Genomic DNA, 108,251 nt, shown 5'->3' on the forward strand with positions numbered 1-108,251 from the left:
GAACCAGCAACCCTTTGGCTCGCAGGCCAGCACTCAATCCACCGAGCCACACCAACCAGGGCTAACATAAGCTCTTAAAGACAGAGAAGTTTCTCCAGCTAGTAACAGAAGAGGAAGACAGAACAAATCAGAGAAATTTGAAGCAGGAGGATTTGATGTGCTATTGCCAACTTTGAAGATGGAGTGACCCCCAGTCAAGGAATGTAGGTGGCCTCTAGAAGCTGAGAACAACTTTTGGCTGACAGCCAGGAAAGAAATGGGGATTTTGGTCCTATAGCCAAATGGAGCTGAATTCAGTAATAACCTGGATGAGTCTGGAAGTGAATTCTATAGCAGAGGCTCCAGATGAGAAGTCAGGCTGGCCAAGGCTGACTTTAGCCTTGTGAGATCCAAAGAAGGGGACTGAGTTGAATCAGCCTGGACTTCTGATCCACAAAAATGTAAGATAATAAATGGGTGTTGGTTTTAAGATGCTAAGTTTGTGGTCATTTATCACGCAGCAAAAGAAACCTAATACAGTAAGATTTGAGCTAAGACTTGAAAGAGAAAGAGCATTATGGGCAAATCTAGGGCTCTGGGTTCTAGCTCCAGGGAAGAGCAAGTGCAAAGGCCACAAGATTGGGAAGAAACAAACAAGGCCATGGCTGGAGCCTGCTGAGTGGAAGGATTAGGTTAGAGAAGAGGTCCAAGCTGGGGTACAGACTGAAAGGGTAGAGAATTCTGTTGAGAGTGGGCTGTGTGAATGTAATTGAGAATGAATCTCCAAAATTCCTCACTTGAATCCAGAATGACTGCCACCCCTACAAAGTCTGCTGCCTTGCCCTATCTCCGCCCCAGCCCTGGTCCTATCGCATTCCCCTGTGAGGAACTTCAATTTACCCAGCCATTTGGCTGGGGAGGGGATGATGACTGGAGTCCATAGTACAGACTGAGGGGTGATGCCAGCTATTGCCCCAGCAGCAGGGCCTATAATTTTGCATTCCCAGGATGCATTCACTACCTGGGACAGTCCTGATAGACAGTAAGGGAGGTAAAAGAATTTGGAGCAGAAGAAAAGTGAGAGCTAGAAATCAAAGAGTCAGACTGTCTAGGCATTAACCAGATAACAAAACCAAACAAAGACATCACTACAGAGAAATATTTCATATGAATATAGATATAAAAATCCTCAACAAAATTCTGCTTTTCTTAAGCGAACCAAATTCAGCAATACATAAAAATATTTATACAGCATGACCAAGTGGGAATTATCTCAGGAATGCAAGGTTGGTTTAACATCCAAAATTCATTAGTGTAATACACAATATTAATAAAAGAAAAAAGAAAAATATGATTATCTCAACAAAGAAAATACATTTGACAAAATTCAACACCTTTCAGAATAATAATTTTTAAAAACTTAAGAAACTAGGAATAAAAGGGAACATCCTTAACTTTCTAATTATCAAAGAGCATCTAAGAAAATTTCACAGCTATCATCATACTTAAATGATGAAAGACTGGATGTTTTGCCCCTAAGATCAAGATGTCTGCTTCTATCACTTCTATTTAACATTGTACTGAACATTCTAGCCTGAGCAATAGGCAAGAAAAGGAAATAAAAGTCATCCAGACTGGAAAGGAAGAAAATTATCTCTATTTACCGATGGCATGATCTTGTATATAGAAAATCCTTAACAATACACACACACAAACTATTAGAGCTAATAAACTAGTTCAACAAGGTTGCAGAATACAAGAATGTACAAAAATCTATATTTGTCATCACCAGCAATGAACAATCCACAAATGATACAAAGAAAACAACTGTTTATAATAGCAACAAAAAAGAATAAAATACTTATATATAAACTTAACAAAAGAACTGAAAATTATAAACACTGTTGAAAGAAATTCACAATCTAAATAAAATTTTTAAATAGCCCATATTCATAGGTTAGAAGATTTAATCTACAGAGTCGATTCGATCCCTATCAAAGTCCCACCTATCTTCTTTTTCTTTTGTGTTTCTTTTTTGCAAATATTGACAAGCTAATCCTACAATTTATAGGGAAATGCCAGGGATCCAGAAAAACAAAGATAATCTTGAAATAGAAGAACAAGTTAAAGGACTCACAGGTCCTGATTTTAAATTTTACTACAAAGCTACAGTAAGTGAAACAATGTGATACTGGCACAAATAAAGATATGCAGGTATATCCAGGGAATAAAACTGAGAGTCCAGAAATAAACTCTCATATCTACAGTTAATTTATTTCCAACAGGGGTATCAAGACAAGTCAATGGAGAAAGAATAGTCTTTTCAACAACTGGTTCTGGGGCAGTTGAATATCCACATGTAAAAGCTGGACCCCTTATCTCAAACCATATACAAAAATTAACTCAAAATGAATCAAAGACCTAAATCTAAGAGCTTTTAGTCATAAAATGTTTATAATTTAAAAGTTTATAACTTTTAAACTTTTAAGTTTAAAAAACTCTTAGATGAAAACATAGACATAAATCTTCATGACCTTGGATTAGGAAATAATTTCTTAGATATGGCTGTCAAAGCACAAGCAATTAAAGAAAAAATAGATAAATTGGACATCATCAAAATTAAAAATTTCTGTGCTTCAAAAGACACCATGAAGAAAGTGAAAAGACAACCCACACAATGGGAGAGAACTTTCGCAAATCACAAGGAACTTGTATCTAAAACTCTTAATACACAACAGCAAAAAGTCAAAGAACCCAGTTAGAAAACTGGCAAAGGACTTAGACATTTGCTCAAAGATGATACACTAACAGCTAATAGGCACATGAAAACATGTTTAATATCACTTGTCATCAGGGAAGTGCAAATCAAAACCACAAATTCACACCCATTAGGATGGCTATAATAAAAAAAGGCAGATAATAACACTGTTCGTGAAGATGTGGAGAAATTTGAAAATTCATACCCTGTTGACAGAAATGTAAAATGGTGCAGCCACTTTAGAAGTCAGACAATTCCTCAAATGGTTAAACATTAGTTACCTACAACCCAGCAATTCCACTCCTAGATATTTACACAGAAAATTGGAAAACATGTCCACATAAAAACGTACATATGAATGTTCAGAGCAGCATTATTCATAATAGACAAAAACGGAAACCCAAAGGTCCATCACTGATAAATGGAGAAACAAAAGTAGTATATCTATAAAATGGAATATAATTTGACAATAAAAAGGAATGACATACTAATCAATCTACAATATGAATAAACCTCGAGAACATTATGCTAATATTAAGAAACCAGTAACAAAAGAGCACATATTGCATGATCCCTACATGAAATGTCCACAATAGAGAATCCATACAGATATAATTAGTGGTTGACTAGGACTGAGGGAAAGGAGTTGGGGGTGGGGGAAGATCAATAGGCATTGACAGCTAATAGGTATGGAGTTTCTTTTAGGGAGATGAAAATATTCTAATTAGATTGTGATGGTTGCATAATCCCATGAATGTACTAAAACCCATTGAATTGTACACCTCAGATGGATGAATTGTGTGGTATATAAATTACATCTTAATGTAGCTGGTAATTTTTTTTAAAGGTCAACTTGTCTGAGTTCTCACAGAGCAGGAACTGGCGTATGGGATGCCTGAAGTGTCAGAGAAGGGGGATGAGGAATGAGTGGATCACCTGGTCCAGAAAGGGAGCAGGAGTTGTGGATCCCTTTTGAACATCCACTTTTTGCTTCATTGTAGATAAATACTCAAGTATATCTGTTGATTAATGTATATGATATCTTTGTAGCAATTTCTTGCTCAAGGTCACAAATCAAATCAGTAGTAACTAAAGTCCCCCTGTTCCAACCCCCAGTTTGGTCTGCTTCTTTCTTGGATCCCTTCTTTCAGATTTTGTTCTCAGCCTTAACAGTCAGGAGACCTGGCATCAGTGCTTGTCCTGCTCCAGGTATGGGGATGGGTAGTGGGTATTCTTGGCAAAACTGGCACCCTCTTCCTGCAGCCATGATACCCTGGCACCTGCTGTTGCCACATGACCCCCTTGTTCCACGATGGAGAACAGGAATGAGGGCCTCTTCCAAAGTCTGGGCATAACAACACTGAGTCAGACCCCCAACATCAAGGGTATTCATACTACTTCTGCTCCTGGTGCTACCTGGTACCCCTGTCCTGGGCTAGGGCCAGCTGCTGCAAAGTCCCTCATGACTGGCACATGGGCCTGGAGATAGGTTGCACACTTATCATTACTTAAAGCCACCAACTTGATGGCCCCCAAGTCTAGAAATAAAAAAGCATGTAAAAGAGAATCTGGTCCATTCTGACCTTTGGCTTTGTTTTGGCTTATAAATGGGGAAAGCCCCAGTAGCTGGAATTTGTAGTCCAGAATCAGTTCTTAAGTATCCTTCTAGAAATATTCTATAGGAATTTGAGCATTTACGTGTAATTTGGCCCAAATAGGAGCATACTGACCACACCGCTTTGCACTTTTATTTCACTTGACCTATTTTTTTGGATATTATTCAATATAGATTGATAATCCTCATTTTCTAAACAGCTGTATAACGTATCTTACAGTGGCTAGCCGTAATCCTTTGTTAATGATCATTTAGGGTGTTTCCAGTTTCACAAATTTTGTTGTATTAAACATTATCTTCAGTTTTGCCACTGAAGTGGAAAAAATTTTGAGCTGTAGATTCTTAAGGCATACTTGCCAAGCCAAAGGGTACGTCCACTTCACTTTTTGATAAATATAATCAAGTCATCTTCCCAAGAGGCTATACCAATTTACACTAAATGTGAAACTTCATTTTCATTTTTCCCTTTTGGTCTTTAGAAAATTACTTAAAAAGATGTGTAAGCTTTCAGAATATGGATATAACTGTAAAGCTATTAAACAGTCTACCCTTTTCCTGCTGATTTGAATAACCATATTTATCACAAACTTACTTCCTAGAAGTAGTTGGGGCTGGTTCTGAACCCTCCCTCACACTCCACTGATTAATTTATTTTTGTGCCAATAATATCCTGTTTTTACTCCAGTGCTTTGTTGTCTGACCACCTAGCATGTAAATACATCACCTCCACTCTTTTTATAAAAATGTATTGCATAGGAACTTTGGATGTTCAAGTTCTGTTAAAAAATCCTTTTTGGATTGCAATGAACTTAAGCATGAAGCTGGGAGAATCAACATCTTACTAGTCTTTCCATTTAGATACATGATATATTTCTCCATTTAGTTAGGTCTTATATTCTTCAGGATAGAGATCATTTTCTTCATGTAAATTTTGCATATTTCTTGTGAGGTTTACTACTTTATAGTTTATGGGTTTTGTTATTGTGAATGGGACCCCTTTTTCAAGTATATCTTCTAAGTTGTTATTGCAGAATGTAGGAAATACTAGGGGGGGGGCAAAAAACCCAAATTTATTAAAAAATTGTATTTATTCTTACGTGTTTAAACTTCAGTCACCTTCAAAATACTCTCCATTTGATGCAATATACCTATCAAGATTTTTTTCCCACTGCTCAGTTTTTGAACTCATCGACTTTGATGCCTTTTAGTGCTCCTGCCATTTTTTGTTTCACCTCTTCCACATCAGCAAAACATTTCCCTTTGAGGACTTTTTTCACCCGGGAAAACAAAAAAAAGTTGCTTGGGAAAAGATCAGGTTAATAGGGAGGGAGAGTAGGGTGTGGGCAGGTATGCTCCTAAATCACCCACCGTGAAATGGGCAAAGGGTTGCAAGTCTTCAAAAAAAAATTCACTGACGCTTAAGGCAACCTCTCACTACAATGCCAGCTGGTACACCAATACGGATGGGTTCCTAGAACACTCCCTTAGCAGGGGAAGCCTGTATTACAAGGGGCCTGCCCTGCAGAAGAAAATTCCAGTTTTTGGGTGCACCCTTGTATACTAATTTTGTGCCTCAGTGTATTCTCTATAAAAGGACAGAAGCAGAACTACTCAGTAAAAAGTTCCCATGTTTGAATAAGCATGGGATAAACAAAGCTAAATAGATCTGTTTGTTGTAGGACTTATGAATGACTTTAATACACTTGTGATGAAGAATCCACAAGAAAGGCACAGGGAATTTCCTGTACTTAATTGATCATGAAACCCTATCACAAGACATTCTGAAATACTTTGAAAAAAATGCAACCAAAGACTTTCCTAGTTTCTTATCTGTCAATTTGGGGGTCTCTAACGAACCTTATTTGATGCCCAAACTCCCTCCCTTACCTCCAACCAGAACACAGAAGACAACCCAGTATCAAAGCAAATGCTTTAATGAGTGTTACTCAGAGAGCCATGTCTCTCAACAGTGGGTGCCAGCCTCCACTGTCCCCAGATCTCTTTGTTGAGAAGGTAAGCTGGCAACCTGGGGGGCAGAGATTTGGAGTCTAAACAGTAAACTGGGGCAAAGGGAGGCTCAGGAGGCACCCTGTGGACGCTGAGCTCCTGGAAGTTCAAAGGGACATGGGCCTCAGGCCGGGCCCTCTTCAGGAATTCCTAGTAAAGCCACAAGGGGCTCAAGGGGTGTGGGGTTGCTGATAGGCACAGGGTGGGTGCGTTCATGCTTGCGTAGGTCACTGGCACTCAAGAAGGCTTTGGGGCAGTGGGGGCAGGTGTAGGGGCGCACAGAGCTATGTGTACGGCTGTGCTTGCGTAGCCCAGCCCTGTCTGAAAAGCTCTTACCACACTGGGTACAGGGAAAGGGCCGGAGTTCTGGGTGTGAGCGCTCATGCCGACGCAGCAACGTCAGAGTGGAGAATGTCTCCTTGCACTCACGGCACACAAACTGTGGTGGTTTCTTATCAGCCTCCTCACCCTCCACCTCGCCTGTCCCTTCCAAGGGACTAGGAGCCTCCCCAACCCCAGCATCTTGGCATTCCACATGCTCCACTGTCATGCCCACCACTTGCCACTGGGTGGCCATCACACCACCTGATTCCGGGGGCAGCCCTAGCAGTCCTGCTGGAGGATCCCCTAGCCCTGCACCTGCTGCTGAGGTCACTGAGCCCTCGCCTGCCATGCTGACAGGTAAAGCTAGCCCCACTACCAGCTCCTGTTGTGGGGGAGCCCCTGTGGCCTCGCTATTTCGATGGGTCCGCTCGTGCTTCCTCAGGCTTGACGATACCACAAAGGACTTTCCGCAAGCGTTACAATGGAAGGGGCGCTCACCCGAATGCACCCGGCTGTGCTTAGTGAGACTGGCTCTCTCGGCGAAGGCACGCCCGCACTCCTCACAACGGAAGGGCCGCTGGCCTGAGTGCACCAGCGCATGACGTTTGAGGTCCCAGGAAGCCACGAACGTCTTGTCACACTGCAGACACTTGAACGGTCGGTCGCCTGTGTGCACCCGCCGGTGCATGGCCAGATCCGCTGGCTGCCGGAAGTCTTTGCCACACTTCTCACAGCGGTAAGGCTTCACGCCCTCGTGTGCCCGTTGGTGGCGCCGGAAGCTCGAGGGGTCAGAGAACATGCGGCCGCAGCGTGGACACAGAAAGGGCTTTTCACCAGAGTGAGTGCGCTCATGGCTCTGGTAGGAGCTGAGCTGTGTGAAGCCCTTGCCACAGGCCGGGCAGCGATAGGGCTTCTGTGCTGCATGGATGCGCTGGTGGCACGTGAGCGAGGATGAACGGGAGAAGCTTTTCCCGCACTCTGAGCAGAGGAAGGGGCGCTCACCAGTGTGGGACCTGTAGGAGTGTGGGGGAACCCAGCATGAAGGTGGCAAGCCCATCACCTGAGCCCACAGCCTGTCTATACTGTACGTTAGGAGACCCTAACATCCCCAGGGCCTGGCCCCAATCCCTTAAGAGCCACAGAGCTGTACTCCAGAGTAAGAAACCTTTGGGCTCGGTGTCTAGATTCCAGAAAAGACCCCTCTTTGCTCTCCAAAGACCTAGATATACCAGGTCCCACTCACATTCCCTGTGCTCCACCAGAGACCCTCTGAATAGCCCAGCTTCAAGCCCTGCCCCTTTCCATCTGTCCAGGGACCCAGGCCAATCAGACCTCACTTGTATCCTCCAGGGCCCCATCGAAACCAGTCTGCCCCACCCCACCATGCCACCAACCAACCAGGATCACCAGGTTCCCCCGGGGTACACACTACTCACTACCCATGGCTCCACCCCACTCACCTTCTCATTGGCTCCTTATGCTCCTTATGCCCCAAGCCCAGGCTGCACTGGTAACAGAGCAGCCACTGTTGTCCCACCTCCACCCTACTGACCTGCTCTTCCTAACCCTTCAAGTGCCCTCACCGCTCATGGTTGCGCAGGTCCTTGAGCTCAGCATAGGCCTTGCCGCAGCGCTCACAGCCATAGGGCCGCAGGCCAGCATGTGTACGCCGATGCTTGCGAAACACAGAAGGGTCCGCAAAGTTCTTGCCACAGTCCGCACAGGCATAGGGCCGCTCGCCTGTGTGTCCGCGCTGGTGGATCTTGAGCTTGGAGAGTGCACCATAGGCTTTGGGGCAATGTGGGCAGCGGAAGGGCAGCTCGCCAGCGTGGGAGGCCAGGTGCACGCGCAGGCACACCGGCTGCATGAAGCGGCGGCCACACTCCGGGCAAGGAAAGGGCTTTTCACCTGTGTGGCTGCGTCCGTGACTGCGCAGCTCGGGTGCTGTTTTGTAGGCCTTGGGGCACAGCGGGCATGCATAAGGCCGAGGCTTAGATGTTGCACCTGACACTTTGTCCCCACTGGCATCCTCTGCTTTAGGTTCCGTCTCTGGCTTCAGCTTCACCTCTGCCAACTCCTCTGCACAGTCTACAGGCCCATGTGTGGCAGCGTGGCGCGCTGCCCTGGGTGCATTTGGAAACGTCTTGGTACAAGACAGGCACTTGTAGCGGCGGCCAGAGCGCTTGTAACCGAGGCCTGGGGACCGGGCCTCTGCAGACTCCACCTCCATGGCATCGATGAGCAAAGCTTCTCTGCAAGAAAAGCAAAGTTAAGACAGAAGCCACATTCCTTTGCCATTCTACAAGGCTTCTCGCCTCACCAAAGCCCTCGTGAGGCCTCAGTGGGAACCCTAACTTATCTGCATTTCCCAGCCAGGACTCGCACATCCTTCCATTTAAATACTCCTGGCTCTGACACTGTTCAAGTTTCCTCTCTGGTCTGTTGTTTGATAAAAGGAGTTGGACTGGGTTACTAAGGGAGGAGGAATGTGTCCACCTGCACTTCCCTCCACAGCTTGAGCTTTTCCAGACCCTGCAGGATTCCTAGGAGGCCCTGGTTCCATCCATCTCAACATCTTCCTTCTTCAGCTCAGCATCCAAGGCCTGTGCTAGAATTCAAGGTCCTACGCAAGGCTGCAGACATAGAGGTACCCAGATATGGGTCTGGCCCGAAGGTCTCCAAGTGCCCAGGGAAGACAGAAGTAGGTCCAAAAGAGGGCAGAACCAGTGGGCTAAATATGGTGATTGGCACCGTCTGTCTGGACATGATAGGTCCCCAGCATATATATTTTGTTTTTCCCCTCTGGTTGGTTAGCTTTGAGAGGCGGCAGCAACTGTTCACAGATTTCTGGCCTTGCACAACTGTAAGGAACTCCACCCCAGACAGGAATTCTGGTCCACCCTCTTCTCTGGACTCATTGTGGGCTCCTGCTCCAATAGCTCTGGTAATGGGAAGCTCAGTCATTCTCAAGGCAACTTGAGCCACTGCTAGCAGTTAGAAGCTCCTGAGTCATAATCAATGTATCTGACTTAGTCTAGCCTCCTGAGGCTCCCACTCTAGTTGAGGCCCCTTCATTCTCAGTTCAGACCCCAGACACCCTCCACACAGCTGTTCCTGTGGATCATGGCTGGAAGGAAATAGGATTAACAGCTGCATTAGTCCTAACCACCAGCTCATCCTCCCTGGGGCCTGGGCAGGGGTGAGGATCTCCCACAGACAATGGAGAGGAGCCTGGTGTGCCCAGAAGCTACGGGCAGGAAGCCTGAATTCTCCTGCTCCGTTCTAAGCCCGTTTCCCCATCTGTAAACCTCAGTGGTTGGTGGCTTCTATGTTATGACCCAGGGAGGACACCAGAGCCCCTGGAGTAAGTGGCAGAGGCTGCATCTTTAGAGTTAGCACCCTTCTGCCTGGTCCACCTACCTCAGTCCCCCATCCCTGCACACATAATCTAGCATAATCTAGTGTGCACAGGCAGCGAGCATCTTCTCCCTAAAGTATCATGTGACACTTGAGAACTTTCCACGGCTCCCATCACCCCATACAAGGTCCCAGGTCCTTCCTTGCTGTCACAAATCCCACTAATCCTTCTTTTGAACCCCACTTCCCCCAGGAAGCTCTTCTTGCATCTCCCCTTTGGTTTTTTGGCCCCAATGCCACATAACTCTATTGCACCCTCAGCTTGGTTTTTTCTCTTTTCCCACTAAATCCTGAGGGTGGAAAATGAGCTAAAGGGCTTAAGGACCAACTTTCCCTAAGGCTTGAATTACCCCTACAGTCTCCAGGGGATCCCTCCTTATCTCTGGATGAGGCACACACTACCTCCCTTACAGATCATCTCTGGAGAGATAGGTTTCTCTTTAATAAAAAATGACACCTCACATTTACAGAACATTTCCTAAATAAAAGGCAGTATTCTAAGCTCTTTACATGTATCAACTCACTTACACTTCATGGTGACATCATAAGAAAAGTGCTATTATTATTTCCTTTCACAGATAAGGAAACTGAGGCCCAGGGAAACCACATAGCATCGTGATTAATAACTAGCCCATGGTCACATAGCTAGTAATTTTGCAGCTGGGAGTTGAATTCAGGTGTTTAACTTGCCTTGAGTTGTTGGACCCTTGCTTAGTTATCTGAGCCCTCCCAGACTTATCTACCACCTCGGCCAGCCCCTGACCTCAAGTCACACCTTTGTCTTCTCTCATCCCTGGGGAACTGCCCTGAGACCAGAGCCAACACTCTTTATATCTATTTCCCTCTCAGAGGGATGGACGCATGGGCTTTGAACTCTGGACTTCAATTTTTCTATCCATGTACCAGAAACCGGATAGCTGGATTGGTAAATCTCTACTAAGGCACTTTCCAGGGGAAAATTTGGGGAGTACCAGGTTGGTCCCAGCAGGCAACCAGCTCCACGAAAAACAGAGGGCCAGGTAGGCTAGGCCCCTGTCTAAAATCCCACCACCATTAACTCCTTGCTTCACAGTTCAGTGGGGACCCTTCCACCCACCATTCCCCACAGTGGTATTTCTCCAAGTCAGGTCTATGAACCCCATATATGATAACAATCACCCAGCAAGTATGGGGCAGGACTCAAATCTTTACTATGAACACACTCTTTGGCTCATTCCAACCAGCACTCAATACTTAAGACCAAAAGACACATCCTTAGGTCTTCACAAGTTTCTAGGAGAGAGGCATTTTACTACACCTTGTTTTCAGAAATGCAGATTAAGCTCCCATAAGGGAAAAAACCTGCACAAGAACACATAGTCAAGGAGCCCTGACTCACACCCAAGACTTCAGGTCTCTGGGCTTGGCTTTTTCTCTAGCAGTCTTCATTTACTTAAGGCTTATTAGCCAAATCATGAGACTTCCCACTGCTCCCAGGACAAAGACCAATATCTTTTTCATGGTCAGCAAGGCCCTGAACCATCTAACTCCTGCCTACCTCAACTCCCACTCCTCTTCCCTGGCTCACTAGGCTCCACCCAGACAGGCTCCCTTTCTTTTCCTCAAAGAGTTAGCTTCCCACTCCAGGGCCTCTGATCACAGATCCCTCTGCCAGAACCACTTTCACTCGAGGATCTTTGTGTAGCTATCTCTTTGATTTTATTTGGGTTTCAGGTTCCTGTCACCTTTCTCAAAGAGGGTTTTCCAGACCACCTTTCTTAATGCTATCTGTACCCCTGCTAATCACTCTCCAGTCTCCCCTCTCTTTAAAATTTATTTATTTATTTTTAGAGAGGGAAAAGGGAAGGACAAAGAGAGGGAGGAAACATCGATGTATCAGAGAAACATCAATAGGTTGCCTCTTGCATATCCCCAGCCCCAGCTGGGGACCTGGCCTGTAACTCAGGCACGTGCCCGCACCAGAAATCAAACTGGTGACCTTTTGATTGCAGAACTATGCTCAACCCACTGAACCACACTAGTCTGGGCCTCCCCTCTCTTAAATTTCCTTTATTGTGCTCATATGGATAATATTCCTTGCAAGCTCACCATGGGCCAGGTATCATTCTAAGAATTTTACAGATTCTACTCAAGCTAAGCTTCACAACTGCGTAGAAGTTTGTTATAGACTGAATGTGTACATGCACAGAGGAAAGGTCATGTGAGGACATAGCAAGGAAGAGTCCTCACCAGGAACTGAAATGGCCAGTACATTGATCTTGGACTTCCCAGCCTCTAGCACTATGAGAAATAAATTTCTGTTGTTTAAGCCCCGCTCTGTGTTTTTTGTTACAGTAACCTGAATAGGCTAAGTTAAACTGTATTATTTCCCCCATATTACAGACAAGAATACTGAGGCACACAGAAATAAAGTAGTCATGGTTACAGCCAGTATTCAAAGCCAGGTGGTGTGCCTCCCAAACTTCTACTCTGTCCCCTGATTATTGCTTTGGTAGCACTTACGCATCTTATGGCTTGGTTATTAATTCTCTGTCTCCAGCACAAGAGTCTAGGCTAGCGAAGAGCCAGGCAGGAACTTTTACTATTCTAGATCCACTACACCTAGAACTGTGGCTGGTGCCCCAAAACAGATGGAAAGAATCAACCTCTGAGATGGAATTCAAACTCAGGCCTATAGCCTCTGCCTCCCCTACAGTGAACATTTGTGAGAATGTTTATCAACAACTATTATTAACTCAGTTTCTCTGCCTGTCCAAATATCACCCCTATTTCCCACGCTGGCTTCATTGCTCTAACGAGGGAGGCTTGTTTTTGGTTCACTACTGACTTAGGAAAGGGATGAAGTCCTGCTGTCTGAACAGGTTCTAAATACCAGGGACGGAGAGATTAATTCCCAGAGTTTGGGCTAGAACCCTGCAAGCAGGGATGAGGTGAAAAAGGAGCCACTTTTTATCCTTTGCACTTCAGTTTCCCATGTCTAAACAAGTAATCACCCACAGGCCTCACAAACTTGGTGAGATGGTAGATGGGGAACTGTAAACCGTGCAGAGGTGAGTTAATTATCTCCTAGGCCTCCAACCTGGTCAGTTCACAACCTAATCCCAATCTATTTTTCTAGTCTCAGTTCCAGAAAGTTTCCCCTCCCTACAGCAACCTACGTACGCTCCAGCCACAATTCTCAAATTTCCCCACCTAAATGAATCTCCACATACATTGCTCTGTCTTGGTTGCTTGTCTTCTCCCATGGGAACATTCTTTTGCATCCTTCAAATACCGGCTTCCCCAGTGCCCTCAGGAATAGGCAGAAGTAAGGGCACTACGGCGCTCTAGGCCCCAGCTTTCTCATCAATAAAACGGGACCCTGGGGTATGTGGCGTTTGAAGAGCGTTAGGGCCTACCACAAGCGCCGAAGGCCCGAGAAGTTGCAGAAACGCTGGGCTTCTCGCTCCCTGCAACCATCTACCTGTCTGCGCTCCCGCCACGCAGCCCCGTAGGGCAGGGCTCTGAGGCTGACTCGTGTTGGAATAACCCCTGGAAAAACGTGGTAAGGAGTGAACGAAGAATGAGAGAATGAATAAATGAATGGACCCAGAGCAGGGACTGGACAAAGACCTGCAAGATGGCGTTCTCTAGGACCGCGGGAGGGGTGGCCAGAAACTCGGTCGGGGAGGGGGCCGCAGGCATCAGGGCTCTAGCTGGGCGGGCCGCGCTCCTGGGACAAAAGCCCGCAAAAAGGAGGACTCTAGGACCCCTGGGCCCGCACCGCGCGAGGCGGGCAGCTGTGCCGGCAGAGTCCAGGCGTCCGTTACAGCCGGCCCGCGGGGACAATCGGCGGGTTCTAGGACCCGCTGGGCCCGGAGCGCGCCCGCGCCCTCCCGAGGCCGCGCTCCTCCCGCCCCGCCCGCGCTGCTCGCGCCAGGCCAACCCCATCCGCCCTCAGCACCCACAGGAAAAAGTTCGCTCGGATTTCGTCCGTGCTGGGTGAGTCCGGGGTTTCCCGCGCCTTCCTGCCAGCGTTTTCTACCTGAACGGACTTGGGCTGGTTCCGTGGCGTCGGCTACAGCTCCTCTCACCAACAGAGTCCCGGACACTGCCGGGAGGGGTGGGCGCTAGGACCCAGCGTGGGGGAAGAGGAAGGGCGGGGAGGTGGGGCCGGCGGGCGGAAGTGGAAGTGGAAGGGAGCTTCCCCGGCTACCGAGGAAAGCAAGTTTTACCAGTGTACCCCCAGCCGACAGTGGCAGAGAAATAAGTCGCAGAGGGTCTCTGTGGGTGCTAAAGACAGGAGATGCCGGACAAGCTTACTATGTATACCGGGCTCTTGTTAGCTTGGGGCCAGATCATCAAGAACTATAAGATGGAGGGACAGAAAGGCCACGCTCAAGCTGTGTAGTGCCTATATCCTCTTATATTCCACAGCATTTACCTTAACAGCGAGGAGTGCATGAAGCTCCCTCCGTCTTGACAAGTGTTTCAGGGAGCCCCAAGAAAAGTGTCACCAAAGTACTGAAGCTATAGCTGCAAAACCATTTTTCCCTTCTTCTGCGCTCAGCCAACATGCACTAGATCAATTCTAGCTGCTCTTGCCGGAAGTGTGGCTAAGGTTAGTACTAAACGACTCAGCCCTTTGACCTGTGTGGGCGGGGTTGGAGTCGCATTTTAGAAACTTCTTGCTTTGCGCCGGAAGTGTGTCTATGTAGACCGGGTGCTTGAAGGCTGGTCAGGAAGTGTTCTCTAGTAGGAGGTTTCGCGGGGAAGCTTTTGCAGCTTGAACACTTCCTGTTTCCTTGTAACAATAGGAAGTGTTCGCGGGGCTGGGGGAAGATTCCTGGCTCTTGCCAGCTGCGCTCTCTCTGCTCTACCTCCTTCCTTCTCCCCCTTCTCCTTTCCTCCTTTCCCTCCCCTCCCACATCCTGGGAGCCCTGGCGAAGTGTGCGTGCGTGGGAGCGCGAGAGCCCCAACACAGCCACCCCTTAGGGCGCGCGGCCGCAGTTAGGGTGAGGGTCCCAGTGCGCAGGCGCGCTCCCGTTCGCGGTCCTCAACGGACGCACCCGCGGCGGGAACGAGAAGGGGCCAACTGCGAGGTAGGGGTCCTAAGAGGAAATTGGCCGAGAAGATAAGTGAGGCGAGAGGAATCAGTTAATCAGGAGAGCTTACGACCAGTAGAGGGGATTCAATCTTGAGCGACGGGCTTTGTAAAGTGAGAGATCGGGGAACAGGTTCAATGAGGGGGTTTAGTAGGGGATAGTTGTTATTGGGATCCAATGGAAGTGAAGAATCAGTCAGAAAGCCGACGTGATCTAGAAGGCACAGGGTCCTGCTCTGGAGAGGGCAAAGGCTTTTGGAAAGAAGATTGCCTGAATCAGTCGTTTTGCTCGTGTGTATACTGGAACAACAGGCTGCCATGTGTTAGAGACTTAAGTGACACAATAAATATTCTTTATTTAGCACAGTGTCTGGCACATGGTAATGTTCAATTAGCATGCGTTGCTATTATCATCTGTATTATGAGGGGAGAGAAAGAGAACTGAGAAATGAGCAGCGGTGAGGCTATAGTGAAGAGGCGAGGGAAAGAGAAAGGTAGGGGGTGAAGAAAAACCAGAAATGGAATGGAATTCCCATGATGGAAGATAGTTTGGGTTCAGAGGAAGTAGGTGAAGGAAGTGGCCAATAGCGTCTTTTAAACAGGAGACTGTGGCCCTGAAGGGAATAGGGGATGTGGGGGAACAAGCCAGCCCTTTCTCTGGATGAGACCCCTAACTTCATCTCTCAGGCTCTCATCTATCAGCTGGAGAAAGGCTGCTTTTTCAGTGCCTCTAGGCTACTCTGTTTAGCTGAGGGGTGAAAGAGGGAGGATTGGACATCTCTTATTGAAAGTCCTAGAAAAGGTTCAGGTTTCCTTTTAAGATGTTACAGAAGATAGGTGGTTTGTTTGATTCAGAATTATAGAGAACCCTGGCCTGGTAGCTCAGTTGGTTAGAACATTGATCCGATACACCAAGGTCATGAGTTTGATCTCTGGTTAGGGCACATACAAAAATCAACCAATTAATGCATAAATAAGTGAAACAATAAGTTGATGTTTCTCTCCCTTTCTCTAAAATCTTTTTTTTTTTTTTTTTTTTTTTTTTTTTTTTAATTATGAGAGAAGAGAGTTAGGGGCAGCAGGACTTTTTGATTTGGTCTGAAGAACAGGTTAATAGGTCTGTGATCAGAGGTCGGTTACATCCCTCCAGACTTCCCTCATCTATACCTATAGGGAAGCTCCCATATTTGGGCAGCTTTTATACAGGGTGTCCTTAAATGATGGTGCTTCTAGATTAGATCCAGTAGAAAGCAGGTCCCTAGGCATTACTGCTTGGGGAACCTCTCTGTGACCTTTGGTGAACTTGTTTATAGAACCAAGAGGCAAAGTTAACTCAGGCCTGCCTTCTGACCACTGCTCCCTTTTCCTAGGCCTGGGCGCTACCACCAGAGGAAGATGCTGCTACCATCTGCCTGTTCCCCCTGAACCTCCAGGTTTCTGCTACATTGCCCCATGGAGGATGCGCCCACCTCACTCAGCTGCTGTGACTGTCAGTGCCACTTTTCTAGCCTCCTGGAACAGTCAGGGCACCACGAACTGCTCCATCCATCCTCCAAGCAGGACAGTGAGATGGCTGACAGCATCCCTCAGCCCTACCACTGTCAGCAGTGTGGGACGGGCTACCATCACCCAGGGAGCTTGGTCAACCACTGCTGTACCCATGAGACTGGCCTTTTCCCCTGTACCACCTGTGGTAAGGACTTCACCAATCCCATGGCCCTCAAGAGCCACATGAGGATTCATGCTTCTGAGGGCTGCCCAAAGGAAGCCACTCCACACCTCCAGGGGGAAACGGTGTCCACTGACTCCTGGGATGAGAGATTTGGCCATGGGGAAAGCTGGGGAAATCAGAAAAAACACGCTGAAGAGACATCTGCTTGTACATCTGGGCCTGACCCCAGGGCAGCTCTGCGCATCTGGGAAAACCCTCCCACTAGACTAAGAGAAGGCTGGGAAAGCCAGCCAAATCCTGAAGAAGGTGCAGAGATTTGGGGGCTCACCACCAACTCTTCCAGAGCCCCACCACTACCAACTCCAGCCAGCAGCCTCCTTAGCAATTTGGAACATTATTTGGCTGAATCAATGGTGAATTTCACAGGAGGTCAAGAACCCACCCAGACCCCTCCTGCTGAGGAGGAACGGCGGTACAAGTGTAGTCAATGTGGCAAGACTTATAAGCATGCTGGGAGCCTCACCAACCACCGCCAGAGCCACACTGTGGGCATCTACCCTTGTGCCATCTGCTTCAAAGAGTTCTCTAACCTCATGGCTCTGAAGAACCACTCCCGACTCCATGCTCAATATCGGCCTTACCAGTGTCCCTATTGCCCCCGTGCATTTCGGCTCCCCCAAGAGCTGCTGGAGCACCAGCGATCCCATGAGGGAGGAAGGCAGGAGCATCTGGGGGAAGAGAAAGGGATGCCCACCACCAATGGGCACACAGACGAGAACAGCTGGGAGCAGCTCTCTAGTACACCAATGCTGAATGGCTCTGGGGAGCTGGAGGACAGTGGCCTGGAGGAGTACCGACCATTCCGCTGTGCAGACTGTGGCCGTACTTACCGCCATGCTGGGAGCCTTATCAACCATCGCAAGAGCCACCAGACAGGTGTCTATCCCTGCTCCATCTGCTCCAAGCAGCTGTACAATGCAGCTGCTCTCAAAAACCATGTGCGGGCTCATCACAGACCCCGGCAAGGGCCTGTGGAGGATGGGCAGCCTGAGCCACCAGCTCCCTTGCCTCTGTCAGAGACCACCCACAAAGAGAGAGAGGTCTCCACCACCACCCTGGACTACCGTCCCTATAAGTGCAATGAATGTGGTCGGGCATACCGCCACCGGGGGAGCCTGGTGAACCACCGCCACAGCCATCAGACAGGAGAGTACCAGTGCTCACTCTGTCCCCGCAAGTACCCCAACCTTATGGCCCTGCGCAACCACGTGCGGGTCCATTGCAAGTCTGCTCGCCGCAGCACAGGCCCAGGGTCTGAAGGTCTCTCCAGCCACCTCAAGGTGGAGCCTGACCCTGTGGGAGCAGAGGCAGCCCCATGTACAGATCAGGGAAATGAGTGCAAACATAAAGAAGAAGCCACTGATGTCCCTCCAGCAGCAGATAGGACAGCACCACAGATACATAGCATGTGTGGGATGCTCTTTGAAGACCCCAAGAGCCTTGAACAACATGGCCAGACCCATGGGGAAGGGGAAAACAACAGAACAGAGACCAAGGTGTCACCTCCTCGGGCATTTGCCTGCCGAGACTGTGGAAAGAGCTATCGCCACTCAGGTAGCCTTATCAACCACAGGCAGACCCACCAGACGGGGGACTTCAGCTGTGGGGCCTGTGCCAAGCACTTCCACACTGTGGCTGCCATGAAGAACCATCTGAGACGCCACAGTCGACGGCGGAGCAGGCGGCACTGGAGGCGAGCCGGCAGTGCTGGCGGGCGTGGAGAAGCCAAACTCCCAGCAGATGGGAACTGGGCCAAGGAGTTGGTGGAAGACAATGCAGGCCTGGACTGTCCCCAGGACCCTTCAGGGGAAAGTCCTAGTGGAGCAGAAAAGAACTTGGAAAGTGACATGGGCTGTTTGCGGGCTCAAGCTGAAAGAGACAAATGTGGACTTGAGAGAGATGAAGCCTGTTTCCAGGGTGATGAAGAGAGCAGAGGTCCTGATGAAAGACTGGAAAAGAAGGAGGCCTGTTTCCTTGACAACTTGGACACCCCAGGTAATGAGGAAAGCAATGGGACACGCTTCTGTGATGGTCTCACTGGGGTTGATGAAGACCAGAAACTGGCCACTGGCCAGCCCAGTTCCTCTTCCCAGTCTGTTGAAGCTGTCACTAGCTGGCAGGCTGAAATCTCCCACACATGTTCTGACTGTGGACATTCTTTCTCCCATGCCACTAGCCTGCTGAGCCACAGGCCCTGCCACCCAACAGCCATCTATCAGTGCTCCCTCTGCCCGAAGGAGTTTGACTCTCTGCCTGCCCTGCGCAACCACTTCCAGAACCACAAGCCCGGGGAGGCAGCCCCAGCGCAGCCTTTCCTCTGCTGCCTCTGCGGCATGATCTTCCCTGGGCGAGCTGGCTACAGGCTTCACAAGCGCCAGGCTCATGACTCCTCTGGCATGACTGAGGGCTCGGAGGAGGAGGGGGAAGATGAAGGATCAGTGGTGGCAGCCTCCACTCATAGCACCCCACTGCAGCTCTCAGAAGCAGAGCTGTTGAATCAGCTGCAGCGGGAGGTGGAGGCGCTGGATGGAGCTGGTTATGGGCACATCTGTGGCTGCTGCGGTCAGACCTATGATGACCTAGGGAGCCTGGAGCGTCACCACCAAAGTCAGAGTTCTGAAAACACAGACAAGACTTCCAGTCATCTGGGAGAGTCAGGTGATGCCACGGAAATGGTTGCGGATAGTGTATTTGAAGGCACAGTGACCTCCCTCTCTGCGGAGGGTGGAGACACAAAGTCTAGAGAGGGAGTAGCTGCCCAGGTTACAGATAGCCTCTGCATGCAGGGTGGGGAAAGTTCTCTTGAGGACCAGCCCCGCCCCTTCCGTTGCAACCAATGCGGCAAGACCTATCGCCATGGGGGCAGCCTAGTGAACCATCGCAAGATCCACCAGACTGGAGACTACATCTGCCCTGTCTGCTCCCGCTGCTACCCCAACTTGGCTGCCTACCGCAATCATCTGCGAAACCACCCACGCTGCAAAGGCTCTGAGCCCCAGGTGGGGCCCCTCCCAGGGGCAGGAGGCAGCAGTGAGCCCCAGAACATGGCAGAGGAGGGGCTGGAGCAGGCAGAAGTGGTGAAGCTCCAAGAGGGACTCAAAGTAGACCCCCCAGAGGAAGTTGCAGGAGTGAAAGAAGAGGCATGGGAGGAGACCACTGTGAAGGGGGAGGAGATGGAGCTGAGGTTGGAGACTGCGGAGAAGGGCTGCCAGACGGAGGCCAGCTCTGAGCGGCCCTTCAGCTGTGAGGTGTGCGGCCGGTCATACAAGCATGCTGGCAGCCTCATCAATCACCGGCAGAGCCACCAGACTGGCCACTTTGGCTGCCAAGCCTGCTCCAAAGGCTTCTCAAACCTCATGTCCCTAAAGAATCACCGGCGCATCCATGCAGATCCCCGGCGTTTCCGCTGCAGCGAGTGTGGGAAGGCGTTTCGCCTGCGGAAACAGCTGGTTAGCCACCAGCGGATCCACATGGAACGGGGCAGGGGTGGGGGCACCCGAAAACTGACTTGGGAAGATTGGCCTTTCCGGTGTGGGCAGTGTGGGCGGAACTGTCGCCATGCAGGCAGCCTCCTAAACCACCAGTGCAGCCATGAGACAGGCCAATACAGCTGTCCCACCTGCCCCAAGACCTACAGCAACCTCATGGCCTTGGAGAACCACCAGAGGCTGCACTTGGAGAACCGGCGGCGGCGAGCGGGGCGATCCCGGCGGACAGCTGTCCGCTGCGCCCTGTGTGGCCGGGGCTTCCCTGGCCGGGGTTCTCTGGAGCGGCACCTGCGAGAACATGAAGAGGAGGCCAAAAGTAGTCAGGGAGGCTCCTATGGCACAGAGGGCAGCAAGGGGAACCTGGCTGATGACAAGGGACTAGAAAACAGATCGGGTGGTACTGAGTTAGTACCCCAGCTGGAGTATGGAGCCATTAGGCCAGGGGAGCAGAGTCATAGCCCCATCAGGGCAGTAGATTCAGAAGCCACAGAGCCGGTATCCTTGGGCTTGGGGCAAGCAGATGGATGGCAAGGAGACGGGGGATCAGAGAATTGTGTTGGAGATTGTGTTCTTCAGAGTCATGTACTGACCAAACCAGAAGATGAGTCAGGGAACAGTGTCCCAGTAAGTCCTTGCCACCTTGGCAACAGCCAGCCCAATGGGCCTAGTCTGAATCATGTGGATAGCTGGGACAATGGAGACAGTAGTACTCAGCTCCAGCCAGAGAGCCAACCCTTTTCCTGCTGTCATTGTGGTAAGACCTGTTGCCAATCAGAAGGCCCCTTGAACCACCACACCCATAAGACAGACAGCCACTATTGCCTGCTTTGCTCCATGGAGTTGAATTCTGTGGCCACTAAGAGTCACAGCCACAACCACATAGCTGTCCAGACCTTTGTTTGCCCTGACTGTGGCAAGGCCTTTCAGTCCCAACATGAACTGATCAGCCACCTGGAAACTCATGCCAGGGGCCTCAGTCAGGCGCCACCCCAGATGGAGATCGAAGGTCCTGAAGCTGGGACTGGGGGTGGTGAGGTGGATCTCCCTCCTCAAGGGAAAGCCCAGAAGGCCCCATCAGATCCCCTCAGGGCCCCAGGAGAAAGTACTCAGAGAACTAACGGAGGACAAGGAGTAAAGTCCACAATGGTTGAAGATGAGGAGCGGCCCTTCCGCTGTGCCCAGTGTGGACGTTCCTACCGCCATGCTGGTAGCCTGCTGAACCACCAGAAGGCCCATACCACTGGACTCTACCCTTGCTCCCTCTGCCCCAAACTTCTACCCAACCTGCTTTCCCTTAAGAATCATGGCAGGACCCACACGGATCCCAAGCGCCATCGCTGCAGCATCTGTGGCAAGGCCTTCCGGACAGCTGCCCGGCTGGAGGGCCATGGGCGGGTCCATGCACCCCAGGAGGGGCCTCTCATCTGTCCGCATTGTCCCCGCCACTTCCGTCGCCGTATCAGCTTTCTGCAGCACCAGCAGCAGCACCAGGAGGAATGGACAGTGGCCAGCTCTGGTACCGGGGCGGAGGGTGGGAGTATGAATGGGTAGAGGATTGAAGGATCCTGGAGGTGGGCATATGGTGGAGGGCAAAATCTGGGCCCAAGGTGATGGAAGAGCAAGGAATGAGAGCAAATGGTCACATGGATTCTAAGAGGTGGTCAGGAGCTTGGGTGGGAATGAGAAAACTAGTTTGAGGATGCTGCCTTTTGAGTGGTCTAGAAATGAACCCCTAGGTCAGGTAAATAAATAGCATGGTGGGGTTGGGTAAGGAGTGGGCATGGGCAGAGGTAGCTATCTGGACTCTGCTGTACCAGAACCAAAGAGTAGTCTTTTTGTTTTGGGAGGGGAGGCAACTGGGTACCATCTGGCTACTACATCTGGGAATCATCCTGATTCAGCCAGTAATGATTCCCAGAGAAAGAGATGAACTAGGTTCTTCTCTTTCATAGGGTAGAGAGCATGCCAGGGAATGAGGAATAGAGTGGGAGGCACCCCTCAGGCTGGACTTTGTGGTTTCAGTGCAGAGAGAGTAGGCCACTAATTGGCCCCCCAGCTCCCTGCCCCTCTTTTCCTGCATCTCCCTCCTCTTGGAAACTAGACCTCGTGTTGCTTCTCCTTCCCTTTAGTCAACCTTTTTAAAAAACAGTTTTAAAATAATTTTATTTATTAATTTTTAGAGAGAGGGGAAGGAAGGGAGAAAGAGAGAGAAATATTGATGAATAAGAAACACATTGATTTGTTGCTTCTTGTAAGCCCCCGAATGGGGACCTGGCCCACAACCCAGGCATGTGCCGTGACTGGGAATTGAACTGGCAACCCTTCATATCACAGGCCAATGCTCAATCCACTGAACCATACCAGCCAGGGCCAACCCTTTTCTTCTCTCTCTGCTGTGTATGCCCTTTTTTGTATCCAACCAAACCACCCTTTCCACCTGCATGCCTTCTACCACCAGCACACCTTTAAATGGAGGACTGAGTCACAGATAATTGTTTCTTTTAAGCCAGACGCAGCTGTAGCAACAACAGTCATTAGCCCCTATCTCCCTTCTCTATCAGGGAATCTCCACTGAGTCACCTCAACCCAGCCGAGCTGGAAGATGAGGCTGTGGAGTGGGACAGCCTGTTCCCTCAGCAAGCACCGGGCGTGCTTGCTTTACCTCCTCTGGAGATCTTCCAGGACCCATTCTATTTAGTGGCCAAGGGTGGGTGTCCTGAGATGGTGGGCTCTTGACCAGAGATTATCAGGGAAGGAAGGGACAGTAGGTGAGATTCCCCTGAGAGAGCTGATGAGATGGCTGTCAGGATAAAAGATTTCTTGTGACCCCAAGGGAATGAGTGAGGAGCCAGTCAGCCAAGTCTGGGAAAATAATTGGAAGTCCTAGGATTCTGGGGATCTCATACAAGTTCCTGGGGCCATGGGCAGGGTTAGGGAGCGAAATACAAGTTGTGTGGAGTGTGCTCCCTCAGTAACCTCTCTCTTTCTCCCCAGAAGCCTCAAAGGCATCAGCAGTGGGCCTGTCGTTGCCCCTTCCACCCACTCCCATGACCCCACTCCTGGACCCTTCACCCCAGTGGCCTGCAGACCTCAGCTTCTCCCTCTGAACTTCAAGTCTCCAAAGATCAGAATACAGGGCAGGAGTGTGGGTTGCAGGGAAAGGCTTAATCTCCATGTTCTACTCAGGAGTAGTTTGGGCATCCCCATCTCCTCTCTCTCCTCACAAAGAGGACCCATATCTGACTTCTCAAGCAGGAGTTGACGTGTTCCTCATGTCCTTGTCTTTGAAGGACCTCTTTCCCCTGCTTTTATCACTATGGTATTCATTATGACCAGTTCTGCAAGAAACCTGGTGCCAAGGTCTGCCATGATGTCAGGCCACCTTCACCAGCCAGATTCCAACACTAGGGAGAGGCAGAATCAGAAAGAGCCAGGGGTAGGAATGTTGCCTGTGGAATGGGGGCCTTTTGCTACAATTTGTAACTTATTTTCTAAAGTCTATTTTGTAACAATTTATTTAAGTTAAAAAAAAAAAAATTGCACCCCTACCCAAAAAATTTTTTTTCAAAGTACGTGGCTGGTGTGATTATATCTGAGGGGATGAAGAAAAGGAACACTGGGAGGCCTGCATCAGAGAGCAGAGCTGAGAGTGGGGAGCATCCATAGGTGACATCTCCCTGTCCTGCACGGTTGGGAAACAGGGCAGCTGCTGATTCCGGCAGGCTCCTTCCTAGAACCCACTGGGTTCTTGGGCCTGCCCTGGTGCCTGGAATCATCTGGGTAAGGGGAATGGAGAGGGGCTGAGGCAGTGATGTGTTTGCAGTATCCCAGAGCCACCTGTCAACAGCCAGCTGGTTGGCCTGTCAGGGAGAGGAAAGGGGGATGGTGGCCTCATCCTCACAACTCTCCTCCCTGCCTGGAAGGAAGAGGGAAGAGGTGCTACTTAGTCTCCATGCTGGATGAAGAAGCAGGTTCAAAGAGGTTGAGAGGTCTGCTCCAAGTCACAATGATGGAGAGCCAGCATTTGAATCCGGATGAGTCTATTCGTCCACCCCACCCAGGGCAGCTAGAGGTGACTCCAAACATCTTTCCACAGAGGAGTCTGGAGAGGAAAGTGTCGGCAGGAAGGCCCCAGGGTCACATACTCATATTGGCCAGGCAGCTTCCAGTTTCAGCCTCGGTCTTTGGTTCCTCAGAGAAGTAGACCTGCCAGTCCAAACTGCTGACCCAGTTCTCATAGGTGGGGAGTGCTGTGAAGATCGCGGGCCGTGCAGGGCCTTGGCAGGCATCGCCAAAGCTGTGTATTCCAGCCAGGAACCATGTGCCCCTCACCTCACGCACCAGTGGTGCCCCAGAAAGGCCCTGTCAGGGGTCAGGTGACATTGGGTGACTTTCCCTTACCCCTAGGCAGCTACAGGGGGTGGAAGGGGCAGGGGAATGGCCTGAAGCTCTGGCCCTTTGGGTGCCGGTTGGCAGAAAGGCTGAGTTTCAGGTGAAAAGGCAGGTCTGGAGGGCAAGCCTGGCAGATCTTGTATATGAACTGCAGGATGAGGATGCCAGGGGTCTGTGGGGTGAGGTTTAGGTGTCTGGGGCTTACCTCACAGTGGGGTGGCTCACCCACAACACTGGTACACACCATCCCTGGCAGAATGGGGATGCTATTGCTCCCAAGGCTAGTATGCAGCCGGCTGCAGGCTCTGGGCCCCAGGAGGGTGACAGACACTGTCTGAGGGGAGCTGGTGCCTGTGGTGAGGGGAAAGACCTGGCTGCCCCAGGGGCCTGTAGGCTGGATGGACAGCTGCTGGGGACTCCGCCTTACATACCTGCTCCTTGGTGGGCCAGTCCCAAGACCCAGCCACGTTCCCCATCAGGCAGGCGGTGGTTAGCATAGGGCAGGCAGATGGGCCGCAGGCTAGGGCCTAATGCCACAGGCTGGGCCAGCACCAGGAGGGCCACATCATAGCCCCCCTCGGGATGGGTGTAAGCCCCATGCAAGATGAGTTGCTTGAGGCTGTGCTCCTCTGGTCCATCCACCAGCCTTACACTCCATTCCTCTGGGCTCTGACGCCTATGCAGAGACAGCACTGACAGCATTGGGCAGCAGGGCTGCCAGCAGGGATGGGGAGGCACAAAGACAAGGGACACAGGGCTCACCCAATGAAGCAGTGGGCAGCAGTCAGCACCACTTCCTCTGACACCAGGGCTCCGCCACAGGCCAGCTTCCCCTGGTGCTTCAGCCTGGCGTCCCAGGGCCATGGGGACAGGGATTCTGCTTGGGCACCTCTCCCCAAGGTTCCGCAGGCTGAAACGGATGACACCATCTGCCTTGCAAAGTGTTCACTACATGCCAAGCCCTGTGCTAAGCGCTTCCCAAATCCACACAACAGCCTTTTAAATTGAATTTTGTTAGCCTTGTAACCAAAGTTCCAGAGAGGTTTAAGTGACTTTCTAGTTCAGTAACTAGAGGTAAGTAGCAGATTTGATACTCAAAAGACAGAGTCTAAGCTTTTTACCCTGATGGTCCAGCCTCAAGGGAGTGGCCTGCTCATCATTCCTCCACTCCATCTGTCTGCACCCCTCCAGGCTTGGACTGGCCCCAGAATTCCTGACTCACTAGTGCTTCTCTTACCATCAAGACAGAGCTTCCGTCCCAGGGATTATTTTGCATGCGATTTGCATGTTAGTCACTTATGCTAGAGTTCTGAGTGGGAGCCCTGCCCTGTCCAATCTCAGAGTCCCTGCTTGGAAACTTGTAACTAACCTCAAAAATCTTCAGATCACAAAGATCCCTCTTCTTGCCTAAACTCCGAACCCATAAAGTTTTGAAGCATTTATGCCTCAGCCCTAAACGGGGCTGTTCCCATCATAGGGACTCAAAGGGGTGGGCCTTAGAGGCCCCCTATTTAGCATACAGCAGTTTGTAGATGCCCTGTACCAATTCTCTATTCCAAGTGGCTTCCACCTGCTGCCCAGAAGTCCTCATGCAGGCCTGGGCGTCCCCACAAGTCACATTCTTAACAGCCTCTGCTCATACCTACGCAGCTGTCCTCATCACTGATCTCCAGGATCTCTGGGTTCTGGATCAGAAAGGCTGCCCCCCTAGCTCGAGCCTGCAGCCAGGAGCTGTGAGCAGCCATGTTGGTGAGCAACACAGGAGTGTCTTCCTGGGCACAGCTTGATGTGAAGCTGACGATCCCAGCCTGAACCCAGTGTCCATCAGGCTCATGGCACAGCACGGGACCCCCAGAATCTCCCTGAAGCAGGCAAAGGAGTTGAGGACAGACACCTGAGCCCCAGCCCTGGGCAGATATCCTCTGCAGTCCTCCCACCCATCCCTGCCTATTGAGCACCCAGCCTGAGGCCAGAACCCCTCCCTTTCTGCTCCCTTCCCCTCTCCTCCCCCTCAGACCTGACAGGGCCCCTGCACCCCAGGCTGGGCACCCCCACACAGCATCCCAGGCCGGGCTGGACTGGCCAGCAGCCGCTGGTGCAGCCTGTTGTAGAGACAGTTACACGTGGAGGGGCTGATTAGACGCAGGCGCAGATTCCGTAGGGTCCTGGGAGCTGGCAAAAGACAGGATGTTGGGGCCAGAGTCTGGGCTCTGGGAAGCAAGGGAAACTAGAAGCAGGGACAGTTGGCAGCTGAGTCTGTGACCTTGGGCAAGTGGAGTGCTTCTTTGGGCTTCAGTCTGGGACAGCACTTACCATCATTGGTGTCCTGATCCCAGCCAGTGGCCCAGCAAGAGGTCCCAAAGTGGAAGCGATGGGCAGGTTGGGGCAAGCAGAGAGGTGTTTGGGCCGTGGGGTGGGCGAGCTGTAGCAGAGCCAGGTCTGAGCCCTGGCTGTAATGGCTATAGGCCCTGGGAAGCTGCAGAGCAGTCACCCCCACCTCCTTAGCCCCAGGGCTCAGCCCCTCACGCTGCAGAGAGCCCAGGACAACTGACCAGGAGTTCAGTTCTGTTATTGCTGACCTGGAAGGAGAGGGACAAGACCCAGTCATGGAATGCAAAGGGAGACAGTGACACCATGGAAGACAGAACAAGGCAGGTGAAAAAACAGATAAATATCAGCCCATGGCTTTAAGCGAAGTCCTACCTTCTCCCAAGCTATCTCTCCTTTGTAAGGTCTCTGCCATGAAGGTTGTTAAGATTAACTTGATAATAAGTACCTGGCACATAGCATAGTCTCAACAAATACTACTTTGTTATTCTAGGGGCAGAGATCAGTCTTGGGGAGTTTGGGGACAAACCACCCACCCCCAAAGCCAGAAACCCTGTCTGACCCCAGTCACAACTCACTTTTCAAAGCAGTGGGCGGCTGTGAGGACCCAGGTGTCCGCCACCAGGGATCCGCTGCAGATGTGGACTCCCTGCCTCCTCACACTGGCCTGCCATGGCCACTCGCCAGGTTCTGTATTGCCCTCCTGAGGTTCAGGGGGGCCAGGGCCACGCTGCCCACAGGCTGTAGAGAGGGGTGGGTCAGGCTGACAGCGAGCCCCTACCCTGCCCTCACCCAGGGTCTGACCCAGACCCAAGTGAGGTCCAGGCCCTGTCCCCAGAGCTTACCACGCTTAGCTGCTTGAAGACCTGGGAAGAGAGAGACACAGGTGAGAGTTGGGGGATCCTTACCTGCCTGGCCCCACTTTGGTGGAGGGGACAGGTTTGGGGACTGGGCCTGGGCCCTTGCCTATGACTGTGTGGCTACCTCACCAGCCCCTCCCAGAATGAAAATATTTATATGAGGTCAAGAAACAGCTTTTGTTAGAACCTATTCAGAGCATATGCTCAGTAATTAATTATCCTCCCTCAGCTGCGCTCAGCACTCCAGGGCCAGAGGAGCAGGGCCCAGGGTTCAGCTTGGGACCAGGCCAGCCCTCCTCCAGGCTTCACAACCCCCAACTCCTGCCTCTGCCACTGAGTCAGGGAGGCAGCCTATGTAAGTGGAGAGCATTAGTGTAATTGTGCCCTCAGCCAAGGAGACCTAAGAGGAAGGATTAGAGGCCTGTGTCATGTCCAAATGAGGGAGGGCGCTGAGAGATTGAGACTCACCCCACCCATTCCAACAACTTAGACTCCCCCACCTTTCCAGAAACTGCCAGACCCTACCAAAGAGTCCCCTGCCCTGCCTCTTTCCCATAATAGGCACACAAAAACACATCCATTGAGTATCTGAGCCAGGAGAGATAGGACATATGTAAAGACCGGGTAACTGAGGCTGAAGGGCCTCAAAACTTGCCTAAGGCCTTCCTGGAAGTAGAGGCAGACAGGGGCACAGGGTACACACACAGGCACTATGACAGTTCCCGCAGACACAGACACAGGCAGCACCCCCCGGCCCTGACACCCTCCACCCCCCAGCCAGCCAGTTCTATCACCACAGGCAGACTCACGGCACAGGCAGTCTTCCTCACACACACCAAGCTGCAGAGGCTGCTGGGCAGAGGGTGTCCCCTGAACCCTCACTGGACCACCTCCCCGCCCACTCAAACACAAGTAGCTCACCCTCTATGTGGACCACGGCCCCCAGGATAAGCAGCCCTGGGCCCCAGCTCTGCCTCATTGCTGTTCCAGGCCACTCTGCTGCCTGTGATGTGGTTCTCAGAAAGGCCACCTGGGTCTCCCTAACTCCACCTCTGCTCCACCCCTCCTTGGCTAGGAGTCAGGTGTCATTGCTTTTCCTGGGCTGGCAGGGAGCCAGCAGCTCCTAGTACTGGGGCTGTGGCTGTGTGACCCTGGGCTATTTAATTCACCAATCCTCTCTGAGCCTCAGCTATGGCCAGACTACCTGGCTTCAAATGCCAGTTCCCCTACTTACTTGAGTAACCTTGGACAGTTAGGCTGTGTGTGCCTTGTCTGAAAAACTCAGAATTTTTTTAACATAAATACTTAAACCAGAGCCTGGCGTAGAGTAAATGTGCTCCCAGTATGGAAGCTATCCTCCTGTAACTATGAAGAGCACGATGGGCAGGCCCTCCCAGTTCTCACTTTCATTTCTGCTCCCCCAGCTCTCTCCTGGGCCCTGGTCCAAGTGGATTTCATATACCTTCTTCCATCTTGCTTCAGATACAGTGTGTTCAGGGATGGCTGTCAAGGGGCCAGGGCTCTCTGCTACTTGCTAGCTATGAGACTGGCACATCTCAACACCTCTCTGGGCCTGCCACCTTTCTGGCATTCAGGGTTACAGTGGTGCCCACCTTTCTTGCCGATGTTGGAAGACTGAATCAGGAGGGAAAAACATTCAGGGTGCCTCATTTTTCTCTTCCTGACTTTTAACTCAGGCCAGCTCAGACTGCTCAGGAACCCTAACCCCAACACAGAGACAGATGCAGCTGTGGACAGGGTGAAGAGCACTGATACTGGAGCCACAGGGCCCTGGTGGATTAAAATCCTAAAGGCTCCCTAACCCCCCTTTTAGGCACTAGCTGTGTGATCTTGGGCAAATTACTTAGCCTCTCTGTACCTCAGTTTCCTCATCAAGATAGGGATGATAATAGTACCTACATCATGCAATTGCTATAAGAATTAAATGAGTTCACTCATTTCATGTTCTTAAACAGTACTTGGCATACAGGTAAGAGTTCAGTAAATATTAGGAAAAACAAATCTAAAACACAACCTGTCTCTGGTCTTTCAGGCTGCCAGGACTGTCTTGGGGTGGTAGATAAGGCAGCCAGAAGGGTTAAGATTACACTATAAGAAGAATTTCCCAGCAAGCATGCATAGAACCAGAAGGGCAGCTTGCCCTTTCAAGTATGTGCATGGCCCTTACAGGAGAGGCCTGGCTCCATTGGCATCAGGGACAAGCTGCCAGCCTATTTCCTGGGGGTGGGGGCTGGTGGCGCCCCAGGTCTTGCTGACTCCACATGCTGGAGAAGGAACTAACCAACACTTCCCAGGCAGGCCCTCCACTCTCCTTCTGACTCATCCTTCCAGTCCCAGAAGAGGCAAGACTCAGGGAGGCCCAACACTTAGGATCCCTGGCAGATAGGTGGCTCAGACTTGTCCAGTTTAAGAAATTTTATTTCTCGAAACCTTCCCTCCTTGGGCAATGGCAGGAGCTTTGGAAACCAATCCTTGGGGACAGAGCCAGAGGCACTAGGTTGAAGAAGGTGTGGCACATTTGGTCCATTGTCCTGTGTTGGGAGTATGGGAGAGATGGGTTGTAGACTCTTCTAAGGACCCAGATATGTCCCTGTTGGGCAAGGCTGACATGCCAACACAGAGCATAAGAGGTCAACCTGGCTTGGGGTGAGAACTCAGTGCCCCTTGACCTTGTCCTGGGGTCCCTGAACCTCCCGGAAGCTGAGAACCATCAGGCCCACATTGACGGCGTAGGTAGTGATGCAAACAATGCAGAAATCATAGAGCACGAAGAACAGGATCCAGGCCAAGTAAACAGAACCAGCAAGAGACACTAGGGAACTCAGCAGCAGCAGGATAGATACCCAGCGGCCCCGGAGGCAACCTGCAAGGGAAGAAAGGGTCAAACATGGGCTTCAGGGACTGATCACCTCTAGACCATTACCATGACTTCATGGTGCCACCCAGACAGCAGAGGCTGCAGGGGATGAGTCTCTAAAATAAGAGAATCTGACAGGCCCCACCAAGGCCTTCATTTTCCTATCTGTTCAATGATCCCTGGGACCCAAATAGTGAATTTTCCTGCTGAAACTTCATTTACATGAGATGAAAGACACTCTTTAGATTCCCGCCCCGCCACCCCCAGCAGCTGAAAAGAACTTCCGAGTCTTTCCGACAAAACTGGTGCCGAAAGGTTCCTATTCATTACCACCCCCAGAGTGCTCAGTGAGCAGCTGTATGAGTCCCCAAAATTGCAAGGGATGTGTCTGAGCTGTCCAAGGAGGGAAGGGCTGTCATGAAGAGGTGGGGCCTGTAAGGAAGGGGCAGGGCCAGTTACCTAAAAACAACTGTAGCGTGTAGAAGATGCAACCGAATATGCTGTTGGATTGATTGAAGACACTGTCTGGTCCCAGCATTTGTTCCACCAGTCCAAAGCCCTGACCCCACCTGGTGGAGGGGAGGGCCTAGGTAAGAAGTGTCAACCCAGTGCCATGGGCCCTGTCCTGGAGGGATGATTTGCAAAAAGCCACTTGTGTTGTCCTTCTTTCCTTTGGCCCCATTCCTCCCACCCCAGCTTGAGGCCAAGGGTCGATGACCTACTGGTGAGGCTTCCTTTGGCCACGTCAGGAATCCGTGTGTCTACTTCTATCTTTCCCTATTCCCAGGCCAGGTCTAGCCATGGTTCCCCTTAGGCCCTGTTTTCATCCTAGACCTTCAATAATTTTAAAACAATTTTTTGTATTGATTTGATAGAGGAAGAGAGAAACATCGATTTGTTGCTCCAATTATTTATGCATTCATTGGTTAATTCTTGTATATGCCCTGACCGGCATCAAACCCACAAGATGGCAAGGTGGGAAATAACGGTTGACCTTGCTTTCTGAGTTACCAGAGACTGGGAATCTGGGGCAGAATCTCTCTTCCCTGGACCTCTTAGTTCTCCAGCTTCCTGGCGGTCCATTCCCTTCCTCTGTATTCAGTCATCCCACTAACCCTAGGCCCTCAAGCACAGTCATATCTGGCCACCTTATCCCCAGGCACAGCCATACTCAAGACCACTATCGGTTTTTCTGTTACCCTACTTCCCCCTCCTGCCCGGTAACCGTTATTCCCTGGAATCTAGATCTACGTGCTACTCCTCAGAATAACTGCAGTCTCCAGCACTATCTACCCCTCAGCCCGCCCCGCATTCCTATCTCGGACACACCCACACCCGATTCCGGGGGCAGTGCCCCCTTGAGGAGCCTGGCCCCCATGCATTCTCTTCCTGGCATGCCGATCCCAGACTCCAGAACCATCTGGCAACCAGGCGGCCATGCACACCTGGTCCCCATGCACCGTTCCCACGATCAGTCCGGTGCCCCAAGCGTTCCACTCCCGCGCGCACCTGGAGGAGAAGACGCGCGAACAGCTGATGGCGGTGCCCACGTCGCAGACCGCACGGTAATCCCGGTCCCGGGCGCGCGCCGCCTTTACATGCAGCGCGTAGAGAGAGAGCACTAAGCCCGTGAGGCAGAGCGCGAGCCTCACCCATCCGGGGTTCCCCCAGGTAGCGCCCATATCTCCTGGTCCGCCCGAAGCACCAGCGGAAAGAGAACCAGCCAGCGTTTTGGCCACGCCCCCTCCCGCCTCTCTGGGTGAGAGACAGCCTGATCTCGCACTCCCTGATCCAATGGGCTTTCTTAGGACTGAGCGTGCTGGAGAGGTAGAAAAACAGTGAGGAATACTTTTAAAGGAAAACCAGATTAAAGGTCGTAGGGAATTACGGACTAGGTGGCATGCCAGGCATTCTGGGAGTTGTAGTCGTAGTGGCCGCTATGCCTCAAGGGAAATGGAGTCTCTGGAGTTTTAAAAATTATATGTGTATATAGCTAAGAGTAAACAAGGGCGACCCCTAAAATGCGGATTTAGCCCAGGCTGGTGTGTCCCAGTATACTGAGTGTCGGCCTGCAAACCTGTAGGTCGCGGGTTTGATTCCCGCTCCAGCACATGTCTGGGTTACAGAGCCAGGTCCCCAGTTGGAAGCCAACCAGAGGCAGCTGTGTATCTCACGCATTGATATTTCTCTTTTTGCCCCTTGTAGTACAGGCTTCCTCTGCCAGGGGGGTGTTCTAGGAACCCATCTGTATCAGTGTACCAGCTGGCGTTGCTGTGAGAGGCTGCGTTTGGCTTCGATGACTTTTCGTTGAAGACTCTTTCAACCCTCTGCCCATTTCATAGTGGGTGATTTAGAAGCACACCTACCCACACCATGCTGAGTGTTCAGCAGTTTTTGACCAAAAAACGGCAAGACCCGTATGCCCCACCCCTCCTATTCACCCGATCTCACTCTGCGAGACTTTCTCACTCCCACCCATGAAAAAGTCCTTAAAGGAAAACATTTTGCTGATGTGGAAGAGGTGAAACAACAAAATGGGAGGAGCACTAAAAGGCATGAAAATTGACGAGTTCAAAAACTGTTTTGAGCCGTGGAAAAAACATCTTGATAGGTGTATTGCATCAAGTGCAGAGCACCTTGAAGGTGACTGAAGTTTAAACATGTAAGAATAAATACACAATTTTTTATAAATAAATTCGTGTTTGTTGGGGTTCTCCCTCCCCACCTCTCCACTCCCCTTCCCTTTCTCTCTCCTCTCCCTCCCTTTCTCCCTCTCTCCCTTATTTCCAGTTCTATCACCTGGAACACAACTGTGACAGTGTCCTAACCTCTTTCCTATTGTGGCACCCACCTGGCAAAACCTGAACCTGGATCAATCCAACAGTCCCTCCTTTCGAAGCTTACTGTGGGCTAGTTGAATTTTATTCTCCCTTCCCATCTGCATTGAAATTTGCTTCTCGTTCCTATTTTTAGAAACAGCAACAAATCTCCCTTTACAATCAAGTTTTGGGGAAGATTTTACAGTCTCAGTCTCTACTTCCTTGCTACCCAGGACACCATAAAATATCTCCTGTCCCCAACACTACCCTAACTAATGGTTGGTGTAATCAGGACACTAAATCCAAGGGATATTTTTCAGTTTTTATCAGGCTTTACCTCCCAAGAGTATTAGTCACTATAGTGTACTCCTTCCTAGGAATGCTCTTCTTTAGCGTCTGTGATATGTCACTCTCCTGCTAGGCATGTCCTTTCTCTGACTGCTCCCTCTGAGACCCACTTCTTTTCTTCCAGATGGCATGGTAGGCAGAACAATGGCCTCCACAAACATCCATGTTCTAACCCCTGGGACCTGTGCATATGTTAGGTTACATGGCAAATGGGAATTAAAGTTGCAGATGGAATTAAGGTCACTAACATGTTGATTTTTTAAAAAAGAGATTATCCTGTGGGTCCAATGTAATCACAAGCGTCCTAAAAAGTGAAAAAGGGCTGCAGGACAAGAGAGTCAGAGGGAGGTGTGACTACAGAAGAAAGTCACAGTGAGATGCTGGCTTTGAAGCTGGAGGAAGGGAGTCATGAGCTAAGAAATGCATGTGGCCTCTAGAAGCAGGAAAGGGCAAAGAAATAGATTCTTCCCTAGATTCTCCAAAAAGGAACTGCTGACATCTTGACTTTAGCCCAATGAGACCCCTGTCGAACTTCTAAACTGTAGAACTGTAAGACAGTAAGTGCATGTGGGAAGAGACTCGTCGTCGGCAGCCGTCCGTCTCGAGAGACGATGGTGTAGCTTCTTAAGAGTCTATCTGCACCACCGAGAATGGCTGTGCAGTCCGACTCGGGAGTGACACGGTATCTGTCTCCTCCCGTGTTGAATCGACATCTTGCGATGACGCTGGAGTGTCCTCTCCAGTGAAGCTGAAGCTACAGAGCCTGGGCAGGGTGATATGGAGGGTCTGCTGTTGCCCATGCAGCAGACCCCCCCTCTCTTCGCAGCTGAAGGATCCAAAGGAAAGACGGAGTCAATACAGCTTGGCTTCAGGTGCGCCGCAGGAGTTGCCGGTGTTGACTACAACGTCAAACCGCCTTAGGGACTCCGGCTCCGGATTTTCTGTCGGTGTTTACTCCCTTAGCCTTTCCCCTGAAGAGGTATGCCGCAAGGCAGCGGAGGTTTTTTGGAGTCAGAGTTTTCCTTCTCTGATGTGCCCTGACTGGAAGATCGAACCAGCGACACTTAGCTCGCAGGCCGACGCTCAATCCACTGAGCCAAACCAGCCAGGGGTAGGGAAGAGACTACACAGTGGTATAAACACCAGGAGGTGGTAATCCTAGTGGAGAGACTACACAGTGGTATAAACACCAGGAGGTGGTAATCCTAGTGCACTTGTTGCTGTTCAACAAAGCACCACAAAAATAATGGCATGAAGCAATAACAATTATTTTATTTTCTCTCACAGTTTTTATGGGTTAAGAATTTGGGGAGAGAATTTTGGCTGAGCAGTTCTGGCTCACATAATTGCAGTAAGATGATGACTAACATTGGAACAATGGGAGACTAAAGCAGCTGAGGGATAACCTAGCAACTCTCTTTCTCTCTCCTTGTAGTCTCAGGATCTATCTATGTATCCATGTAGTCTCTCTATAGGAGCTAGTTTGGACTTTTTCAAAGGCTGGCAACTTCCAGGCTTTAATAGCCAGCTTCCCAAATTGTCCTCAGTGATATCCACCTCCTGGTATTTATACCATTGTGTAGTCTCTTCCAACACTAAATAGGGCTGACTTGACCCAAAAGGGTAATATAGGAATGATGATGGTGTGTCACTTTTAAGGGTGTCATAAAGATATTGCTTCCTCTTAGATCATTCATTCTGAGGAAAGCCAGCCATAGATAACAGGAATATTCGATTTCAATAGCTGAGAGAATAAAGACCAATATTTCTTTCCTTTTTTAACAAATGTTCATTGAGCACCTGTTATGTGCCAGGATTAGAGGCCAGAGCTAAATCAGTACAGCAGACAAATATTCATACTCTGGTCTTACTTTTTTTTTTTTTAAATAAAGATTTTATTTATTTATTCTTAGAGAGAGGGGAAGGGAGGGAGAAAGAGAGGGAGAGAGATATTAGTGTGTGGTTGCCTTTTGCGTGCCCCCGACTGGGGGCCTGGCCTGCAACTTAAGCATGTGCCCTGACTGGAAATCAAACCTATAACCCTTCAGTTCACAGGTTGGTGCTCAATCCACTGAGCCACACCAGCCAGGGCTGGTCTTACATTATTTTTTAAAAAATTTAATTAATTTATTTTTAGAAAGAGGGTAAGGGAAGGAGAAAGAGAGGGAGAGAAACATTGATGTGTGAAAGACACATCGGTCTGTTGCTTCTCGCACATGCCCAGTCAAGGACCTGGCCTGCATCCCAGGTACGTGGCCTGACTGGGAATCAAACCGGCAAGCTTTCGGTTCATAGGTCAGCACTTAATCCCCTGAGCCACACCAGCCAGGGCTCACTGTCTTACATTTTATAAGAGGAGAAGAAAACAAGCAACATAATAAGTACATAAAGTATATAGTATGTTGGTGGTGCTAAAAGCTACGGATAAAATAAAAAGTAGAGCACAGTAAGGAGGATGGAAATGATTGCAATTTTAAATAGGACAGTCAGGGTGTGCTTTATTCAGTTGACATTTGGGAAAACGCTTGAAGGAAAAGAGGGAGTAAGCTATGTAGATATCTAGGGGATGCTCCAGGTAGAGTGAACAGCCAGTAAGAGGCTCTGAGGTGGAATGTGTCAGGTACATTTAGGGAACAAGAGGGAAGCCAGTGTGGCTGGAGCCAGAGTGTGTGTGTGTGTGGTGGTGGTGGTATCTTTCTGTAAAGTGAGTAGCGTAATAGTACATACCTCAGAGGTTTTTTTGTTTTTGTTTTTTTAAGGTTTTATTTTTAGACAGAGGGCAAGGGAGAAAGAGGGAGAGAGAAACATCGATGTGTGGTTGCCTCTTGCACGCCCCCAACTGGGAACCTGACCCTCAACCCAGGCATGTGCCCTGAAAGGGAATCAAACCTGTGACCCTTTGGTTCCCAGGCCAGAGCTCAATCCACTGAGCCAACCAGCCAGAGCTGTGAGGGTTTTTATGAAGATGAAATTAGTACATACAAGGCTGTTAGAACAGTGTTCTGGAAGAGGGATCTTGGGGTGCGTGTGCAATAGCTACCGCAGGGAGGCAGTAGAGTATTCTGACCGAGCTCTAGTCAAGGCAGAGTCAAACTGGGTGAGGTTGTTGTTCCAGGACGCCTCCCGCCTCTGTGGCAGGCAGGGTCGCCTACTCGAGTATCTGGTACACACCGCGGCCACGTGAGCGCCGAGTTCTGGCTCCCTGCAAGCACTCCGAGTCCTTGCTTTTCTGCGCATGATGCCCTCCCGTCCCGAGCACCCTGCCCTCTTCTTTCTTCCATGGGCTGAGTGGCCTCCTGGCTTTACTCCGGGATATTGTCGGGATGCTGGAAAAGAAAGGGTGGAGAGGAATGTGGACGGAGAAGAGGAGCTCCAGAGACTTAGGGAGCCCCTTCCTCATGGTCTTTGCACATTTTCCCCCAGTTCCTCAGGTAGGCCAGCAATGGTGAAGGGTCCTAACTCTGCTGAAGGATCAAGACAACCTTGGGTTCCAAAGATGTCACGTTCTTCACTTAACCTTTTTTTTTTAATTAAAAATATTTTAAAATATTTATAAAATGCATAATCACAGTAAAGAAAAATCCATTCAGTACAAGTACACACATAATGAAAAGTCTCCCATCACCTCTTGCTTGGAAAAAGTTATTGTCTTTTCACTGGTTTCTGCCTTTTGTTTCGCTAATCCCCTCGCTCCCAATCACTACAGCCAGAGGGTTCAACCTGACAAGTTAAAATGTTCAGTGGCTTCTTACTACCTCAAGACACATGCAGACGCTTTTCCCTTCATGTTCCGACTCTGGACACCCCATCCGGCTTCTCTCCTTCCCAGTATCCATATGGCGCCAGCCATATCCTCAGACTATCCGGGCTATTCTCTATCTTGCCATAATGCCCTTCCCGCCCCAGCTCCTGTGCCTGGCCAAGTCCTACTCACACCCTGCACCCTATCTGCTGCTCCCACAGGAGTGCAGCCAAAATTGCAGCAGATGACACTGAAACTGTTTTCAGGACAGGGGAGAGTTTTTGTTTGTTTGTTTTATTCAACACCCAATCTCCTCTCCTGGCACAGAAAAGTAACCCAATGAGTGTTAGTTGCAAGCATGAATGAGTGATAATACCTAACACTTAAATAGTGCTAATTCTGCGCCTGGCATTGTTCCAGGCACATTACATATATAAATTCACTTAACCACACAACAACCCCAGGGGTGCTACATCCTCATTTTACCAATACAGAAAGCATTGAGCAGTTTAAGTAACTTGCTGGGGTTTGAACTAGGCAGTCTGATTTCTGATAAATAAATCAAGATCCGGAAGGAGAAAGCCAGACCTTAGGGAAGGAATCCAGGTAGGGATTGGTCTGTGCTCTTTACATCTAAGGACCTTTTCGCCTTCTTCCGATTCTGCCTCAGGGAGCCCATTTTATTAGATTAGCAGACAGAGGGCCAAGGAGACCACAGATAACTCCGGGAGCCCTGTGGAGGGAGCCGTGGTATATTGGGGGGTCGGGAGCAGAGGCGGAGCCAGCATGGGCTGGCACCCAGGTTGCGAGTCCTCCGCTCCAAACTACAACTCCCAGGAGGCACCGGGTGCCCACAGCCCACGCACGTCACAGCGGTAGTGGGCGAGGGCTGCTCCGCTTGTCCGACCCTGTCGAGTGTTGGGCATTCAGCTCGGACGGCGGCCCAGGCTCTGGCCCCGCGGTAAGTGTAGCCACAGGCATAGACCCTGGCCGCTGAGGCTCTGCCGCGCGCGCCCGCAACCTCCGCCATTGTGCTGGACCGCGGGAGTGCGCGGGACGCGTGGCTGGCGTCTACCATATGGGGGCGATCCAGGCCGAACCAAGTGACCTACAGAGAGGGAACCCAGACGGGGACTGGTTCGCAGCTTCGATGCAGCCGGCCCTCAGGAGCACAACACTCCGTGCCGAACGTACGAAGGCTAGGCGGGTGTAGGGGGGGTGTGATAGGTAGCGGGTATGCCCGGTCTGGAGGCGCTGAATAGGGGTCGCCCCGCCCCTGAACAAGGGTGTCCAGGACCTGGGCGAGGTTTTGAGCTAGACGAGTCTGAGGATCTTCTTCGCTCTAGACCACCAGATAGAGCCTCAGATTGAAGAATAGAAACTCCAGAAAGCAAGGTTGCTCAGGTTCGGCCTGTGTGTTTGGGGAGGTTGTTGAATGGGTTAGGGTTAGGGAGATTGCCCAGGTCTTAGGATACTAGTGCCTACGTGAAGAGATGTGCAGGTTATCTGGATTCGATCTTTATGCCTCCTTCCCTCCACCCCAATAGATGGGAGCTGCTCCCTGGGGTTGAGCTTGTCCAGCATCCTCCAACAGCCCTCGTTCTTGAAGTCAAGAGAAGAGCCCCTGCCTACTCACACCTTCCTTGCCCCTTTTGGGGGTTGCCTCCGTTTATCCAGTCCAACAAAGGAGCAGGACGATGATGCTGGCATCAGTGCTGGGAAGTGGCTCCCGGGGCGGGCCTCCACTCCGGCCCTTCCTTGGGCCTGCACTCTTGCTCCGGGCTCTCTCCACATCAGCCACCGATACTCACCACGTGGAGATGGCAAGGGAGCGCTCCAAGACTGTTACCTCCTTTTACAACCAGTCCACCATTGATGTGGCAGCAGAAAAGGTGGGCAGCTGGGGCAGCGAGGCCTAGGTCTGGAGCTGGAGTGGGTGTCCAGGGAAGGGGTGGGGCTAATGTGGCGAGCGATGTGCTGGAGATCCAGTGCTCAAACCCCTTCTGCCCCTCCAGCCGTCAGTCCGCCTTACTCCAACCATGATGCTCTATTCCGGCCGCTCTCAGGATGGCAGCCACCTTCTGGTAAGATTCCTGCCCATGGTTTTTCTCTTGGTCCCTGGAGCTCTGTCTGGCCCAGCCACTCAGGTCCTATTCCTGTTTTCTTTCTTTTTTTCTTCTAGAAAAGTGCCCGATACTTGCAGCAAGAGTTGCCAGTGAGGATTGCTCACCGCATCAAGGGCTTCCGTAGCCTTCCTTTCATCATTGGTTGCAACCCCACCATACTGCATGTGGTAAGGTGGCCTCGAGGGGGCATGGGTTTCCCTAGTACTCGAGAGGACCTTAGATCAGAGTGCCCACCACCCAAGGGGCAAATGGGGCAGTGGGATCAGAGTGGCAGAGACTTGCCTGCCAAAAGGTTTCAGAATCGTAGAGGACTCAGACCCAAGCCTTCAGAGGCCAAGGCTGCATATTCATGGAGGCTTGAACAGCCCTGATGGTGGTTTGAATCTACTGAACTGGGGTGATGGCAGTCCCCATAGGAGGGCATAGGTAATTGTTCGCTACCCAATGCCCACAGCATCCTTGTGAATTCTGACACTTCTTCCTTGCAGCATGAGCTGTACATCCGTGCCTTCCAGAAGCTGACAGACTTCCCTCCGGTGAGGGCTGGGCCAGGGCCGGGTGATGGGTTGAGAGGTCAGGGCAGAATCATCCATGCTCATGACTCTATGGCCTGCAGATCAAGGACCAGACAGATGAGGCCCAATACTGCCAGCTGGTGCGTCAGCTGCTGGACGACCACAAAGATGTGGTGACCCTCTTAGCTGAGGGCCTACGTGAAAGCCGGAAGCACATAGAGGTCAGGGGCAGCACAGTGGGGGCCTGTTGGGGACCTGGGAAGAGCATAGCATTCCTGAAGCCCCACTGTTTATAGGATGAGAAGCTTGTCCGCTACTTCTTGGATAAGACACTGACTTCTAGGCTTGGGATCCGCATGTTGGCCACACATCATCTGGCACTGCATGAGGACAAGGTGGGGCACTGGGACCTGAGACCCACATGGGAATATCTAGTGAGGCAGAGGGGACTGAGCCTGGGGCCCAGTGGGCTGGGGACCTGGGCAGGGGCCTGGAGCGGGCTTGGGGACACTTAAGCAGTCCAGAGGTTGCAAGCATGTGGTGACCGAGGTGTGGGAGGAGGGCTGCCTAATCCTGACCTTCTTTCTCCTGCCAGCCTGACTTTGTCGGCATCATCTGCACTCGCCTCTCACCAAAGAAGATTATTGAAAAGTGGGTGGACTTTGCCAGGTGAGGTTAAAACAACTAAGGGGGGGTGGGTGTATTTGGGTGCAGAAGGCTTGATTCTGAGCCCTTGCCTGGGGCATGGTCTAGGATAGGGTTTTTCCAACTGTGGCACTGTTCACATTTTTGAGTCAGATAATTGTGTTGTGAGGGGATGTCCTGTGCTTGTTAGGATGTTTAGAAGGATCCCTGACTTTTATTCACTTGATATCAGTAGTGCTCCCCAGCTGTGACATGCAAAAATGTCTTTATTTCCCTGGGGGGTGGGCATGGAGAAGGAAGCACCTCCAGTTGAGAACCACTGGTCTAGGTCTGAACGCTTGCTCCTACCCACAGACGCCTGTGTGAGCACAAGTACGGCAATGCCCCCCGTGTTCGCATCAATGGACATGTGGCTGCCCGATTCCCCTTCATCCCTATGCCTCTGGACTACATCCTGCCTGAGTTGCTCAAGAATGCCATGAGGTGGGCTTGCTAGATATGTTGAAAGAGGTCAGGTAGGAACTGGAGTGAGGCTGGGATACCACCACCTACTACTGGTCTTTCCTCCCTGTCTAGAGCCACGATGGAGAGTCACCTAGACACTCCCTACAATGTCCCAGATGTGGTTATTACCATTGCCAACAACGATATTGATCTCGTCATCAGGTTTGCCAAGTGGGAATGGGTTGGGGTAGACAGGGGTTCCAGGCACTGTTTCTGACTTGCTGTATGAGATTTGATCCCTGATCAGACAAGATATTCTCTGGTCCTGAGTTGCCATGAGCTAGATAAGAATGAATCTGGGGCCAGCTGCAGGTCCCAGGGCTTTGTCCTCATTAGCAACTGAGGGGCCTAGAATGGGGAGAGTCAGGAGTAAGCAGTCTGTGATGCTGGGTTGAGAATAAATGTCAAGTCTGGTGAGAAGGTATAAGCAATCAGTGGTCCAGGCGGAGGTGAGGATAGAGAAATGCATCTTTAAAAAAAGCAAGGTCCAACAGTCTAGGTGGACCACATCCCATCTTTGGGTAGAAGGGACAAGATGGCACTATCTGCCTGGGAAGTAGTGAGCCCTCCCATCAAGTTGAGCCAAGCTCATATTATTGACATCCTGCCAGGATTTCGGACAGGGGCGGGGGAATCACTCACAAAGACCTGGATCGGGTTATGGACTACCACTTCACTACAGCTGAGTCCAGCACCCAGGACCCCCGGATCAATCCACTCTTCGGCCACCTGGACATGCACAGTAGTGGCCAGTCAGGACCTATGCATGGGTGAGGCCCTACCTGGCCATTATGGAGGGGTGCGGGGCTCTAGGAGATTAAGCCTCTGAAGCCCCTGTCCTGTCCCCTACCCCCACCCCAGCTTTGGCTTCGGGCTGCCCACATCACGGGCCTACGCAGAGTACCTTGGTGGTTCCCTTCAGCTGCAGTCCCTGCAGGGCATTGGCACAGATGTCTATCTGCGGCTCCGTCACATCGATGGCCGGGAAGAAAGCTTCCGCATCTGACCCCACCACTCTTGGCCTGCTCACCTGCCAAGCCTGGCCCAAACACCCTGCCAAGACCTTTCTGGGCCAGACAGGGTGCCAACCTGCTCCACAGGCTGCTGCATCTTGGGTCTTAGGACCCCAAACAGATGGACTTACATGAAGCCTGGTGCCACGTTTCCTCAATAGGGTCCACTGCTTCCCTGTCTCCAGGCCTTGGAGGGGAGGAAGTAGAGACTCTTGAGGCCTGCAGCACCACCTTCATAATTCTCGTTCCTGGGGAACCCCATTTTGACCTGCTGTTTGTTATTAAAGTTCACATTTTGAATGCCCTCTTGGGCCCCATGTGGGGAGGGCAGGTGAGCTTTTGTTTTTGACCTTGTTCCGGTTCCCTGGACCCTTGGGTTCAACTAATTCATACCCAGTCTATTAACTGCCCTGACAGCCTGGCAGAGCAGGAGTAGAATTGACCCCAAGTCTCTTGCACATTTGATTTAGTGGGAGTGGGGATAACTCTGGCAGTTTGTGCGAAGACCTTTCATTCATTTCATTTAACAAATGTTTCTGCCTCCCAGACAATATTGAAGGCCCAGGTTGGCCCAGCTTCAGGCCTCAGTACTGACTCTTCCCTTCCTGGCAGTCACAGGTTCTGGAGGTGAAGGTCACCAGACTGGGCAACTTATTAAGCCACCTGATTCCTGAGCCCAAGTAAGGTTAAAAATACTGCCCACCATCTGTGTCTATTGCTGCCAAGGAAAAGAACACTCCAGATCATGCCCTGGCAGCCCCAAGGATGATGGGGCCCTGGTAGGGAGGGCAAAAGGAAAGGGCTCCAGAAAGCAGGAGCGGCCTCCTTGTGCATCTTGCCAGGGAAGGAGAAGAAAGGTCCAAGAGCCTGCCTGGGGGACTGCTGATGGAGGTTGGGGGTTGAGGGGGACAGGAAACCAGTGACTTGCCAAGCTGAAAATCCTGCTGGCTGCAGTGCAGATGGGTGAAGCTGGAGAGGTAGGCGGTAGTAGTCAGGGTGTAGGGCCTTGACTGTACAGCTAAGAGGCAGGAACTTTATGCTGGAGTCAGCAGGGATCCATGCATGTGTTTTAAGGTAGGAGAGGATGTGTCAGGTTGGGTTCCCTAGAAACAGACCCTGACAAGATTTGCATCCAAGTGATTTGTTGAGAAAATGTTCCTGGAGTAGGGTAGGGGAAGCAGGAAGGGGAAGGGCAGGAGGCCAGGCAAGGGTCTCAACAAAAGTCCAGAGCCAGTTAAGTTCTGCCAGAGTTGGAGATGAGAGCTAAGTTCCACAGACACTGGTTAATGTCTGTGTTGGGAGTTTCTTAAAATAGTTTTCAGCTGTTTCAGGCAAAACACCTCTTAGCCAGAGGGGCAGTTCACCAAAGAACCTCTGGTGCTATATTTTGAAAGCACATGGAATGTAATCTGGGCACAGAGAAGCAACAAAGAGATTCCGGATTTGGGTGAAACATCTATATGGTCCTTGGAAAAAAAGTCAGATTTGCACATTAGAAGAAGCACTGGTGGATATGGTGGAGGGACCCTGATCAGGGATTTATTAAAACCTAGGATAATCCTTAACTACAAAGGACAGCATCCCTATTTGAAGATGTCAGGTGAAGTCAAAAGTGAGATACCAGAATCTTGGGTAGAATGAATAACAATCTTGAAGATTGGGGATGAGGTGAAGAATGGGAGAAGACATTTTGATTTTAATTTTTTATTCCTTTTCTTTGTTAATGCTGCCAGACACTTGGCATTCACTGCCCCTCCCCCCAAACTCCATTTCCCAAAAGCCATGTTACCAGCACTTACATTGCCATCCTCCACAAAGACCTAATTCAGATATTTCTACTTTTTAAAAAATATATATTTTATTTATTTTTTTAAGAGATAGGGAGAGAAATATTGATTGGTTGCCTCTTGCATGCCCCCAACAGGGGACTAGTCCCTAAACCCAATGTGCCCTGACTAGGAATGGAACTGGGAAGCTTTCGCCTAGCCCAGCTGAGCCACATCAGTCAAGGTGGATATTTCTTGATCTGTAACAACCAAATTATAAATCAAAGAAGATTCAGAGTGGCCAAAAGGAATGTTTAGAGCACCTACGCTGTCTGGCATTGTGCAGTACACTTACTTTATAAACATATATAAGAGGTAAAGTTTAACCCTTATCAATGCTCTGAGAATGGACACATTTGTACAACTTACCCAGAGCAGGGTCAGAACCCAGGATTCCTCACTCGCTAAGCCCAAGACTTCTCCAACATGTCCACTGCCTCTGGCTAGTTTCTGTTCAGGGGACGTCTCGTTTGGGGGTTCTGGTCCACTCTTTAGAAAGGCTTGATTCTGTTAAGTGATTTCTTGGTTGTCCCTCGGCACACTCTTCCTGCTTCCCCCACCCTAACTGCATCCTTTAACCGCTCTGAATAAGAAAGGCCGTTTCTTCAATATTCAAAACAGGGATGGCCTGTATAAGGCTGGCGAAAGTGGCGGTGCAGGGGTGTTAAATTCCAGGCCCACAGGCCTAATACCGGGCAGCCAGGGAGGTAGTTCCGGCTCCGCCTGGTTAATGTGGAAACATTGTCCCCTAAGGTTTGGCACGTCTGGCTTCCTCAGGCACCAGGGCCTTTAAAAAGATCGAGCTGAATCATCACATCAGGAAAGCCCTCTCTTCAGCACTGGAACACAGCCACTCTTCCATCCGGAAAAAGAATGAACTCCAGGGAAACTGGCACAATAAACATCAAGCCTGTCCTGACATCGCGGAGACAGCCACGCTAACCAATGGGATTTCGCCACGTCGCAGACCCCACCTCTAAGTAGGCTGTGGCCTCCGCCGCGCTACGCTGACCCGGAGCCAAAAGCATTGCTCGGCGCTGGATTCTGGCGTCATTTCCACAACAGCGATGGCGGCCCAGGGAGCATCAGCTGCGGTTGCAGCGGCGACTTCAGGGGTCGCCGGGGAGGGCGAGCCCGGGCCCGGGGAGAATATGGCGGTTGAAGGGGCCTCCCCGTCCCCGGGCCGGATCTCTCCGCAGACTCCGGCGCGCGGCGAGCCGGAAGTCACCGTGGAGATCGGAGAGACTTACCTGTGCCGGCGACCGGATAGCACCTGGCGTGAGGGCGGAGTCCAGGGCGAGAGGGCGGTGTTTACAGGGCGGGGTCGGAGCAGCGTTGGTTCTATGGAGGGCTGGGAGTAGTAGGGGGCGGGGCCTGGGGAAAACACGGAGTTTCGGGCCGTCTTGTAAAACACCGCCAGTCAGGCATCCATCAAGTTCTTGTGTATATATAGCGCCCATCCCACTTCCCTTGTCCAACCTTAGCCTTCATTTCATTCTCTTCTTAACCTTGCTTCTTTACTGGTCTCTCCTCTCTCTACGACTTCTCATTCCACCTGTCTCCCTACAGCCGCTTGAGGAGAGGACCTCCCAGAACTCAAAAACAACCTCTGGACAACCTCTCCTCTCCTCCCTCGCCTCCTCTCCCCTCCTCAGCTCTTCCCTTCCCTTCCCTTTCCTTCCCTCATGATTGCGTAGAATGGCATTCATCTTCGCGACCTCTCTGGTTTCTAGCCTCCCCTCACAAAGACAATTACCAGACCAGACCACGCTATGCCCTTTGAAGACCTTTTGCCGCCCGTGCCCTTTGCTTGGAGTGCCCTTTCTCCTTGCTCACCTGCCAAGCTCCTACTCATCCTTTTAACACCGTATCCCCCTGTGATGCTATTCCTGATCCCCTTCAGGCAAAGTGAGTCATTCCCTTTTGTATGTTCCTGCAATGTTCATACCTCAGCCATAGTATATGTAACATTCTTGTCGTTGCTTGTGTGTGTCCTCCCCTATCAAAGTGGGAACTTCTGGAGGGCAGGACTGCTTGTGATTCATTGCCATGCCCTCTGTATCTAGCAACAACACAGCATAGAGTCAGACATGCAGTGGTTGCCTTCCTCATTTACTGAATGGCCTGCTAGTTGTCAGTCACTCTACTAAAAGCTTTGGAGGCATTAACTCACCATTTGAAGTGGGCACCATTACTCTATTTTACAGATGAAGAAACTGAGGCTCAGAAAGTAAAAATAACTTGCTCAGTTAATTTAGCTAGGAAATGGGCAGCTGGAATTATATATAAACCCAGCCTGTGACTTCAGAACCAGCCCTCATGACCTCTGAGCAAATAAACAATTAAATATAGTAAACCGAGCATTGACTTTTGAGTCAAGCATTTGAATTTTAAGCTCTGTTAGGTATTAGCTCTTACGGCTTTTCAAATCTGTCAGCCTGGGTGAGCCTCAGTTTTCTCAAATGTAAAATAAGAGTTAACAGTCCTGACCTGGTGTACCTCACAGGCAGTGATTGAATTGGATGGTAGATGTGGACATGTGGACATGTGAGCTTACATGTGAATTCTGGTAACAGCCTCTCAGTGTTCTAGCTCTGCCTTCCTATGATCCCGGCCTTTATCCTTTACAGATTCTGCTGAAGTGATCCAGTCTCGAGTGAACGATCAGGAGGGCCGAGAGGAATTCTATGTACACTATGTGGGCTGTGAGTAACTTGGGGTATCTGGGCTTGGGTGGGGGGAGAAGGGTGGAAGGGCAGCACCCTCATGGCACATCCTCACAGTTAACCGGCGACTAGACGAATGGGTAGACAAGAACCGGCTGGCGCTGACCAAGACAGTAAAGGATGCCGTGCAGAAGAACTCAGAGAAGTACCTGAGCGAGCTGGCTGAGCAGCCTGAGCGCAAGATCACTCGCAACCAAAAGCGCAAGCATGATGAGATCAACCATGTGCAGAAGGTCTGAGCTCTCCCCTTCCCCACTGCCCCAGGAGGCTCAGCTGCCTCTGTCAACTCCCTTGGGTCCCAGTGCCAGAACCACAACAGCTCCCATTTCTTAAGCTCCTACTGTGTGTCAGAGACTTTAACTGCCTTTTCTCATGTGCTGTTCCCACATGAGAAAACTGAGGTTCAGAGAGGGCAAGGGCTTGGCTACAGTCTCACAGCAAGGAAATGGCTCAGCTGGGACTAGAACTCAGGCCTCCTGAACCGATAGCCTGTTTTGTCTCCTATTAGTTGTACCACATTAGACAACCAACTTGAAGTTCAAAGGGAAGGAAGAAAATGAATGATAACTGGGCACTTGCTATTGCTCAGAACCATGTTGAGTACTATACGTGTAAAAATTCAAATCCTCCTTAACAGTTCAATACCACAGGGCAAAAGTAGATTTACAGTTGTTTGTATGGAAAATAATACAATAATTAGTAGTACAAGGATAAACTCTGTGTTTCATGTATTCACAACTATAAACCTACTTTTTCCCCATCCTGTATATATATTTTTGTAGATGAAGAAACAGGCTCAGAGAGGTTAGGTAACATACCTAAGGTCACACAGCTATTAAAAGGGTGGGCTGGAATTAGAATAATAATGGCAAATATTTATTGGTTTGTGACCCAAAGTTTATGAGGGAGGCCCAGATAGGTTTAGAAGCCCAGTCAGGAATTAGATTTGCCATTGTTCTACTTCAGGGCACAAATCCTTAACTAACTATAACTTTGACACAACCTAGAGACTCAGGCCACTTGTTTCCAAAACCTGGGGTTTTCTTTCATCAAGCCATCCTGCCGCTAGTAGGTTACTTTTTTCCCCCTCTGAGCCTCAGTTTCTTGATTTGTAAAATGGCGAATGGAAGAGAACTGGATTTATTGAGCTCTCAAGGCACATAGACATTCATTAGTTTTTAGCAATTTCTTCTAAGTGCTCATGTGCTTTGCAGTAATGCTTTTCAAACTGTAGGGCACAGCTGTTAATAGATTACCAAATTAGTTTGGTGGGTTGTGACCAGCATTTAAATTTTCAAAATGGAAGAAAAAAATAGGATAAATTAGGAAATATCAATAGTGCATTGTCCTTTATTAAAGGTATTATTTTTAGAAGTTATTATTTCACATACAAATACATATATGTATATACATAAACATGAACTAATTTACAGTGCTAACTGCGCTTCCTGCTGTGGTTTGTGGTAAAAAAAACATTTGAAATACCCTGAACTAGAAGGAGCCCCTCAAGGTCTAAGACAGTGCTGTCCAATTGAACTTCCTGTGATAAATAGAAATGTTTTATATCTGTACTGTCCAATAGAGTAGCCAGTGGCCTCTTGAAATGTGTTTGGTGTACATACTAAAAATTATTTACTTATTTAAGATTTTATTTACTTTGTAGAGAGAGGGGAAGGAAGGGAGGAAGAAAGGGAGAGAAACCTCAATGTGTGGTTGCCTCTCGCACATCGCCAACTGGGGACCTGGCCCACAACCCAGGCATGTGCCCTGACTGGGAATTGAACCGGTGACCCTTTTGTTCAAAGGCTGGTGCTCAATCCACTGAACCACACCAGCCAGGGCAAGAAACTTTTTTATTTATTTAATGACTAGTCACTACTCTTGGACAGCACAAGTGTAAGGTTCTCTCGGTTCCTCCACGAATTTGCACTGGCCAATTAAGTCTCAATGATATACCTGTACACTGGCTATCAGCCAGGTGGATGACAGTGGGTCAGTGGTGATAAAATCAAAGAATGGAGAATCATGGAGTTAACAGGCAACAAGATTCTTCAAAAGCTAAATAGTGTTTAGTTTTAAATAAAGGGCAGCATTTAAGAAAAGTAGTGTTTTTGTAGTTCTTTAGTGCATTGGCAGAAGCAGATTGCATTTTGGGAGAGTTGGGGAATGTGTTTTAAGGTGGTACATGAGGAGGAAAATCTTTCTTCCCTCATCTTTGTAGGGGTTAGACTTGGAAGTCTATACCCAACTGTGCTCAGTACCTTTTCTGTGACTTTGGGCAAGTGATCTCACCTCTTTGTGACTCAGTTTCCTCTTTTGTACAGTATGGATAATGAGCAGTCTTGTCTAAGGCTTATTATGAGGACTAAATGAAATAACGCCGGTGGAGTGAGTGCTTGGCACTTGGAATAATGGCATGTAGCTCATCCCCAAGGGCAAGTGACCTCATCTCTCCCTGCCTGATTACTTCTCTGTAAAATAGAAATGAGTGCCATATAATGAGGCCATATAGGCAAAGTGCTTTGTGGAAGGGGCTTCTGTATAAAACGTTGGCTCCTTTCTCCTTTATCTACTGCAGGGCAAGGCTACTATCTACTTTGGTATAGGCCATAGACCTTCTTGGGTCCCCACTCCATTGTCAGGCTATACTGAGTTCCTCCTTCAGAGTCTGGTCTAGGAACAGGATGTACTGTGTGACATGACTCTTAGTCCCCGCTTTCTAAGAACTTGGAAAATAGGGAAAGCCAGGTGGGGCAGTCAGAGGTTGTTGGTCATCATGATCCTGACTTGGGAAGGGGAGGGTATATTCTCCACCTGAAGAATCTAGTTTGGCCTACTAGAAGGGATGAGAACGATGCTGGGCCCCGAGGGATAGGAAAGAGCATAGTAAAAGCAATTACACGTGATTGCTCACAGAATTCTGCCTCATCATGCACTCTCCTGGCTCACACTCTGTCCTAGGTTGAGGAAGCATTTTCTGGTAGCAGTAGGATAAGAAAGGGCATTGAGGTGGAAGGAACTTTATGTGCAAAGGCACAAAGACTGGAAAATGAAGGGTTGGTAGTAGTGTAGATTTGAAGGGGCTGAGGCTGGAGGCTGGGAATCTAAGGAAACCCAGTCAATTGTCCAGACCTGAGATGGTGGCAGTGGCTATTTGGAGTAGGACAGAGAGGAGAATTCCAGAGATTTCAAGGAGGTAGAGTTGACAGGACTTGGTTGTTAATTGAATGCCAGGCTGAGAGAGGCAGGAATTTTAAGACAGGCCCATTATTGGTCTCGGGTAGTTGGACTGAGGGTGATGCTCCCAGTGAGATGGGAACCCAGGAGGAGGAACAGGTTTACGAGGAGTAAAGAATGAGTTCCTTTGTGGACACTTTGAGTCTGATATGCCTATGGGAGGGGCCTCTGGGAGCAGTCCCTGGGCAGGGAGCTCCTCAGGTGTTCAGGAACAAGGTCCAGGCACACTGGAGAGTCGGCAACAGTTTCTGCTATGAGTGTGCAAGACAAGGTCCATTATTTTATCTCACAAATTTGGCTGAGCTGGACTAATCCTGTGGTAAAGCTGAAGCTCTTTATCAATCAAAGGACTCTAACCAGGCCTCCTGATCCTAGCCCTGTTCATCTGGCAAAAGGTCCAAACTTGGGCATCAGAGATGTCTGGGATATATGGGTGGGTGGGCAGATAGAAGAGCTTGGACAAGCCAGCTTCAGAACCAGGTAAAACAAGTTAGCTATTCATATGGTTATTGTCACTGAGGATGTGAGGTAGAAGATGGATGGGAAGTCCTGTGGGTTCTGGGACAGGGGAGGGACATCCTGACCGCCATTTCTATTCACCTCTGTCCAATGCTCTTTCCTTGCCTAGACCTATGCAGAGATGGACCCCACGACAGCGGCCTTGGAGAAGGAACATGAGGCAGTAAGTGGGGCAGGGATTCTAACTGCAGGCCCCCTCTCCCCCTGCTTTCTTTCCTTGCTTTGACTGAGCCGTCCACTTCCTTCCACAGATCACTAAGGTGAAGTATGTGGACAAGATCCACATCGGGAACTACGAAATCGATGCATGGTACTTCTCACCATTTCCAGAAGACTATGGGAAACAGCCCAAGCTTTGGCTCTGCGAGTACTGCCTCAAGTACATGAAGTATGAGAAGAGCTACCGCTTCCACCTGGTGAGGCCACTGGGAGGGCGCTGAGACTGCAGCTCTGGGAGACAGAGTTTCAAAGGAGTGGCGGACAAGGAAGAGCTGCCTGTGGGTCAAGGGACCTGATTCCTGCCTGGCTCTGTCTCTGCTGCAGTGACTTAGGCCAACTTGCCCCTCCGCAGACCTGTTTCCTCTTCTGTCGAATGGGGATGGTAATCCTTACCCTTACCCCTTCCTTGGGTCCCTTGCCCTTTACCACATGTGTATCAAAGCCAACCCAGTGCCAGGTTCCTCGGTGCAAAAGCAGAAGCAAGCACAGTCCCGAGGTGATGGAACTGGAAGGTGTGGACAGGTGGGAGGCATCGGTACACGGGAGCTGCCAGGGCCGGGAGCGCTCATCGTCCATGTAGCAGGGTGTTTCCCAAAGGGTGGAATCTGAGGGAAATGTATGCAGTTTGGAAACACCATTGTCACGGATCAAGAACTCTCCAGAGTCCTCTAGAGCCAGGCCGATCTGGACTCAAGCCCTGTAGCTGTGTGATGTTGGAGCCAGTTACCTAGCCCTGTGTGCCTTGGTTTTTTCATCTGTAAAATAAGCTCTGTCCTCTCAGGTGGCTGGGAGGAGTACTTGATGTGGGTGAAGTGCTGAGCCCAGGATCTGCATAGAGAGAAACTGAGAGCAGATTTGCTGCAAGCTGCACGGGGCAGGGTGAAGGGCAGCTGGCAGAGAACCTCAGGGTCTTAAGCCTCTGTCTGTCCGTCTCCATTCCAAGGGCCAGTGTCAGTGGCGGCAGCCCCCAGGAAAGGAGATCTACCGCAAGAGCAACATCTCTGTGTATGAGGTGGATGGCAAAGACCACAAGGTGAGCCAGGAGGCCAAGGTACTTTCGGGAGGTGGGCAGAGCACTGGCACCTCCTGGACAGTGTTCACTGTCATCAAAGGATAGAGGCCAGCCTTAGGGTGAACAGCCCACCCAGGAGCAGGCCTGCAGAACCATGCTTAGCCTGGCACTTGGCGTGTTGCTGGTGCGCGGCCTGTGGTGCCAGCCTTGGGGACGGTTTTTGTTCTTTCCCTGAGGACTTTTCTCCTGATGGGGTAGTTTAGGTTAGGGCAGTTCTGGAACCCAGAGTGGAGATTGTCATGCTTGAAGCTGTTTCTAGAAGGACTTTCTCTTCTGCTTGAAGAGAAGGTGTCTGTTTTTCCCTGGGAGGGACCTGGTTTTTTAAGATTTCCTGCCTGAGAGCTCTGTGGCTCTGATGGCTGAGTTCTTTGTTCCTGGCAAAAAGACTTGAATGGGGCAGGGTGGGGCATTTGGGATCTGCTTTACTGTTATTGAGAACTTGGCCTTAGCCTGGTCAGTCTGCGAGGATGTCATCAAATGTCCCCATTTCCTGTGGGAGGGCAGTTAAGAGTATAAGGCAAAGAGGGCAGGCTTTCAAGTGACTTGTGGCTTCAAATCACCCATCACTTCCTAGCTGACCTTAGACAAGTTACTTAATGTTGATTGTTTCTGTTTCCTCATCTGTAAGACAGGAGTCATGATAATATTTACCTAATAGGGTTGTTAGTGGAATAACTGAGATAGCAATGTCACATACTTAGCATGGTGCCTGGCATCAAGTACGTGCTTAGTAATTGCCTTCATTATTACTGGTGACCTGTCGTAGCTTGTCGTCAGCCTTGTGATAAATAGACCGGGGAAGGAATATCCACTGTGAGCCTGGCCCTTGCCCGCTGCTCTGCCTTCTTGAGCATCAACAGGGAGAGTGGCAGAAAGGGCTCTAACAGGAGACATGGGTATTTTTGCTGGCTCTGCCCTCTGCCTGCTTTGAGGTCTCAGGCACACACTTCCCCTCCCAGAGCCTCAGTTTTCTTCTAAGTAAATAGGACTAGCTGTGCTGGGCTTACACAGTTGTTGGGTCAAATGAGAGTGAATACAAAACCTGTCATACACCAGAGGAACCCCTGATCTGTGCCATGAAGCCAACCTTAAGGTCCCACTGTTCCTCCTGATGTTGGTCTCTGCCCTGGGTGGCTGTCTGGCCCTGCAGCAGGTGATGCTCAGCAGACAAGTATGAGTATGGCCAAGTAGGTAAACTGTTCAGGCTTCGGAGTCAGGCTCGAGGCATTCAGCAAATATTTATCTAACAGGTACTTCACTTCATGCTTAGCCTTGTGCTAGGTGCCGGCGACATAGCCTTGAACACAGGTTTGAACTGCACAGGTCCACTTGTGAGTGGAAGTCCCATGCTGCTGTTCTGGTAAGGAGCCACTACTCACCGGCCTGCCACTGATACTTGCAGAGCAGGGTAGCAGCTCCTGCCCACGCCTCAATGGGCTCATTGTTCTTGCTTCCTGAGCCTGCTTCCACCACTCCCACCCCTCAGATTTACTGTCAGAACCTGTGTCTGCTGGCCAAGCTTTTCCTGGACCACAAGACACTGTACTTCGACGTGGAGCCCTTCGTCTTCTACATCTTGACTGAGGTGGACAGGCAGGGGGCCCACATCGTCGGCTACTTCTCTAAGGTACTGGGTCAGGAAGCCAAGGTTGAGGGGGGGCAGTGGGTATGAACTGGAGTAGGGGCTGAGCTTCCCCAGAGGTCCCGACCTCACTCCTGCAGGAGAAGGAGTCTCCAGATGGGAACAATGTGGCCTGCATCCTGACCCTGCCTCCGTACCAGCGCCGTGGCTATGGGAAGTTCCTCATTGCTTTCAGTGAGTGGCTCCTGTTCTGTCCAGGAAGGGGCACCTGTGGTGGGGTTACAGTGCCAGGGGAGGGCTGGGTTTTCAGAACCCTTATTTTTCTCTGCCAGGTTATGAGCTATCCAAGCTAGAGAGCACAGTAGGCTCCCCTGAGAAGCCACTGTCTGATCTGGGCAAGCTCAGCTACCGCAGTTACTGGTCTTGGGTCCTGCTGGAGATTCTGCGTGACTTCCGTGGCACGCTGTCCATCAAGGACCTTAGGTGAGGACCCTGGGCCCCACCCCCATTCCAGGTATGCTGTCCATTCAGAACCTCATGAAGGAGGCTTCCTGGAATTCTCCAAGAGGGAAGGTTCTCCTAAGATTGGCGGTGATCTTGTCTCCTTGTCCCTTTTGCCATCCCAGCCAGACCCCACAAGGGAACTCTCCCAGCATCTGCTCCAATCCCTTTCTGCAGCCAGATGACCAGCATCACCCAGAATGACATCATCAGCACACTACAGTCCCTCAACATGGTCAAGTACTGGAAAGGCCAGCATGTCATCTGTGTCACACCAAAGCTTGTAGAGGAACACCTCAAAAGTGCTCAGTATAAAAAACCACCCATAACAGGTAGGTGTGGGGCGGGGGTACCTAGGGTGTGTGGTAAGGGGTAGGTATAAGGACTGCTGGGAGTCACAGCTTTCTTTTTACTGTCACATGATCCTAAACCAGTCTGACCAGCTCCCAGGACTGAAGCCTCGGGCAGGCTACTCATGCCTGGGCTTCCCTGCCCCCTCCCCAGGACTCAGTCTGCCCTTGTTCTCATCTAGAGGTGAAACCTGGCCTCAGCCCAGAGGCCCAGCCCTGCCTTTCTCATGCCTCTTCTCCCCACAGTGGACTCTGTCTGCCTCAAGTGGGCACCCCCCAAGCACAAGCAAGTCAAACTGTCCAAGAAGTGAGTGACCTGTGCCCCTGCTGCTGGACCCACACCTCCTCGCCCCCTAGCCTGTAAATATGTACAGCCTGTTTCATCAGTTTTTTAAATAAAGGAAGTTCTGCCGGCGGCTCTGGACTTGGGAGATGGGAGGAAGAGACCAAGACTGATGTTTTTCGTGGCACGTGACACACAGCCACTTGTGCTCAAAACATTTTACTCCTTCCTGTTCCTTCTACCCTCCACCCCAGATCCAAGCCTGAGCCCAGCTCCGGTGGGGGCTCAGTCCTCCGGAGTGAGGGATCAGGGTTCAAGGGGGGCACGGCAGCCAATGCGCAAGATTGGGGCCTTTTCTGTCCTTAAAAGCACGCTGCTCAGAGGCAACCCCAGCCCAGAAGACAGCAAGAGGGTGAAGCAGGGGGGCACATCAGACAGAACAGGTTGGGCCCTGGAGCCAATCTTTCAGCAGCAATCAGTGGGGCAGGGCAGTTGCCCAGTTTTCTAGAAACATGAGACCCAGGCCACAATTTCTTAGCTAAGGTTCCTTGGGGGCTCCATAGGAACCCAACCAATAGGTTTGTGGACAGCAGGTGGCTAGACCTAGCCAGTACCATAGGTAGTAATGCTCCTGGCTTTGGGTTTAGTCTCAAAGAACAAACCCAGGAGGATGGGTTCAAGGGTCGGTATGGAGCCCTGAACTCCCACAGGGTCCTGGGAGGAAGGAGTGACTCAAATGCCCAAAGAATGTCAAGGAGGGGTCAGGTTCATTCCTGGAAACGGATCTGTCCTTGGGTGCAATATGGCAGTCCTGGAAGCAGGGTCAACTCGTAGGGTGAGTAGCTCAGTGCTCCCATCATGGGTGGAGTAGGCACAGGGTCAGGGCTAGTGGTAGCAAAAGGATGGGCCCCAACAAACCCGGGCCTGGAGTAGAGCTGAAGGCCAGATGGTTCTTGCAGAGGTTGGTATCGGGCTGAGACTCCTGGGTTCGGGGCACCACCTGAGGCTGGAGCTCTGCTACATGGTGGTGAATCCAAGAGGCATAGCTGGAGGTCATAGTGTACACACCAGGTCTGTTGGGGGCCCCACAGGCATCACCCCAGCTCACAATGCCTGCCAGGTACCAGAGGCCCCCAACAGGGCAGGAGAGAGGACCCCCAGAGTCACCCTGAGGAGAAAAGGCATAAGACAGCTGTCAGGACCAGGCCCCAGGCTTCCAGTCACCTATGCCAGCCCTCGTTTCCCAAGATGCACTTGTCTCTTGTTCCACAGGACCCCCTCCCTGCATTTACCTGGCAGGCATCCTTGCCCCCCTCTACATAGCCTGCACACACCATGTCCTGCTGGATAGAGTGGGGCTCGTTAGGCTTGGCGTCGATGTTGTACAGGCAGTTACATGTTTCCCGGCTGATCAGTGGCACCTCAAGTTGCTGTAGTTGCCTGGGGGCCTGGAGGCTCACTGTGGGGGCAAAAGATGCTTAGCCAGGGCCTCCTCCCCTGGTGAGGCTCCCTTCACGCCTTTAGACGTCAGCGCCCCGCCTCACCTGAGGGGGCCACATGGCCCCATCCCGTGACAGTACATTGGAGGCCGTTGGGGAAGGAGGCATTGGCTGCAGGGAGGCAGATGGGCCGGATGTAGCGGGAGAAGGTGATGGGGCTGCTGAGACGGAGGAGTGCGATGTCCCCCTGGGAGCCCTCATGGTGGTAACTGGTGTGGGAGATGACCTGTGCCACGGTGCGGACCTCGGCCGTAGGCGTGTAGGAGTCCAGCTGGTGCGCCCCTAGCTTTACCTCATACTCTTCCTTTCGGTGCTCCCTGCAAGAAGGCAGGGCAAAGGTTGAGACCCACGAGACCTATCTTGGTTCCTTGAACCCTGTTGCCTTTTGGCATCCAACCCTAGATTCTGATCCTAGGTTAAGGACTTTTCAGGCCCCAAACTGGGTTCTAGTTTTATCCTATGACCTGTGACCTCTGGCCTCACTCCTGACTGGTCTTTCAGACTTTGTTGATACCCCTAAACCCAATCCAAGAATCCCTAATCTAAATTGATCCCTCAACTTCTGACCTCCAGCCCACTTTTGACTTCCCCCACCTTGCCCCCGACTCAGTTGGTACCTTGGGAAGCAGTGAGCAGCTGACAGCACCCACTGCTCAGACACGAGAGAACCGCCACACACGTGGATGCCATCATAGATGATGCTGACCTGCCAGGGCCACTGGCCAGGGGTTGCACTGTTACCACCTGTGATGCGTGCTTGGGAGGCTACACCGCAAAAGGCTGCCCAGGGAGGAAGGGGAGGGGGTCAGGCCCTTCTGGGACCCTCATACAATGTCCTTAGCTCTGCCATTCCTGATAAGGCCCAGGAGATCTGGTTTGGAGCTTCGGAAGTGAGTTCATAGACACCACCACCCCTTTGTCCCCATCCCACTGCTTACCAGGCATGGTCAGTTTTGCCACCTTGCCATCCTTGACCCATTCATTACCTTGTTGAGCTCTCAAACAGCTTCCTTCCTCAGACCTTCCCTACCTTCCATCCAATCCACCCCCTTATAAGTCTGAAGACCTTTATAAATGAGAAATCTGGCCAGGTGACACCCCTGCTTAAATCCTTCCCTGGTTTCACACCGCCTGTAAGATACAGTCCAGAGCCTCCATGACACTGCCATCTACGCCAGCCATTCATCTGGACACTTCTGTCAGAGATACGGAGTCACACACTTATTCACCTTCATATCTTGGCTCATCCAGGTCATTGCCTAGAATACCTTTCCTTATCCCTACTTTGCTGGGCAAACTTCAATTTGCCCTTCCTTAGCCGCTCCCAGGACCTGTGCTTCACTTGACTGTTGTGTCTGCTTCAACCACACCAACCTGGGCACTCCCTAAGGGCAGACACCAGAGCAGAGCCCCATGTGCCCAGTGCCCAGCATGGAGCTGGGCAGAAAGAGGGAGCTGTGGATGTGTGTGTTGAACAAAGGAACAGAAGAGCTGCGCCCCAGCGGTGTGAAGGCCGCCCTACCCCCGCTGAGGCGAGCTGTTTGGAACAGGACCCGGTGCCTTCACAAAGTCACCTTCCCAGGAGCAGAGAAAACTGCCCAGCCCGGCTCCTCCTCCTCCTCTCACAATAATGACAATAGCTACTATTTAGTGACTTAGAACAATGCAAGGCCCTGAAGGGGCTTTCACTTCCTCTATCATCTGGACTCCTCACACAGCCCCAGGAGATAAACATAACCAACTTCATTTTAGAGATGAGGGGACAGGCCAACCACATAGCTAGTCAGTGGTGAAGCCAGGACTGAATATCTTGCCTCAGAGTCTGGCGGTGTGCCTTTGAAGAAAGAAGACCCTGGATTTGTTTCCCTCAAAACAACCCACATTAGGAGTCAGACCCGGGTTTAAATCCCAGCTTTGCCACTTACTGGCTGTGTGCCCTTGGCCAAGTCATTCTCTGCACCTTGGTTTCTTTATATGTAGAACAAGGGCTACAATCCTTGTGTCATCGAGCTACTGGGGGGAGTTATAAGTAAAACAATTACAGGGGGAGGTCCTGGCTGGGTTGCTCAGTTGATTAGAGCGACATTCAGATACCTGAGGTTGCGGGTTAGGCCCCTGATCAGAGCACATACAAGAAGCTACCAATGAATACGTAAATAAGTGGAACAACAAATCAACGTTTATCTTACTCAAATCAATAAAATAAAAATTTAAAAAACAATTGTGGAGGAGGGGTGAGACAGTCTGGCAGAGAGGGGCAGGCATTCATTAAACATTCCATGGGAATTTGATTCTGTGTCCCCTCTTCCCCTCCCCCACTTCCCTCCCCTCAAGCCTCACCTTCGGACCCGGCCCCACCAGCTCCTGGAAGGCAAGGGAAAGAGGGAGAAGTAAGCAGAGAAGACCAAGTTCCCAGACTTATTAGCATCTGCCACTTCTCTGGAGAGCTGCCCCTCCCCCTGGGAAGCCAAAGTTGAAGAGCTAGGGAGCCGGGGATTCTTGAGCCCAGGATAAGGGACTTGCTCCAGGAATGGGTGATAACCCTGGCCCCAGTGCACCACCCCTCCTACCCTCTACCCGCACCTGCTCACTTACCCAACCCGGATCGGAATAATCCAAGCAAAAGCAGAGTGGCCACAGCGTCCAGCTGCCTAGGCCCCAGGCCTGCCCTCTGGGCCATGGCCCAGGATGAGGGCCCCTGGGGAGACACCAGGCACCCAAGAGAAGGCACCGAGGACTGGTTTCGAAGGCAAGATTCAGGTGCTGGCCCAGAGGAAATGGATGTTGGAATCCGTGCTGGGAAGATAGGAGCTGGTGTCCAAGTCTGGTTTTGAAGGCAGGGGCCAGGCACAAGGGGAGTGATGGAATCTCCAGAGAGAGCCCTCAGGGAGGACACGTCTCAAGCACTGCCTGGCTACACAGAAAACTTCCTGAGTGGCAGCTCCTTGGAGAGAAGCACCTACCTGCCCGCCCCTCCTTTGGCCCCGCCCTCCCTAGTCAGCTCTGCCAGCTTCTCTCTCCACCAAAGCTCTGAATCCTCCCAGACCCCAAGGGGGTGGGGGTGGGGAGTGCGTGTACGTGTGTGTGTCTGCGCGCATGCGTGCGTGGGGTGGGGGTTGGTGATCAACCATACAGCAGCCCCAGGCAGGGCTGGAAATTGGAATGGCCCAGCTCACTGGAGGGCCACTCAGCTGCTGTTGGCCCCAGGTCTTTCAGGTCTCCCAAACCAGTTATGCCTCCTAGGGGTTGGCCCAGCCGTTATCATGACCACAGATGCTCCTCCCCACCCTCCCTTCTAAGGCCCCATGTCAGAGCCTAGGACACCTGGGTGAGCCCCAGGCTAGGGTCCGTTCAGGCCCTTCTGTAAAGCCCGAAGCCTCGTCTGTGTGTGATGAGGTGTGGTGAGCGTGGCTGGCAGGACCAACCATCTCACAAATATTTACTGAGTCCCTATTCTGTTACAGGCACAGGAGACAAAACAGGCAGCATCCCTGCCTTCCTTGAGCTCACCCTGAAGTAGGGGTGACAGACTTGACTCAAATAATCACACAAGCAATTATAGCATAATATCAAATTAGGAACTGTGATAAAGGAAGGAGAATGGGGGTTCTGGGAGCCATTTACAGGAGCTTGACCCAGGCTGGAATCAAGAAAGGCTCCTCAAGGAAATGCCTTCAGAACTGAGACCCAAAAAGGTTATGAAAAGGTATTAACAAGACAAAGGTGGGGGAAGAGTGGTTCAGGTGGGGGACACAGGTGGCACAGGGTCAGGGAAAGAAGACCCGAGCGACCAGGTCAGGAATTGGGTACTTCCTCTGTGAGCGGATCAGTCTGTGGATAATTGCAAATGTATGTTGGCTTCAAGGTTTAGGAAAACAGAGCACCACTTCCTTACCTACCTTCCATAGAGTAGGTGTCTGGACCTTTAAGCCAAGACTTCAGGGCCCAGGCTGGAGTAGGTGAGAGGACAAAGGCTAAATCTGAAGAGATATAAACTGGAGAGGAGGGGCAAGACACTGGGCACTGTGGGTGTGTTCCGGTAGAAGATGAGGTACAATAATGTTTGTGGGGGATGGCATGTGAGTGACTGACTGGGTATGGGGGGCAAGTAGGGATGTATGTCCCTGTGGAGATTGAGAAGAATATTCTATTTGGGGTCTGGCAGCTAACGATAAGCCTAGATCTTGAAGGACCTCTGCCCATCTCCTCTGTCTTCCAAGAACTTCTAGCTGCCTTTAGGTGTCCCCATCACAGATTTAACTCCAGCCCCAGAGGTGACCCCTCTGTCACCCTCCTCAGCTGGCTTCCACCCCGAGCACCTCCCTTTCCCAGGTCCCCATTAGCTCTTTTATGGTGCTCAAACAGCACCTCTATGACCCCTTCCTGACCCCCAACCAGGGTTGTCCATGTAGCTCCCCACTAGGGAGCACCTCATGGGCTTATCCCTCAGACCCTAGCAGTGCTATGACTTTGTAATTAGCAGGGAACATGTCTGAGTTAATGTGGAGATGGAACTCAAACCCTGGTAGCACTGGGCAGGATGTGAAAGCTGTGGGCCCTTGAAGGGTACAAATGTCATGTGCGTATGGGGGACACTGGAGGTATATACTTTGGGATATCACTCATCAGGGTGTGTAGGAAGGGGGTGGCTCCCTGTGGGTATAGGAAATTGTAGACAGACTCTGGACTCTCATACTCCTGGATCCTTCCTTCTGTGACTCTCACCCTCAGTCCTTACTCTGGGGAGATGGGCAGTGGGGTCAGAGCCAGGAATGAGGTGTCCAGCAGGTGCTGGGGATGACAGTTCCATTGCGGAGGTGACACACACCCAGCTGGCCACCCTACCTCCCCCACCCTTGGGCAGGAATGAGGGACAGCTGCCACGTTATCAGAGATACATTTCCTGGGAGCTCAAGGCCTGACTCACAGAGGCCCAGGAGGGAGGGGCCCTACCCCTTGCGCTTCTCTCTAGCCCCCAAGCCTGCCCTCAACAATTCCAAAAGACCATGTGTCTTTGTTTACACCTTTATTATCCACTCCTGCTGGCCCCAAGGATTCCAGGGCACAAAATATCTGGGCACTGAGGCCAATTATCTGAAGCCATTGCAGTCTAGGTGGGCGGGGGAGTTCTGGAGGTTCTGGCTAAGGGACTGAAAGCCGGATAAGTCACATTCCAACCCCACTGGAAGGGAAATTGAGGGCTGGAGGGGGTGGGGAAGGGGAGAGAGGTGGTCCAGGGACCCAGACCCATTAGCCCTGGATCAGGGGAGTCAGTAGCAGCAAGAACAGAGCAGCAGGAGGGGAGCCAGAGGTCCCAGCCATGTCCAGGGGACAGAGATTGCTGCCTTCAGGGAACCAGTAAGGAGAGCCACTCGGGGGCAGGAAATGGGCCTCTCCCACTGTCTGCGAAATCCAAGCCTCTTCAGGCCCAATGGAGGCAAACAGCTCCCGACTCCCTCTAACAGCCATGCCCACGAGGACCCAAGAGCCTCCCTCACTCTGGCACAGGAGCGGAGGTGCTGAGGTCACCTGCAGAGTAAAAGCCAAGGCCAAAATGGTCTCTTACCCTTTCTCCTGGTTCCCGGCACCTTCTAAGGTCCAGCTACAAAGTACTCCTTGTCTCCACCTTAGGCCCCCAGGCCCCGAGTCGCTCTCCAAGGTCTGACCAGGAAGCACTGCTTCTGGGCCCAGCACCCGATAATTTTAACCCTGTTTTCTTTCCAGGGTCCAGCTGCCCAGCACTGCCTTTTCCCGCCCTGGACCAGGATGCCCATGTCCCTGTACCTCACAGCTGTCTTCCTGCCCTTCTTCATACACGACACAGAGAGTCCCAGGGGGCAGAATACCCTGATAGAGGCAGCGACAGAGTTGTGGTGTCAAGATGGAGACAGCAGCAGCCACAGGGACTAGAGAGAGGAAAGAGGGTTGTCCTAGGGATTCTGGACTTCAATCACTTCTTACCCTCAGGACCCACGGCTCTCACCTCGGTCCCGGGGGTCTTTCCAGCCCAATACCCAGCAGCTGCCCCCCAGGGGGATTCCCCCTGGGTGAAGGCAGATGGACAAGGCTGAAGGGGAGGGCTCCACCCGGGAGCTCAGCTCTAGGAGGGCCAGGGGGGGCCGAAGTCCCAGGTGCCGGGGCAGGCGGATGCTGATGACCAACCGGGATTCCTGGTGGCCCTGTGGGAGGGGGCTGGCCCCTGTCCGGCCCAGGTACACTTCAATATAAGGCACTGTTGTAGAGCCTGGCCTGTTGGAACAAGGCCCAATGTTACCTCCTGCCCACCCTCCACCCGCATCCCCTTGCTGGTAAAGTCCTTCCCAGCCCAGGGAGATTCATTCCACAATGAATCTCCAGAGTCATTCCACTAACTCTTTTATTATTACTCCTTCCAAATCTCTCTTCTGTCTCAAAATACTTCATAGAAGCTTCCCTGTGCTATAAGAGTCGTTAAGGGAAAATATCCCACTATTGCAAGAGTTCTTTGGCCCATCTCCCAATTTTTCCCTCTTGCCAAGGAGATGGGTGAGACCCACCTGAGGACACAATGAGTGGCTGCTAGGACCCAGCCTGGGGCCACGAGGATCCCAGTGCAGACTCGATCACCAGCCACATGCACCTCTGCCAGCCAGGGCCACAGGAGCCCCACTGGAGCGGGCTCTGGCCGCAGGCCACAGGCTAGGGAGAGGAGGTGACCACCTCAGTGGGAGTCTCACAGCTGATCCCTGAAGCCCCTACCATGTATTTAAGAACTCCCAAGAACTAAGCCCCAAAGGCCTCCTCCTCACCACCATGTTCTGTGTGGGGAGGACAAGTTTGTGTCTCAGTTTCCTCCCCTTCAGGGCCCCAGTCCCAGGTCAGCTGATCCTCTAGGTAGGCTCCCCGAGTCACATGGCTGATCCATGGGCCATGGGTCTGAAGAGGGTAGAAGGCTCTGGGACGTAGGCATCCACTGGAGAAGTCTCTGATTCCAGCCAAGAACCAGGTCCCCTCCTCCCGGCACAAAAGGCTCCAACTGGAGTAGTTCTGCGGCAAGAGAGTGAGTGTTACCAACCTCTGCGTTTGTGTGTGTGTATGCAAGTTGATGAGAGGATATCAAAGGTCCTGGGGCTTTCCTGGACTCCACATTCCTCCTTTCTCGGACATAAGTCCCACTTCCTCCAAGTCAGGTTCCATTAATAATCTGTATAAGAAGTCAACCCAACTTTAGGATTCCCCTTAAACCCAAGGATAGCAAGAAAGCCCCACAGAGCCCAGAGCTGTCCTCGGCCCCTCCCAAAACCCCGCCAGAGTCAGGCTCCGCCCTCAGAGCGTTCGGGCCCCTCCTTCACCCCTTCTCTGCCCCAGGAGCGCTCAGCCTCTTTCCCAACTTCTCAGGCCCCACCCCCAACCTCCTAGGCCTCTTTCCGATTCCTAACCCAGCAGCGGCCCGACTCCTCCTCCTCCTGGTAGGCGGGGCAGAGTGCGTGCGGTGGGTCTCCCGGCGGCGGCACTGTAGCCCCCTGGTGGCCGTACAAGCAGTGACACCACCAGCCGCCCAGCAGCTCCGCCTCAAGTAGTGCGTTAGGGCCGGATGCAGGGTCTGGAAGGGAAAAGGGAGGGAGTCGGCGTGCAGCGCGGTTGGGCCTTACGCCACCCAGCCCTGCCTGGCGTTGGGCCCCTGCTCACCGCCGCGGCCCCAGCGAGCCAGGCGGCATCGGCTCCCAGGCAGAAAATAGTGTTCTGGGTGCGGCAGGCACACTGGCCGCGGAGCCACGCTCAGGTTCACGGGCGCGCGCAGCTGCAGCAGCACCAGGGCAGAGGCGTAGTCCCAGGAAGCGTTCTTGTGTGGCACGAGGCGCACTACCTGCTCAGCGCGCAGGCGCGAGGGCAGCAGCACGCGCCAGCTGTCCAGGTCACGAGGCGGACGGTCTGAGCTGCCGTAGCTAAAGGATGGGGAGACTGGGGACGTGGGCTGGATTCCACACACTGGGCTGGAAACCTCTCACCCTTGACTTAGGCTCCGTATCCCAGTCTAGGATTCTATATCCCTGGCCTGAGAACTGTGCACTCAGACTCCTGCATCCTGGATCGAACTTATACTACCCCTCAACTCGCCCCCGATAGACCAGGACCCTGCTTTGCGATTTGGATCCTACACCTCCCAAGGATAACCTTCCCCCAACCCACCCCCACTCCAGACTGAGGTGTCCCCCCCACCCAGGGCTGGGGCCAAGTAGATGATGTCTCAGGCCGATGGGGGATGGGCAAGATTCTGTCTGAGATGTGGGTTTTTACTCACTCCAGAAAGCAGCTGGCAGGTGCCAACACCCAGCTTTCAGACACCAGTGCCCCGTGGCAGGGTCTGGATCCTGGCACTATCACCTGAGCCTCCCAAGGCCAGGCCCCTGGCCTCTGGGCCTTCCCACACTCTGAGGGGTGAGAAGCCTGAATCAGTGGGCCTCTTGAACCCCCAGCACTTTCCACCCCAACTCAAATAACCTATGTTTAACAGACATCCAGGGGTCCAACCCCCTCACCTGGCAGGGCAATCGTGCAGTTCTCATCCATGGGCTCCCAGGGGCCTGATTGGGGCCCCTGGGGCTGGGTGGGAAAGGCAGGCCCAGGCTCTGAGCCCATCACCTGTTCCCGGATCCATGCCTCGTAGGGAGCCACAGCAGTGAAGACTCCAGGGCGGTTCCTTCGTCCACAGCCAAAGCCAAAGCTGGTGATTCCTGCCTGGAACCATTGTCCACGTTCCTCACAGACCAGGGGCCCCCCAGAGTCTCCCTGATGACAGATGACTCAGTGTCAGGGGATCAGCCCAGGGACCCACCAACTTATAGTGGGCCATGTTCCAAAGCTTCTACATCTCTTCTTGTTGGCCCAACATACAGCCACCTTCTCCTAGGAACCTGCCTTGGCTGTGTCAGAGTCTGTATTCCCTACAACTCTAAACAGAAGAAAGACATGTAAAGCAGAAAAGCTGATGATGAAAGCCAAGCTGAGAACACCAAACTAATGCATTAAAGGCCATGCCAGAGAGACCTAAAGGTCTCACTTAAGAGTCAAATGATTCTTGTTCAATGAATAGTTCAAATAAATGCTGTCTTTGGTTTCTAAGTTCACCCAATTGTTAAAGTAAATCAGAGGTGCCAGCATTTAGGAGGCTGTTAGAAATAGGACATCTAAAAGCAGCAAGAAGAGACAGGAGGAAGAACTACAATGAACAGACACTAAAACAATGATTCTGGGCTATTTCATGCTTAGAGGTATTGTCCCTAAGACATCTCTGTAGTCCAGATCAGGCATCTCTGTGACCTGAACAGGGTCACAAAGAAGGCTCAGAATCATCTAGAACTGTGCTGTCCAATATGGTAGACACTAAATAAAATAAAAAATTTAATTCCTCAGTTACACTAACCACATTTCAGATGTTTTTCAAATGTTCAGTAGACAATGTGGCTAGTGAGTACTATCCTGGACAGTGCAGGTATAGAACATTTCCATCACTGTAGGAAGTTCTATTGGACAGTGTTGGTCTAGAGGAATTTGAATTGCTCACAATTCTGTTCAAGAAGGCAGAGGATTATGTCCATAAGTCCTGGAACCTCATAATTGGAAGGGTCCCTGAATGCCATCTTAATTGAATCCCCATCACCACCATGATCTGAGTACTGAAAAAATGTGTATCATTTGAGAAGGATTTCTGGGAAAAATATTTAAGATATACTATATTTTGGCCTTTAGCAGGTTATATGAAAAATTCCCTTCTGTGAAGGATTAATTCATTTTTAATGGTAACTATTTACTGAGTCTCTACTAACAGGTGCTTTGCTGTCCTTCTTCTAGCTGGGAAGTGGGATTATAATAATACTAATACTTAATGCTTATTTAACTCTTATTAAGGACCACACACTGTCCTAAGTGTTCTTACATATATAAATTTGCAGTCCTCCAGGTGAGAAAGTCTGGACATAAGGAGGTTAAATAACTTGGTGAAGGTCACATAGCTAATAAGCAGTGGGGCCAAGCTTCAAACCAGGCAGACTCACCACTCCAGAGTATGGCACATAACCACTGCACTATACTGCCATAAATAACAGTTGTTGAATCCCAAGTTCTATTCATTTATATTGTCCTCCTTTCCAGATAAGGCTCAGAGATATGAAGGAGATGGGATTTATCTGTTTCTCATACTGCTTCCTATTGGTTACAGTTCTGCCTGCCTTGTCAGGCAGGTGCAAGGGCCTCCCCTCACCTGGCAGGTGTCCCTGCGGCCCTCTGGGTAGCCAGCACACAGCATCCCTGGCAATAGCTGTAAAGTGAGGTTGAAGGGACCAGGCCGGCTGTAGAGACATTGACAGGCAGCTTGTCCCAGCAGCCTTAGCTCCACTTCTTGCAGCACCCAGGGGAGAGGCAGAGGGTCTGTGGGCAGAACCAGAGAGCTAATGCTGTGAGGCAGGCATGGAGTCCCCTGTTCCCCAGAGCTTAGGTTTGTCCCCTCCAGCTGCCTCCTGGACATCTCTTTCTAGATGCCTCATGGCACTTCAGCCCACCACACCCAAAAGCCAATCCTCTCTTCTCTTGCTTCTCTTTGTCCTTCTTCCTACATCCTCATCTCAAGAATGACCCCTATTAAGCACCCAGTGAGAGCTACCACGTATGGTTATGTACTGCACAAAGGTGTCCAGCCAACAAAGGACTAATGTGAGAGCTAAAATCACTAAGCTCTGTTTTCTGACATGGGCTGTGTCGGTCCTGAGAGGGCACACTTTTCAACACAGATGCTATACACACTAGATGCAGTCTTGTACCAAGTTGCTAAGTATGGAATCTGGGTGTCATCCCTGATCCTTGTCTCAATTTCCCCTCCCCAATAAGTTCCCAAGTCCAGAAAACCTTTCATTTGTGACCTCTTGGTATATTTTACTGCAACTGTCCCAGTTCAGGAGGCATAACCTTGGGCTTGGATGATTGGCCCGGCCTCCTCAATGATCCGTTTCCCAACCCACCCTTCACTTGTTGCTGCCAGAGAAATGTTTTCAAAGCTCCGCTCTGATCTTACCAAGGAATATTAAATGGATCTCACTGCCTAAACCTGACACCTCAGTCCTTTCCTGAGGTGAACCTGCTTTCAATGGAGACGAAGCTCAGGACCCAGAAAGGGTGAGGGAACAGTGTGGACAGAGCTACTTCCCTCCCCACCCAGAATCCTGAGAAGTCAGGGGTTGGCTGAGGCTGTACTTGAGGGTCAACCAGGGAAGTTCAGGGATTGTCCTGGGGATTCTTGCAGTTGGTGGGGTACTCTGGTCCTCAGCTTGACGTTAAGGCCTTCATGGTCCAGCCCCAGCAGCTTTTGCAGCCTCTGCCCTCTTCACTTCAGCCTGGCAGCCTGGCCCTTCTCCATCTGCTATGCCTCACCTGGGTCTCCAGGATGGCCTGCATCTCCTCCACCTTCCTGTAATGCCAGCTTATGACCTGACTTCACAAAACCTCTCCAGAAATATGCTGTGGTGCCCATTGTCAGGATAGCCTGGAGCCATCCATACAGACTCCCTAGGTGCTCAGACTGACCCTTCCATGTCACCTCCTGCCCTGATGGGGCCCCTGCAAGCCGAGGCTGTAGCATCTCCTCCCCAAGTACCCTCTCTAAAGCCCCAGGCATTGCAAAAGCCTGGTCAGAGATGTGGAATTATTGTGGGGGCCTTGCTAACATGGAAAGATAACTGGTTAATGGGGATGATAGGGAATGGAAAAGTTATCTATTTCTCCCCATACCTTCTAACATAAGTGTTTGCTTATTTAGCTAAATAAGTATTATTGTCTACCCTCTAGAATGCAAACTTTGCTTGTTATGTTCATTGGTGTATCTCTAATGCCTAACACAGTACCTAGCATAAGGAGGTGCTCAAAAAATATCTGTTCAGTAAATGAGAGATGGACTAAATGAATGAGGGTGAGGAGGGTGCGTAGGGAGAAGACAGAAAGTGGGGGAGTAGAGATGAGCAGGGGGAGGATAGGATGTGAAGAAGGAAGTTGGGGAGGAAGGGGGATGGGAGGAAAGGAGGGCAGAAATTGATGTTTGCTGAAAACCTACTATACACCAGGCGCAGTGCTTTAGTGCTCGGATCACCTAGAGTACAAGTATCTAAAAGGCGCCCTGGCTGGTGTGGCTCAGGGGATTAAACACCAGCCTCTGAACCAAAGGGTCATTGGTTTGATTCCCAGTCAGGGCACATGCCTGGGTTGTGGGCCAGGTCCCTAGTTCGGGGCACTCAAGAGGCAACCACACATTGTGTTTCTCTCCCTTTCTTCCTCCCTTCCGCTCTCTTTAAAAATAAATAAAATCTTTAAAACACAAACAAAAATAAAGTCTACTAAATTAAATACTGCTATGCTAGTCATGCTAGCCATAAGCTTTACAGATTTTCTCGTTTAATCCACCCAACAACCCTGAGAAATGGGCCCTATTTTCCTGTTTTCCGAGGAAGAAATGGACTTGGGTGTAGTGCTTTGTCTGAAATAGCAGAGCTGAGATGGGAACTCTAGTCGGAACCTAAAGCCAGGAAAGACAAAACTGGAAGGAAAGGTGAGGAGGGAATGGGAGTTAAGAATCCGTGGTCTTAGTTTGAGGATGACGGAGGGAGCTTGGCAGGGCACTTATCCTTTGCCTAGCAAACCTCGCCCTAGGACCCGCCGATGGGCCCCACCTCCCAAGGGCCCACCCCTGGGCCGGTCCACATGGGGGGCGGGGAGGGGGCTGGCTTTTGGGACTCGTCCCCCCCCCAGGTCCCGCCCAGAGGGCCGTTCAGTAGGCTCCACCTCTCCGACAGCCCACCCCGGATCCCACCCACCTCACTCACCCGCCTCCTGCACGTCCCCCCAGCCGGTGGCCCAGCACGGTGTGCCGTGAGCGAAGCGGTGTGAGGCGCGGGGTAGGCAGACTGGCCGCACGGTGGGGCCCAGCCTGGCGGGGGAAGCCAGGCGCAGGAGGGCCAGGTCGGATCCCAGCTCCACACTGCTGTAGTTGTCCGGCACCAGGATGGCCGCCACTGCGCGTACGTGTGCGGAGTCCAGGGGTCCGTCTTGGGAGTGCACGCCCAGCAGTACCGACCACTCGGCTGCAGGCTCCAACGTCCCGTTGCTGCGCCAAGGCCGAGGCAGGAGGGGGTTAGACTGACCCTAATGAGGGGCGGATCCTCGTGGGGTTCGGGGCTCAGGACCTGGGAGAAGGTGGGGACAGCAGGAACCCAGGAGGGGCGGAGTTGGGTCCACTTTGGGGGCTAGAGCGATTGAAGTTGAGATAGAGCGGAGGTGGCCGACGGGGGCATGGGAACGATGGGATTCAGACTTGCGTATTTAGCAGCACTAACACTCTCAGAACCAGTATACCCCGCAGAGCAGCTGGCTTTGGAGTAGGGCAGGGAGGCCGGGGCAGCTAGTCTCCAAATTGGCTGCATACACGGGGTCAAAGCTGCGGGGCAGGTTTGGCTTTTGAAGGAGAGGAGCTGGATATGGGTGAATACTCACTTCACGAAACAGTGAGCCGCTGAGAGGACCCAGGAAGGGGCGATGAGGGAGCCCCCGCAGATATGGCCCCCACTCTGGTGCAGGCTCACCTGCCACGGCCAGCTACCCGGCTGTGCGTCTGAGCCCCCCACGATTCTGGTAGAGGACTCAGGGCGGCCACAGTCTGCAGTGGGATGCCATGGAGGTCATATCCCGGCGCTGTGCCTCACAGCAGGGGCCCAGGTAACTCAGGACAAATCCCCCTCCGCACCCCACTTCAGTTTGCCCATCTCCCCACCCCAAAGAAAGAACAAAATGGATCTAGGCACTTGTAAGTTTCTGGTCATTTCTGTCTCCCTCACTGCTTAGCCAGCCTTAACCTCCTTTTAGATCTGAGACCACCCCCTCTCACTCCCATTCCCCTCCTTACCCAGATCTTCAGGTTCTTCTTGAGTAGGACTGAGAGCTGGGAGTCAAAGGGTAAAGAGAGGAAGAGAGAGGAAGATATTGATGACTTCCAGCCCTTGACACTGCTCAGTCCTCATCTTTCTTCTCCATCCCCCACACCCTAACTCCCTCTTCCCAGCCCTTTCAGCACTGCCCCCCCTCACCCCCCAACAGCATCCATGCTACCCTTCCCTTTGCACCCGACTTTCCCCAGTCCAGCTGCCTTACCTGAGTCCGGGAAGGCTCCTGGGATGGGGCTGATGGCTGCAAAGAGGGAGGCAGGGAGAGGCTGGAGACCTACACATAGAGCCTGCCCTCCCTGTCTCCCTCCCCTAGACTTTACAGCTACTCCCTCTCCCCACTGCAGCCAGGCTCCCTTTCTCCCTCCTCTCACACACTATTTCTCTTCCTCCTGACACCTCACTCCCTCCTTCTGATGGCTCCTTCCCCTTCTTCTTCTGACACCAACTCCCTGAACAGAGCTCAAGAGCCCTGCTTTCCAGCTCCTCAGGTGCTAGGACCCAGGCCCCTTGCAGCCCTCTTCTGTCTCCTGAGGTTACCGAGGATCACAAGTGGGAGAAGCAGGTGTTGGAACATGGTACATCTGAGTCAGCTGGAGGCACAGAGATGGGTGAATGTCTGCGTCCTGCCACAGCTCTGACACTGTCTAGGCAGCAGGTGACTCCTGATGGTCCTAGGAGCAGCCCCACCCTCTCTGGCCAGAGCCCATCCCTGGGAATCTGAGAAGATCTGCGGTTGGAAGGGGGAAGTAGGGAGCCTGAAGGCCCAACCCAGAACCCTGTCCCATCTCACATCTCTGGAGGCCCAGGGTGGGGGTGGGAGGCAGATGTCCTAGTTCCAGGATACCTCTTGGATGGAGCAGGGAGGAGAGGATAGCCAGGGGCTGGGAGGCCAATGTTGGTGAGCATTGGCGAGCAGGGCTATAGGTAAGCAGTGGCCCTTGGACAGGGGAGGTGGCCCCTCATTGACTTGACTCATCTGAGACCTCACCTCTCTTTAGGGTGCGGCTGCCCCAGTGGCTTGGACTTCTCACACAGCTCTGGTTACTGAAGTTGCGGCCAGGTCTGGGAAGGGAGCCCTAGGGAATACAATCTCATCCTAACAAAAGGATCACAGATTCCGGCTGGTTGGGCAAAGTACAAGATTCTGGAAGGGGGCTGGGCAGGCTGGCAAAACCGGAAAAAGACTCCATCCTTCTCTGTGTAAGAATGAGCACTCTCAGGGGTTCTGTCACTTACTCCTTGTGTGACCTTGGGAAGGTCACTGAAGCCCTCCCTCAGTGTATATCAATAGAAGACCACTTAAGAAACATATGACATCTCAAAGAGAAATTGAGGAGAGTTTAATGAAGGAATTATTTACAGCAGGGTTAAGGAAAACCAGCAAGGGATGGTGAAGCACCCTGGGGCTAGCAATACTGGAGAGCCCTGCCTAAAGAGACAAAGAGAGGGAGAAGTTACTGAAACCAGGAAAGAAAGAGAGATGCAGATGTAGGCAAAGGCCAGCCAACAGGAGTGCCTTTAGTGGAATGCAACCTTTATCAAACTGTGGCTTAGCAGGGAGGAGCTGGGAAATAAAAATCCCCATCTCACTCTCCTCCTATCCTCTGATCACCTGCCAGCTCCTTCCATGTCTGAAACCTACAAGAAACAAGGGAGCCCATGATGTGGCCCGTAAGTGTCACTCTCTGGGGAAACAGATCAGGAAGCAGAAGTGTGGAGAATGAAAATCGAGGGTGAGGAATAGAGTGAATAAATAAAATGAGTCATTGTGGTCAAGGTACTAAACTGTAAACTTCAAGTGCGCTGAAGCACAAGAAAGATACAGTATTTTTTGTTTTAACTGACTCTGGGAACTTAAGCTCTTGAACTTTTCAGTCCTGCATTAATAGCTAGATGCATATCAGTGCGTTGTGTGTTAATCCCTGGATTTACATCAAACCCTTCAGTTAACCATCTAAAAGGCCTCAGAAAGAAAATGTTCCATTGCCTAGACCACTGGACATCTGATGAATACTATCCCGGACCAATTCAAGGCTAAGAATGCAGAACTGATTCTTCTCAAGAATGTATTTTTTCCTGTAAAACTCTCGGACTTTTCTTTCTCTTTTGGAACACCCTGGGTATTGCCTTAGTTGTGGTTCTGGTTTGCAAACCCTAAGACCCTTGAATAAATCTTTGTCATTTCTTTCTAGAAGTCTCCTGACTCTTGAGTATGTTTGACAAGGGACAAACAAACATTACCCACACACATATATCTATTTTCTAATAATATAAACTAATAATATTCTATTGGTCCAGTTTCCCTAGAAAACAGAGACCAAGGCAAAGCTTACACGCTTGTGCTTTATTGGGAGATAACATCCCAGGACAACAAGAAAGAGGGGAAATGAGAAGCCATCTGGGAGGGAAGCAATGTCAATACAGGGACCCAACTAACCTGAGCTAGTACAATGAAGGTAACCTTGGTGGTAATAATTTCAGGTTTGTTAACACAATCTTGGAGCTTCTAAGTCCCCTTTGGCACTCATTTGCTGGCGTTTGTCCCTCCAAGGATAAAGAATCAGTAATCTATCGAACAAACACTCAGAAAAATGAGACAACTAGCATTGTTCAAAGGTAGGAAAGACAGAGAAAATGTGTAGGGTGTCTCCCTAGAGAAAAGTGTTCCGCATTCCTCCCTCAGGATCCATTGCTTCAGCGAGCCACTGTGCTATTTAGAGGAGCAGGTCCTATACCTCAGGTCTGTTAGGGTGGGGAAAGAGTTAAGAATTATTGCTTTGGAGCAGCAGTTCTCGAATATGGTTTGAGAACTCCTGGAGGAGTCTCTAAGGCCCTTTCAAGGGGGGCCCAAAGCCAAAATTATTTCCATGATGTCAAGTGCTCAACAAAAGTTTTCAAAGGCTACTTGGTACATGATATCCCAAAAGGCTAGGTGCAGAAACATATATGAGAAACATGTAGATTTTCATGAACATATATAAGGGTCAGATAAAAGTGATTCTCAAACTGGTAAACTGTTACAGAGTGAAAGGGGGTTCTTTCATGTGGTGCCTTGGTGTAAAACCCAACAACTAGTGTTGAGGAAAACAGGTCTTTATTTACAGTATTCCAACCTGGGTAGGGCAGTGAGCACTTCAGCTCAGAGCCCTGTTCTCCCACGGGTCTGTTTTCAGCACTTCCCTTGCTCCCCAAAAGGCTAGAAGCCAAAAACATGCCCAGAAGCTCCCCATCCCTTATCTGTCAGCTGTCTCCTTCAGGACCCGGGGCACGATGTCATCAGCCTCCGTACAACAGTCCAGGAAAACATGTGCTTTGCCCTTTCAAAGCCACATGGTATTCTCCCTTTCAAAGCAGCATGGAGTTCTCTCTTTCCTTTCCAAGATGCATGGAGTTCTCCTCTGCCCTCCTTGCAAACTGTGTGAATCTCCCCTCCTCCTATCAAAGCCACATGGAGATCTTCTCCTTCCTGAAAACTGCGTGGATCTCCTCTCTTCTTCTCTAAAATGGTTTCTGCCTATTTTTAAATCCCTGACTGTGTCCGTCCTGTGACACAATGGGCGGGGTAACCAGTTCGGACCATTCACAGAACCTTGCGCAGACTCTGAATGCTCTTTCCGCACCATTCCATGGTCAAAATCCCTCCCATCCCCTTGGGGCCTTGGAAGAACCAAAGTCATTGCATAACTGAGACACTAGCTACTAGCCATAGTCATGCAAAGGCATCTTAAAAGCTGTTCCCTTTTCCCTGTCCCCTAACCCGCAGGCTCTGGTGATTTTTGGAGACCCCCACTCTGTAACAAAATGATTAGCAGCAAAAGAGAAAGGTAATCTTGAACAACTGTAATTTAGAAATAGAGGGGCTGGAGACATAAACAGTCAGAGTTAACCCAGAGTGTAAAGGACATAATATTTATCATCTGGGAAAATGTGGTAAGCAGATTAAGAAAACTTTCAAGAGGGGCTAGAGACACAGATAGTCAGAGTTAAGGAATATTTATTACCTGATAAGCAGGGTTTACCCAGAGTGTAAAGGGCATAATATTTACCACCTGGGAAATGTGGGGCTGGAGACATAAACAGTTAGAGTTAACTGAGTGTGAGGGGCATCCATCATGGAATATTTTTCACCTGGGCATTATGCATGATCAGCGAGTTAAGGAAACTTATTCATGAGTTAATGACTACTCTTAGTTGATTTAGTCAATTGCGTTAGATTGTAACTCTGGAGTATCCAGTAGGAAAAAACGGAGAGGAAGGAGAGGGAGAATAAAGATGTTTACTCCTGTTAGGATAAAAGCGGTCTGCTCTGAGTGGCAGGGCGCACCCTTTGTTAGGCTGCACCTGGACCTGCAGATCAGTGAATAAACAAATGCCTCCTTTACTGCTTAAGTCCCATGTCCCAGTGTTTTCATTGTGAGCATTTCTCACACATATAACAGATTTATTATTTTTAAATGAATCAATAAATATTTCAAGTATTTCTCAGTTTTATTTTCAAATACAGTAAATATTGGTAGATACAATCCACATAAGCAAAAGCTGTTTGGATTCCTCAATAATTTTTAAGAGTGTAAGAAGAGTCGTGGTCTGTGTGGTTCAGTTGGTTGGGTGCTGTCCCACGAACCAAAAGGTCGCTGGTTAAATCCCTGGTCAGGGCACATGCCTAGGTTGCAGGTTCCTCCCCAGTCGAGGAGTGTATGGAAGGCAACCTATCGATATTTCTCTCGTGCACCGATATTTCTCTTTCTGCCTAACTACCCATCTCTCTCTAAAAGGGGTTGGAGGGTGAAAAGGAGAAAGAGAGTAAGGAGATCCTGAGACTGAAATGTTTCAGAATCACTGAATTGGAGCAAGCAGTTTGTAGGCGAGGGTCTTCATGGTACGCAGCTTTGCTTTAACCACACTACACTCTGTCTTTTCTGCCTTTGAGTAATGCCAGTTTGAAAAGCTGCCCAGGTGATTCTGATAGTTCCTCCACCCCAAGATATTTTTGTTTGTGAATCAGTGCTTTAAGCTTCCTAACAGCCAACACAAAGAGAGAAAACCAAGCAAGAGTCTCTCTCTTCCAGAGGAACTCATGGAGAGGACACTTTGGTGTAATGAAATATTCTCCAACACATAATGTGGCAAAAGCAGCAAAGCGTTTCATAGGTTGATTTTTATAGTGCTGCTTAATGCCAGCCAGTAACACCACAATAAAACCACAGTCAATAAAATAATTATATGGGGGATACCTCTGGGTAAGAGAGGCAATACATGGATACACAGTTTTCTCTGTTAGTCAGATTAATGGGAGGGGAAATGTATTCGTTTTCTATTGCTGACACAACAAATTATCATAAATTTAGTGGCTTAAAACAATGTAGTTTTATTATTTTACAATTCTGAGAACTAGAAATCTAATACTGGTCTTGCTGGGCTAAAATGATGGTATCATTTGGGCTGTGTTCCTTTCTGGACACTCTAAGGGAGAATTCATTTCCTTGTCTTTTCCAGCATCCAGAGACTGCTCTTATTCCTTGGCTATGGCCCCTTTCCTCCATCTTCAGAGGCAGCAATATTGAATCTCTCTGGCCCCTTTTCTGTCTTCACAGCCTTCTTTTTGACTAAAACAAGGAAAGGCTCTTTCCATGTGGTTACTCTACATGGTGTTGGTTTGCAAATTGGTCTCCATACACAGAGTTCAAGGAGAGACTGAAGAAAGAGGCAGACCACTCCAGATTGATAGGTGGCAGGTTTAACAAATCAAAGACCTTATATGCAAGGCTTGTCTTGAGTAAACAAAAAGATCAGCTATCTGCTCTGTCCACCAAAATCTTAAAAGTCTGTATAGAGGCCTGAAATGGGTTCAGTCATGTATAACATTCAGATGATCTCAACAACACATTGTTCTCTTGAGGCTTCGTCCTTTAAAATCACTCCCACTGTGGGACTGGTGGGCAGAATGTACATTCCAAGGACAGGAGGGGGTGAGGAACCTCTGATTGCCCAGGTCCAACTCTAAGGTCAGCTGGTGGTCATGTCCTCTCCATGACCTCCTTCAACACATGGTCTCTCCATCAGGGTAGCTGTACTTCTTACTGGTGGCTCAGAACTGCAGAGAGCTCCAAAGCAGAAGCTGCCATGCCTTCTGAAAGCTTAGGCTCAGAACTGGCACAGCGCCATTTCTGCAGCATTCTATTGGTTAGAGCAAGTCACAGTCCAGCCCAGATTCAATGAAGGAAGGGACTACAAAGGCCATGAATACTAATACTAGGAGGCATGGTTCATTGGGGGTCATCTTGGGAGATGAGCTACAATAGACTTTAACAGATGTATTACAAAAAGAGGATGCCCCATTGTCAATATGCATATGAAAAGTTGTGCAACATTACTTGAGAGAAACAGAAATTTAAACCACAAGAGAAACCACCACACACCCACCAGAATAGCTAAAATCCAGAAGGCTGACAATACTACATGTTGTTGAGAACGTGGAACAACTAAAATTCTCATACATTGCTGTGGGGTTGGGGAGGGTGGGTAGGAAATTATTTGGCAGTATTGGCTAAAGCTAAACATATACCTACAATATGATCCAATAATCATGTCTAAAGTTCAATGCAAGAGAAATGAGTGCAAGACATAAGCATAGCATAGTGTCCATAGAAGCTTTATACACAAGAGCCAACATCCCATAATGACATAAATGTCCAGGAAATTTGAAAATAAATTATGGTATATTCCTACAATGGAGCAATAAAAATATGCAGCAATAAAAAGATGAATTATTGAGACTTCCGGCCAAGATGGAGGAGTAGACAGACATGCTGTGTCTCCCTCCACAACTATGAAGGAATACAATTACCTCAAAACTAGAAACAACCAGAAGTTCCAGAAAATCAAACTACATGAAAGTCCAGCAAACAACGATATAAAGAAGAAATACTCATCCAGACAGGTAGGAGGGGCGGAGCCGGGGCAGAGAGGATGCGGTGTGGTGGCGGCAGCAGTGGTGGCAGTAGCAGTGGCAGCAGCAGGCTGGCAGAAAGCACAGTCACACTTTTTAAAAATCAGGAGGGACACCTGGGGAGCATTCCCAGCTCCCCACTGGACCTCGAAGCTCACTGTGCCAGCCCGAGGAAAATCAAGCCTCATTGCTTCTGACTGTGCAGACCAGTGGGGGTTTAGGGCAGAGGCAGAAACTGCCAGCCTCTCAGCAGAGTCTGCTTGTTTAAAGGGCTCCCACGGTCCTAGAATGTCCGCAGGCCCACCCAATCTGGGAATGATGGCCAGGGCCACAGCTAGTGGGGTGCCAGTCCGGTGCAGAAGTGGGAGAGGTGCCTGGAAAAGGGGCAAGTACTGGGCAGGTGGCGTTGTTCCCTCTCAGACCCCTCCCCCACAGACAGCGCCACAACGTGGTGAAACAGGTCGCCCTGTACTGACGAATCCCTAAGACTCCGCTCTTTACAATGTAACAGGAGAGACAGCTCTACCTGGGACACAGAGGCCGACAAACACAGGAGCCTATCAGAATGAGGAGACAGAGAAGTATGGCCCAAAAGGGGGAACGCATCAAGGTTCCAGTGGGAGAACTAAGCGATGAGGACATAGACAACCTAACAGATGAGGAGATAGACAACCTAACGACTCAGAATTCAAAACAATGGTGATAAAGATGCTCACAGGCTTGACAGATACATTTGAGTAAGGCAAACACACAAGAGAAGAAGTGAAAGCTATGCTAAATGAAAAGAAGGAAAATTCGAACAAAAGCAATGGTGAAGGGAAGGAAACCGGAGTTCAAATCAGTGATTCAGAACATAAGAAAAAAAACAGTCAGCCATTGCAGAATGAGGAAGCAAGAATTGAAATAAATGAGGAAAACTTCCCAAATTTTGCAAAGGAGATGAACATACAGGTCCAGGAAGCACGGAGGGTCCTGGGAGAACTGGACCGAGAGGGGACCACTCCAGGACGCATCATGATTGAGATGCCAAAAGTGAAAGATAAAGAGAGAGTCCTGGGGGCAGCAAGAGAGAGGCGGAGAGTTGCCTACAGGGGGGTGCCTATAGGACTATCAGCTGATTTCTCAGAGGACACTTTGCAGGCAGGAAGGGACTGGCAAGCAGTATTCAATGTGAGGAAAGGCAACTTGCAACCAGGATTACTCTATCCAGCAAAGCTATCATTTGGAATGGAAGGGCAGATGAAGTGCTTCCCAAACAAGGTGAAGCTAAAGGAGTTCATCATCACCAAGTCATTATTATATGAAATGTCAAAGGGACTTACTTAAGAAAAAGAAGGTCAAAACTATGAACACTAAAATGACAACAAACTCACTACTATCAACAACTGAATCTAAAAAATAAAAACAAAATCCAAGTAAGCAAACCAGAATAGGAACAGAATCATAGGTATGGGGATCATTTGCAGGGTTATCAGCTGGGAGAGGGGAGGAGGCGAAATGGGGATATTGCACAGGGATTAAGAAGCATAATCGGTTGGTACAAAATAGACAGGGGGGTGGGATTGCTGGAGGGAAGGAGGTACTGGGCGGAGAGTAGCAAAGGGAAAAGAAATTGGAACTACTGTAACAACATAATCAATAAAATATACTTAAGAAAAGATGAATTATTAAAGGATAAATTCAGAATAGTGGTTACCTTTGGAGAAAGTATCGACTAGGAAAGAGCACAAAGGAATTTGCTGAGTGCAGATAAGTTCTGTATCTTGATTGAGGTGGTAGCTACTCAGGTGTATAAAAATGCAAAATTTCATTGAGCTATACCATTAAGATCATTATACATTAGCCCTGACCAGTGTGGCTCATTGGTTGGGTGTTGTGCCATAAAGTGAAAGGTTGCTAGTTCGATCCTCCATCAGGGTACATACCTGGGTTTCCAGTTCAATCCCTGGTCAAGGTGCATACGAGAAGGAGCTCATCGATGTTTCTCTCCCTCTCTTCCTTCCTTCCTTCTCCCTTCTCTAAACATAAATAAAATCCTTTAAAAAATAAAAATAAATAAATAAAATCTTTTAAAAAGATTAGTATACTTCATGCATTTTATTGCTTGGTCATTATGTCCAAACAAAAAGGCAAAACACATTTTGGAGTTAAGTGGACTCTAGGGTCAGTTAAGGAAAAACTAACTGAACCAGCTCCAAATAGCTTTTCTAGACCACAAACTTTGATAAAAGGTAGAGCATTACATCAGATATACCAGGGCATGTGTGTTTTGTAGTTTATGAAAGCTTAGACAAAATAATGAAATCCTTTAGCAATTGGAGAAGAAAATAAAAGCATGCTTAAACAAAAGTTGTTGATATTACATTTCCGATTTTTAAAAAATGATACTCTTTATTTTTTTTTAAACAAATTTGGTAACAGGTTACTTTTTCCCGAATGAGCCTTCTCACTTAAAATGTTGATTATCACTGACCTAAAGAAAGACATTCTTCAGATAATCCTTACAAAATATCGTTTCTCTCAGCCACCCTTTTGAAAGTGCTGAATGGAGGGAGCAGGAGACTGCCTCACAGGTTGAGGGCAGAGCCACTTGCACTCCACATCAGCTAAGTTGGGTAGTACTGTGTCTCTTTGTGAAAAGAGGATGCACAGAAATCAAAAGTCACTCCACTTCTGGTTAGGGCTGCTCTGGGAAGATCTTGTGGTCAGAGCCATATGTCTCCTCAGAAAAGAATCTGGATGTCTGCCCTAATGTACACCAGAACAGGTGCCAGCACAGAAGTTTGGAAAACTTAAAACAGAATTAACCCCTGGTAAGTTTGTCAGTTAAAACAGATGTGTAGCCCTGGCCAGTGTGGCTCAGTTGGTTGGAGCACTGTTCTCACCAAAAGCTTGAAGGTTTGATTCCCCAACAGGGCCCATACATAGGCTGTGGGTTCCAGCCCTGAGCTGTATATGGGAGGCAACCAGTTGATGTTTCTCTCTCACATCAATGTTTCTCTCTTTTTCTCTCTCCCTTCCTCTCTCTTTAAAATCAATAAACATATCTTAAAAAGATAGATGTTTAGTTAAATCTGAATTCCCAATAATCAACTTTTTTTTGGTGTATCTCTGTACTATGAAACATTTGGGGAAATATTTACATTAAAAATTTATTTGTGTTTATCTAAAATTCAGATTTAATTGAATTATCCTTTATTTTTATTTGCTAAATCTGGCAACCCTCTTCCCATGGCCATAGTTTTGTTACATTACTGTGTATTCTGTGGAAGACTTTCTAGAATGTGCTCCAAAATAATTTGAGCTGGAGTCTAAAGTGCACGCTTCACCCTGGCTGGTGTGGCTTAGTGGATTGAGCACTGTCCTGAGAACTATAAGGTCACCGGTTCAATTCCCAGTCAGGGCACAAGCCTGGGTTGTGGGTCAGGTCCCCAGGTAGGGGTGTGTGAGAGGCAATGTTGTGTGTATCTCTCGCACTTGGATGTTTCTTTCCCTGTCTTTCTCCTTCCCTTCTCCTCTCTCTAAAAGTAAATAAATAAAATTTGGAAAAAAAAAAGCACTCTCCACGTTACTAAATGGAGTGACCCCCAGAATGGGCATATTTGAGAGACTGTTGATAAAAGTTGAAGTCATACTGGTGGTACAGAGAAATCTGATTAAGGTCACTGGGGAGAAGTAGAAAGGGCCATAGGAGGAGTTTGCTGAAGCAATGGAAAGCAGTCAAGGATGGGATTGGCTGAGAAGCTGAATGCCCACAGAGCCAATGGAAATAAAGAGGGCTGGTTCTTTGGCTCCTAAGCTTTTCCCGATCCTGAGCTGGCTCTCTCTGGCTCTCCGGCTCTTCTTCTGTGAGGATGCCTGGATGATCATACTGCAGCTGCCTGCATTTCCCAATAGATGGTATTTTGTATGGGAATGAACTATGGGCACAGCCTAGGATTGGGCTGGACTGGCAGAGGGTGACAGGCTTATTCTTTGGGTGTTCTAGAGGGCACAGGTTTTGAGACAGAAATTTGCCATTCTTCCAGAATTGTGTAGCTTTTGTGTATTATGTTGTTTATTTTGTAAACTAACCCTACAGAAACCAACAGAGGAAGGCTAGGAGAACTCGGGTATTAGAATTTAGCCTTAATTGATAGGCTTAAGAGATTAAAGTTGCGACTTGATAGGCTTAAGTCACTGCTTTTGAATAAAGACTCTTTTGCTTTTTCACCAAACCTTTGCCTCTGGAATTTTGCGGTGGGCAGCAGGACCCCAACTTGCTGTTCGGTAACACTGACTGAAATCTGTACTAATTAATTGATTTGATCAAGATATTCCCCCTGGTGGAATATTTCCTCTTGTGGGAAGAGTAACAACTCCTCCTTCCATTTTACTGTGCCACACACCACTGCCCCCTGCCTCTATCACCTGGTCTCCAGGGGCCAGTACAGGTCACCACCATCCTCTCCCTCAATACAGGCCCCAAGCAACTAAAGCCTACTGAAGTCAGAAATTGTCCCAGGACTCAGCACTTTGGTCTCAAATGAGCAGTACTTCAAGCGTACCTCAGTTTAGTGAGATGCACTATATGAGGTTGTTGCTGAGAAACAGAGGGAAGGATCTGGGTTAGGGTCTGGGAGAAAGAGTCTCTGCCTCTGAAGAGAGCAGCTGTGGGGCTCTCCTACACAAAATGGACAGGTGTGGCCAGGTCTGGTGCAGCCCTTGGGAGTGAGGCAGGATTCCAGGAGAGGATTGGAGCGAGGGCAAGAATTTTTTTTCCCCCTACAGAATTTATTTACTTATTAATTTATTAAACTGTTCTTCAATTACAGTTGTCCTATTTTCTCCATATTGCTCCACCCATCCAGCCCACCCCGTTCTCCCAGTCATTCTCCACCCCATTGTCCATGCCCATGAATCATTAATACATGTTCTTTGACTAGACCCTTCCCTTACTTATCCCCCTTCTCTCCCTCCCCCCTCCCCCTTGATAACTGTTATCCTGTTCCTTGTTCAATTTTGTTCATTTGTTTGTGTTGTTCATTAGTCTCCTGTATCAGGTGATATCATATGGTATTTTTCTTTTGTTGCCTGGCTTATTTCACTAAGCATAATTCTCTCTAGTTCCATCCATGTTGTTGCAAATAGCAGGAGTTCCTTCTTTCTTTCTGCTACATAGTATTCCATTGTGTAAATGTACCACAGTTTTTTAATCCACTCATCTATAGATGGGCACGTAGGCTGTTTCCAGCACTTGGCTATTGAACATAGGGGTGCATAAGTTCTTTTGAATTGGGGTTTCAGGATTCTTCAGGTATAACCCTAGCAGTGGAATTGCTGGTTCAAAAGACAGTTCCATTTTTAGTTTTCTGAGGTAATTCCATACTGTTTTCCACAGTGGCTGCACCAGTCTGCATTCCCACCAACAGTGCACTAGGGTTCCTGTTTCTCCACATCCTCGCCAGCATATGTTGTTTGTTGATTTGTTGATGATGGCCATTCTGACTGGTGTAAAGTGGCATCTCATTGTGGTTTTTATTTGCATCTCCCTGATGGCTAATGATGTTGAGCATTTTTTCATGTGTCTATTGACTCTCCTTGTATCCTCCTTGGAGAAGTATTTGTTCAGGTCCTTTGCCCATTTTTTAATTGGGCTGTCTGTCTTCTTGTGGTTGAGATGTGTAAGTTCTTTATATATTTTGGAGATCAATCCCTTGTCTGAGGTATCATCGGCAAATATGTTTTCCCATATGGTTGGTTTCCTTTTCATCTTGCTGATGTTTTCTTTTGCTGAGCAGAAACTCTTTAGTTTGATGTAGTCCCATTTGTTTATTCTTTCCTTTATCTCCCTTGCCTTAGGAGATGTATCCGTGAAAATATTGCTACATGGGATATCTGAAATTTTTCTGCCTACGTTTTCCTCTAGGACTTATATGGTGTCACGGCTTACATTTAAGTCTTTGATCCAGCTTGTGTTTTTTCCCGTGTAGGGTGTAAGTTGGTGGTCTAGTTTCATTTTTTTGCACGTCCCTGTCCAGTTCTCCCAGCACCATTTGTTGAGAGGGCAAGAATTTTTAAAAGTGGTTGTGTTACAGAGTGAAAGGAGGGTTCTTTCACGTGGCGCCTTGGTGTAAAACCCAACAACTAGTGTTGAGGAAAACAGGTCTTTATTCACAGTATTCCAGCCTGGGGAGGGCAGTGAGCCCTGTTCTCTGAGGAGACCCAGCACTTCCCTTGCTCCTCAAAAGGCTAGAAGCCAAAAACATGCCCAGAAGTTCCGATCCCTTATCTGTCAGCTGTCTCCTTCAGGATCTGGGGTACAATCTCATCAGCCTCCGTATAACAGTCCAGGAAAACATGTGCCGTGTAGCACTGGATCACGCATGGTTTTCTCTCTGCCCTTTCAAAACCGCATGGATCTCTTCTCTCTGCAAACCATGTGGTTCTTCTCTCCAAAATGGCAGCTGCCTTATTTTTAAATCCCTGACCTGTGACCTGTGATGCAGTGGGAATGGTAACTGGTTCTGACCATTGGCAGAACTTTGTGCAGGCCCCATATGCTCTTTTCTCTCCATTCTGTGATCAAAACCCCTCCCATCTCCTTGGAGCCTTGGAAGAACCAAAGCCATTTGCATAACTAAGACACTAGCTATCAGCCATAAATATACAAAGGCTTCTTGAAAGCTGTCCCCTTCTTCCATTCCCCAACCACAGGCTCTTGGGGTTTTGGGGGGACCCCACTCTGTAACAGTTGGAGGCAATAAAGCCCTGACTTAGAGGACTGAGTTCAGGAAGCTTTCTGGACCTCTCTGATAAATAGGTGGCATGAGGCATGGTGGGAACTCAGGTATTCATACCATAGAACATATTAAACAAAAAACTTTCTCCCTGGCTGGTGTGGGTCAATGGACTGAGAGCCGGCCTGTGAACCAAAAGGTTGATGGTTCGATTCCCAGTCAGGGCACATGCCTGAGTTTCAGACCAGGTTCCCAGTTGGGTGCGTGTGAGAGGCAACTGACCCATGTATCTATCACACATCAATGTTTGTCTCCCTCCCTTTCTTCCTCCCTTCCCCTCTCTCTAGAAGTAAATAAAAGCTTAAAAAAAAAAAAAAACTTTCACAACTGAAAGCTTTTCTGAAAGAGTTTATTGAGCTATATGCTAGCCAGAAAAGGACCAGGTCCTGAGGCATGAAGTCTAAACCACCAGCAGCAGAGCTGGGTGGAAATGACAAGTATGTCCTGGAATTGATGAGCACTTTTTTTTTTTTTCAGGCTTTGATAAGTTTTATGAGAGCAACATTTAAATGAAAGGTGGCTTTTGCCCTAACTTTGTGTGGCTCAGTGGATTGAGCACCGGCCTGCGAACCAAAAGGTCGCCAGTTTGGTTCCCAGTCAGGGCACATGCCTGGGTTGTGGGCCAGGTCCCCAGTTGGGGGTGAGCGAGAGACAACCACACATTGGTGTTTCTAGTCCTCTCTTTCTCATTCTCTTCCTCTCTCTCTAAAGATAAAATAAATAAAATTGTATTAAAAAAAAAGGTGGCTTTGTTTATAGACTTTAATGGGTTTGGGGGCTGTTCAACCTACTTGAACACAAGTGAAGATAACCATTAAACCTATTTATGTATTTTCTCAGTTTCAGCTTGTATATAAAAAAATTTTGTTTGGTTCACCTCATAAAAATCCCAATAATTAAATGACAAATAAACCCTCCCTTACCTATTACTTAATTAAATATAAAATAGCTTCAAAAACACAATTTGGATTGGCTTAATCTTGAAATGTAATCCAATAAGACTAAAAAGTAAACATTTCAAGTCCAGGATCAAATCGTAAAATACTTGAAGCCTTCAGGATCCTTTGACTGATTCTCACCAATAAGAGAACCTATTTTTTAAAAAGATTTTAATTATTTATTTTTAGAGAGAGGAAAAGGGATATAGAGAGGGAGAGAAATAACAATGTGCAAGAGAGAGATATAGCAATCTCTCACATGCCCCCAACTGGGGACCTGGCCCACAACCCAGGCATGTGCCCTGACCAGGAATTAAACAAGCACCTTTCGGTTTGCAGGCCAATACTAAATCCACCAACCAAGGCAGAACCTTTTTTTTTTTTTTTAAATGACTTCAGTATCATTTCTCTATGCTAGTTTTCTTTTCTTTTTAAATTTTTATTTGTTGATGAGAGAGAGAGAGAGAGAAAGAGAGAGAGAGAGGAAGAAGCATTGATTTGTTATTCCACTTATTTATGCTTTCATTCATGGTTTCTTGCATGTATCCTCACTCGGGGATCAACCTGCAACCTTGGCGTATGGGGATGATGCTCTAACCAACTGAGCTATCTGGCTAGGGGCCTGAGAACCTATTTTTGATGTAAAAAAAATGTGTTCATCACCAATTACAATTTCAACCTCCTGTCAGCCAACTCTGTCTGGGGGAGGCCACAAAGCATAATTTTCTTTTGTAATTTTACTGCTATCAATAATTCTCTTCAGTTTTTACAATATGCTCACATACATAAACCACTTTTCTAATCATGACATTATTTTTGTAAGCGCTGCTGTTGGCGTATCCAAGCACTCCAGTGGGGAGTGGAAAAAAATTCAATCAATAACAGCAAAAATGCATTGGCTGAAACTTGAACTCCAAAAACTTGTGCAAACTTGCCTTTTTAACCTACATAGTAGCATAAGTAGAAATTGCTGGCTATAGCCATTTTAGTTCTCTGATGAGAACTTTTATATATTGTTTTTGGGAATGAAAATGTAAGTTTTGAAAGGATTTACACTGGCTACAGACAAAGGGGGCTGGAAAAGGTGAAGAGGAGCAGTTCTAGGATAGGTGCACAATCCATAGGGAAGAAATATTTATGATTCTTGATTGGTCCTGAAAGTTAGTGCGTATTCAGGATGCCGTGGTGTCCGGGGGTGGGCTGACAGACGCCTGGAGCTTGATTCAAAGCTGTGATACACACTCAGGAGTGTCGGTAGCTTTTTGCTCATTGGCCCACATTGATTAACTGGTTAATTATTCTTGCCTGTTTTTCTTCCTCTCCTGCCCACTGTAATTTAATTAGTACATCTCAGAAATTTTTTCTTGTCACAGATATTTCTCTGGTAGCTTGTTTGCATTTCCTGAATTCTAAATATCTAACTGAGAGCATGTATGAGGAGGGAAGCAATAGGTGGCAAAAACCCTTTCAGACTATCTTTCTTTTTTTAATCCTCACCTGAGGGTGTGTTCTTTGATTTTAGAGAGAGGGAGAGAAGGGGAGGGAGGCAGGGAGAGAGAGAGAGAGAGAGAGAGAGAGAGAGAGAGAGAGAGAGAAAGAGAAACATCGATGGTTGCTCCTTTATGCACCCTGACCAGGATCGAACCTGCAATCCAGGTATATGCCTTGACCTGGGATAGAACCTGCAAACCTTTTGGTGCACAGAATGACCCTGTAACCAACTGAGCCACCCAGTTAGGGCCCTTTCAGGCTATTTTGATAAAAAAGTAGGTACATTGCCCTAGCCGATGTGGCTCAGTTGGTTGGAGTATTGTCACGTAAAAAAGTTGTGGGTGTGATTCCTGATCAGGGCACATGCCTAGGTTGCAAGAGGCAATTGATCAATGTCTCCCTCTCCCTCCCTTTCCCTCTCTCTAAAAATAAGAATATTGAAGATTTCTCACTGAATCCCAAGAACTCCCAAAAGCTACATGTGCTGGACTTCTAGACCTATACTGTCCAGTATAGAGGTCATTAACCATATGTCGCTACTAAAATTACAGTTAAAATTAATGAAAATTGATTAGAATTTAAAACTCACTTCCTTAGTCTCACTAAGCACATTTCAAATGCTCAGTGCCACATGGGGCTAGTTGCTACCATGCTGGACAGCAGAGGCGTATTTAACAGGCAGGCGCACCGGGTGTGTGCCCTGGGCCCCGACTTCTGAAGGGCCCCGCAAAACCCCAACTTTACACTTTTTACTAATGACACCAAGTTTGGTTTCATATGTGCAATTTTAATTACATACAAGTTGTAGAAAAAAGTGTAAAGTTGGGGTTTTGCAGGGCCCTTCAGAAGTTGGGGCCCAGGGCGTGCACCCGCCATTAAATCCACCTCTGCTGGACAGCATTTCCCATCATTACAGAAAGTTCTGATGTTAGATAGCCACTATTATAGATTATTTGTCTAGCTGACAATAACCATTCCTCCTATCTGATCCCTTGATCCACAGGAATAGGGCCTTAGCTGCTCTTAAATCAAATTTTAAAATTGTTTGCCCCTGTTTGAAAATCTTCTGTGGCTAAACAAAAATGAGGAAAAAATAAACCTGTGGCTGCTCAAGGCCCTTGTACATAACAAACCAAACTCCTCAGTATGGTCTAAAATTCCTCAAAGAAACAGGTTCCTGACTACTTTTTACCAATCTCATACTATCAGTTATTTTGAAGGACACATCCTTGGCTCCCTGGCAGCTCCAGGTCCAGGAAAACGGACTCAAGCTGGGCTAATCAGGAGGAACGGTGGTCTGCTGGTGACTCTGACCAGCCCTGCCCTCTAGAGGATTAGTATTTCTCAGTTACCTACAAAGGGGCGCCCACTTTGTACCTTGGTTTTGGAATTGAGTTGGATTCTTTGATTGCTGACCTTTCCTATAAACGGTCTTAAATTACGGATCACTAAAGGCCATTGTCTAGGATATGACAGGCTAATTTGTACTTAGCCCCAATCAGCTCATAGAAAAAACTATGTGGCTTTCTGATTCCCTTTAGCTTGGAACCATACTGCAGAGGGCTACATCTTGGGAGAATTGAATACAGCTAGGGATCTACAACTTCACTTCTACACTAATTTTTATAATAGACAATAGTTTAGTGGTTTAATTCTAGTTCAGGGCTTGGCAAATTATGACCCCCAGGGCCAAATCTAGCCATCAGCCTGTTTCTGTAAATAAAGTTTTATTGAAACACAGTCACTCCCATTCATTTATGTATTGTCCATGACTGCATTTGTGCTATAAAGACAGAGTTGATTACTTGCAACAGAAACCTTTACAAAGTCTAAAATATTTATTATCTGCCCTTTATAGAAAAAGTTTAACAACTCTTCTTCCAAATGGTCAAATTGTGGACCAAGTTTCCATTTAAAACTATTTTAAAAAGGTAAAATTTGATCATTTCTAAAGATTATCAATGAATAAAACAAAGATCACCAATGTTTAAAAAAGAAAAAGATGGACTTCCAGCCAAAATGGAGACCCAGACAGACATGTTGTGTCTCCCTCCACAACTAAGAAGGAATACAACTACCTCAAAACTAGAGACAACAAAAAGTTCCAGAAAATCAAGCTGCATGGGAGTTCAACACACAAATATATAAAGAAGAAATACTCATCCAGACAGGTAGGTGGGGCGGAGCCAGGGTGGAAAGGACATGGTGTGGTGGCGGCGGCAGCAGCAGCAGCAGTGGCAGGCCAGCAGAAAGCGCAGTCATACATTTTAAGAAGTCAGGAGGAACACCTGGGGAGCACTCCCAGCACCAGACCAGACCACGCAGCTCATGGCCCCAGAGCCAGGGAAAATAGAGCTTCATTGCTTCTGACAGTGCAAACCAGTGGGAGTTGGGGTGGGGGAGATAACTGCAGGTCTTTCAACAGAGTCTCCTTGTTTAAAGAGCCCCCATGGTCCTAGAATGTCTGAAGACCCACCCACTCTGGGAACAATGGCCAGGGCAACAGCTAGAGAGATGCCAGTCCCATATGGAAGTGGGAGAAGTGCCTAGAAAAAGGGGCTAGTGCTGAGGAGGTGTCATTGTTCCCTCTCAGACCCCTCGCCCACAAACAGCGCCACAGTGTGGTGAAATGGGTCGCCCTGTACTAACGAATACCTAAGGCTCCACCCCTTACAACATAACAGGAGCAACAGCTCTACCTAAGACACAGAGGCAAAGAATCACAGGAGCCTGTCAAGATGAGGAGACAGAGAAGTATGGCCAAAAAGAGGGAATGGATCAAGGTTCCAGTGGGAGAACTAAACGATGAGGAGATAGCCAACCTAACAAATGAGGAGGTAGCCAACCTAACAGATGCAGAGTTCAAAACACTGGTGATAAAGATGCTCATAGGCTTGACAATTATGCTTAAGTATGGCAAATGCATAAGGGAAGAAGTGAAGGCTATGCTAAATGAAACGAAGGAAAAGCCACAAAAAAACAGTGGTGAAGGGAAGGGAATCAGGGTTCAAATCAATGATTTGGAACATAAGGAAATAAAAAACAGTCAACCAGCACAGAATGAGGAAACAAGAATTGAAAAAAATGATGAGAGGCTTAGGAATCTCTGGGACAACCTTAAATGTGCCAACATCCGAACCATAGGGGTGCCAGAGGGAAAAGAGGAAGAGCAAGAAATTGAAAGCTTATGTGAGACAATAATGAAGGAAAACTCTCCAAATTTGGCAAAGGAAATAGACATACAAGTTCAGGAAGCACTGAGAGTCCCAAACAAGCTAGACCCAAAAAGGACCACACCAAGACACATCATAATTAAAATGCTAAAAGTTAAAGCTAAAGAGAGAATCTTAAAAGCAGCAAGAGAAAAGCAGAGCGTTACCTACAAAGGGATGCCTATAAGAGTCTCAGCTGATTTCTCAAAAGGAACTTTGCAGGCAAGAAGTGACTGGCGAGAAGTATTCAGGGTGATGAAAAGCAAAGACTTACAACCAAGATTACTCTATTCAGCAAAGCTATCATTTAGAATGGAAGGAGAGAATAAGTGCTTCCCAGACAAGGTAAAGCTAAAGGAGTTCATCACCACCAAGCTATTATTATATGAAATGTCAAAGGGACTTACTTAAGAAAAAGATCAAAATTATGAACATTAAAATGACAACAAACTCACAACTATCAACAACAAAATCTAAAAAATAAAAACAAAATCCAATTAAGCAAACCAGAATAGGAACAGAATCATAGGTATGGGGAGCATTTGGAGGGTTAGCAGCTGGGAGGGGGAAAGGGGAGAAATGGGAAATGGTGCAGGGATCAAGAAGCATAATTGGTAGGTACAAAATAGACAGGGAGAAGTTAAAAATTGTATAGGAAAGGGTGAAGTCAAAGAACTTATATGCATGACCCATGGACATGAACTAAGGGGGGTAGGATTGCTGGAGGAAAGGGGGTACTGGGCAGAAGGGAGTAAAGGGGAAAAAACTGGAACTACTGTAACAACATAATCAATAAAATATACTTAGAAAGAAAAAAGAAAAAGATGGACTGTACTTGACAGGCAAGGAAACTCGTCAGTGAAGAAGAAATTCACTGGGAGGGTTGCTGAGAGGGAGAAGTCAAAAAAAGGGATTTTCAGGAAGGACTTTTCATGGTAATATGGTAATTAATAATTAAAAGTTAACACTTTGGATAGACTGAAATGAATTCATAGATCTGACCATTGGTTAACACAAGTCCCATTGTGTATTGGTTAGGAAGGAGTCTTCAGTTAGGTCTGATAAGGGTCTGGCATCCAGGAGCCACTCAAAGTTCAAACCTATTTATTAGAACTAGTTGTTATAAAATACAATATTGTTTTGATATCTCTCAGGCAAGTATTGCTTTAAAGGAAAATCTCGCCCTTTAAGAGATACATCCTAAGTATGTTTTTTGACTATTTAAATACACTGATTTGTGATTACTAGTGTGAGAGCAGATCAACCAAAAATGAGAGGGAAAGATTGTGAAGCCATCTCTCTCCTTCTTTCTTGCTAACTAGACCCTGATTTTCTTCAGCAGTTGGGTAGACAACAATATGTTCACAGATGTAGGTCCTCTAATCCCTGCCCCAGGGTACATGGGGATGGGTCTGAGCCTCTTGGACTAACATTAATCCTCTTTGTCAAAGATCAGTTAAATTCTGACCCAGGGAAAGTCTGCTGGAGCTTCTGAGAAAGACATTTTTTCCCCTATTAAAAATAAAAATCTCTTTAAGGAGAAAGTATTGTTTTCACATGGCTAGGCCCCCTTGTGGTGAGGGAGAGCCTAATGATTAGTTCCGCTCAATGAGCTGTGATTGGAGATGACATGTACAGCTATTAGGCCAAAGCTTTAATTCTGAGACATTCTAGCGCTTGCTTTCCCCCCTTGACTTAATAACCAGCAATGTTCCAGCCTGGCTGGAGAATAAGAATGATGCAGAGCAGAGCCCTCAGTGAGCCCTCAGTGGACATGAAGTCCAAGTAAGAAGTAAACCCATGTTTACTGAGATTCTGGGGTTGTTTATTACCACAACATAACAATCTAGCTCAGCACTTCTCAAAGTGAAGTCTGGGGATGTCTGTGGGTTCCCAAACCCTTTTAGAGGACATGAAATATTAAAACTATTTTTGTAATAGTACTAAGAGGTTATCTGCCTTTTTCATTATCTGGAGTTTTCTGGAGACTACATAGTATTAGATGATATTATTGTCCCGATGGCTAATGAAAGTGTGTTTGTTGTTTTTGTTTTTAAAAGTACCAATTTTCATAATTTCCAGATGGACGCTTAGGTAGACACACTTCACCTCCTCATGCAACCATAGAAAGAATTACAATTAGATCTCAAAACAAAGAACACCCAGAACAGTCAGAAAATCGAGAAGTATGGAAGTTCGACAACCAAGGATTTAAAGAAGCCACATTCATCCAGACTGGTAGGAGGGGCAGAGTTGCTGAGACAGGTGGATAGGTGCACAGACACAGTGTGGTGCAGCGAGGCGCTGGCAGAAGAGATGATCCCACATTCATGTGTGGTGGATAAAAATCTTGAGGCATGCCTTGGGAATGAGTGATCCCAGCCCCAGGATAGTATAAGGAGCCTGTGGGATATCTCCAAATATACCAACATCCAAATTATAAGGATGCCAGAAGGAGAAGAGGAAGAGCAAGAATTTGAAAATTTATTTGAAAAAAATCATGAAAGAAAACTTCCCTAATTTGATGAAGAAAATGGACATACAAGTCCAGGAAGCACAGAGAGTCCCAAACAAGTTGGACTCAAAGAGGACCACACATCATCATTAAAATGCCAAAGTTTCAAGATAAAGAGAGAATTTTAAAAGTAGAAACAGAAAAGCAGAGAGTTACTTACAAAGGAGTTCCCATAAAACTATCAGCTGATTTCTCAAAAGAAATTTTGCAGACAAGGAGGAACTGGCAAGAACTACTCAAACTGATGAAAAGCAAGGACCTACAACCAAGATTACTCTATCCAGCAAAGCTATCATTTAGAATGGAAGGACAGAATAAGCTAAAGCTAAAGGAGTTCATCATCACCAAGGCATTATTACATGAGAAGTTAAAGGGACTTATTTAAGCAAAAGAAGATCAAAACTATGAACAGTAAAATGGCAACAAATTCACAACTATCAACAACTGAATCTGAAAAAACCAACTAAGTAAACAACCAGAATAGGAGCAGAATCATAGGTATGGAGATCATTTGGAGGGTTAGCAGCTGTGGGGTGGGGAAGAGGGAGAAATGGGGAAGTGGTGCAGGGATTAAGAAGCATAATTGGTAGGTACGAAATAGACAGGGGGAAATTATAAATAGTATAGGAAATGGAGAAGCCAAAGAAACTATATAGACCCATGGACATGAACTAAGGGGGGGAATTGCTAGAGGGAAGGGGGTTACTGGGAGGAAGTGGGTAAAGGGGAAAAATTTGGACAACTGTAATAGCATAATCGATAAAATACATTAAAAAAAAAAAAGGCAGTTTTTGACCTAACAAACAAAATAGAGACAGGTTCATAGAGAGCAGGATGACAGCTTAAGGGGAGGTACTGAACAAAGAGGATAAAGGACTTGTGAGCATGGACAATAGTGTGTGTTTGCAGGGTGGGGGAGGAGATATAGAGGTACTAAATGGTAATGGGAAAAAAACACAATAAAAAGTTCTTTTTTTTTTTTTTTTTAAATCATCAGTTTTAGCCCTGGCTATATGGCTCAGTGAATTGAGCACCTGCTTGTGAACTAAAAAGTCATTAGTTCAATTCCTGGTCAGGGCAAATGCCTGGGTTTTGGGTCAGGTTCCTGGTTTGGGGTGCCTGAGAGCCAATTATTTGATGTTTCTCTCACACATTGATGTTTCTCTTCCTTTCTTTTCCCTCCCTTCCCCTCTCTCTAAAAATAAATAAATGAAATATTTTTTTAAAATTACCAATTTTAATTTTAACATGATAACTATAAATAGATGTAACCTACCTAAATGAAAGCTCTTTGGGGTTTGTTCTTTCCTTCCTTTCCTTTCTTTCTTTTCATACATGTATACATTTCCCCAAATATTTATTTTATGATATGTACAGTTGTTTTTCCTTTTCTGCGGGAATATGTTCCAAGACCCCCAGTGGATGCCTAAACAGATAGTACTAAACCTTGATTATACTTTTTTTTTTCTATACGTAAGTATCTGTGATAAAGTTTAATTTATAAATTAGGCACAGTGAGAGGTGAACAACAAAAACTAATAATAACCCTGGCTGGTGTGGCTCAGTGGACTGAGTGCTGGCCTTTGAACAAAAGGGTTGTTGGTTCGATTCCCAGTCGGGGCCTATGCCTGGGTTACAGGCCAAGTCCCTGGTTGGGGGTGGTGTAAGAAGCAACCATACGTTGCTGTTTCTCTCCCTCTCTTTCTCCCTCCCTTCCTCTCTCTCTAAAAATAAATAAATAGAATTAAAAAAAAAACTAATAATAAAATAGAACAATGATAACAATATACTATAATAAAAGTCATGTGAATGTGGTGTCTAAAGTGACTAAGTGATTAAAGGGCGAGGACTGCACACAGCTCAGAAAGGCTGGACAGGGTGGTGATTCACCTCCTGGGCAGCACAATGCTGAATGCTCCTCAGAATGGCATGCAACTTAAAAGATATGCATTGTTATTTCTGGAATTTTTTGTCTAATATTTTCAGACTACATTTGATCACAGTAACTGAAACTGCAAAAAGCAAAACTGTGGATAAGAGGGGACAGCTGTGTTATCACACAAAAGTATATGTTTAAATTACAGTGTTATCCAGGCATTATATTTTCTCCAATTAGAAGCATCTTTTTTTTTTTTTAATTTTTTTGCGGTGGGAGCATCCTTGCCCATCCCATTTTGGGTTTTGGGTTTCGGGAGTACTGATATGATTTACAAACAGAGTAGATTGCCATTTGTCAGCTGTTCCCTTCTTGTTCCTTCAACTCTTCACCTCATCCTGAAAACCCTGCACCCTGAAACAGCCTCCCAGGTGTGCAGTTCCCAGTGGTGCTCCCAGCTAACACATCACTTACTGCTGTTGGAAACTATTTTTCTATTATCCCATTTATAAAATCATAGGCTCCCTCTATAATAGAAAGTTTCTTTGTTGTTCCTTTTCCTATGTTGGGGGGAAAAGCTTACATCATTGTTGTATTTTATTTTACCATCTTTATGTAAAGATTCTCTAGGTTTCATCCACTTTTTGACATCAGAACATGTTTTGTCTTTAGGCCTGTGTCCATTTTCCCTCTGGTGTCTCTCTCTCTCTCTCTCTCTCTCTCTCTCTCTCTTTTTTTCTTAAAGATTTTATTTATTTTCAGAGAGAGGGGAAGGGCAGGAGAAAGAGAGGGAGAGAAACACCAATGTGTGGTTGCCTCTTATGCGCTCACAACCCAGGCATGTGCCCCGATTGGGCACTGAACCGGTGACCCCCTGGTTTGTAGGCCAGCACTCAACCCACTGAGCCACACCAGCCAGGGCTCTCTGGTTTCTTTTTGAGAGTTGTGGTTTTGGGGCACAGAGATTAAAAATTAAAGGTTTTATTTTTCAGAAATTTTAGAGGTTAAAGTAGAAGTTTGTACTATTGAGACTTATTAGGTAACACAGGTCACGCACATCTGTTTGCTTTTTGTTATTATAGCTTAGATCAAAGCTGGAACAAATATATCCTAAGTCATCCTGAGGTTTTCCTGATGAATTCCAATTACTTGGTGGTACTTGGGTTTAGATGCTTATCACCTAATAAATACTTATGTTTCTCAGAGAACACTACTGAATAAGAGTTCTAGAAATGAACTGAAGATTTAAGAAAACTCTCACCAAGAGAGATTATTATTTGGATTATTGCAATGTAAATACTACTTGTTGTCTTGGACCAGTAAAAGAAAGTTCTGAAATATGCCAACCCTGATGAGTTATGACCCTATAATTCTACTACATTTAAATATATTTTGATACAATTATCTGGAAAATTTCACACAATTTCGGCGCCAATCTAGAGAGTTTTTCCTATTGTCATAGAAAAAAATAGCAAATAACAATTACATTAAGCAGAACTACACTATTTTTTCCCTGTGGGCTAAAATAAACCATGCCTGTATCTTTAACTTCATACTCAGTGGTAGTTAGGTTTTTGGGTGATGGGATGGTGTGTTGCTTTTTCTATCACAGAGAAGAGACACATCTAAAAAATCACTAAAGCCACATTTTATTATGCCATGTTTTTTAAAGTAAAACTCTTTTTCACATAAAAATCTCTTAGTTTATAAACCCTCTCATGAAAAATCTGCACAATCATGGCATAAGAAGAATCCTTACTCCTTTTTTTGCCAGCACCAGCATTGACATTTGCAGTCCCCCTGACTTTCTTCATTCTGTTCTTGGGCTCCTTTCTCTGTTTTGTTGTTGTTGTTGTTGTTGTTGTTGTTGTTTTTTAAGTGTTGACTTTTATTTATTTAAATTTAATTTAATTGTATTGTTTTTCTATTACAGTTGTCCCATTTCTTTCTCTGTTTTCTTGAGCTCTTCTCATATAGGCCATGTCTTGCAAGTCTATGTTTGTTTATTTGTTTGTTTGTTTTTTTGCATAATCCAAGGAATCAGATTATGCAAAAGCCAGTTGTCTTGCCTCTGCCAAAATGGGTTCTGAATCCAAACACAAAGATGACATCTGGTGTGGTCTCATACACTTTGGCTAGTTTTCTCCAAATTTCTGTCTTAGGTACTGTTGCCTTCCCAGCATAAAGGATGTCAATAACCATTTATTTCCTCTGAGGTAGTCTGTTGCTCATGAACTTCCTGGCCCGGGTAGTTACTGTTATCATTCATGATGGAAGCCAGTCTTCAAGCAGCCAGGGAGGAAAAGCGAAAGCAAAACTTCCTTAAGCTATTTCATATGAAGCTTTCAGTAGAGAAAGGGATTGCTAAATTCTCTGGTTTCTAATCAGCTAAGAGGCGAGAGCCTTAGGGCAAAATAAAACAACAAAAACAAAAAACCTGTTAGAAACAGAAAAGTCCATCATGGGAATTATAAGAGATGCCCTTATAGATGTGTGCATCTGCCTGTCTGTCTGTGCATTCTTAGAGTATGCAACCTAGCCGGGCTCATCTTGCTGACCAAACAAATTTTGAAGACTTAGTATGAAAAACACAGTATAAAATCTCTCACTGGTTTTACTTTTTGATCTACTTTTTGAAATGGTTCTCCTAAAAAAATTTTAAAGTACACAAGTGAATTGTGCTGCTTTAGATAGTTCCCTTGAGACATCCGTTAAACTTTTTTTTTTTTCATGTGTGCAATTTTCATTTAAGTTGCCCAACAGAGAAAATCAGGAGACCTTTTCTCAGCAGTTTTACCGGTATTTTCCTGTCAATATATGCAAATAAATCTAAATATATATGTTTGGCATGTTAGGGCTCAAATCTTTGCATAAACAAGTCAAGCAAAAACTAATTTCTTCAGATTCTTTTGCAAATTGTCAGGAAGCCCCTATACTGCCACTCTTTCTTTGACCTTCTCTCTCCTTTGTGTTTAGAGCTGTACCCTAAAGCCCTGGGCCCTTGAGAAAGGCAATGATGTGAAAATGCTATCTTTATTATTATTATCTTTTGCTACCACAGCTGCCTTTTATGTTACCTTTTAATGAAACAGATACCAGTTTTGGGGATGCCCACTTTGTTCCTCTGGGACCTCTAAGTAGTGGACGTGCTACAGTGATGAGACAATTGTGCTTTTTGGTGTTACCATGGCCACCAAACTTCTCACCCTGTGCCTATTCCATCTCCTGGACCTGCCTCCTGGGAAGCTTTCTGCTCTTCTTCCTCAGACCCAGTGTGACTGTGTGGCCCTTCTCCAGCTGCTCCACACAGATTTTTCTCTTAGTCGTCGTCGGCAGCCGTCCGTCTCGAGAGACGATGGCGTAGCTTCTTGAGAGTCTATCTGCACCGCCGAGAATGGCTGTGCAGTCCGACTCGGGAGTGACAATCCCTGCCACACTTGTTACAGGTGAAGGCAGATGGCCGTTGTTGCTGCTGTTGACACTGCTTCCGCCTCGATCTTTTCTGGACCGCCTCCTCGTTGCGCGCAGCCTCTGCACGTGACGTACCTTGCCTGACCGCGAGCCTCCAGGCTAGGCGGTCGTCTGCTTGAACTTCCCATGTGTTGAGATTGATGGAGCATTGTGTCATGTCCTTTTTGCAGATGTCTTTGAACCGCAGTTTTGGACGCCCTGTCATCCTCTTGCCTTCTGCTAGCTCGCCGTAGAGGAGGTCTTTGGGGATACGGCCTGCATCCATTCTTTTGACATGGCCGAGCCACCTGAGGCGTCTCTCGCTAAGAACTGCATGCAAACTGCTCATATTGGCTCGCTTCAGCACCTCGGTGTTGGGGACCTTATCCTGCCAGGCGACATGCAGGACGCGTCGCAGGCACCTCATGTGGAAGCTGTTGAGTTTCCTTTCGTGCCTTGCGTAGGTGGTCCACGTCTCGCTGCCATAGAGGAGAGTGCTGAGTATGCAGGCTTGGTAGATGCGCAGTCTGGTTTTCTCAGTGAGGCTGGAATTGTTCCACGCTCGCCGGTTCAGTCTGGCCATAACTGTGGCTGCCCTGGCGATTCTCCGGTTGACCTCCAAGTCGACTGACAGAGAGCTCGAGATGGTGGACCCGAGGTAAGTGAAGTCGTTGACAATCTCCAGGGTGTACCCGTCGATGGTGATGCATGGGGGAGTCCCCGTGCCTTGAGCCATAACATTCGTCTTCGTCAGGCTGATGGCTAGTCCGAACTCCTTGCATGCGTGGGAAAGGCAAGTGACTAGCTGCTGGAGTCCCTCTTTGGAGTGTGATGTCAAAGCTGCGTCGTCGGCGAAGAGCATCTCACGGATGAGCACCTCTTTGACTTTGGTCTTGGCTCGTAGACGGGCCAGGTTGTAGAGCTTGCCATCGGATCTGGTGTGAATGAAGACACCCTCGCTGCAGTCCTTAAAGGCGTATTGGAGGAGCATGGAGAAGAAGATTCCGAACAGCGTAGGCGCGAGGACGCAGCCCTGCTTTACTCCGCTGCTGACTGGGAAGGCCTCAGAGGTTGCGCCGTTGTAGGACACCGTGCTGTGCATGTTGTCGTGAAAGGACATGACCACAGCAAGCAGATGTGGCGGACAGCCAATCTTCCGTAGCAAGCTGAAGAGACCGCTTCGACTGACCAGATCAAACGCCTTCGTAAGGTCGATAAAGGCGAGGTAGAGTGGTTTATGCTGCTCGTGACACTTCTCCTGCAGCTGGCGTAGGGAGAAGATCATGTCCACTGTTGATCGGCCAGCTCTGAAGCCACACTGGGACTCTGGGTAGACGCGGGAAGCAAGGGTCTGCAGGCGGGCAAGAGCGACCCGGGCGAATACTTTGCCGACGACGCTGAGGAGAGAGATGCCCCGGTAGTTGTTGCAGTTGCTGCGGTCTCCTTTGTTCTTGTACATGGTGATAATGTTGGCGTCTCTCATATCCTGGGGGATGTAACCCTCCTTCCAGCAGCGACAGAGTAGATGGTGGAGCGGCTGTAGCAGGACTGGTTTCCCGCTCTTTAGGATTTCTGGAGGGATTCCGTCGCTTCCTGGTGCTTTCCCGCAAGCGAGGCGGTCGATGGCTTTGCTGAGCTCTGCCGCAGTAGGTGGGGTGTCTAGCTCCTCCATGACTGGTAGGTCTGGGATGGCGTTAAGAGCAGTGTCTGTTACGGTGTTCTTCGTTGCGTACAGCTCGAGGTAGTGCTCGGTCCACCGCCGCATTTGCTGTTCCTGGTCAGTGATGACCTCACCTGTCTTGGACTTAAGGGGGGCGATCTTGGAGGGGATTGGGCCTGTTGCCTTCTTGATACCCTCATACATTCCTCGTGCGTTGCCTATATCGGCGGCTTCCTGAATGCTTCTGCACAGGTTTAGCCAATAGGTGTTGGCACAGTGGCGGGCGGTCTTCTGGACTTTGTTCCTGGCAGCCCGTAGAGCTTGAAGTGTACTGGGAGTGGGCGTGACCTTGTAAGCCAGTAGGGCCTTCCTCTTAGCCTCGATCATGGGTTCCATTTCTTCCCAGTGAGCCTCGTACCAGTCAGCGTTCTTCCGCTCTTTCTTCCCGTAAGCAATAATGGCGGAGTTGTATATGGCGTCGCGGAGACGTGGCCAATTGGATTCGATAATGTCATCTGCCGCCACTCCCTCGCCGAGTGCATCTTCCATCTTGCTGATGAATTGCTGGGTCTTAACTGGGTTGCTGGCACAACTGGTGTTGATGCGTGGGCGACCCTTCATCTTGGAGTGGTGCAACCTCTTCGGCATTATGCGCACCTTGCTTACCACGAGGGCATGGTCCGTGTCGCAGTCTGCACTGTGGTAGCTGCGGGTGAGGAGGGTGCTGCCAATATCCGTTCTTCTGGTGATGACGAGGTCAAGCTGGTGCCAATGGCGGGAGCGGGGGTGCCTCCATGACACCTGGTGGATCTCTTTGCACTTGAAGAATGTGTTTGTCACGCACAGGCCGTGGTGACACGAAAGCTCAAGCAGTCGCTGACCATTCTCATTGATCTTTCCTCTCCCAAAGTTTCCAAGGCAGGTGGGCCAGGCCATGTGGTCGGCTCCTACTCTTGCGCTGAAGTCTCCAAGGAGATAGAGAGCGTTACTTCTGGGGATCTTGGATAACGCTTCGTCCAGTGCATGGTAGAACTGTTCTTTCTCTTCGATGGTGGCGCAGAGGGTTGGGGCGTACGCGCTAAGAATGCTGACTGGGCCGAAAGTTGTTGACAATCGGAGGGTAAGTAATCTCTCTGTGCCTCCTGTGGGTGGCTCTATGGAGTTAACAAGCGTGTTCTTCACAGCAAACCCAACACCGTGCTGTCTTGGTTGGTCCGGAGACTTCCCTTGCCAGTAGAAGGTGTAGTTGGTTTCTCTGATAGTTCCGTTGTCGGCCAACCGGGTCTCCTGTAGAGCCGCAATGTCGATGTTTAGTCGTGCCAGTTCCCTATCGATGACAGCGGTTTTCCTGGCACCCTTGATCCACGGAAGGTCTGCAGTAAGTCCGGGGCACATGGTCCTGATGTTCCAGCTAGCGAGGCGAAGAGCCGGAGGCTTCTTTCTTGTTGTTTCTCTTAGTATAGCTCAATTATCTGCCCAGTATTTACTTTCCTAATTCTGCCTGCCATGACAACCTCTCTTAGAGACACAAAACACTTTCATTCCTGGGTGCTGCGCAAGGAAATAATAAAGCAATAGTTCTTGCTTGAAGCTGCGCGTCTTGAAGGATGTGTGAAAGAGAGGAACATTTATTTGTGCCTACTGTTGACGAGAAGAAGGGTTCTATGGAAAATAACCTCACAGGGTAATCTGATCATAAATTCCTAACAGACTAGGTTATGGTGGGTAGTCATGCCCCAGACATATAACTTCTTTTTTTTTTTTTTAAGCCATCCAACCTCCCCACAAAAACAGCTGCAGGGAAGGAAATGCTTTAATGGTGGGGTGGGGATGAGAGTGGGGGGGGGCGGGTCCCATCAGCAGCGTCCCACTCAATGGCTCAGAGATTTGCGGCCCTTGAGCATGCGGCGAAGGATGACCTGGACGCCGGCTGGCGTGCTCAGGCGCTTGATGCAGCCATGCCTGTGCTTGCGTTTGATGTTGCTTGGCTGGTACTCATTCCCGCGCCCCTTGCGCTGGCTTGGCTGCGTGGCGGGGAGTCCCTAGCCTTCAGGTAGGCTCAACAAGGCCTGGGGCTGGAGCCACCTGACACCCAGTATCGTCACCCACCTACTGACTGGACACAAAAGGCCACTCAAGGATATGCCCAAGAGAGCCATGCCTCGCCCGCGGATCACGCTGTCGCCCTTGCCGCTATTCCGAAACCCGTAAGTTCGGCATATAACTTTTTAGCAAAAGATTTATATTTGCCTAAGCAAGAAGCCTTGCCCATTGTTTCTGTGCATCTAGGTCAACACATCTTTCAAGAGTCCATAATCTTAAGTATCCCATAAACCAATCCTGGCCTTGCTTTCTTCCACTTCCATGTAATCTTGCTTACATTCTTTCCTTAATTTCAAATGCATGAAAGAAACTGCAAAACTGTTATTTTTCAGAGCATTTGAGATCTTGCTCCCTGGCATATGTGGTTAGTTTGATCCAATTCTCTTCAGGTTTGGATGTTTCTTATATTGACAGTCAATCTTGGATACTTCCCTGACAGTAATATCATACATGCCAGGCTGAGGGTCCAACAACACCGCAGAACTTTTCTACTGGAAGTTCCAGGGCTATTGCCTCATGCCATTGAATTGACATAAGAAACCTGCACACCTGTAGGGACTTTTATGAGTTTATTTGAGCCAAACTGATGGCACTTCCAGGAAGCAAGCTCCCAAAACACTCCATAAATGACAGTTTTGGTTTCTTTTTTTACACTTGGAAATAAGGAGATAATTTAAGGAAAATTACATAGAAGCGGGAGAAAGCAGGTTGGAGATTGGCTTATAAGACAGTTAACAAGATTAGGTAGTCTCTTGAGGGTGGTCACACTTTTGGAGTGGGGGCGGTCTGAAAAGAGGCACTTCAAGGGTGTGCTAACCTAGATGCACAGAAACAATGGCCAGAGCTTGCTTTAGGCAAATATAAACCTGTTACATGCCTGGGGGGTGACTACACACCATGACCTGTCCAGTTAGAAATTAATGATCAGATCACTCTGTGAGGTTACTTTCAGTCACTGAATTTGTCAGATTTATTACATAGTCCCTTTTTATTTCACAGCAGTAATGATACTAAGAATCTGCTGGACAGTTGTTACAACCTCCACAAGACAGGCAATATGAATGTGGACATTTCTGGTTTTGCCACTCCTGAAAATCCAAAAGCTTCGGCTGCTATGATGGCCAGAACATTTGAAGTTTCCACAAATGGTTGCTGCCTCCAATGCATGTTTGACAAAAGTGGGTGGAGTTGATCAAGAGATAAGCATGGAACTCAGGAGGGTCATGGCTGGACATGTACACTGGGGAGCTGAAGGCATGATGTAGATGAAATTGTCTAGAGTCAGTTTTTAACCTGGAGTTCTTGCTAGGGGTCAGAGGATAGAATTTAGGGGATCACAGATTTGGAGAGGAAATCATTATGGTAGTCTCTCCTTTTCTATACTTTTGCTTTCCAAAGTTTCAATTACCTGTGGTCATCCACCAACCATAGTATTAAAAAAAATTTTCAGAAATGAATAATTTGTAAATTAAATGCCATTCTGAGTAGTGTGATTCTTATTGAGCAAAGTGGGGTTCATTCACATGGCACCATGGTGTAAGACCCAACAATTAGTGTTGAGATAAGCAGGTTTTTATTTACAATATTCCAAGGTGGTGTGGGGGAGCTATGAGCACTCCTGCTCGGAGATCTGTTCTCCCATGAGACCTAGCACTCCCCTTGCTCCCCAAAAGGCTATAAGCCAAAAACATGCCCAGAAGTTTCCCATTCCTTATCTGTCAGCTCTCCATCAGGATCTGGCTTACGATATCATCAGCCTCTGATGGGAGACTCAAATGTCGGAAAATTTTTGTTTCGAGTAACAGCTAATAAGCTTAGTAATCAATACATGTAAAAAGCTATTGTCTCTGAAACTGGAGGTACGACCCACCTTGACTCCAGGACACCATAAGCAGTTGCACCTTTGTGCCTCAGGAGGACTGCAAGCAATCAAGGTGGCATCTGAGCCATTGTACTCCAGGGTGACCACCGCCCAGGACGCAAAGACCACCGCCCAGGACATAGGTGAAAGGACGCTGCAGCTTTTATCCAATTAACGTTTTCCCTGAATTCCAACCCCCTTACCCACTCTTCTCCTTATAAAAGGGCCCATTTTATACTGGAATTTAAGACAGTCTATTAGGGTACAAACCCACTGTCTTCTCAGATCGCCGACCATCTGAATAAAGCGTTCACAAAGATTCAATACCTGTCTCTGCTTATTGGGTCTGGTAGATGACAGGCAGCACGAGCACTGGCTTTTCCGGTTTCACCTCCATATAATAGTCCAGAAAAGCATGTGCCGTGTTGCGCTGGGTCATGGTGAAGTCCAGAAAAGGCACAAGTCCTTTTAGAGTCTTTTCCACATGTCCCGAGTTCCAAGAGTCCAGAGAATCCAGGTTTGCAAGCTGAGTCCTTGGTGGCTTCTGAGTCATCTGGAGCTGGCGTAATCAAAGCAGCAGCATGCGGGCTTTTTTATTAGCCCAGACCACATGCCCCTCTCCTATAGCAAACCAGCTCTCCTACAAAGCTACCTAGCTGCTACTTTACACACCAGACCTCATGGCAAGCTGGTGCAGTACCTCTGTTACAGAGCGAACCTGTCTACAGGTTCCATTAGTCCCATCTGGGGGTCGCCAAAACTGTTACAGAGTGAAAGGGGGTTCTTTCATGTGGCGCCTTGGTGTAAAACCCAACTAGTGTTGAGGAAAACAGGTCTTTATTTACAATATTCCAACCTGGGGAGGGCAGTGAGCACTTCAGCTCAGAGCCCTGTTCTCCCACAGGACCCAGCACTTCCCTTGCTCCCCAAAAGGCTAGAAGCCAAAAACATGCCCAGAAGTTCCCCATCCCTTATCTGTCAGCTGTCTCCTTCAGGATCTGGGGTATGATGTCATCAGCCTCTGTATAACAGTCCAGGAAAACATGTGTTTTGCTTTTTCAAAGCAGCATGGTATTCTCCCTTTCCTTTCCAAGCCGCATGGAGTTCTCTCCTTCCTGAAAACCGAATGGATCTCCTCTCTTCTCTCAAAGCCACATGGAAATCTCTTCTCAAAGCCGCATGGTGTTCTCCTCTGCCCTCCTTGCAAACTGCGTGGATCTCCTCTCCTCCTCATAAAACCACATGGAGATCTTCTTCTCAAAACCACATGGAGAACCTAGCTAAAATGTCTGCTGCCTATTTTTAAACCCCCGACTGCGTCCTCTGATGCATAGGTGTGGTAACCAGTTCTGACCATTCACCGAACCTTGCACAGGCTCTGTATGCTCTTTCTGCACCATTCCAGGGTCAAAACCCCTCCCATCTTCTTGGGGCCTTGGAAGAACCAAAGCCATTTGCATAACTGAGACACTAAGCCACTAGCCATAGTCATGCAAAGGCATCTTACTGTTAGAGGGTATTTTTCAGATGTCCAGCCAGTAGGGTAATTAGCTGAACTTGGGTCCCGGGAACCAGACCCCCACAGTTGCATGCTCCGACCAAGCAGAACAGGGAACTTAGCCTAACTGTTATTCCTTTGAGCAGTGACCTGTTCCTTTGAGCAATGACCTGGGGAATAGTAGAAAATTTTTGTTTATACAAGCTGTATTTCTGTCCAAGTTCCTGCACCTGCATGAACAGGAATGCTTTATAAGCCCCCCAGACCCCAGGGTCAGGGCTGCTCACCTAAGTCCGGCTTGTAGACGGGTGGACAGTCGCTGGCCAACTAATAAAGGCTCTTTAAATTCTAATTTGGTTGTCTCCAACCGTTTGGTTCTTGCACTTGGTCCACAACATTATGCAAAGGCATCTTACAAGCTGTTCCCTTTTCCGCATCCCCCAACCTGCAGGTTCTGGGGATTTTTGGAGACCCCCACTCTGTAACACCTCTGCAGTCTTTCAAACTGGGTGGCCCAGTGCACCAAATGGCTGCCGCCTTTCATTCTGCCTGGCTCCTTTTCTTCTTTTAGACCGCATGGCTCTCCGCTTAACGGTTTTTGCCTTATTTTTAAACCCTGATCATGGCCTGTGATGCAGTTGGTGTGATGACTGGTTCTGGTCACTTGCAGAATCTTGAGCAGGCCCTGTAAGCTTTTTTGTCACCATTCTAAGGTCAAAGTCCCTTCCATCTTCTTGGGACCATGGAAGAGTATAACAATTTGCATAACTAAGAAACTAGCTACCAGCCATAGATAAGCAAAGTACCTTAAAGGCTGCACTGTCCCCTTCCCCCATTCCCAAAACCACAGGCTGTGGGGACTTTTGGGGACCCCTGTTACCTGATGACTTATTGTGCTGTCATCCCTGTTCCAGCCCTTTGTCCAGTGCATCATCCCTTTGTCCAGTGTATCCACCCTGCGTGTTACCCAACTGCTAGTCACTCAGTGGAATGATTCAGTTATCAGATTGACTGTTGTGGTATCACAGTGCCTTTATTCAACTAATCCTTACTTTAATTGAAATGGCCCCAAAGCGCAACTGTAGTGATGCTGGGAATTTAGATAATACAAAGAGAAGCCATAAAGTGTTTCTTTTAAGTGAAAAGGTATGTATACACTTAAAAGAAGAAATTCAAGGGAGTGACTTTGAAGATCTAACTGGCTTTATTAGGCAGATATGAGACTGTAGTGTGGGAGAGTGGAGGCAGGGAGCATCCCATTTAGCAAATAGAAAAATGCTCCAAGGCGTTATACAAATGGAAGGTTTTTATAGAAGGAAGGTGGAGCAAGGGAGCTATTAACAAAAGAAAGGATTATTTTAGTGAAGGACACCTTTTTTTTTAGGGGAGAGGGAGAGAACTGAAGGGTTTTTTTTAATCATTCAGATTGCTTTATTTTTTCTATGGGGGATGGGGCATAGAGAGGCAGCTGTGACAGATTACCTGATTTGTGTTGAACATAAAATTCCACACTGATTATGGTTCTGGCCCTGACCAGGTGACTCAGTTGGTTGGAGCATAGTCTCTTGCACCAAAAGGTTGCAGGTTCTATCCCTGGTTGGGGTGCATATTACAAGAGGCAAACGACCGATGTCTCTCTTTCTCTCTCTCTCTCCCCTTCCTTCCCTTCCTCTCTCCCTCAAATCAATAAACAGCCCTACAGCCCTGACCAGTTAGTTGGGCATTGTCCCCCTAAGTGAAAGGTCGCTGGTTTGATTCCAGGTCAGGGCACATGCCTGGGTTGTGAGTTTGGTCCTCCATCAGGGCATGTATGAGAGGCAACCAATCGATGTTTCTCCTCTCATATTGATGTTTCTCTCTGTCTCTTTCTCCTTCCTTTTCTCCTCTCTCTAAAAATAAATAAATAAAACCTTTAAAATCAATAAACATATGCTTGGGTGAGGATGAAAAAATAGGAAAAAAGGATTATATTTCTGGGAGAGGTTAAAACTTCAATTAGATGAGGTATTAAGTCTAGTTTTGGTATCATGGGTTTGGTATGAGTGATACCATCTTGGGCCTGTGTTTTCTCTTTCACAAATATATATAATATAATATAATATAAAAGCATAATGAAAAAACATAAGATATATAGGGTTCAGTATTATCTGTGATTTCAGGCATCCACTGTAATGTATCCCCTGTGAATAAGGGGGGGACTATGTACATTTTTATTTTCATTCGCCTTCAATCAAAATTTAGAATTTTTCTCAATACGATATCTATAGGGAACAAATTACAGCAGTTTCTGGGGCTCTGTCACCAACAGACATTTTCATATCACATTGCAATTGTTGCAGGTATCTTAAAACATTTTTTATATTATCTTCTACTTCAAAATTAAGATAGTTACTACACTATCAGATGGGTATATTTGATAAAATATGCTTTAAAGAAATATTTTGATAACTGTATTTCCATTTAATTGGTTCCTTTGTATTCATACAAACTTTGTTTTATGTCTTTAAAAATATTATTCAAAGAAGGGGTCCACAGACAACACTGGACTCTGGATCAAAAGAGGTTAAGAACCCCAGATCTGGGAATTGATCACATACCAAGGGCCAGCTGGAGGCCTGAAAACCAGGGCCAGCTTTCATGTTTCTGTGTTTGAAAGGAAGAAATATTTTCCCATATTTTTAACTCTGTTGTAAGAAAAACTTTGTTCAATACCTGAAATAAATGGCAATTGACACTGGCTTCCATGTCAGAAATACTAGAGTGGAAGGAAGACTATGGCGAACTGCAAGCACATGCCCCAGCTGCTTCTGGCTGCAGCTGGTTCTGGCTGTGTGGGAAAGTGGGCCCAGCATGGCCAGAGCCTTCAATTTTTAAGAAAAGCCAGAAGTTTGGATTTTTGCCTCATTTCTGGTGTAATTAGTTAAACAAATTAAAAACAAAATTTTAGCTACATAGAACCTGTCTGCAGGCTGCATTTAAAAAATTTAAAAAAAATTAATTAGAGAGTGAAGTAGGGAGAAACATTGACTTGTTGTTTCACTTATTTATGCACTCATTGGTTGACTCTTGTGATATGTGCCCTGACCAGGGATCAGGGCCCACACCCTTGGTGTGTCTGGACAGTGTTCTAACCAACTTCCCAGGGCTTAAGGTTGCATCTCACACCAGGCCACAGTTGAGGCCTTGGGTCTCAAGGGAGAAGCAAAGAAGGCCAATGACAGAATCTTGGAGAGCACTGTTATCTGTAGGGTGAGTAGAGAAAGTGAATGCAGGGGAAGGAGACCGATTGACAGTAGCAAAGGTGGGAGGGCTAGGAGCAAGAATGTCAAGTAAGGAAACATGACATTCTCCTTAAAATATGACTTTTAAAGAGAAGTGAGAGGCCCTGTATTATATGACTAAGGAAGGATCCACTAAGAGATAAGCCTAGAGAAACCTTTCACAGGTCACAATCTGAGCCTGTTACTCCCTGCCACTCTGCCCCGTGGTGTCTTTCCTCACCTATTCTTTTCTCTTTGTCATTCCTCTCACGGCTAGGTGAACTCCTATTTATCTTGTAAGGCCTGATTTC

At 48.5% G+C, this 108,251-nt stretch overlaps 8 protein-coding genes and 2 pseudogenes across 22 annotated transcripts; 3 read left to right on the top strand and 7 right to left on the bottom strand.

The window, feature by feature from the left end:
- Positions 1-6,270: 6,270 nt before the first annotated feature.
- ZNF668 (zinc finger protein 668) lies at positions 6,271-14,693 on the bottom strand. Of its 4 annotated transcripts, none has more exons than XM_090277653.1 (3): positions 14,524-14,693; positions 8,267-8,935; positions 6,271-7,696 (listed from the first exon to the last, which is right to left on the bottom strand). In XM_090277653.1, the coding sequence occupies exons 1-3, from the start codon at positions 14,541-14,543 to the stop codon at positions 6,484-6,486; spliced, it is 1,902 nt and encodes a 633-aa protein (XP_090133779.1). In that variant the 5' UTR covers positions 14,544-14,693; the 3' UTR covers positions 6,271-6,483. The 4 variants fall into 4 exon arrangements, with proteins under 4 accessions (XP_090133779.1, XP_090133781.1, XP_090133780.1 ...); XM_090277655.1 differs by lacking the exon at positions 14,524-14,693 and adding an exon at positions 14,125-14,216; XM_090277654.1 differs by lacking the exon at positions 14,524-14,693 and adding an exon at positions 13,713-13,906.
- ZNF646 (zinc finger protein 646) lies at positions 14,303-23,973 on the top strand. Of its 2 annotated transcripts, XM_090277651.1 has the most exons (3): positions 14,891-15,181; positions 16,554-21,940; positions 23,401-23,973. In XM_090277651.1, exons 2-3 carry the CDS (start codon positions 16,636-16,638, stop codon positions 23,508-23,510), a joined length of 5,415 nt encoding a protein of 1,804 aa, XP_090133777.1. In that variant the 5' UTR covers positions 14,891-15,181; positions 16,554-16,635; the 3' UTR covers positions 23,511-23,973. The 2 variants fall into 2 exon arrangements, with proteins under 2 accessions (XP_090133776.1, XP_090133777.1); XM_090277650.1 differs by lacking the exons at positions 14,891-15,181; positions 23,401-23,973 and adding an exon at positions 14,303-14,700 and having other exon boundaries at positions 16,554-22,426.
- Positions 23,948-30,343, bottom strand: PRSS53 (serine protease 53). Its single transcript, XM_090277657.1, has 11 exons — positions 28,905-30,343; positions 27,969-27,989; positions 27,702-27,864; positions 27,109-27,374; positions 26,813-26,967; positions 26,438-26,657; positions 25,558-25,705; positions 25,227-25,471; positions 25,001-25,146; positions 24,549-24,765; positions 23,948-24,319 (listed from the first exon to the last, which is right to left on the bottom strand). The coding sequence occupies exons 1-11, from the start codon at positions 28,960-28,962 to the stop codon at positions 24,267-24,269; spliced, it is 1,692 nt and encodes a 563-aa protein (XP_090133783.1). The 5' UTR covers positions 28,963-30,343; the 3' UTR covers positions 23,948-24,266.
- Positions 30,344-30,405: 62 nt separating this feature from the next.
- On the bottom strand, positions 30,406-32,616 carry VKORC1 (vitamin K epoxide reductase complex subunit 1). Of its 2 annotated transcripts, XM_090277658.1 has the most exons (3): positions 32,371-32,616; positions 31,321-31,430; positions 30,406-30,867 (listed from the first exon to the last, which is right to left on the bottom strand). In XM_090277658.1, the coding sequence occupies exons 1-3, from the start codon at positions 32,541-32,543 to the stop codon at positions 30,659-30,661; spliced, it is 492 nt and encodes a 163-aa protein (XP_090133784.1). In that variant the 5' UTR covers positions 32,544-32,616; the 3' UTR covers positions 30,406-30,658. The 2 variants fall into 2 exon arrangements, with proteins under 2 accessions (XP_090133784.1, XP_090133785.1); XM_090277659.1 differs by lacking the exon at positions 31,321-31,430 and having other exon boundaries at positions 30,690-30,867.
- Positions 32,617-38,619: 6,003 nt separating this feature from the next.
- Positions 38,620-42,908, top strand: BCKDK (branched chain keto acid dehydrogenase kinase). Of its 4 annotated transcripts, none has more exons than XM_090277666.1 (12): positions 38,620-38,731; positions 39,318-39,662; positions 39,786-39,854; positions 39,953-40,063; positions 40,385-40,432; positions 40,513-40,632; positions 40,708-40,806; positions 41,007-41,080; positions 41,411-41,539; positions 41,633-41,722; positions 42,172-42,330; positions 42,422-42,908. In XM_090277666.1, exons 2-12 carry the CDS (start codon positions 39,468-39,470, stop codon positions 42,564-42,566), a joined length of 1,239 nt encoding a protein of 412 aa, XP_090133792.1. In that variant the 5' UTR covers positions 38,620-38,731; positions 39,318-39,467; the 3' UTR covers positions 42,567-42,908. The 4 variants fall into 4 exon arrangements, with proteins under 4 accessions (XP_090133792.1, XP_090133793.1, XP_090133795.1 ...); XM_090277667.1 differs by having other exon boundaries at positions 39,448-39,662; XM_090277669.1 differs by lacking the exon at positions 42,172-42,330.
- A 2,472-nt stretch (positions 42,909-45,380) lies between these two features.
- On the top strand, positions 45,381-55,043 carry KAT8 (lysine acetyltransferase 8). Of its 5 annotated transcripts, none has more exons than XM_090277660.1 (11): positions 45,383-45,677; positions 47,030-47,104; positions 47,183-47,358; positions 50,991-51,044; positions 51,133-51,297; positions 52,044-52,133; positions 53,659-53,799; positions 53,895-53,988; positions 54,087-54,237; positions 54,385-54,587; positions 54,852-55,043. In XM_090277660.1, the coding sequence occupies exons 1-11, from the start codon at positions 45,467-45,469 to the stop codon at positions 54,914-54,916; spliced, it is 1,425 nt and encodes a 474-aa protein (XP_090133786.1). In that variant the 5' UTR covers positions 45,383-45,466; the 3' UTR covers positions 54,917-55,043. The 5 variants fall into 5 exon arrangements, with proteins under 5 accessions (XP_090133789.1, XP_090133790.1, XP_090133786.1 ...); XM_090277661.1 differs by having other exon boundaries at positions 45,385-45,677; positions 54,433-54,587; XM_090277662.1 differs by lacking the exon at positions 45,383-45,677 and adding an exon at positions 45,777-46,307.
- Positions 55,044-55,058: 15 nt separating this feature from the next.
- PRSS8 (serine protease 8) lies at positions 55,059-59,342 on the bottom strand. Of its 3 annotated transcripts, none has more exons than XM_090277672.1 (6): positions 58,983-59,342; positions 58,728-58,751; positions 57,005-57,167; positions 56,433-56,704; positions 56,223-56,347; positions 55,059-56,056 (listed from the first exon to the last, which is right to left on the bottom strand). In XM_090277672.1, exons 1-6 carry the CDS (start codon positions 59,065-59,067, stop codon positions 55,745-55,747), a joined length of 981 nt encoding a protein of 326 aa, XP_090133798.1. In that variant the 5' UTR covers positions 59,068-59,342; the 3' UTR covers positions 55,059-55,744. The 3 variants fall into 3 exon arrangements, with proteins under 3 accessions (XP_090133798.1, XP_090133796.1, XP_090133797.1); XM_090277670.1 differs by having other exon boundaries at positions 56,181-56,347; positions 58,983-59,341; XM_090277671.1 differs by lacking the exon at positions 58,728-58,751 and having other exon boundaries at positions 56,181-56,347; positions 58,983-59,341.
- A 2,058-nt stretch (positions 59,343-61,400) lies between these two features.
- PRSS36 (serine protease 36) lies at positions 61,401-70,922 on the bottom strand. The gene is made up of 14 exons (XM_090279386.1): positions 70,886-70,922; positions 70,554-70,589; positions 69,900-70,062; positions 69,233-69,513; positions 66,628-66,794; positions 64,907-65,156; positions 64,669-64,798; positions 64,056-64,312; positions 63,806-63,969; positions 63,176-63,413; positions 62,924-63,065; positions 62,371-62,636; positions 62,172-62,293; positions 61,401-61,916 (listed from the first exon to the last, which is right to left on the bottom strand). Exons 1-14 carry the CDS (start codon positions 70,920-70,922, stop codon positions 61,638-61,640), a joined length of 2,532 nt encoding a protein of 843 aa, XP_090135512.1. The 3' UTR covers positions 61,401-61,637.
- Positions 70,923-85,010: 14,088 nt separating this feature from the next.
- Positions 85,011-86,284, bottom strand: LOC150009706 (protein mago nashi homolog; annotated as a pseudogene).
- Positions 86,285-101,089: 14,805 nt separating this feature from the next.
- On the bottom strand, positions 101,090-101,377 carry LOC150009707 (large ribosomal subunit protein bL34m pseudogene; annotated as a pseudogene).
- Between the last annotated feature and the right edge of the window lie 6,874 nt (positions 101,378-108,251).

This window comes from Furipterus horrens, unplaced genomic scaffold, assembly GCF_987537825.1.
Source record: "Furipterus horrens unplaced genomic scaffold, mFurHor1.1.pri manual_scaffold_5, whole genome shotgun sequence".
Taxonomy (NCBI): Eukaryota; Metazoa; Chordata; class Mammalia; order Chiroptera; family Furipteridae; genus Furipterus; species Furipterus horrens.

Coding starts and splice junctions, on each gene's coding strand:
- PRSS53 (XM_090277657.1), bottom strand. CDS start 28,962: ATGAGGCAGAGCTGGGGCCCAGGGCTGCTTATCCTGGGGGCCGTGGTC. Junction 27,375..27,701: donor GCCGCCCACTGCTTTGAAAA/GTGAGTTGTGAC, acceptor CTCTCCTTCCAG/GTCAGCAATAACAGAACTGA. Junction 25,147..25,226: donor ACTGGCCCACCAAGGAGCAG/GTATGTAAGGCG, acceptor CCCTCACCACAG/GCACCAGCTCCCCTCAGACA.
- KAT8 (XM_090277660.1), top strand. CDS start 45,467: ATGGCGGCCCAGGGAGCATCAGCTGCGGTTGCAGCGGCGACTTCAGGG. Junction 45,678..47,029: donor GCGACCGGATAGCACCTGGC/GTGAGGGCGGAG, acceptor TATCCTTTACAG/ATTCTGCTGAAGTGATCCAG. Junction 53,989..54,086: donor GAAGTTCCTCATTGCTTTCA/GTGAGTGGCTCC, acceptor TTTCTCTGCCAG/GTTATGAGCTATCCAAGCTA.
- PRSS36 (XM_090279386.1), bottom strand. CDS start 70,922: ATGTTCCAACACCTGCTTCTCCCACTTGTGATCCTCG. Junction 70,590..70,885: donor TCTCCCACTTGTGATCCTCG/GTAACCTCAGGA, acceptor CCCTCTTTGCAG/CCATCAGCCCCATCCCAGGA. Junction 62,294..62,370: donor GAAAGACCCCCGGGACCGAG/GTGAGAGCCGTG, acceptor TCCTCTCTCTAG/TCCCTGTGGCTGCTGCTGTC.
- BCKDK (XM_090277666.1), top strand. CDS start 39,468: ATGATGCTGGCATCAGTGCTGGGAAGTGGCTCCCGGGGCGGGCCTCCA. Junction 39,663..39,785: donor TTGATGTGGCAGCAGAAAAG/GTGGGCAGCTGG, acceptor CTGCCCCTCCAG/CCGTCAGTCCGCCTTACTCC. Junction 40,433..40,512: donor AGCTGACAGACTTCCCTCCG/GTGAGGGCTGGG, acceptor TATGGCCTGCAG/ATCAAGGACCAGACAGATGA.
- ZNF668 (XM_090277652.1), bottom strand. CDS start 13,353: ATGTTCCCATGGGAGAAGACAAGCAACCAAGACAGAGCAAT. Junction 8,936..13,312: donor AGCAACCAAGACAGAGCAAT/GTATGTGGAGAT, acceptor CTTTTCTTGCAG/AGAAGCTTTGCTCATCGATG. Junction 7,697..8,266: donor GACCTGCGCAACCATGAGCG/GTGAGGGCACTT, acceptor ACACTCCTACAG/GTCCCACACTGGTGAGCGCC.
- VKORC1 (XM_090277658.1), bottom strand. CDS start 32,543: ATGGGCGCTACCTGGGGGAACCCCGGATGGGTGAGGCTCGCGCTCTGC. Junction 31,431..32,370: donor TCGCGCGTCTTCTCCTCCAG/GTGCGCGCGGGA, acceptor CCCCTCCACCAG/GTGGGGTCAGGGCTTTGGAC. Junction 30,868..31,320: donor CACGCTACAGTTGTTTTTAG/GTAACTGGCCCT, acceptor CTTCCCTTGCAG/GTTGCCTCCGGGGCCGCTGG.
- ZNF646 (XM_090277651.1), top strand. CDS start 16,636: ATGGAGGATGCGCCCACCTCACTCAGCTGCTGTGACTGTCAGTGCCAC. Junction 21,941..23,400: donor TACCGGGGCGGAGGGTGGGA/GTATGAATGGGT, acceptor TCTCCCCAGAAG/CCTCAAAGGCATCAGCAGTG.
- PRSS8 (XM_090277670.1), bottom strand. CDS start 59,067: ATGGCCCAGAGGGCAGGCCTGGGGCCTAGGCAGCTGGACGCTGTGGCC. Junction 57,168..58,727: donor TGGTGGGGCCGGGTCCGAAG/GTGAGGCTTGAG, acceptor CTCCCTGGGCAG/CCTTTTGCGGTGTAGCCTCC. Junction 56,057..56,180: donor GGGGCAAGGATGCCTGCCAG/GTAAATGCAGGG, acceptor TTTTCTCCTCAG/GGTGACTCTGGGGGTCCTCT.